The 137,174-nt window shown below is 43.0% G+C and overlaps 1 protein-coding gene across 1 annotated transcript; it reads left to right on the forward strand.

Annotated features, from left to right (window-relative positions):
- The first annotated feature begins 45,906 nt into the window (after window positions 1-45,906).
- Window positions 45,907-111,476, forward strand: LOC109316191 (bifunctional protein GlmU-like). The gene is made up of 3 exons (XM_019544078.1): window positions 45,907-46,014; window positions 106,161-106,343; window positions 111,050-111,476. Exons 1-3 carry the CDS (start codon window positions 46,012-46,014, stop codon window positions 111,299-111,301), a joined length of 438 nt encoding a protein of 145 aa, XP_019399623.1. The 5' UTR covers window positions 45,907-46,011; the 3' UTR covers window positions 111,302-111,476.
- The last annotated feature ends 25,698 nt before the right edge of the window (window positions 111,477-137,174 follow it).

Genomic DNA, 137,174 nt, shown 5'->3' on the forward strand with positions numbered 1-137,174 from the left:
AGAGGAGGGCCACCCGGATGATCCGGGGACTACAGGGCAGACCCTGCCATGAGAGACTGTGGGACCTGAACCTGTTCAGCCTTCACAAGAGAAGGCTGAGGGGGGACCTGGTGGCCATCTATAAACTCACTAGGGGGGACCAGCAGGGTTTGGGAGAAACCTTGTTCCCCCTGGTGCCCCCGGGGTAACGAGGAGTAACGGCCACAAGTTGTTAGAGAGTCGGTTTAGACTAGACATCAGGAGGCACTGCTTCACAGTCAGGGCAGCTAGGATCTGGAACCAACTTCCAAGGGAAGTGGTAATGGCTTCTACCCTGGGGGTCTTTAAGAGGAGGCTTGACGTCTACCTAGCTAGGGTCATTTGATCCTGGTTTTCTCTCCTGCCCAGGGCAGGGGGTCAGACTTGAAGATCTACAAGGTCCCTTCCAACGCTACTTCTATGAATCTATGTAAATCAGTGTCCCCGCACTTCAAAATGGCAGTGGGGGCACTTAACTAAAGTTCATCAAACAAGCTTTAGTTAAAGCAGCCCTGCTGCCATTCTGAAGTGCAGGACACTGATACACAAGATGTTGAGGCTGCTTGAGCACTTTAATTAGCATGTTCCAGCAGAGTCTGCTCTGACACACTATCATTATAGCATGTCAGAGCAACCTCCCTGCACATCTGTAGGCACCCACATGGACTGAGAACCATACTATTTGTGCAACAGTAGTGATATGGAAGGTGAGAAACTAACTGTTGGTCAAAGGACTGACCTTCACTGGAAGAGAAGGTTTGGAGTTAGCAGTTTATGAATTGAAATACTATGTGGATCAAGATGCAGACAAGATGGGAAAGGAGAAGGCAGAGAAGAGATGGAGGAAGGAAGAATGGTAGTGTATATTTCAAAAGGACAAAGGGATGGGGTGATTCATGGGAGGTTAGTGTGTGAAAAGGGGTACAAGAATAATAAGGTATTGTGTGGGGGGGTGGTTCTTAAATATTGTGTTAATGTAATTTCTTTTAGTTGTTTTGAAATAATACATAAAAGGCTCCTATTAGTATGTTTGCCCAATGCCAGTCATGTGTTTTATAGTTGTGATCAGTGCTGGCTGAATTTAATAAGCTTCATAGTTGGTTTCTATTGCTGAGCACACGCTGCTTTTGCAGCAGTTTAATGATAGACCATGTATTTACCAGGATTTCCTCTTATACAACCATAAGATGAGGGGCATTTTTCCCCATGACAGTTGAAGGGAAAAAAAAGTATCTTGTATTGGAGTAAAAATGGTACCTTATATGACTAAAAGAAAAAACAAAAATGTCAGAGTGCTAGTTTAACAAATCTGCCACAGGTGTCTTGTTTAGTGTCTCCATACTCTTTACTCAGCTTTGAAAGGCTGCTTAGTGTTTATCCAATTGGAGTCTCAAGTATGTTTTTCTATTCCTTTCAGGGCCCTGAAAGACCCTGATGGAAGCACTTAAAGGTTGTTGGGTCAAGTGTAATCAGTGGCACCTAAACAATGTATACTCCAGAACTTGCTCTTGAGCTGCACAGCACTTCTAAAATTTGCCATAACTACTTTGCACTGCTCAGTGCTATTTGGTGCCACATCTGCAGACAGAATTTTAGGAACTGATATATGGTAATACTTGGATTGTTTTCCAGTATGTATTGTGAGAAGAGTAACTAGGGTAGGGAAGAGGGGCACCTGCCCCAGGCACCAAGTTAGAAGGGGTGCCAGAATTGCCTCCCATCCCTGCAAAGTCTGTGTCCCAGCATCAATATCAGCTCCATGGCTTACCCACAGTGTCCCCTCTAAGCTGCGTGGTGTGCTGGCTGTGCAGGTGTGCCTGGCAGCACAGCATGAGCATGCCTGTGCAGCCACGCACACCGCACAGCTTAGTGGGAACACTGCTTACCCATGCTGGGAACTCCAGAACAGTCCCTGGTGGTTGTTGCTGTTATTCTAAGAGCAATAGCCAGAGTGGGCAGCAGCAGCTCAGCTGGGCACTATTTAGGAGTTCCTGGCATGGATAAAACTGTTATGCCTGTGCCCCCGCCCCTGAACCATGCACCTTGCTCTCAGAACTATATATTAGGCCTTCTCCTCCCTCCCTCTGCAGGGTCTGCCCTTGGTGTCAACTTTGTTTGTTATAGATTTCATAGATTTTGTAGACATTAGGGCTGGAAAAGACCTCGCAAGATCACTGGGTCCAGCCCCCTGCCCAAGGGGCAGGAAGTCAGCTGGGGTTAAATGATCCCAACAAAATAGGCATCCAAGTGTTTCTTGAAAGTGTCCAGAGTAGGTGCTTGCACCCCCTCTGGGGGGGGATCCTATTCCTGGCCCTGGGGGCTTGAACAGTAAAGAAGCTTTTCCTCATGTCCATCCTAAAACAATCTTCCAGGAGTTTGTGACTGTTAGACCTTGTCTTCCCTTGGGGTGCCCTGATGAACAGATGTTCTCCCAGTTCCTGATGCACGTCCCTTGTGTACTTCTAGGCTGCCACCAAGTCACCCCTGAGCCTATGCTTCTCTGGGCTGAAGAGTCCCAGGGCTTTCAGCCTCTCTTCATAAGGCCTGCTCTCTTATCCTCTGATCATGCACATGGCTCTCCTCTAGGCTCTATCAAGCTTCTCCACATCCTTTCTGAACTACGGAGCCCAGAATTGAATACAGCATTCCAGCTGTGACCTCACCAAGGCTGAGTAAAGCAGGAGGATGACTTCCTGGGTCTTGCTTGAGCTATATTGGTAGATGCAAACCAGTGTTTTATTTGCTTTGCCAGCTGAGGTATTGCACTGGTGGCTCATATTCATCTTGTGGTCAATATTGCCCCCCAAGTCTCTCTCAGTCGTGGTGCTAGTGAGTGTAACACTGCTAAGCCTGTAAGTTTTTTCTCCTGAGATGGAGCACTTTGCATTTCTCTGTGTTGAATGCCACTGGTCACTGTGCACCATGTTTCATAGATTTCATAGACATTAGGGCTGGATTTGATTCAGTTCCATCAACTATCACTTTCTCAGTCTGACCTTGGAGCCAGTTTCCCAGCCATTGGGCTGTAAGGTTGTCAAGGCCTCAATTCCCCAATTTTGCCGTGAGGACATCATGGGACGCCAGGTCAAAGGTTTTTTTAAAATCCAAATATATGATATCAACCTCTTCTTCTTTGTCCAAGTGATGTGTCACCTGGTCATAGAAAGAAATGAGATTGGTCAGGCAAGACCTACCTGCAACGAAGCTGTGTTGGCTATCTCTCAGAACATTGCCTTCTGTTAGCCTGTTGTTAATGGTTTCTTAGGTGATCTATTTCCAAGATCCTTCCAGGGATTGAGGTCAAACTGTTGGCCTGTAGTTCCCCGGATCTTCCTTCCTCCCTTTCTTGAAGATAGGCACCACATTGGCCCTCTTCCAATCTTCAGGTACCTTGCCTGAGCACCACAAGTTCTCAAATATCCTTGCCAATAGCTGTGCTATAATGTCAGACAGTTCCGTTAGCACTCTTGGGTGCTATCTATCTGGACCAGCTGATTTGTGGGGGTCCAGCATCTCAAGATGCTCCCTCACAAAATCCATGTCAATGGTGGGCATATATTCATCCTTACCCCGGTCATCCTGCATCATGTTAGGCAGGATGGTCCCTTTGGGCTGGGGAAAAACTGACATAATGTAATCATTAAGGAAATTGGCTGTTTCCTGATCAGCTACCCCATTTGGTTTAGCAGGGGTCCAGCGTTGCCCTCGTGTGTGTGTTTTTTTAAATTCCCACGTATCTAAAGAAGGATTTTTTACTGTCCTTGATTTGTGTAGCCAGTTGGAGTTCGGTTACAGCCTTGGCCTTTCTAGTTTGCACCCTACAGGTGTGGACCAGTGCTGAATACTCCTCATTAGTGGTGTTTCCTGTCTTTCATCCTTTGTAAGTTTCTCTTTTTGGATACAGAAGGTCCATGAGTTCCCTATTGAGCCAACGAGGTTGCTGAGCCCTTTTATTACATTTTCTATGGGTTGGAATGGACTTCCCTTGTGCTTCAAGGATTGCTTCCTTAAGGAGCAATCACTCATCATGGACTCCCTTCCCTGTCAGATCATGGCCCCTCAGGGCCTCGACAACTAGCCTCCTCCGCTTGTGAAAGTCGGCTTTCCTAAAGTCAAGGATTTCTGCATTGCTGACTGACTTGCCAGCTTTGTGATGGATAATGAAAGTGATCAACTCATGGTCATTGTCTCCCAGCTTCCCTCTGAATCTTAGGTCACTAACTAGTTCATCCCCTTTGGCCAGTACTAGGTCCAGCAGCACATTACCTTTTGTCAGCCTGTAAACTTCTTGAGACAAGTAGAGCTCATTCATGCATGTGAGGAAGCTTTGCGACCAATTGGAATTGGCTGAGTGCTCTTCCCACGAGAGGTCAGGGTAGCTGATGTCTCCCACGACAACCATACACCAGGAGTGTGCAGTCTCTGCCAGTTCCCTAGAGAAATTGTGCTCAAGCTTTTGCTCCTGATTTGGAGGTCTGCAGTAGATTCCTACTGTTACATCCCTCCCCTTCACCACGTTCCCCTTGTATTCTAACCCAGAGGGTCTCAGGACTCCTCCTTGGGTGCCAATCTCCACTTCTAGGGAAGTGTACTGGTCCTTCACATATAGAGCTACACTCCCACCCTTTCTTGCAAAGTGATCTCTTCTGTACAAGGTACAGCCATCTATACCTGTAGTCCACAAGATGAATGAGTCACCAATGTCCCGATTGCAACTTTGTGGACTCAGTGCTGCAAATCTTGGGTGGTCATTGGTCCTGTTTTATACTGGACCATTCTATTTTTAAACCCTTTGATCCCTGTACATTTCTGAATTAGGAACGCCGCAAAAATCTTGTTTTTCAGTTCATTGGTGGAAATACACGTCAATCATTTGTCCTTGCAATTCTACTGGCTGTGTCTAAAGGTAGGGTGGTACATAGCCAGGAGGAGCAGGGCTCTAAGCCAGCCAGGGTGGGAGGGAGAGGGGTAGGATCTCACAGGGGCTGGTCACTTTGTGCCTGCATGAGGAGCTGTGGCTGATGTGCATATACAAGCACAGCCAGAGCTGAGGTCCTGCTATGTCCCTGAGTTCCCTGACCCTGGGCTGTCTTTGGGTGTGTGTGGGTGGGCTGGGCCCTGGGAGAAGCTGAGCATCCAACACCCACCAACCCCACTCAGCCCAGCTCTGACCAGAATGTGGCCAAGGCAGATTCCTGGGTGCCATGAATGACTGGTTCCTCCCAAGACTGGTGGGGCACCATGGCGGTGAGCAGGGACCAGTGTCAGCAGTGGGGGGTGGCGAGTAGCAAGTGGTGAGCAGGGACTGCCTGCAGATGCCAATGGCAGTGTCGGCAGTTGGGGGGTGAGGCAGGTGGTGAGCAGCAACCACCTGCAGAAGTCAGTGGCAGCTTTGGTGGAGGCCAGTCTCATGGGGTGCACATGCCCCCTCTACCCCACCATGTGTCACCTGTGCTGGGTGCCCACTCTCTGTGCTGAATGCTGATAGTGTGGGAGGTGGGGGTCCCTGTGCAGTGTGTGCTTCTGGCTCCCAATTGTGGAGCTGGGCTGAGTGAGGGAATAGGGTGCTTAAGCCTAACCTACTATGCCACCGTCTTTCAAGGCTAGACTGTCTGGAGAGAATGGCAGAGCTGTGGGATATGTGAAACCATGATGTAAGGGGAGTGAGGCAAGGCTCCCTGCTGGCTGAACTGCAGAGGCTCACAAACTTGCTGCTGATCCTAGCGCTTGTTCTCCTTTGTTTCACAGGCTGCCAAATGATTATTAATTACTTTTTATTAATTTGGTGCTCATGAACAAAATTGCTACTGTCTTCATTCAATATCATTAAAAGTGAAAAATAAAAAAGAATGAATATTTTGATCATAACAGTCAGCAATAAGTCAAGGCCAGTGCCATTTTCCTGGTTGTTTTGTGGTGGCCCGGCCCTTTGCTTCTAATTGGCCAAGGGACCTGGCTACTCCTCACTGCTGATTGGTCAAAGAGGCAGTGGCCCTGCCCCTCATCACTGATTGGCTGAGGGGGCTAGTGGTCCCACCTCTCACCAAGGGGATGTCCTGTATTCTGGGCGTGCATCAGTGGCCACCCTAGCTGCAACCTCCTCTCATTATTCCTGCCTGCCTCATACCCACCTGCATTTGTTTTTCCACAGCCATGCAATAAAAGTTGCGATGACCATAGCTCTTGCAATACACCCAGAAGAACTATAAGGCATGTTCTCACCAAGTGAGCCTGAGCTGCAGGATGAAGAGATCCAGACCATAACTAAGAACAACATGCTCTGGGACCATCTCTAAACAGCCAACTGCTGGTCCTGGGTATAAGAAAACAACACAGACTCTTGGGAGAAAGTAGTGCAGCAAATGTCTGATTGCCTATGGTATGAGACCTTTAGGACAATAAAGGCCACCTTCTTCATGATCTGTGCAGAGCTGAGTAGGCAGCCCACAAAGGCAATCCTCCTTGAGCATGAAGATGAAGGTGGCAATAGCAATTTGGACACTGACCAACTGTAGATATTACCAGTCCATGGTCAACCAGTATAATCTACTGCTGCTACTGGCAAGATATACACAGCCACCAAGAAGGTACTTGTGCCTCTCCATTTCCTCAGGCTCTCCAACCCTCAGGAAGTGTTCATGAATTCACCCAAATGCATTGATTGGACCAGCAAAAAGCACATTTCCAACCTCTCCCCACACCATGGTAGCTCAGAATACATCAACAGGGCAGGCTGTCTCAGCTATACTGCAGCAGTTGTACTGCACCATGTACTGCATCATGGATCACAGAGAGCAATGTACAGCACTTCTGAGTTGTTCGGCAACACACTCCTATGCTACAGTTTTCCACACATTCAGTCTTGTTCCCCTCATGCAGCAGGGAACCCTTTCCTGCAGCACTTCCAATGCTGAGATCAATGTGTGGTTAGCCTCTCACAGTGATGGATGACCCAGGCTATCCACTCTTCTCGAGGCTCACAAACATGTAAATGGGGCAGCTGGACTCTGGAAAGTTGCCATTTGGTGCCTTTTGGCATCCAAAGGACAGAAGTGAAGTGTTCAGTGTTTGCCAGCATGCATCCAAGCCCATCCTTTCCAGGATTGGCATGGCCTGATGCATTCTGCATAATATCTGGAAGACAAAGGGTTAAGTCTGTGATGAAGTCTAAAGTTGGTATTTTGTATCTGTTTGCAGTGGTGTTTAAAGCCTTTGGCCATGACCCAACAACATTGCTGTTGTTGAAGTTGTGGCCTCTGGCAGCCATGTGCTCAGTGATGGTGATATGGCTTGCCTGCAGTTTTTTGTTTTGTTTTCTTTACTTTTTCTTTATAAAGTCTTCTTCTGAAAGTTATCTTCCCCACAGAGGGTGATGAGGTGAAGAAGCTGTTTGTACTCCCAAGTGAGTTAAGTAATGGTTAACACTGGAGAAGATGGTGGGTTGTGGAATGGTAGGCAGACATCTGAAGAAAGATGGTAGCAAAATGGCAGCACTGTGTCTGACTTACAAAGGGCTGGATCACATGTGGTGCCTATAACTACAGACCTTAGTTGAGGTCAAAGGGGAAATCAGAGTGGCTATATCATGTGAAGCTGCAAAGCAGGGTGGGATTTCATTGGTCTGACCCAGGGGTGGGCAATTATTTCAGCTGGAAGGCCACTTAATGAGTTTTGGTGAGCTGTTGAAGGCCACAAGAATAGTCATGCCCCTTGACAGGTGCCCCGCCCCCTGGTCACCATGCTGGGGCTGGAAGTCCTACCCCTAGCCCCTGTCCTTTGCCACCAGAAGTTCCTCCCATTGCCCCAGAAGTACTCCTTTTGAGAGGAGGGGCTTGCCATCTTAGACCCGGGAAAAAATATCTAATACTAAAAATCAAACATTTACTATAACACATTTTAATTTTATTTCAAAAAATATGTTTGTCCTGATTTTGCATAGCGTATATAGAGGCAATTGCATAAGAGCTAAAAATAAAGTCTTACTTTTGTATATTGTATAGAGGGTTGGGGATGTATGTTGGGCGGGTGGTTTGGGGAGTGTGTGGTTGAGGAGTGGGGGTGGGGTGTGTGTATGGGATGTGGGTATGGTGGCAAGTGGTGTGTTGGTGTGTGTAGGGGTGTGAGGGTGTGGAGGGAGGCTGTGGGTGGATGTGTGGGTGTGGGGTTTATGTGGGGGTGTATGAAGATGCGTGTGGGTATGGTGAGGTATAGGGTGTGTGGGAAGGTCTGGGTGTGTGTGGGTATGGTGCAAAGTGGGGAGTGTAGGGTGTGTGGGTATGTGGGTGTGTGTGGAATCCCTGGAGTTGCATGTGGTATCAGTGTATGGGGCCAGCCCACCTGGGCTGCGTAGCATGCAGCTCCTGCACCCCCACCCAAGTCCCCAGCCCCATGTGGTGGCAGTGTGCAGCGTTAGCCCAGGCCAGCCCCATAGCATGAAGCTCCTGTGCTCCCACCCAAGTTCCCAGCCCCACATGGTGGCAGCATGCAGGGCCAGCCCTATGTTTCTGCATAGTGTGCAGCTCCTGCGCTCCTTCCCAAGTCCCCAGCCTCACGTGGTAGCAGCATATGGGGCCAGATTGACCCTGCCCCATACAGCATGGCTCCCGTGCTCCCTCCCAAGTCCTCAGCTCCACATGGTGGCAGCATTCCGGGCTGTCTCCATACTGCATGGATCCCTGCGCTCCTGCAGTTACAGGACCAGCCTAACCTGGCCCTGTAGCATGTGGCTCCCCATCTTCCTAGCCCACTTGCCACCAATGGGGGTCCTTGGCCCCCGGCCTGGTGGGGCTTATACTTGATTTCCATTCTTGCAGGCATGGAGGCTGGAAAACAACCACAAGGTCACCAGGCAAAAGCCTTAAACAGGCAGAAGCTTCTTATCTCCAGGGCCCCTTATCTTGGGGCCAGTGGCTAGGCAGGCCAGGCTGGGGTGGGGGTTGGTTGCTTGCCAGAGCTCCTATTGCACCCACCAGATGCCAGCTTTCAGAAGCCAGGGTCAGAGGCAATGGTCTTTTGGCCTTTGGACTGGCCCTGTGGGCTGGATGGAATCATGTGGCAGGCCAGATCCAGCCCACGGATCATATTTTGCCTGCTCCTCGTTTGACCAAAGGCAGGTAAAACCTCCATTTAAGTATTGTATACTGATAGGGATTTAATCCTGATTCATCTTGGATTAAATCTATAAAGCCATTTAACATGGTATAAATGTTCCATCTTTCCCCACTCCAAGGTAATTATTCCATTCTACTTGACTCTGGCATTCTAGAACCAATTATGGGGCATCACATGTTAAGAAAGATGCCAACGAACTGGAGAGAATCTAAAGGTGAACGGTGAGAATGATAGAGGTTTAGGAAACATGAGATTTGGAGAGTGGATGAAGGGATTGTGTTGTGTCTCTTTGATCTGGGATAGAGAAGGTTTAGGGGAGGCGTGGTAAGCCTTCCAATATATAACATGCCTACAGAGAAGATGGGGTTCAGCTGTTTTTCATGTCCATGGGGTTAGAATAGGACTCAAGTGCCTTAATTTGAAGCAATACAATCTAGACCCTATCAGAAAATGGGAGAATGTAGTGGGTAGGAGATTTAACCATGACTGACTCCGGGAAAGGCTGCCATATCAAGCTGTCTGCTCAAATGTGGATCTCTTGAATTTCTGGTTAAACTGAAGTGCCTGCTTGTTTGCTTGCATTCGATATGCGCAAAATCTTGGCATGTTAGCCTGTGGGTCAGTCAGCAGCTTCGCTTTCTTCTTCTTCTCATTAGCTGTCACAAAATATAACTCTACTGCAGGGCACTTGAGCAGAACGAGATTGATTAGTTTCACTGGTTCTTTCCAATTGCCTACAGATCCGTTTTGTGGCAGTCCATCTTGCCAGAGTTCTCGGCTCTTGCTGTGCTGCCATCGACTCTCATTCGTAATGCTATTGTGACTGTAGAATACTGTTCCATACTCGATTTACAGTTAAAAGGACCTTTCTGCAGCTCTGTGCTATAATATGGACGGCTTGTTTACCCATTGAAACACAGAATGTATTATTTTGTGTGTTAACAATGGACGTCTCCTCCTTAACCTGACCGAATGCAAATAACAGCAGCTGATTGACTGAATCCCATACATTCACTTGCAGCAGTAGAAGATGAGGCAAAGGCAACATATTCATGTTGATTTCTCAACATCAGCCCTAGCAATAAAAAGCAGTCACAGACTGACAGAAGCTGTCTCTAGTTTGGCAAGCAGCTTCCACAACAACACATAATTTTTTGCACAATACAAACAAAAAGCAGGTGCTTTCCCATTTTTTTTACACAGGTCACGACCCTGTACAACTTTAACAAGAGAAACTGTACCACAGTATGCACATGCTTTAAATGTATCTAATAGAAGTACCCAAGTGGTGTAACATTATGCAAAGCATTTGCATTGTATAGTGGGGACAAGTGTTAGGCTCAGTCACTGCTGTATACTAAAAATAAAATAAAGGAAGGTTGATTCACAAAGGCAGAGGTTCTCAACATTTTTGGACCTGGACCCATTTGTAAACATCAATGGCCAGCCCTGACCCGATACCCCTCACTTGCGACCCGCTGCCCCCCACCCCCGGTTCCCCAGTGTGTGAAGCAGGGGAATCCCCAAGCAGCCCCTTGCAGGCTAGCAGCCTGCCAGCCTGCAAGGGAAAATCCATGGTTTCCGAAGCAATCAGCCTGCAGAAACATTGCATGCCCCTTCACCCCCACATAGGCGAGGCTCCGGTATCAGTCGCAGCAGTATAGATCCAGAGAAATTCTCTTGAATTCCAAGTTCCTCTGCCTTTGTCTGTCCTGCTGCACATGAGGGAGAGATACTGAGGGGAGACCATGGCTGGAGCATGCTGCAATCTGGCTATCTCCAGTTGGTACCAGGCCTGTTGGGGATCATAAGCAGACGCTGCAAGTTACAATTGCAGGTTACTCTACCTGCTGTGGAGCTGGGGCAGACAATAAAGGAGCCACAACTGTGGTTTGCTTCTCAGCTACTTCCCATCCCACCTCTCTCCCCCTTGTCCTAGGTGTGTGGGGAAAGGCATCTTTTGCTAGGTATGTCCCTGGCCTATAGCCTAGAAGAGCCAGCTAAACTCCTGATCTCCCTGAGGGCCTTGAACAGTAAGCAGGCTCATCCATGCTGTCTAAATTGGAGGAGGGAGTTATTTTTGTGTCTACTTCTTTCAGGTGGAGCTCACCTACCAAAATACTGGATGACCTTCCAAGAACTTGAACAGGTAACTTGAAGATTTGGAGTCAGATGTTTGCATTCTGTTCTGTCTGCTTTCTGTGTAATTTTGCATGGCAGTTCCCTTACCTGTGAACAGAAACAGAGACAGTACCATCCAACGGGGGGTTTGCCAGTTGTTAGTCACGTCAATCACAATTTTGTTTTACAACACACTTTGATCTCCTCGGGTGAAGGGTGCTTCAGAAGCCTAGAATATTTGCATCATACCCTCTCATATCTTCCAAATTACTGTTTCATGCCAATATCTCTCAGTGTGATGGGATGGCATTAGATTCATGACCAAAACCCAAATAATGAACTACTGTTCAATAATAAGCCATGTACAGCATGTCCTAGTTCAAAGACAGTAATGGAAAAAAGAGAAAATTAAGCCTATCACATAAGCAGAACTCTGGCTCAGTTTTCACCGAAAGATGTGAGAAGAGTGCCTCTATTAGAGAACTGTATTCCTTTAAAGCAAAAGAAGCCCATAGGTCTTGACCTTCATGGGAACAGAAACAAGCAAGCACCTGATTAGAGGGCTCAGTGTGCAAATGTACGAGGGGAAATTATTCCATACACAGAGCTGTGATACCTCTACTGTACTGATGTCAGAGTGTTCCAATAACATATACTCTATGTATTATTCTTTGTCGTGACCCCTAGAAAAATATCTGTGAACTCTGCTGTCAGATAGACTTGTGCAGGGGATTAATGTTGCATGGCTGTCAAGCTGTGACAATTTGAATGAGGGAGATTTCTGATGTCTCATTGAAACGCACAGCAGAATCCCTCATTGTAAATCACAGATATACTTTTAAGACTATCTTAACTATAATCCAAATGTGGGAGTTTCCCCCTCTGAGTGTTAGAACTGGAATGTCAGAATACTGCCAAATTATCTGCTTTGTCAGGTGGACAGCTGGTTGGTTGGTATGGCTTTTTTACTGTGCTGAGGTTGAGATTTTCAGACAGGTTCAACATCTACATTTGGGGCTAGACTTTTCAAAATGTTCAGATTTTCAAATGTGCCAAGAACTAGATCCTCTGAACTATCTAGAAAACATAGCCCCAACTGAGATGGTTGAGCCCTTCAAAACTTGGCACTGTACTTTTTTTGAAAACTTCCTCCGACTGGCTGGAAGGAACACCAGGCCCATACCTACTCAGTTCTAGCCTGTGTGAAGGAACACACACTCTTAGGAGATGCTAAAAATCAGCAGCAGGTCCAGGAACAGGGCAAGAGAGGTGTGGGCCTTCCACTTCAGCTGTGCAATGTACATGTAGTGTGTCCAAGTTCATGAACTAGGGTACAGTCCTGGAGTCTTCATTCATATCAAGTTCAATTGAATTCAAAATGCATTAAGACAGTGAGCTTTCCAGGTCACTGGTGGTGCATAGCTCAGAAGCAGCATCTCTGTTGTTGCTCCTGCCACTTAAGGATGGGGAGGTATCTTCCTCAGCGCATAAGTTGAGACTTGACAGTGGGGGCCCTTGGGTTGATGCCTTTGCTAAGGAATGGGTTGGTTAATATAGATTACTTTCTTCAGCACAGAAGTAGTATTGTGAATGGTGAAGTGCTGTTGGTGGTGTATCAGGGAATTGCTGGCACTGGATTTACCAACCAGTCCTGTTACGTTGCTCTGGGCAAGCACAACCTTTCTGAATGAGATTGACCATGACCCCTTCTGTTCAATAATAGGCACATTTTATTGATGCACACTGATAGCACATAAGACTAATGCAAGCAAAGCAAGCAAAATAACTAAACAGTCTGATTTATCTACCAGTCCTAGTGTTTCACAAGTATGTGTGATGCTCCTGGGGTCTTACCAAAAGGGAGGAAACGAAGTCCCTCTCTATTCGCCCACCACGACTTCATGATATGTAAAAATAAATTATACAAAAAGGGAGGCTCCAATAATGGGAAATGTCAGTCCCTTTAAATACGGGGTTCTCCCTTTTGGTGTGCTTTCTGAGGCTCCACCTCCCCCACACCTCTTCAGCATGCCGACCAGGTTGTAATTCAAGTGGTATTCATCCTAACAGTATTTAGCAATGTGGCCTGCCACCCGCTATATTAGGGCAAAGGCAAGTGTGTCAGTCCAGCTAATTAAATAATAATGACTAGGCAGTCGCCTACTTAGTCCAGAATCAGTACTGACTCAAATAAATGAAATAAAATTATCAGCATATATCCACACCTTGCCCCAGCATTGGGCTTTTCACTACACTCAAGACAAAAAAAGAAAATTACACTAGGGCAATTCAATTCATTGTCTCACGTCACCAGATATTTGGCACTTTTTGAGCTTCTAACTCACATGTCCCACCTTGATGATCTTCCAGCTATTTGTGAATCTCCAGTTGTCCAAATTCCTTCATTGGATGTCTGCTGCATAATTGAGGACTCCTCTGAGCCCTCTTCCAACAAGCCTCTCTAGGCTAAAACCCTGGAGCCTCTATCTTCCGGCTGTGTGAGGCTCAGGACCTTTCCTGCAGCCCCTGCCCAGCTCAGCACTGTAGGCTTGGGTCAGAGCCAGGCATGCAAGGGTTTTTGAAGCAGCTTCTGTGCTGCTCCCCTGCTTGTCAGTCTTCAGCCAGTTTAAATGCCTGGGTTCACTCTGTCTCCAGGTGTGTCTTTACGACGTCAATCCCTGCATGCCCTCCAATGCCCAAGGAGCATGTGCTTCTAAAAAGCCGTGCTGGCAGCACAGGCCACTCTTGCTTTGCCAGTTCAGGACCTAGAGGTAAATACTCTCTGTCGGCAGCCCTTCCTGGGCTAATTTACTCCACAGCAGGGGTCAGATTTGGGTACACGCTGCCCTGTACCCTCCGGGCCCTGCATGTGAGTTTCCTCAACTCGTGACAGTACATTTGGCTGATACGTGAGTGGCACTTCATGGTTCTGCTTAAATGAGGATATCAGCAGCCTTGGAGGTTGGAAGTCTTTCCTACCTTTTGTATTCTCTTTCTCCTGATGACTTCATTTCCAGGTACTGTTGACTGGTTTTCCTGTGGTTGTCATGCTGCCCATGTTCTGCCGTGTTAGCCTTATTCTTTGTTTCTTAAAACAAACCATGTGTGCACATCCTAATTTGGTCATTTGCCAGTAGCTTAATCTGGTCGTTTCCAGTCTCCTAATTTGTTCATTCCACCAAAACTGGGATCCCAGGGGCTGTCTGTCAAGTTACAGCTGGTTACTGTAACCGGATGCTAATTCTGCATGTTCCTGTCTTGTTATGGGTTCTAAGGGAACACAGGGCTTGCATGTTTTCAGTTTGCCTGCTTGAATGCTAAAATGCAGAGAACATGAATCTTTGCCACAGACTTTAGAAACAAATTAACCCTTGCCATTCCCCTGGATCATCATTCTAATGCAAACCAATTTCTAAAAGCACATTTCTAAATATCATTCTCTAGCCATCACAGGACACTAGTGATGTCCTAGCTCAGGACACTAGTGATGTGTAGCTCAGCTGCAGATGCTGTTGCTCCTGCTACCAAAGGATGGGGAGGTATCCTCCTCCACACACAGGTTAGGGAGGTATCTGCCTCAGTATATAGTAATATAGAGTACTTGCTTCAGCACAGCAGTAGTATTGTGAATGGTGAAGTGCTGTTGGTGGTGTATCGGGGGGAAAAAGCACACTAGGTATTTTCATAATGAATTAAAATAATTCTGGTCATACTGAAGTCAATGAGGAACTTGCCATCAAGTTCCAGCTGGCCAAGAGTTCATTCCTGGAACATAGACTATGAGAGCTTTGACTCACAACAGTGCTGCTACCAGCTCAGCATTCACTGAACTTACTGATATCAAGCAAATATTAATACATTAAAATGCAAGTATTAATGCTGTGTAAGTGTCAGCACTTTGCTGCCTTACCATTGTGTAGCTTGATACTTGCATTTTTAGGTTTTTATTTCCAAATGTGGCTGCTTCATTTCTGGAGTCGGTATCCCTGCTGATAACATAAATAATGGGGCCACATAAAAGAGATATTTATACACTTTTTCTATTATAAAATATGTCCAAGAGTTTGAAAGACTGAATACTAGTTTGCCATTAAAATACCTGTCTATAAAGCCTTGGAACTTTTCAATCAGTAGAAAAGTACACATTACCTTTAGAATGATCTTAACATTTTTAAAGTAAGAGAGTCTGGATTATGTCTAAATTGGCACAAGGCCCTTCAGGATAGTATGCTATGAAATAATATACCATTTCATTTTCACGTAGTCATAGACCAAAATATTGATTCTCTTACACAGTGTAAATTTCGTGTTTTGCTAAGCATTGGTATGCATTTTGGGAGCTATAAGCAAATAATAAAATATAAACAAAGCATATTCCAAGGAAAAAAATCTAATTTCCTTCCACCTGTTATGCTAGGTCTACATTTAAGTTTTCATGTAAGGCTATACTGGGGCTTTTAAATGCTAAGCCAACAGAACGAATGATGTCCAATGCAGATACATTGAACATTATTCTGTTCTTTCTCATGCTGGTGGAAGGTTCATGGTCAATGCGGTTGAGACTCAGGGCCTTCCCTTCTGGTATGAACAGCAGTGCTGGATTCTCCCAGTCCTGGTACTTTCTGGATGACAGGATATGTTGGGCTCATCCAAAGGCAGAGAACACTAGCTCTCATGTAAGTCAATGGGAATTTCACCATTAGCTTTGGTGGATTTAGGACTTCCTCCAAGACTTAAACATGACTAAAGTCATATTTTGACAGTGAATAAAATGGAGTAAGACAAAACTCTGGCAATGGGAGGGTGAAAAATTGGACATACAGGGCTGCTTCTTGCTATAAACAGCTGGTTGCCATAGTAACCCTGGCACTAATTCAGCCAAAGACAATATATGAAAGAGGGCTTAAGGATTTAAGGATATTCTGCTAGTAACTGAACAGCAGGGAAAGGGGCTAATGTTGACCAGAGCAGAGGTATCAGAAAGTTCAGTGAGCATGAACACATTCAGAATGGCTCTGCAGGAAAAGGAGTGTCATGGCATTTAAATGTGCCCATAACACACAGCCTTATGGAGCGGTCCTTCCTTCGATGGAGTGCTGCGTTGACTCTTACTGGTGTTAAGTCAAAAAAGTGAATCTTTCAGCATCAGCCATATTAGAAAAGTCATTTCCCCTCCTTGCTTCATTCTTTGATACCTTGATGTGGTATACAGTAATTTCCTAAGAGAGGAAAGGGAATTTTTGTCTGTCTCCTGACATCAAAGGTCTCTGCCCAAATATTTCTGTGACTTCCTGAGCAGTGTTTTAGGATAAGAGCTCTGACTTGGGGATGGAAAAATGTCTCTTACAGTGATGAAGGAATGGAAATCTCAGGTAGGCAGCCACAGGCCAAGAGGTAGCACAATTGTTCCATGTCGAATAAGGGGATTTTGATGTGCGCATATCTGCTTGACTACATATATTGGTAGGGGCTCTCCCTGTGTGTTGTTAATTCTAACCTCTTTATGCATGTCCCTCAGCCTTTGAGATGGAAGGAATTCAACCAAGTAACACTCTAGTACAGGGGTAGGCAACATTTTTGGCCTGAGTGCCAAAACCCCCCACAATGTCTACCTTGCCGGAGTGCTGGCATGCCAGAAAAACAAAACCAGGGTGAGGGGGCTACATGGCAGGACACACTGCATATTAATATAGTTAATAATAATAAATGTTGATTTTTTTTTACAGTAAATACCAGGTTCTCTAACCATTCTAAACCTTGTGACAATAAATAAAACTTCATATACTACTTTTGTTCTTTTTTTGTTAGATAAGAGAGAGAATGAAGAAAAAAGATGAGAGCAAAAAATCAGAGCGAGAAAGAGGAAAAGAGAAAGAAAAAGAAAAAAGAAGAAAGAAAAAAAGAGGAGACAAGAGAAAGAGAGGGAAGAGAAAAAGGAGAGAGACAAAGAAAGGAGAGAAAAAAGAAGAAAAAAGGAGAGAAGAGAGTGAAGGAGAAAAGAAAGAAAAAGTGGGAAAGGAAGAAGAAAAGAGTAAAAAGAAGGGAAAGAAAAAAGAGACAACAAGGGGAGAGAAAAAGAAAGAGACATGAGAAGAGAGAAAAAAGGGGAGAGAAAAGACAGAAAGAAAAAAGGAGAGAAAAAAGAGAACAAGAGAGAGAGAAAGAAACAGAAGAGAGAAAAAAAGGAAAAAAAGAAAGAGGGTGTGTCCCTCACCACCCACGTCTCCCACTGCTGCCAGCTGTGGTTCAGGCCCGCTGCTCCAGAGCAGTGTCTGGTGGAGGGAGGCAGTGACACCCCAGCAGCAGCTCCCAGGGTGCTCAGGCCTCCCCAGTGCTTCTGGAGCAAGGGGAGCCCAGGCTCAGGGCTGGGGCAGAGGATCTGGCTGGGGTTCAGCCAGACAGATGTCCCATCCCACCTGGGCAGGGGCAGCAGAGGGGCGCTGAGTGCCAGGGCTGGGTGTTCAGGGCAGGGTCCGGGTGGTGCAGGGAGAAGCAGGTGCAGGGAAGTTGCTGTGGGCAGGCTGGCCCAGCCAGACCCTTGGGAAGGCAGCAGCTGGAAGAGAACAGGGGCCAGGCAGGAAGCAGGGGCTACCCTGGAGCTTTGCGGGTTCAGACTGTGGCGGGTGGGCAGAGGTGCCCAGCCCAGCCTGAACAGCTCTGCAGGGATGGGCTGCAGCTGCCCTGCCCACGAGGGAAAGGGTGGGGCAGGACACAGAGCTTGGGGGGGCTCCCAGCTCAGCCTCCCCTCTGGAGACCCCAGAATAGCAACTTAAAAAAACCCGAAACACAATTTCCTTGCACACCACCTGGCATGCTGAAGAAAATGTCTCCATGTGCACTCTTAAAATATCTTGACTCTAAGTATCAACAACATGTGTCTGTAGGGATGACATAGAAGGGTCAAACCCCTTGCAATGTCCAAGTTTGCATAGGGAGTGTTTCACTGGAAATCCTTAAACTTACTTGACCATAATTAGCAAGTACTTCATTAGCAAGCTGCAGCCCCAGCTGGCTTTGTAGGCATGTGTGCTTGGATTTTGCTTAATTTTTCTTCCTTAACTTGTGTCTGCAGCACCCGAGCTTTGGCTCTTGTTTGGGATGTTCAAATTCAGATTGACTTGACTGAAGCCAAGGGCATCAGCGCAAGCTTTCAGAACATCTTTTCACTAGCAGCCTGGAAATATCTTTGCTGCTGAAGGGAATGGAAAAGAGGCGTCATGCTATAATGACTGAACAGATATACTGGGCAGGCAATCAAACAGCCCCATAGATGCACAAACTTCTCATTCCTTTCTGTGTATTCAATCTACGCCCAATGGATGTAATTTTAATTTCAGCCCTAATTACTACAGATCACAGTGAGTTTTATGCAGGAATTACTTCTTAAAAGGCCTGGCAGATCAGAATAAGAAGGAGGCACCTTTGATAATGCCAGCTTTGCTTATAGGAATAACATATTCAGCTCCTCTTGAATCCCTTTAGGGATGTATAGAAGGTTCTCCCATTATCAAGAGCCAGTGGGTTGCTTTTCTGTTTTCCCTACTCTGATGAATTTACAAGCCAGAAACTTAGATTGCTGATACCTTGTGATCTCAGCAGCTCTTTTTCATCAGTGTGTACTCTGCTTTCCAAAGATTTGGGTGGTCCTATCCTTCACATTTAACATGAGAGCTCCACTTGAGCAACACAGAAGAGGACAGCACCCAGCCTGCAAAGCAAGACAGTGCATCCTCTCCCAGGCTGTATATCTGGGATCTGGTTGTTGATCTCCCCTGCTCTGGGCTAGGCACCCAGGGCGTGGAGGCAGCTTCTGTCCAGAAGGTGCTTGTTGCAGGCCATAGGGGTCCTGAGAACGTGATCCAAGGGGTGATTTCCAAGGACCCATGCCCATCCTTGCTTGTAAAAGCCAGCCAGAGGAACATGGGGCCACTGCTGGTAGGAGTTGTCAATGCCTCCCTTTAGGGGGCAGGGCACTGAGCACTCTTAAGTCTGCAAGTGTCCAGCCCTTGCTCAATAAGCCATCACTTAATATTGACTCCCAATTCAGTTATTGCCCTATTCCAACCTTTTTATGGGGAAGGTCATTGAATGGGTAGTTGCCTGACAGCTGCAGGTACATCTAGATGGCACCAGTTTCCTGGACCCTCAGTCTTGCTTTTGTCCTGGCTTTGCTCAGTGATCTTCACCTGAAGATTGATAGGGAAAATTGTGTCCTACTGAATTTACGCTTCCTGCAGCCTTTGATACAATTGACCATGAGGTGCTGCTAAAGAGCTTATGTGACTTGATGGGTACTTTAAGGGCAGTTCTAAATTGGTTCTGCTCTTTCCTAGCAGGGAGATCCCCAAGGGTGGTAATGGGTGAATTCTCATCATTCCTTTGGGGTCTTTTCCATGGGGTCTCCCAAGGCTCCATCTTGTCTCCCCTCTTGTTCAATATGTATATGAGGCTGCTGGGCAAGACTGTTGAGATCTGGAGTGAGGTGTCATAAATATGCTGATGATACTCAGTTCTACTTCTTCTCTTCTGACCCTGGCCCTGTAGTCTCAGTCCTTTCCCACTGCCTGATTACATCTGGTGGCTGCATGCAGGTGAACCAATTGAAACTGAATGCAGACAAGACCGAGGAGATGGTAGTAGGCAGACCCTGTGACTTGGAGGGACTGGGACACTGGTTACCAATGAGGTTCAGCTTCTTCTTGTCACTCAGGTTCACAGCCTTGAGGTGTGCTGGATCTTCAAGTGGTGGCCATGGTTAGGAGCACCTTTCACTAACTCCATCTGGTGAGAAAGCTGCGACCCTTTCTTTCAGATTCTGATCTGGCCACTGTAACAGGGAGACAGAGGGCTCCTGTTACTTTAAAAGAAAGCATCAGGCCAAGCTGGCTGTGTGAGGCTGCAGCAACAGGAACACCAGGCTGGCCCTCAATTAAAAGAAGGGAAACTCCTGTGCATGGCTGGGGAGCCACATGACAGAAAGGGAGCAGGGCTACCAGGCATGCAGGGACAGGAGCTCCCCAGGGAAGCTGACTGCAAGAAGGAGACTCATGGATACCTGAGCAATGTGTGAAAGTGAACCTAGCACTGGGAAGTATAGCTTGGGTAGGGTATTTACCCAGAGTGGGGAAGGACTTGGTAGAAGCAGTCTGCTAATATTTCTCTTATACTGATGTATGTTTGTTTAGCACTGGAGAACTGGGTTGTGGCTAAAGGGGCATGAAGAGGCCACAGAGGGTCCCTCGTAGAGTACTCAGCATTAGGCCTAGGCTGAGGACTGGAGAAGCAAGCAACCCATCCTGGGGTCGGGGACCACAGGGCTCAAGGTGGAGATGGTGAGGGTGGCCCAGCCTGGGGTCAGAGACCCTGAGGGCTGGCCCAGAGTGAAAGGCAGGGGCTGGGGCCCAAAAGCTAAGGTCCAGGACAGCGTACCTTGGGCTAGGGTCTCAGAGAGAGGAAAGGGACTGAAGTTAGGAAGGTGGAAGCCCCAACAAAGGTTTGAGGCTTTAGGGGCCAAGTGCAAAGTTGAGGCCAAGGTCCCCCACTCTAAACACTGACTAACTTCTGTGAGGCATGGCCTGACTATGGGGTGGCTGGAGAGCAGAATTATTGCTCCTAAGGTGCAACTGGATTTCTCTTAAAAGGGAAGCCCATCTCATACAGTTTGGGGCAGAGAAGCCTGGAGAATTGCACACCAAAGACACCTAGGAAAAGGTGGCCCCGGCCTCTGGAGGCAGCCTCCCCAGTTAATAGACCTAAAGATCAAGTTGTGGCAGGTGAGAGATAGGAGGTAAAGGAAGACTGGAGAGCATGGGCAGGCTGAGATGACTGCCAGGGGGTGTCAGACATCAGATGGATGGCCTGTCACAGCCACCATCATCCATGCCTTTATAACCTCAAGGCAGGGCTGGATTAACATGTAGGCAAACTAGGCACATGTCTAGGGCGCTGAGCTGCAGGGAAGGCCCCAGTCCTTCCCTCTGCAGTGGCAGCATGAATAGCCCCACCTGCCTCACTTCCCTTCATTTCCCTTTGCTTTGTTTTGCTTCCCTTAGCTTTGCTTCTGCTGGCCTTGCCACTTTGGTGGCTGCTTCCTAGCAATGGCTCTGAGCCCCGCTCTCTGTGGGCAGCAGCACTAGGGTGGGGAGGGGTCTCAACCATCCCAGGGCTCATGAGTTTGTTTACCTAGGGCGCACTAAAGGGTTAATCCGGCCCTGCCTCAAGGCTATACTACTGCAAAGCTGTCCAGATGCTAGCACCTTCAAAATTGTCCAGAGATTGTAGCTGGTGCAGAATGTGGTAGCCCACTGTTTGATGGGTAAGAATCTACTCACCAGAAGCATATGACACCAACCTTCCAGTGCCTGTATTGGCTTTCAATAGCTTTCTGGGTGCAATGAAGGATGCTAGTTTTGACCAATAAGGCTCTAGACAGTGTGGAAGCTACAAACCTAAGGGACTATCTTCTTCCCTCTGCCCTATCACTCTCCTGTGATGTTAGGGATCACACCCTCCTGGAAGTACCAAGAATACAAATCTGCATGGCAAAAACTGTGGGAGATTGCCCACAGCAATAGCTCCTCAGCTCTGGAACTTTTTCCCGCTTGAGTCCACCAGAGTCTGAGCCTGGACATATTTCAAGTGCAGTGCAAGACTTTTCTGTTTGGGACAGGCATTTAGCAACTAAAACTAATCTGAGATGTTGTTTGGTGGGTCTCTGCTTTATATTTGTTATTTTGTTTCCTTGATTAAATAAAAAAGGCTAACAGCATGCTGGGCTGCATTAGTAGGAGTTGCCAGGAGACTGAGGGAAGTAATAATTCCCCTCTGTTCTGCTATACCCTGTACAGGAGGGATTGTGAAGATAAAAGGGGCAGGGGTGTAGCTCTCTATGTTAAGGAAAGCTATGCATCCCTGCAAGCTGATATTGGCAACCAGGGTGGATGACTGTAGATCCTCTGGGTTAAAATCCGTGGGGAACACGACACAGAGGACACAACGGTGGGAGTCTACTACAGACCTCCCACCCAAAGGCCTGAGCTTGACCAAGAGTTTGCCTGGGAACTGGCTGAGGCCGCATGCTCCAGGACCATGGTTGTCATGAGTGACTTCAATTACCTGGACATCTTGTGGGAGAATCATTCAGCAAAATCCGAGCAGTCGCAAAGCTTCCTGTTGTGCGTGGATGACCTCTACCTGACCCAAGAAGTCTATGGGCCAACGAGAGATAAAGCACTGCTCAACCTGGTACTGGCTACTGGGGATGACCTAATGGGCGACCTGGTGATCGATGGGAAGCTGGGTGACAGCGACCATGAGCTGATCACCTTCACCATCTACCGTAAAGCTGGCAAGTCAGTCAGCAACACGGAAGTCCTTGACTTTAGGAAAGCCAACTTTGACAAGCTCAGGAGGCTTGTCAGTGAGGCCCTAAGGGACCATGACCCCAGGGAGATGGGAGTTCAAGAGGAGTGGTCCTCAATGCATAAGCTAAGTCTATTTCCTCTTGGAGAAAAGGCAGCAAGAAGGCACAGCAGCCTTCCTGGCTCTCTAGGGAAATAGCAGACCTCCTGAGGCTAAAAAGAAAGGCCTACAAAGGATGGAGGATGGGATCCACCTCCAAGGAGGGTTATTCTGCACTGGTCCAGTCCTACAGGGAGCAAACCAGGAAAGCCAAGGCTGCCACTGAACTCCAACTAGCTTTGAGCATCAAGGACAATAAAAAGTCCTTTTTCAGGTATGTGGGAAGCCGGAGGAAAAGCAAGGGCAACATTGGACCCCTGCTAAACCAGATGGGGCAACTGACGCCCAGGAAAAAGCCAATCTATTAAATGGGTACTTTGCGTCAGTCTTTCATGAGTCACATGGGATGCCCATGCCCGCTATGGGACAGGGAGGTCCGGGTGAGGGAGATCCCCTGCCTTCCATTAATGCTGATCTCATGAAGGAACACCTTGAGAGGCTGGATACCTTCAAGTCAGCTGGCCCTGACAAATTACACCCCAGGGTACTCAAGGAGCTCACCTGCATCAAAACCCAGCCTCTGGCATGGATCTTTGAAAACTCCTGGCACTCTGGTGTAGTGCCCAAAGACTAGAAGAAGGCCAATCTTCAAGACTAGAAGTGGTGCCTATCTTCAAGGAAGTGGGGAAAGTGGATCCGGCTAACTATAGGCCCATCAGCCTGACTTCTATCCCGGGGAAGATCTTAGAAAAGTTTATTAAAGAGGCCATCCTTAATGGACTGGCCAACGCCAATATCCTAAGGGATAGCCAGCATGGGTTTGTTGCAGGTAGGTCTTGCTTGACCAATCTCATTTCCTTCTACAACCAGGTGACTTACAAGGGAGAGGAGATTGATGTCATATATCTTGACTTTAAAAAAGCCTTCAATCTGGTATCCCATGATCACCTCTTGGCGAAACTGGCCAATTGTGGCCTTGGGACCACCATGATCTGCTGCCTGGGAAATTGGCTCCGTGGTCCAGAGGGTGGTAATTGATGGAAGTCACTCATCATGGTGTCCTGTGACCAGTGGGGCTCCTTAGCCTGGAAAAGCACAAGCTCAGGGGTGATCTGATCGCCACCTATAAGTTTATCAGGGGTGACCACCAGTATCTGGGGGATGTTTGTTCACCAAAGCGCCCCAAGGGATGACTAGGTCGAACGGTCACAAACTCCTGCAAGACCGTTCCAGACTGGACATAAGGAAGAATTTCTTTACTGTCCGAGCCCCCAACGTCTGGAACAGCCTGCCATCGGAGGTGGTTCAAGCACCTACATTGAACACCTTCAAGAGTAAATTGGATGCTTATCTTGCTGGGATCCTATGACCCCAGCTGACTTCCTGCCCTTTGGGCAGGGGGCTGGACTCGATTTTCCGAGGTCCCTTCAAGCCCTAATGTCTATGAAATCTAGTCTGGAGAAGAGAAAACTGTGGCGGGGGGGGGCTTTGATAGCAGCCTTAAACTACCTGATGGGATGAAGCTGGACTGTTCTCAGTGGTGGCAGATGATAGAACAAGGAGCAGTGGTCTCAAGTTCCAGCAAGGGAAGTTTAGGTTGCATATTAGGAAAAAATCTCTCACTAGGAGGGTGGTGAAGCACTGGAACAGGTTACGTAGAGAGGTATCTCTATCCTTGGAGGTTTTTAAGTCCCAGCTCGACAAATCCCTGGCTGGAATGATCTATTTGGGGGTGGTCCTGCTTTGAGCAGGGGGTTGCGCTAGATGACCTCTGAGATCCCTTCCAACCCTCATTTTCTATGATGCTATGATTTTGGGTCCCCTTTTAAGAAATTCTCCTTCTCTTCCTGTAAGCCTCTCTGAGCCTCTGTTGGGAAAAGAGCCATTTAAATTACATGAATCAGGGGCATATACTGGGTTCTGCTACATCAGCCTCCTTTAGGGAGGACACTTGACATGCGTGGGAAACAAGACCATGACTTAGAACCTTATACATCTCAAATATGGAACTTGGCAAAGTGCACTGCCAGCCACACTCAGTATTTATTCACTCTTGCTGCTTTGCACCAGAGGGTTTGAGGAGGGAAAGCAAATCGGGGATTATTCTAGGTTCGATGTAGAACCCTACTGAGGGCTGCATGTAGTACAGTAACACCATTTTTTCTTTTGGAAAGTGGATAACATTCACTCCTTTTTCTTCTGGCTGTCAGAATGCAATGAAGTAGATTCTTCCTTCTTGTGGCTGCTGCTCAGGCAATGGAAGACCCTGAACAACAGGACAGATAAAAATTCCACTGAATTCTGTTTCAAAGTCAACTGAATCTTATGGGATCAGAAGGATTCTCACAGGGGAAAAACTCCATAGAAGAGGCAAAGGGTCTACCACTTTAAATCATCTGAAACTGTATGCAAGTCTCTCAAGTCCCCTGCTCCCCAACAAGCTTCCACTGTGAGTCTCAGGGAGAGAGTGACTTTGTCTCTTTGTGCCACACAGTTCCCCCTCTGTTAAGTAGGGAGACTTCCCTGCCCAACAGGAAAAACATAATGTGACTATGATACCTTGTGGTAAGAGCAGGACTACTTGAGCAGAAGTCAAGGGTATTCTTGGAAAGAGCCAGGCTTCTGAAATAGAGTCTCTTCCTAACCTAGTTTGTTTGATCTTTTCCATTCTGGATCTATCTGACTGTTGAAGAGAAAAAGGTCTTGAGCAAGAGATCCTTGAAGATTAGAGAAAAGAGGCATCCTTCCCACCCAGACTGGGTGAAATTACTAAAGGATTTTAGGAATGCTTGGATAGCAGATCTGCTTTCCTTACTGCCATGGCTTTATGGGCTTTCTAAGGGCCAACTTGAATATTGGAGCTCCCTGTTTTATCTGATGCATCATCATCATCTACATAGGGATATCTGTTCCCTGAATGGAGCACTTCTCTCAAGATGTAAACAGAATATTGTGAGAGGAGGTTTTCTGCATAAGTATTTAAAGTGCATCAGCTTCTGCACCAAAAATATCAAGTGAATAACAGGAAAGGAGGTAACTCCAAGCCAAGTGCACTGATCTATTGAGCAGTCAGAGCACAGATGCACCGCATACTTTACAATTACAACCATTAGTGAAAAAAATTAACAGCACAAGAATCCAAGTTTTCATGACAACCAAAGAGCAACAAAAATGATCCAGAATAACTAACATGGACTAGGAAACCAAATCCAGGGAACAGCAAGTTTCCTTGGCAAACCATGGGAAAAGCAATATTAATAGCAGTCACAGATTCTGATTGCTATGTGAGAGGGCAAAACAAACAAACAAAAAATGGTACCCTCCACCTTTTTTTTTTTTTTTTTTTTTTTTGGTACTAAGGCAAGTAGAAACATTGTTAAACTTCTAGAATGCTGCAGTTCCTCCACTTTAGGATAGTTTGTGGATATAATTATAATAAGAGAACTAAGTGCCACTAGAGGCTTGGTGCATATCCTAAAAATTGGATGATGTGTCTATGGTCAAAGTGAATTGATTTATTTAAACCTTCATTCGGAGTTGCTAGAAAGGATAGAAATGTGTAATCATTTTTTTTAATCACAAGAATTAAATGGCTGCATCCATTTCTGTAAGAATATAGCATATCATTGTAGGCAAATTTGATCCAAAGGAAAATCTTTTAGCTAAATTCTTGGCTGATGTAAGAAGCCACAGCTTCATTAATGTCTCTTTACATTAAGTATTTTGGGCCTGATTCACTAACAATTGAAGTCAATAGGAGCCTTTTTCCAGTAGTATAAACAGATGTTGGAACTGACTTTTATAGAACACCAAGCAGGGGCAGATCCAGAGTGGGTGTGTGGTGGGAGCAGAAGCCCAGGACTTCTGTTTCCACTTTCAGACCACACTGTGGGAGCAGAAGCCCAGGATTTGAGTAAGAATCTTTCCCTTCCCAATTCTTGACACTCCCTCCCTTCCCCTCTAGAAGCACCTCCCCTCCCCTCCCCTTCCTTTTTATTCTCTCCCTGCCTCCCCCCACTCCACCTGCAGCTGCCACTGACCTGGGGGTCAAAGAAGCTCCATAGCTGCTCCTGCCCTTCTCCAGCCAGGCTGTGAGGGGAGCAGGGCTCAGCTGAGAACAGCAGTAGCAGTGGTACATGGGTTCTCCCTCTCTGCCCAGTCCTCTCCAGATATTTCCAAAGAGCTGCAGAACAGGTGCAAGGAATGGGAAGCTGCTCGCTGCCACTGCTGTCCCCAGCTGAGCCTGGGACCCCACACAGCTACTCTTTGCTGGTGACACCTTTCTTTGCCCAGAGATGTAAGTAGAGAGAGCAAAGGGAAGGAGTGGAGGGAAGGGGAGGTGTTTCTGAGAATGGAGGGGAAGGCAGAAGGACCAAGAGCTAGGGGAGAGTCTTACCTGATTCAGGGACTTAAAAAAAGTTCCCAGGTGCTGTTCCCCCAGCATGTTTTTTTGCACACCCCGGTGGAGCCTTGTAGATCCTCAAGGAATCCATTTCTAAGCACTTGGAGGAGAAGGTGGTGATCAGGAACAGTCGTCATGGATGCACCACAGGCAAGTCATGCCTGACCGACCTGACTGCCTTCTATGATGAGATGACTGGCTCTGTGGATGCTGGGAGATGGGTGGATGTTGTGTACTTTGATTTTGCCAAGGCTTTTGATATCGTCTCCCATAGCATTCCTGCAGGCAAGCTAAGGAAGTATGGGCTGGATGAATGGATATAAAGTGGAAAAAAAACTGGCTGGAGCATTGGGCTCAGAGACTAGTAAACAATGGGGGGTTTGGGGTTTTTTTTTTTTAAGTGCCAGGAGGCTGGGGCCAGGTGGGGCTGGAGCTGGGCGGGGGATGGGGCCAGGCAGGGCAGCCGTGGAGGCTTCTCCTGTGGCTCCCCCCACCCAGGGAGAGGCAGTCATAGCTGAAGGAGAACCTGCAGCCACCCAGCCATGCCTGCCTCTCCCCAGCCGATCCGGATCTCCAAATCAGCACCAGATCAGCTGAATCAAATGGGGACAGTGATTTGAATCACCAAATCGAATCACTGTCCTCCAAATCAGCTGAATCTGAATCGAATACTTCCCTATTCGCAAAGGCCTATCCAGCAGTTCCTAAGAGTATCATGAGGGAGTCAGTACTTATCCACCATTAATGTAATTGTAGTTTGTCTTCTATATTGTACCTTCCTCTGAAACAAACTATCTGTCTTATTATTCCAGCTATGGAAACAGATCTCCCAAGATCAGGCAAATCCAAAGCCTGACAGTTTTTTGAGGCGTTGCATAGTCTTCATTTGTGAAAATGTCTCTTCACCACAAGAATCATTCCTGACACTGATTCTCCCTTCTACCCTAAAATAATTCCCCAAACTATTAAATTGTCTTGTCCAGTGCAAAATTTTACCCTACCAGGGAGAAGCGTAAGTGACAGCAGGAAGCCAACGAGAGACTTATTACTGCTATCAATCTGACGTGAATGGTACACACCTTGCTATGATGGTAAGCAGCATAAAGCCCTAAGATTGAAAATGTTGTTGTTACACCCTTCTAAGCATGTAGCCAAACCCAATGAAAATGTCTGCTACTGAATTTTTGGTTAGTACACTTAGCATATCTCTGACAATTAGACTAAGTTTGTCCAGCACAGCTGAGTCAAGCTCCCACTTTTCCCAATGTTCAATGCTTCAGAGGATAGTAAAGAACGCCCCCCCCCCCCCCAATAACTGAAATCAAATAAAGCATTCACAAGGTTAAAAAAATGACATTTGTTTTCTGGATCCTACAGATGATCAGCAGAATCCCGTAGTCACGGGGTTACCATATACCTCCCATGTGGAGATGGGAGTTTCCAGGAGTGGGTGCTAGATGCTGAAAAAGGGGGTGCAGCAGCAGAGAGCTCATTATGAATGTGTCCAGCAGCCAAAACTGGAGCTCTTGGTGGGGAAGGGGATGGGGGGAAGTGTGACCACTACCCCCTGAATCTGCTGTGAGTGTTTTCTTTCAGCCTCATTATCTGAATACAGAAGTGGACAGCAGTGTTAGTCTGAAGGCAGGCAGACGGTAGGGCTGGGTTGCACCTTGGTGACTGACTAGTTTAGAGAGGCATGGGGTTTCATAGGCAACAACATACTTTTTCATATCTCTGACCAAATAGGTTGTTGCCTATGAATGCCTATGCCTGCCTGAACCAGTTACTTTCTACAGTGCCATCCTGCTCTACGTCATCAGGATACCAGATACTTTAATCCAAAGGATATTGCTCCAGAATATCCTTCTCCTATTATAGTATTCCTTCTATAGACTTGTCACACTCCATCTGGATGCACTTCAGGTTTCTTGCCTCTATAACTTGGGAACTGGCAGCCTCTGTATGTGGCATGTGGGAGATCAGGGAAGGAGCAGGGAGCACAGGGAAGGAAGCAGAGAAGCAGATCAGGCAGGGATAACAAGGCTTGAGGGAGAAAGGAGAGCAGCAGATTGGGCATTTGCTTGTCTACTGGGATTCTTAGCTGATCCTCTCGGGAGCAGGCCTAGGATAAGAGTGTTTGATACTCTATGAACAGTAAGACATGCAGTTCTGTAACGGAATCAGTGCCACCCATTGGTGGGGCAGCTGCGTGAATATATGAGCTGTGGAGGACCAGGCCCTTTACAGTAGTAGGGGTAGGGTATCTAGAAAGCCACCACTGCTGACTAGGGGCAGCACAAAGCCAAGAAACTTCATTTTTCCTGAATATGTTTAAAGACTGAATGTATGTAAATCACTCCTAGGCTACAAGGTAAATGCAGGCATCTCACCTTTTTTTAATTATTTATATTTTGGAAAATTATTCTTGTTCCAGATCAAATTAGCCAGATCAGTTCTGAATCCTTTGAATCGTTGAAAAACCATGTATGACCCTAATACCAGCAAGTATCCTCAGTTTCAGATACTTCCAAATCCATTGGCAGGCATCCTACATGCAGGCCCAAGCCCAGAGGCTTGGGGTTCGGATGCCCCCAGGTTTCACTTGCCCTCAGCTACATGGCCACAAAAGCAAGCTAGGGAGGATTCCCCAATTTCCATGAAGTCAGCATGTAACCAAGATCCTCCCACTGGAAGCTGGCCAGTGGGAAGCTAACTATGAGGCTGTCATAGGGAGCCCTGTCTACATTTGGACCAGGGTACACCCTCCAATACATGGTGCCATTTTACATTTATCTCAGCTCCGGTATCAGACTACACTTGATCTTAGCCCACAAGAGGCTAAGAGCTCAGACTTTAGATGGCATGACCTTTTCCAGGGAGGAAGGGAAGCAGAAAGGCCCACCATGGTGAACAAGGGGGTACCTTTGATTCTTAAAAGCTTACTTTGCCTCTGACTAAAGAGGTTCCTCCCTAATCATAAGTACAGTACAAACCCATTCACATGGAAATGAACCCATTTCCCTTTTCCTTAACAGCTAGCATTTGCCAAGATAAAGCAAAAATAACTTGATTTGAGCCAGGTGGCTGTCTTTGCTAGGGAAACTGTCAGATGAGCCACAGGGATGGAAAGTCAAATGAATGCATATCCTACCAGCTGGAAAGCATGCTGCAATTTTGGAATTGTGCAGTAGCTAAACCCCAAGTCTTGTCTTAGCATTAATGCTACCTTGAGATGAGAGCTTTAATGCCAGTAAGTATTGCCACTGCAGAAAGATGACTTAGGATCCTTTGGATGGCAAAATCTTTGCTGAGGAACAGAATAAATGAGGAAGACCTTGGTGGCCTCAGTGCATTTCACAAAAACTCCCATCAATAAATTGAGGGAAGTGGAGAAGAACCCATGAAAGCTCAGCCTCCCTGTGATAATTAACATCCCACTGCTGGTCAGGATTATTCAGCTTTACATGATACTGTTGCTTTCCAAGACTTCAAGCCTGTGCCTGAAAAACACAATATGAAACTCAGAGGAGTTTATTTTCAAAGGGTCAGAGTCCAGGTTTATGGCGCTCCCAGTTGTTTATTTTAAGTCCACAGGCACAGGGTGTGTGGGAATTGTTTGGGATTATATTTCTATGTATATGTGGGCTGCAGAATTGTACTGATACATTTGTTTAGACAAGGATCTTGTATTAAGGGGCTGGGGACCTTTAGATCCAGTGAAGTCAGTAGCAACTAGGGGTCCTGAGCCCCTTTGAAAATTATAGCTGTAGATAGTTATGACCTGCAAGTGAAGCTGTAAGCAGTGTTTTATGTAGGACAAATAAAAGTATCAGTCAGTGCTTTCTCCAGCCCTTCTAAACTTTTCCTAGAAACAAAGACTAACACAGGTGTCACTGGTTACCCAACATTCAGCTCTGCCCCTTATGTTTACACCTTGCATCTCAGTGTTTCTGCTTAGAGAAAAGCTCCACTTCTGATGGATTTTCATGCATTCATTTTAAAAGCAATATAGGTGCTGAGGCTTATGGTTACTGAACAGCTGTTGTTATTTTGTCAGTGTAGACTGAAACCGCAGTAGAAGATCAAGGGAAGAAAGAAGTGTCAGGATACAGTGTTTACTTCCCTCATGGTGTTTACTGCAAGTACGTGCCTTTTGTGCGAGACAGCTGATTTAATTTGCTTTGCAAGAAACTGAAGTCAGAAAAAAACTGCTCCTCACAGTCAAGTTTAGACAGTGGATATTTATAGTGGACTTGGGCCTATTTTTATAATTCCCTATCAGCTAAACAGCAGCAGTGAGTTTGCATGAAGTTTTGCCTCTTTCACTAGCTGTTGAACTACTATGACTTGTCTTGTAATTTCAACAATTGGGTAGGCTCCCATCCAGGTATTAGCCACTAGCCAGTCATACGACTGCTCAGCTTTCAAAACTGGGTACATGCAGGTCAGCCTGGTAATTGGAAAACAGATTAAGCCATGGTCTAGAAATCTGTGGGGCAGCAGAAATTTAGCCAAAGATTCCAGAATTCCAGGCCAGTATCCTAAGGACCCGACCATGCTTCATTCCCTTACTGTAACTCCACCTGAGAGCATAATAAAAAGATATCAGGATACAGATTAAAATACACTGCTTCGGGAAGTTTGCTATAAAGAGTTTTAAAAAATAATTAAACTTATTGTATATTGGAAATATCATGTAAAATTTCAAGAAGGTCTTGATATAGGAAGTATCCCTATTAAACTCATGTGTTTATGCTGGCTGGAAGTCTCACTGAATTATATACTCACGTGCTGTTGTGAAGAAGAGTGGACTTTATTATGTACCCAAATATTTTCTGGACCTTGAGAGCATAAATATTTTATGGGTATAGGTTGTAGCTGTGTTGGTCTAAGGACATAGGCAGACAAGGTTCTTTGGGTGAATCTGGTATCTTTTATTAGATCAACTTAAACAATTGGAAAATAATTATTAAGCAATAATAGTCACTGACTATCTGTCTTGTATACATACCAGCCCAGCCTCTGGCTTCTTTGCTTTTCATTCCACACAGGAAGAGCACACACCAACTGCTGACACTTCCTTAGCCTGACGAAGGGTTTTTGAACCTGAAAGCTTGCTTAATAATTGTTTTCCAACTATTTAAGTTGGTCTAATAAAAGAGATCAGATTCACCCAAAGAACCTTGTCTGAATATGTTATGAACGTTTTACTAGTTTATAAGATTAGTACATTTATATGCTAAGTTCATGGGGCTCAGTTATAGAACTAATCCTGTCCAGGGCTTCACAGCTTATCATACTTGTGTTGCTCTCATAGTATCAATAAGACTATGCATTAAAAAGACAACAGGCCTTGGCCTTGCTTTTTTTAATATTCAAAAGGGAGAATATGCCTACAGCAATGCAGTGCTATACTGTTAAATACCAGTAAGAGTAATGGAAATAAAAGGAAAAATATTTTAGGATAAAATATAATCAGTTTGTGAAAGGGACTGTATGACATGACTGTCTGAAAAAGCAAAACCCCAGAGACCAGGAGGTCACTGTCAGTCCTGTATTACTAAATTAACATGTGTATTAGCTTTCTAGTATGTCAAATGTAGAGCTTTGTGGGAAGCAGGGCTTTGATGCAAACATGTTTAACATTTCATCAAAACCACCAATATTTTTATTTTTGGCAAGCGGTGACTGGAAGTTACTCAAAACCAAAGAATTTTCAGCTGAAAATGCCAAACCCTGAAATATTTTCTCTTCTTCTTCTCCTTCTCCTCCTTCCAGTAGGGGGAAAAAAAGAAAATCAAAGCAGATGCTTTTTGTGAAAAATGTTTGTTTAGTTGAACACCTAGGTAGCACTCCAGCAAAAAAGATTCTGATGAAATAAATGGAGCCAATTCTAGTAAATGCAACAAAAAAATCATCTGCTAGAAGAGACCTATTAAATATATACATTTTCAGTGGGTTCAAGCAAAATATGAAATGATCCTAAAATTTCTGAACTTAACCTTAGGATGTTAAAGGAAAAGAGAAACATTAGGCTACAACAAAGTGACCCTTTGATCTATTTCTATCATGTTACCAATTGGATTTTAAGATCAGAAGAACTATGAGGTTCTTTCTATATTAACCTGCCTTGTGTCATGAAATCAAAAAAGGAGATGCATAGATATCCAGGGCAAACATATCTGCAGGATAGTAACAAGTTTGTAAAATGCTGAAAGTGACAGAAGTCTAAGTGGGTCCAAATAGTTTTGGCCTATAAAAGATGTAAGTCTTGAGGCCCTCCTTTGGCTAAAAGTGATCTGAGTACTAGATGGGTGTATTCCTACAAGAAAATATTGCAGAGCAGTTTTTATTGTTTTTTTACAGTGCCCTCTGCTGGATATTACTTAGCATAAGATTTATAGTATTTCAAAGAAGACAGCTCTATTAAATAAACATAGATTTCATTGTGGTTACAGTTCAGACCTTTTATAGAGGGACTATTTATGGAAATGCAAAAGTATAACTTCAGCTGAACACTCTTAACAGTATTCATTGAAAAAATGATTTATTAATAGATTTGTTGAAATACAAGGTTTCTAGGAAGTTAGGGTAGGATTTTCAAAGGAGCCTAGGGGAATTAGCTCCCAATCCCATGGAAAGACAATAGAACTTAAATGCCTGCCACTGATTTATATTTTAGTAAATCTTACCCCTTTTAAGACCCCATACACACCTTACTAGCCTTACCCCTGAATTCCTCCAAAACATTATTCTGACAAAGGTGTTACTACAGGTTTGCTGAGAACAGAGTAGCCCCAGGTCCACCATTTTCTAGCTAATTAAATAATTCCCACTCTTTCCTTTACCTTCCTCCCTCCACACAATTCCCAGTATAGAAGAGAGGCTACATCATGTTCTTTTTACCAAGTCTTCCCAAAAGACATTTCTTGAGTCTCATGCCCACCATGGACTTCTTGCATTAACTGTAGTTCCAACCACTATCAGTGGAATAAAGGCTGGTTTTTTGCATGGGATGCAGTATATGGAAAGGAAGGAAATTCTAACCATTAAAATACTAACCTATGTTTCAGGAGACCCAAATTTGGTTTCCTGTTCTGGCACAAACCCTCTTTGTGGCTTTGAGCAAGTCACTTAGCACTAGAACCACTAAGGGACTAAATGCTTAAGTCTTGTCTAGCTTCCACTTCAGGCACAGAAGTTTAAAACCTTAATCCTCAAAATTCACACTCAGCTGATTCTGAATTCCCAAGATGCCTCAATTTTCAATATTAAGGTTCCCAAAGTTCTGCTTTTAGGCCTGCCCATAAGCACCTTAATTTTTTCTAAGATCAGTTAGAAACCCCATCAGGACCCACAGACTAGACATTCCAACCCAAGAGGCTTGATTCAGTCTGAGCACAGCAATCTGATCTGGCTCTTCACAGAGTAAGAGGAAAAGGTACTCCCTCCCTGTCCCTTTGTCCAATAGCTCAGTGGTTAGCACATTCCCTCAGGATCATGGAAAACCTGGCTTTCAGTTCCCTCCTCATCCTGATGGGATTCAAACCCACATCATTTGCCTCCTAAGAAAGGGCCCAAACCACATGGGTTAGATGTTTTTTGAAAGTGTCTCAGTCATTCCTATAGAAGATGCATGGAAGTTTCTAAAATGCATTAGGCCAGAGAAAAGATGTGAGGGTGAGCATAATTTTCTAACCTAGCGGCTAGAGCACTCATTGGGGAGGAGACAGGCTTAGGTGTCAGCCCTACTCCATTGACATTTTATTCTAAACAGTTAGTCACAGGGCAGAAATACATAAGCAGCCCAGGGAAGTAGCCCAACCCCTACACTAGCATGAAGGTCTTAGTATTGGTCTTAGTCCAATGAATATTAATTATGCCATGCAAACTTGAACAGTTTCAACAGAAGTGTTACCTGTCAGCTCTGTTCCTGAGAAATGCTGGTGCAATAACCAGCCTGTCTGACCCTCCTCTCCCCGCCTGAACCATGTGTAGCTGGTGAACTCAGACTAGTGGGGCCGAGCAGCTCACAGGAACAGGGGGATGGGATTGCAGCCGGCCACGGATGAGCGGGTTGCTACCCACAGCCAGGAGCGATCAGTTCCTATTATCCAGCATATGAGCCATCGTTTACCCATAAACAAACCTAGCGCTCTCTCTTGAGCCATTACAAAAACCCTTACCCAAGCTCAAGTTTCTGTTCTGGTGCTTGTAGCCAAACACTGCACCAGTTCCACTTCCCTGCCTGGAACACCTCCACTGATCGTGCTGAGGGATCTGACTGTCTGCAAACTCCAACAAACACCTGGGAACCTTGACTGGTTCAAGCTTTGCTGAGTAGTGAGATCCCAACTCTCTTCCCCCCCCCCCAGCTTTTTAAACCTGACTTTTGCTGATCAAACTTGAGCTAGACTTCCCCAAATACCCAATTGAAACTGTGTAATATTTTAACTGCCTGGTTTGTTTGTCTCTCTTTGTATGGCTACTACTACTAGTGTCATTATAAGTTTCATATACCTGGCAATAAAATGACTTTTATGGTCAAGCTGGTTGCTATACTCTCTCTCTCAACCTCATTTACTCTTCCTTCTCCTCAACTTCCCCATTTGCTCTGCAGCAACGCTTCTTTTACCTAAGCCAAAGATCCCTGTAAAGCCCAAAGATCCTGTGGGGTCTGCTCATCAAGGGAGTTATTACCAGGACACCTGTGACAAGAGATTGGGATGTGCTAAGTCTGAAGTACATAAGGGTATCAGCTAAAAGTGCTGATTGGACCCAGCCTGCCCAGATGTACCCTGTTAATCTGCGTGCTTGTGTTTGACTGCATTTTATTGTTGCCCTGCTGAACTGAGTCCATGCCTTATGAAGTTGTCAGCTGGAAGTGCTGAGAAACCTGGCCTGACTCAGACATGCTCTGTTAACCTATGTGTATGTGTATGTGTTCACCTGACTCTGTGGCTGGAGGAACCCAGCCCTATTGAAGCTAAGCCCTGCAAGTTAGCTCCTTTGGGAGTGAGAACTTGCAGAAGGGAGAGAGAGAGCTCGGTATAGAAACACAAGTGACACAAGCAGCACATTGACAGAATTACAGAGACCCTAGAAATGTAACTCTAATAAATGAATGCACCCCAAAGTGATGGGCAAGTCTGGTAACAAGAGACAGCTCTCATCCCCCAGACAGCCTATAATCTGGATATGAGGGCACTCTTCTGGGAGATATTGGTTTGAATGCTCTCACCCAGGTCTTCTGTTTCCCAGGCAAGTCTTCCAGTCTGTAAGCTACTGGATAAAGAGCGAGCAGAATGTCCCCATTGCCTCCAGAAGCTATGTTTTAAAGGGAAGTAATAACCTTTCTGTTTTAGAAAGAAAGGCTTTTAGAGACCTAATCTAGAAGAAGTCTTAGGTCTGTAAAACCTAAGCCATAGGCAATGCAAAGGAGGGGAACAAGGGGGTAGGTACCCCCCCCCCCAACAGTGAGCACTCCGGCTGCTAGAGGGACACAGAGAGTGCTAGTGCCCCCCTCCCTCTAAAATTGGCTTTGCCACTGGGGCACCTTTCCCTGGTTACCAGTTGGCCACTGGGGAATCACCCCCCGTTGTGCTCCATTGGTGCCCCTCTAGACTGGGGAGGCACCAGTCACACATGATCTAAGCAAAGAGAGATTCTTTCCTGCAGCCCCGAGGAAAACATCTAAGCTCACAGAGGGACTGGGTTTAAGACAGGCCCCTGTTCAGTTCACCAGTGTTTAAGAGTCCTATCCTGAAGCACATAATTCCCCTCAGGCATTGTGGAGGAGCCTTGATAGCTACCTCAGGACTGTGAATTCTGCTGTGGTGGCTGGGTGGTGCAACACTCAGTGTTTTCATGCGTAGGTTTTATTCTTGATTTAACCCTGAGTGTCTAAGCCTCAAAGTATATTTCATTAATTTACAGGGGTGTTGTAAGGTACTTACATATGATAGTGATGTAGGTGATACAACTATAGAGATTTTGGGCTATATTAAATTTAGTTTCACACCTACAGCAGAGGTGTTGACAATACTTTGCATTCCTCTCCTTATTTTACTCCCAGTAACTGCAAGACACATCTGTTTTCTGTTAAGCTCTCAGTCCACTCAAATTCCATTTCACTGAGTAGTATAAAAATCTATAGCATCTTGTGGATAAAAAGAAAAAATATATATGTCTTTTCACTTGAAGACACAAACCTGGTACTTGAAATTCAGAAACACATAAGAGATTCTCCAGGAATGGACATCACAAAGATGCAGAAGCCAAGTCTACTTTAATGTGCCTATCTTGTTTTACTTCACAGTATTCCCAACTAAACAAAACACCTTGCTTCTTTTATATAATTTTTCCCCAGTCAAAAAGAATTCTTTTTTACCGGGATATCTTTAGCAGTAATGAAGCAGATTATAGCAGTGCCTGCCTACCAGAAATTGTCTCACATCAAATCGATCTCATAGCAGGGCATCTCTGCCAGTGTCTGTACCATGTCAAAGAATTCATCTAGTGAAGTCTACCCAGTATCAGAGCTGTTCCCATAGCCTGAAACCTGTAATCTTTTGTGTTGCTCCTTCTTGTCTGCAACAATTTAGGGTTAATGAAATATACCAGTTAACTTTTGCTCCAGAGATGATACTCCACAGGTTTCCTGAATCACATAGCTGCAAAAGTTTTTCTTGAAAAAAAAATCCCAGAAGTTTTAATAGTCAGAAATAAGCCAGAAGCCTTTTCCCTGCAGCTTTGGAATGACCAGTTCTGGCCTCCTTTTCCATAGGTTGCAGTCTTGTGGATAGATCTCAGCTGGTGCACATCTTTATAGCTCTATTGAAATCAGAATAGCAACAGCACTGTAACTCTCCTGCCAGTTGCTACTTGGAACAAACAACTGACAGGATTCAACTACCCAGGGCTTCCTTCTAGAGAATTAACCAACACCAGCTTGAGCCTCGACCCAGAAACCTGGGGAACTAAATTATGTCACCTGGAGCCCTTGATGATTAAGACTTCCCCATGTGCAAGCACTAAGTCCAATATCTGAAACAATGATAACTTCACTGGAGGGACAACAAGGGATGCAGAAGATCGGAGAAGGCAAATGCATTTCTTGTTTCCTTCCATCACCTGACAGGAATAATAGGGGTTTTTTTTTTTAAATCCCTACATTCAACATTTAATGGAATATTGAGCAACATACCAAAAGCTGGAATTAGACTGTTGTCAGTGGTGGCAGATGATAGATCAAGGAGCAATGACCTCAAGTTGCAGCAAGGGAAGTTTAAGTTAGATATTAGGGGAAACTTTCTCATTAGGAAGGTAGTAAAACACTAGAAGAGGTTACCCACAGAAGTTGTGGAAGCTCCATCCTCAGAGGTTTTTTAAGATCTGGCTAGACAAAGCCTTGGCTGGGATGATCTAGTTGGGGATGGTCCTGTTCTGAGCAGGGGGTTGGATTAGATGTATTCCTGAGGTCCCTTCCAATCCTAATTTTGTATGATAACTGAACAGTGAGTGAGGCCCAGCTCATTCAGTCATTTCCTTTTTTCTGCAGGAAACTCTTTCCTGTAAGGCCTCTTTATAACTGCAGACCCTAAGCTGCTTTGGGCAGCAAGTCTGGTAGGTTCCTTGAACAGTGCATGGAAAGGGACAGAAACCAGAGAACAGGGATCTGAAACAACCCACAGGGTCAGCAGGGAGCTGCTAGCTAATAGACAGCACTGAATAGAGGGGTAGATTTTTCATCTTGCTCCCCAGGTGCTTCCTTAAGGCCTTTGCAGAGCCTTCTCCATCTATATGAGGCCCACAACTTGGAAACCTCTGGTGAAGATAGGGGCCGATGCCCCAATTTTTTTCGCTCCAAAGAAACACTTTGGATCTGGTTCCTGGACTACAGGGCTTACATCAGTTTTACAAAAGCCAAATATTTGGCTCAGTAATTTTGTTATGCATGGCACTTAAGCTAATGGGAATGAGAGTAGGGGAAGGCTGTGGTGAAGAACAGGTTCCAGCCCTGGTTTGGAATAGAAGGGCCTTTGTACATGGCACATTTCTTGCCCTTTCTTGCATTGCAACAGCGTGACTGTTTGCAGGAGTGGATTTTCTGGATGCTTTAAAAGTGTTTCTGGTGCATTAAAGTAAAACTCCTTGGATGTAGTTCCATTTGATTTGCCACGAATGAAAGCATTGTATCCATAGATTTGTTGCATGCAAACACAAAAGCAGTCAAAGACATGTAATGAGTCTCTTTGACCACCAGATGACACAGTAACTTTTTTGTGGTTCACCCTGTCAAATTACTTCTCCTTTTTTTTTCTTGTGCCATTTGCCAGCACCATGCTCCCACTGCTGCATGGTAGGGCATGGGGTGGGGAGCCTTCCTGCTCTCCTGTGGTGCCAGTCGGGGACCAGGCTTAATTCTTTCAAAAACCAAGTGCATGGAAACACAGGTGTGACACTCCAAAGCTTAATTAGTTAAAAAACCTAGTGTGTGCAAACACTGATATGATGCTCCAAAATAAACAAGTTTAAATTTTATAAACCTATTTAATTTAATGAGGATTAAACCCTGTGGTGTGTATAGGCACCCTTAGGCTTCTACTGGCAGACAGCTTGTTTTTGGATGTGAGTTTATGTGGAGGTGAGCTGAAAGAAAAAAGGCCATGTATTGACAATTATCTTCCTTCCCTGCCCCTCAGTAGTGGAGGAGGAAGTCTGTTGACTCAAGGTTGAGTTTGGGGAGGTTGGAAGAAGTGTACACTAATGTAGTGTTTTTGTGACTGAGGTAAATGTCCAAGGCACTTCTCTTTAGCATAAAGTTTCCTTAATGCTCATTATTTAATATGATGTCCATAAAGAGAAGTGGCTTCTCCCAGACAGTCTAGCTTTGGGGTGCTCTCTAAAGGTGTCTGTCTCCTGACTTGAGCAGCAAACTCTTTCATGTGCTTTGCCAGGCTTGAGAAGAGAGACATGTGCCATTAATGTTTGGAGATGCAGCAGGCAGAACAAGTTAAAGGATAGAAATATTTATCAGAAGGAAGGCTGGCATCACATACTTAGAGGCCTGTGCTTGTCTGACAAATTACATTTTTAGGTTTGCATGGCTTACCCTGCTACCCCCTGCCTTGTGCCTCACCGGACTGGGACCATTCTAAAACTTAACTTTCTTTCTTTAGATCCACCCATCATGTTACAAGATGGACATAAGACATTTTTGAGCATGGTTGTGAGCAGTAGGACCAATTGGATTCCCATGTAAGCCGGTGGCAAAACCCCCATTCACTTCAGCAGAAAAAGTATTAAACCAATGCAAAGTGCTTCTGAGCCCTTCTCCAATATCCTTAGGCTTTCATGATGTGAAAGGTGCTATAACACAACAGGATTAGGACCAACTTGTTGGTTGGAATCCTTTACTTCACCCATTGCTAAATAAAGCCCTTATGTAACCCAGTATACTGTCACCAAATACCTTCCTAAATTTAAGCATATAAATAATCCTAATTAAGTCACCAGGACTACTCCAGTGTGTATAATTAAGATTACAGCCATAATTTGTGAAGACAGAAGGGTTTTCATTATTAGATGGAGCACTTAGTAACAATCAGTTTAAATCGCTACAATCAAAGTGACATAGAGAGTGTAAGAGAGCTTCTTGAATAAAATTGCAAACCCAGACTATCTTGCCTTCCCTCCATTACAAGCCAGAAATGAAAGTTTAATGCACAAAACAATAATTTAGCATGTGGCATCTGCAACTTAATTAGGCTCCATTCATGGCATTTACTAACAATTCAAATTCTGAGATAGCAAAATCATTGCTTAGGCTTCTTTCAAACAGCAGCTACTCTTCACAAGGGAGGGGGGGGGTTGGAACAATTAAAAAATCAAGTCAAAAGCCCAGCCATATATATGCCTAACTGTAACCCTGATTGTTCCAGTGTATTTTCATATCAACTCTTAATAGAGGTCAGAGTAGTAAAAGTGATCACACTCATTATTAAGTGCACCCTGTTCCCAGTTGTGAGAAGAGTAGAGTAAGGGGGAATTTTATAATTGCTTTCAACTATCTGAAGGGTGATTACAAAGAGGATGCAGCTTGACAGTTCTCAGTGGTGGCAGATGACAGAACAAGGAGCAATGATCTCAAGTTGCAGCAGGTGAAGTTTAGGTTAGGTATTAGGAAAAGCTTTCTCATTAGTAGAGTAGTAAAGCACTGGAACCCAAAGAGGTTGTGGAATCTCCATGTTCGGAGGTTTTGAAGACCCGGCTAGACAAAGCTTTGGCTGGGGTGATCTAGTTGGGGCTGGTTCTGCTTTGAGCAGGAGGTTGAACTAGATGACCTCCTGAGGTCCCTTCTAGCCCTAATTTTCAATGTTTCTATGATTCAGACCAAACAAATATAATGTCTTGTAGTTATAAAACTGGGATGTAAAATAAGACTGAACCTTGTAACTATTGTGTGGTGTGCTAGATTTACTTCTGTACCGGATATTTGGGATAGTACAGCAGTAGTTGCTACTTCTGGTCTCTTCTTATCTATTTTTGCTGATGCCACTTCCCCCTTTTTTTGAGCAACAAGGTAATTAGCACTGGCTATACCATACATGCAGACCCACTGGTTGACTTATCATTCACTTTGGATGCATCCTGCATTTAATTACTTGGGGAAGGAGAAATTCCCAGAAAGTCTCATCTCTGGCCCACTATTAGTAAATTACTGGTATTTGCACTGTGGTGATGCATAGGCCAAGACCCCCATAGGGATAGATAGTGTACAGACACAAAACAAGCAGACAGTCCCTCCCCAAAGAGGTCACATACTAATTAACTGTGGTCTAATCTGATCCCAGTTTAAACCTTCCTTTCATTTTAGGAATCCCTAAAGTAAGTTTTCCTATTGATTAGTGAGTATGGTCAAGGTTATGAGGAGCAGCTAGTGGTTTGTGTTGCCTTAAGTCTGAGCTATCTGACTTGAGATACCAGGGTTTATCTTTAAGAAAATGCTGAGCTGTTATAAATTGGGATCTAACAAGGTGCATCTACATGTGCAATTAATGTGATGCACTAAACTCTGGAGTTGTTTGAGCTGGAGTACTGTTCCCAGGTTCAGCGTCTACACATGTGCTTGGGACAGCAGTGATTTGAGCCAAGATCATGGAGCCCTCTGCTGGAAGGGGACATGGGCAGGGGATCATCCCTGGACTCTAGGTGGTGGCATCAGGTGATTCACTTTCTGGGTTGGTGGTTGGCCTGCTGAAGTGCCTTTGTGCAAACTCTTTGTGCTTCAGTTTCTCTGGCTGTAGGATAAGGAGAGGAGTTTTTGAGGTCCTTTTGCAAAGCATTTTGAGAGCTACTGGCAAGAGTCCTCTATAAGTACTAAAGATGAATATGACTAGGATATAAAATATGGTTACTTCCATATTTTTGAATAGGAAGGGGGAGTAATTAGTAAAAATAATTAATCCACTTAAGCATTTGCAAAATGAGATCTATATCCAAGCATCAGCCCAGACACTTACCCAGCTTCGGAAATTATGTTTATAATGCAAAAGATGATAGACTCTTAACTACCTGTTTTAGCTGGTACCACTATAATACTCTATAATTTTAATTACTATCTGGTTTTCTATTCTACACTTGTTGGCAGCTGCTATGCAGCATCCTTGCTTTAATGTTTATTTGAATGTTTAATTACTCTATAATAGCACAATAATTAGCATGTAGCTACAGAGGAATTACACGGTTGCCTGTACTTTGTAAACTGCAGTGTTAACCCCATCTGCAAACAAATAATTATGCAGCAAACATACCTGCTTAACATAAACAATAATTACCAAACAATTAATACAAATATAAGAAGTGTAAGTGCTTCCTCTATACACGGTATTTTGAATGTAATTTCTTGGTAGTTCTTACATTATTTGCACCCTTTCCATCAAAATGTTGTATTGTATAATAGTACTGAGGAAGATATTGTTACTGTACTTTAGTCACAGAACTGTATTTTTAAACTCATCCCATAAATGATGTGATATATTATGCAAGTTCTTATGTTTCTATAGAAACAGATTAGAATCAAGTGAATGGAAATATTTCTAAATAAATCAAATATGCTTTAGATGCATTTGTAGGTTTTCAAGTCTATTTGAGAAAATTAGCAATAGAACAGCCAGGAGGTGGCAGTGTCTACAAGGAAATAAAAATTCATTATTTCAAATTCTATTCCCTGAAAGGCACAGTCCCTTAAACTGCTGAATTAAAACTCAATCAGCGTGGACAGTTGTATTATAGGGATTTAACTTAAAGATTTCAGTAGGGTGTCCCTTTCCCTCCAAACTCTTGATAATTTCAGCAACATAGTTGAAAGCAGTCACCCCATTCTGCTATGTAGTTTCATACTCCAGAAAAGGGGTGGCTTACCTATGGCACTGGTGCCACAAGTGGCACAGGTGGCCTCTTGTGTGTGGCACATGACAGTTTGGGGAGGGGACAGGCAATACAGCAGCAGATAGGCCAGGAAGCAGAAAGCACAGCACCAGACAGAACAGGCAAGGAAAAGGGCCTGGAGTAGTAGTGGGAGAGTGTGCAGGACTAATTTATGACACTCCTGCTAAAGAGGTTGACCCCAAAGTGCTCTAAAGTATCTTTATTAAATCAGCTTTTTAATTCTGAAAGCTCAGTGATGACCCATGGTATATTTTAAGAAATTTCCCACTTAAAAATAGGTTTTCCCCCAGGTCATGTTTCCTATCTGAATATCAAATATAACAAACTGTATTTGTGTTTCCCTTAATGCAACCATCACTCTGGCTGGGCATCATTTACAAAATGAAGAAGAGCATCATTTAGTCTACAAAGGACTGTTTTCTCCACCTCTCCATTACCTTAAAGATGATGTACTTAATGGGGTGTTGTGTTTTAATGAGGAGTGTTGCTGGATCATTCTTCCACTACAATTCAATGAAGATGAATTTACAAAAAGATGGGTCTATCTAAAATAAAAAGGCCCTGTCACATCCTGCCCTTTCGTACTAAAAAATTCATGGCCAAGAACACCCTAATGTGCCTGTTAGCTGCACTCTTGTTGACTGAAGAGAGGGCTTGTAAGACTGATGTTTGAAGGATTTAAAAATTAGGATTAGATGGAAAGTGAATAAAGTGCACAAAAAAATACGTATGCTATGCCTTCATGAGCCATTCTTGAAAGGTAGGCTCCTCTCGCGTTTTTTAACAACTGTGGCTATTTGTATAAAACCAAAGTTTGTTTGTTCCTATTGCTTACCTGAACTAAGAATTACTCTGTCTGGGCAATACGTTTGGTTGCTGTGGAGATGACTGTGACCTCACAAAAAAAAAAAAAAGCTGGCACCCTGAGTTGTGGAATAAACATGATTAGATCAACCTTAACGGCTAATTAGTCTTTTTGTTGGGTGAATCTTAGGTTACTGTTTTCATGTAAACATTACTGGTAATAAAAGAAGAGAGAAATAACATGGATTATCAGTATGAGATCCAAGACAGGGTGATCATGATCAGGAACAGAATAATTTTTATCGATGAGGAAACTGGCCACAGAACTGTGAAGTGGACTGTACTGGTTTTGCCCTAGGAAAGTAAGAACAGTGTAATCCCACTTTTAGATAACTTCTCTGTCTATTCCACCAAGTCAACAGAACTATTTCCAAATAAAACATTTGCAAGTTTCCCGAGACTTTGAGAGATTAAGCAATATGTGATAAGACAAGGCTCCTCTGAGTGAACTCCTCAAGCCATGCACTCAGTTTGTCTTAGGGATATTCAGGGTAATGTGTCCATTGCTAAAACATGCTCAATGCCAGTACTATTTGTCTTCGGTGGGATGGGTGTATTTGTGTTGCCCCTCTTAAAGAAGGGCCTGAATTAAAACCTTGAATCTGGACTGCTGGGGTACAGAGCCCAACATTTTATGGATCCAGTGGTTTTCAATTACTGAATGAAGAGTGGTTATAGCTCTCATATACCAGCTTGTACAGGTGTTGGCAGTTTGTGTCTGCAAGTAGACACAACACCTGTTCTCTGTGTTGATGATTGGGCTTGTGCCATAATTTAACAGATACAGGATCTGACATTTTGTAGCCTTTGTGTCTGGGCTGCTCCAAAATCTGAGGTTTTAAGGAGCAACAGGAGCTGCTAAACACATTTTTTATTTAAGTAGTGGCATAAATAAAAGTGATTGGGATGAAACACTGGTTCTGTGCAGCTGGATTTAGGTGCCAGGATCAGGTGCTAATGATGGTGATGTGTATTGTCTCCCATATTATTTTTTCCCCCTGAAAATGAACAGTAGGTTTATTCTTTAAAAAAAAAAATCATTGCAGCTTGTGGAGTGAAAGCCAAAAAAATGGCTGGATTCAGCAGAATCTGAGAACCAGATTCAGGATTCTGAGGTGCCGTCATGCTGAGATATGGATTGGTATGAAAGCAGCATTTGTAGTTGTTCATTATTTGGGAGTTAGGATTTGAGGACTGGGGATTAAAAACTGTGTGGATCCAGGAGAATGCAGGGGCCTGATTTGTATCCTAGTACACAGCGGCACTGCGATACGTTGGCATCTGGGTATATTAGAGGTATAACGAGTCTTGTTCACTATTTTGCTAGTACACTTTGGGGGCTCATGTACAAAAAGCAGTGGGATACAGGTAGATCTCTGTGTTAGCTATTTCCTACTGTTGCCACTGTGCAGTTGCTTCAGTCTCTCTCCCTTTCCTGGCCTCTTGCCAGGAGCAAAGCACGTGCTTTGCCTGTGACTTTTGCACAGAGAGATTTAAGCCCGGAAGGCCAGCACAAAGTTCCAGCTCCCGGTGGGAGTGCAGGGAACAGACCGGCATTGGTGGGGGGCTCAAGAAAGTTCACCATGGTGAGTTAAACTGCCTCGCCTGCTCTGAAGCCACCTTTATTGCCTCCAGTAGGAATTTTATTAGCTTGGATAATGAGGAAGCTAGCTCTCATTTGCATTTCACACTGCTCATGTAAATGCATTGTACACTCATTTTTTTTCTTGTCCTGGTCAAAGCAGTGTAACAGGGCCAGAGAGTACATGAGTGTTTGGCTCAATATTTCTCCCTTTTTTGTGAGTGTCTCTGGACAAGACTGGGGCTCCCTAGCTACCTTTGCCTCAGTCCTTAAAGGGCCTCTGCTTTGGTCCCTGTGGGGACTCGGGGCAGGGGTTTGCCTACACAGATCCTGTTGCAAAAGCTAGCACTAGTAACGCACCCATCCTTTTCTTTCTGTTCTGTTCTATTACACTTTTCTTTCATGGTAGTAACGTGTAGGATTTATGGCCTTTAAAGTTGCTATGCTACTGAGAGTTCTGAGGATTTTGTGGCTGGTCTGAGAGATTGGCCAGTACTGAGCCCTAAGCTGAGTAGCAAGTACTTTTCTCTCTTTATAGCTGACCTTGTTAGGCTGGACACCTGCTTTCTGACAACCTAGTTTTCAACCCAATGCTTAGGCTTTTAAATGATGAAGAAGTATCCCCTGTATCATTTGACCAGTAGATGAGCAAGGTTCTGGAACAAGTTTCCTTTTAGAGGAGTGGGTGAAGGATGAGAAATGTAACTGGTCTCAAGTCTGAGTTTGATAAATGTATACTGGACCTATATGACAGGGCCGCCTGCTGTGGCAGGGCCTGGAGCTGGTGACCCAGAAGGCCTCTTCCAGTTCCTATTTCTTTTGTGCCTACCTGGATGAAAGAGTGCAATCAGCTTCTCAGTCTTTTCACAAATTAGCTCTCTGCATAGAGATAAGGCAAAGCACTCCCTTTACAGCACTTTTAGATATTATTTGGACATCAGTGACAGGTACCATATCACTAAAATATGACCTACTGGGCAATGGTGAGATGCTATCCCATTTGCTAGGAAGTGGGAACTTAAGTGTTGTATTCTGATGTCAGAACACAGTGTTGGATGTCACAATGCCAGATCTAGATACTGTAACGAGCACAGTCCAAAGATGTTTATGTCTGGGTTTAGAGCCAAACCTTGGTTCTGATGAAGTCCTGAATAACATTTCCAATATTTGTCCCTCAAAACCCAGTTCTCCTTTCAAGGAGTAGCATTTGGTAATACAGCTCTTAATGTTTATTAACTTGACTGGGTACAAACTGGTCTGACATGAGTGCCAATCTTTAGTCAATACAGCTGCCATATATTCAGTGTCTCAATAGCTCCCAAAGCTACTGTTGCTTAGAATGAAGCAGAATTTACTGTGCTATGGAGGAAATTACACAATGATTCCACATACATTGTCACACTTATTAATCTGCATAGGAAAAATACCATGTTATAGTATTCTGTTTCTCATCAAAGCTATATTAGTATCGTGTGCTTAGAGGTGTTAATATATGGCTCCTTCACTGCTCATGTGTCTGTTTTCAAAGGAAAATAATCTCAGACCTACCTTGTGCTGCACCAAGAAACTCTACCCTATAAAAGAACCCCAGTCCCATCAGGAAGCTCATGATTGTTAGGGGTTCATCCATGGGGATTGTGTTGCAAGAACAGTGAAGGCCTTCATTATCTTGCAAGGACCATGTATGATCATAGAGAAACAGGGCTGGAGGGGGCCTCAAGAGGTCACCTAATCCCCTTACCCAAGGGGAGGACCTTCCAGGTCTAAACCATTCCAGACAAATATTGGGCACTTTGCTGTTTCTTTTCTGCCCAAATCATTGCAGCGCCCAAACTATCTAAATTATGGCAAGCATCAGCTCCAGTCAAAATGAGACAGCTGTGTGTATAAATGAACAGAGTCATATTGTCAGATTTATTAATCTTTTTTGGCCTCAGGGCATGCCCCTGGGCAGGGAGCACTAGCTCTCAAAGCAGTTTACCCATGTTAGTGTGACGCTGTGGACAGGTGAATGAGCTCTTCTTTGCAGCATAACTAACTGGCCTGTGTGCAGCAGTGCCTCAGACTGGGCTATGCAGCTGCTGGCTTGGGCTGTTATCTATTTGTAGTGCTAGTGTTCTTGTATCCTTTGTGGCTGCCCTTTCTCACCACTCACTGTATGGCTCTATGAGATTCACAAGGTAAGGCCAGGTCTTCAACAGTTACCCATGTGAATGTTATCACTCTTGGATTTAAAGTAAAGCATGTGCATGAGTCATAGAGTCATAGATGTAGGGTCGGAAGAGCCCCTGTAGATCTTCTAGTCCAACTCCCTGCCCTGGGCAGGAGAGAAAACCGAGTTCAAATGACCCTAGCCAGGTAGATGTCAAACCTCCTCTTAAAGACCCCCAGGGAAGGAGCCATCACCACTTCCCTTGGAAGTTGCCACTAGATCCTAGCTACCCTGACTGTGAAGTAGTGCCTTTGGATGTCTAGTCTAAACCTATTCTTCAACAACTTGTGGCCATTATTCCTTATTACCCCATGGGGCACTAGGGGGAACAAGGTCTCTCCCAAACCTTGCTGTTCCCCCTAGTGATTTTACAGATGGCCACAAGGTCTCCCCTCAGCCTCTCTTGCAAAGGCTGAACAGGTTAAGGTCCCATAGCCTCTCTTCGTAGGGCCTGCCCTGCTGTTCCCGGATCATGTGGGTGGCCCTCCTCTGGACCAGGGATGTGCAGCGCATCCCTCCTGAAGTGCGGCACCCAGAACTGGACACAGTACTCTAGCTGTGGCCTGACCAGTGTCGCGTAGAGGGGGAGGATCACATCCTTGGCCCTGTTTGTAATGCATCTGTGGATGCACGAGAAAGTACGGTTAGCCCTACTGACCGTGACCTCACATTGTTGGCCCATGTTCATCTCGGGGTCTTTGCGGAGTTGGGTCCCAACTGGTTTTATACAAGTTCTGTCATATTTCTCAAACCAGGAAATAGTGACCCACACAAATAATTGGGAAAATAATTATTTATATAGTAAACAGGAGTGTTCCTATGCTCCATTCTCGTGCCATTGCTGCCAAAATATACATCATGGCTTACCACCACAATTCTTTAAATTCCTGGTCTACTTGCCTCCTGACACAGGGTTGAAGAAAGTCAGATGTCTTTCTGCATTGTGACCACCAGGTGTCTCCTGTTAGGGGAGACAAAGCCTCTGAACTAAAAAACTGCTCTGCTTGGTTGAGTTTCTGGGAAGGGTTCCAAACACTTAATATCGTTTTTTCCCACCAGTCGTGTTACTGATCTAAACTTTAGTCACTTGAGGTGAGGGGAAGGGAGAACCATTTACAAAATAAGGAACAAATTCTATTTCAATTGGGTATGCTATTTTGGGGGTTGCTGGTTTGTGATACGAGGCCCCAGTTCTTCAGTTGAATGTATCAAGAGACCCCTGTGCCTGTGAAAAGTCTCACTGAGGTCAATAGGTTTCTGGGCTGAACAGGCAGCTTTTTACACAGAATTGTAGGAACATGACTTAAATCACTCTAGTGCAATGCTGACAGACTGCACTAAAGGCAAAACAATCTGCCTCTGGAACTGCATATTGTGAAAGATGAGCCTTGCTAATGTGCAGAGTGCTTTTATCAATTCAGCAGAACCCGGGCTAAGATTTTCAGAAAGAGCCAATGACACCTGGGTTCCCTAAATGGGCTGAGTCAGAACATGTTCAGCACCAGTCACCTGAAAATCTTTTTCAGATAGCTCTTTTTGGGCACCAGAAAATTGCAGCTAAAATCCCTGGTCACTATTGAAAGTGTTGATTTTTGATGCCTCTGTTGCTAAATGGGTCCCATCATGTTTTTTTCCTCTCCTGCAAGAAAGCTGTTACCCTCTCCCTTTAGACCAGTGCAAGCTGCTGCTGGCAGAATACCTCTCCCATCTCCCCTGTCCCTTCAGTGTATGAGACTGACTTTGCAGACTGCATGCATTATAGTACACATAGGAACTGTTACAGCTTTCATTACCAAAACCTTCACTCTTGATTTTTGTAGAACAGATGCTTTCTGGAAAACAGGCCTTGGATCAGAAGTAAATATGTTTAGCATTCTCTGAAAATTGTATATTTATTTTAAAAGCTTATTCCATGCCAGGTGGCTAAATTCACCACCACCCTGGGCAGCCCAAACAGCATGGAGATCTGCGGAGTCATGCTTGCTACACCCAGGGGTAAGATTCTTTACCAGGCTTAATCATATTTGGACAGAAGGGCCTGTCCTAGTCCCATACTCGTTGGCTCCCTTTTGCAGAATTTAGACAGCTATGGGGCCTAAATGATGGCACGCCCTATGGCTGCAGCCCTGCCCCAAATACAGCCCTGCTTCTCTCAACCCTGGTTCTGGCAATGCTGTCTTTGCCCTATTTTTGGGAAAGGGTCCTTGGACAGCAGCATTATTTTTGGCTTCTACTGTGTCTGCTCCACTGGAATCTTCCCATGATTGGGTGTGGAGCTTATATGGTACCTTGATGGTGCTCTAGACCTTTTACCTGGCATCAAAAAACAAGAGCTGGAGTGAGCATCTTGCTATAATTGCTTCACTATTAATGTATATGCAGGGCCTTTCTGGTGTGGAGTTTCTCTCTGTTTTAGTGACTGTTTTACAAAGTTATTAAAAAGCACATAGGGCTGAAGGGGCGTGGATCCCAGATTCCTGTTCTTCACTGTTGCAGGTGCTGTATGACATGATCCCAGTCTTTCAAACCTGAAGGGTAAAAGGCTTGTGGATCTTCAAGAGAAACTAATACTCCCATGCGTATCATACAAAGGTCATTAGGAGTCTTCCTTGCTTGCATCTATTGATTTTTTTTTTTCTTTTTCCAAACATTTCCCCATGAATTCTAATACTTGCTAAGGGGTTGAGTTTGAGTCACCTTGTAGTAGCAGTGAAGGAAACAGAGGTAGCATGGTCTTTTGTGCTACAGGCAAGTTTTGGCCACCAACCACAGAGGGCAATATTGAGGAATGGAGGAGGTGCATGTAAAACTCCATACCTATCAGTAAAGCGCTCAAATGTTTTCTTAAAAGGCACTCCCTGAATCTGGGACCAGAGAGAGCAATGTACCATTGCCTAATGAGCCATTGGTATAGTAGAGCAGCAACATTTCGCAGTGGCAGGCGGGAATGGTCCAGCTTGGGTCTTGGCTGGACCAATACTAGGACACAGCCACTGCCACCGCTTCTCCCTGCTGCCAAGTTATGTAGTGGGTTGGATTTTGGACTGGATCTTCCACTCAACTAGCAAATCACCACAGATACCTGAGAATACATTCACCAAATTTGAAAAGTAGGTATGCCAAGCAGTTCCTGAAAGACTTAGTTCCAGCCAATAATGAGTTTTAGTGAAACAAGAACAAGAGGAAAAAAGGGACTGCTGTCTCCCAAATGCCTCCATGACAAACACAGGCATTGTAGGCATGCCATTTTTCTACACATGCACACAAAATCCTTCCATTTTTCTCAAACCAGTTAATTCTATGTTTTACAGTTGTCTATATTATATATATGTATGGATGAATTTTTTTGTTGTTGTTTTTCACCCAACTTCCTGAATAGCTGAATTGTTTTTTATCATTTAAGATTTTGGCAAAAGAATCACATTAACATTGTTTGTGTGTGTGTGGGGGGGGACAGGACCCTACCTTCTTCCTGCAACTGTATTAATAATGTTGATAAACAAAGCCCCCTTTTCATCAGCAGTGATACCCAATAGCGACAGGTACACAAGAGGAAAAGGCTTTCTGTGTTAGCTAAGACACCTGAGTACTTGATTTCAAACAACTGGGTATATTTTTGCTGTGGATATATAATAGTCCAGTGCAGCAGAGAGACAAATAGCAAAGATGATGCTTGCTTATATTCCGTGCTTCACTCCATAGGCCCATTCAGCTCTAAGGGAGGAAACCAGGCTTCAACAGCCCAGATGATTTTGAAATGAATTGCTGGGCTGGGTGTGGAAGTCAGTAGCTCTTTGCAGAAGAATAGAGCCTTTAGTGTCTGAGCTGCAGTACTATTTTCTTTTTGTTTTTTCTCTCTTTAGCTCTTTGTTATGTCAACATCTGTAGTCTTGAGTAAATAGCATAAAGGGAGAATGCATATTGTATTTCTATTAAAGAGGCAAAATTGGGTAGGGGCCAGATTACTGTATAAACTATGCAGTCTCTGTGTGAAGTGAGGAGGTTTGGAGGAAAGGCACTCCTTTCTTTGTGACATCCTCAGCCCCACCATGAATAACATTGCTTAGTGTTTATATGGTACCTTATGGACCAGATCCTCAGCATGTACAAATCAGCCCCACTGCTTGTAATAGGACTATGGTGATTTATACCCCACTGTCAAGCTGATCTATATGTTTGGAACAGCATGCAGACATTAACCAATTCATCTAGGCAGGACTGATGTTTTCTTCCTGTTAACTCCCGACAAATACTTCTCAGACGTTGTGTAATTAGGAAGTTTTAAATGTGCAATTATAGTGTTATGATAAAAATCTTACAAAGAGAAGCAAGAATTCTTGTGGATATTATCTTTTATTGGACCAACTGCCTGGTTGGGATAGATGAAGACAAGCTTTTGGGTATCATAGTACCCAGCCTAAAGTCTCTTGGGTTAGGGACAGACATCCAAAAAGCCTGAGACTGAATTGAATCAATCTTTGCAGGTTAGTCTAATCTAGCTAGGTTAAATCACTTTGTACAGACATCCTAAACATGCAGCCACATATCTGCAGTGGCTCAGGCTAGAAGCCAGGGGCACTAGAGCAGCCCTCCCTTCCCTTCCACAGGGCTGAGCTGAGGGGTGTCATTGCCAGGCCCCAGCAGGATGTTTTGATTAGGGAGGGGTTCCCTGCCCTTCTGACCAGCATGGGGTGGGGGGGTGGAAATTGATAACAGTGTTTATCACCCCTTCCTCAGTGTTTATCATCCTATTAAAAAAACAACAGAGGGACATTAAATGTTTTTAAACGGTACCAAAGTGCCTAGCAGAAGATAACTAAAGTTGAGGACCTCAGCTTAGTTCTCAGCCATCAGTGGAAAACAATGTAGATAAACCTGTTATCAAGCTACATGAGATTGTACTGCCCAAGGTCTGATTAATCACTATGTGGTCTTCCCATTACCCTTGGTGGGGCTTTGGATCATGCCCTTAGTGAAGAAATTAGAACAATTAGTGGGTCTAAAAAAAGGAATTCTTCACAAGTAGAAACTTCATATTTAGATTTCCAAAAGAGCCAGCTGGGTTCACCTTGCAGAAAGTAAAAAGGTAGGAAAGAATCTTGAAGCGGCATGTATTGCTACAGGCAGAGACACTGTATTGGGTGAAGATACATGCCATTTAGACCATACTAAGAGCATTTAAAACATAAGCATCCACATGTTAAAGCTCATTAATATATGCTAAGTGCCTTCTGAGTGTCTCAAAGTTATGCCTCTTCAGGCAAGGGTTAACTCTGAGGCATGCTACCTACCTCATATTAGGGTAACTTCCCAAGAGAGAGCAATTTGAAGTCCTCCAGCATCCCAAGATACATCATTCCCAGCCCCTCCTCCCCCACCAGAGATGGAGTCCAGGCATCCTGGTTTCTAGCCACCCATGTCCCCACCAGCCCTGCAGTGCAAGTCAAAGTTGTGTAAGCAAAAAACAATAGTAACCCTTACTATGTGAATACTCACAGCACATTCTAACTTTAGTATTCCTTAATATTCCACAGATTTAGTATGGTCTAAGTGTAAAGTATAACTTCACTTCAGCTGGGACCTTAGTGGCTGGAAACTCTTGGTTTATTTATGATGGCTTCAGGAAACAGGCAGCTTATAAAGGTGAAGAAATGGGCTACTTGTTCTGGAACAACAAGAATAACTGGTACTGTACTAGTTATGTACAGAACTCAGAATCTGTAGCAAACAAAAAAGGGCAACTCACAGGATAGGCGTTAATATGTTGGCTATTTTCACATGCCTGCTCCAAAGCTAAAGAACAAACTTTTTTTTCTTTTAAAACTACTTCCAACACAATTTTAATCTGTTTTACAGTGTATGTTTTCATTGTGTCATGTTGAAATTTAGCCATTCCAGTTGTATGTGTGTTAAAATGATGTGAGTCTTTAATATATGAGTGCCTCTTGGAGAACAGATCACATTTACTGGAACTGTAGAAATCTAGAGGCCTGAATGGCAGCCTGGGCCCAGTTCCAAGCCCTGTATGAACATGTAGACAGCCTGTTGCGAAGAGTGTAAAGACTCTATGCCACCCAGGGTGAAGCAGAGAAACAGACGTACCTACGAATGTCTACAGGGTTAGTAGCAAAGCTGGGGAAAAAAATCAAGTTCTCTGATCCGTCGTTAGTCCTGTAGTTATCAGACTACAGTAGGACCTTGGAGCTAGGCTAGAGTATTACAGGAAGTTTTCTCTAGTCACACGTTGTTTAGAAGTATGATCCAAATGTCTCCTTTTGTAAGCCTCTGACAGAAATGACATGAAGTTTATAATTCATCGGTGTTGTATGGAGAGTTCAGATAGGAGCCACTTGGTGTTTTTAAACTCTAAATAAATCAACACATCAGCTCAAGATCACAAAAAAGTAAAACGCCCTATTTCACACAAGACAGGTGCATAGAGTCCTCCTCAAAAGGATATGAAGCAAAGTAAGAATCTATTAAAAATAAAGTTCTATCTAAATATCCCTTGACTGAAGGAGTTTAACTGTATCTCTGTCTTCCAAAAGAAGGAAGGTAACAGCAGGTAATCCAAATCTGTGAATTAGTTTGCCAACCTGGTTGAGCAGCCTGGGTTATGTACAGTCTAGAAAACCCTTAGGAAGCAGGTAAAACTAACACCACAATTTTCTATTTAGTTATTTGCATTCAACAGGTCCTGGAGTTAGCAATGCATTTATGTGTGTATTAGTATCCATTTGAAATCATTTGGACTTAAGAACCCTGTTTAAAAGTGAAGGCCTTATTTAAGTGCTCTGCTGACTTAAGCACATTTTTATACTTAAGCGATTTAGTAATACAGCATGTAATAGGAATAAATCCTGAGAGGTACAATTTTCCATACAGCTGACTATCAAGAAAGCTGGGGATGCTCAACACCAAACATGTTTGCAGTCAGACCTCTTCATTGATTTTATTCCATAAAGACGTGTTTCACAATGTGAATTTACAGTGTGAGACTTCCATCTTTCCTGGTCTCTTCCTCTGAATAAAAGTTCTCATATTTTCCTTTTTTGCGTTGTGAACCATTTCTGTACCTCTGTATTTTTTGGTTACATATTTTCCACCCGATACTCAGTATTTGGCCTACTGACTTTCACACTTGGTTTTGTGTATGAATGTACTGCAATAAATTGTCATGGACCATAGAGAAAGTAAATTTAGTCAGAAAACTCTTCAACTTATGGGCTCTTCATCCTTAGACATCTCTGTTTTTCACCCCATGAAGTTGACAAACTCACAATTCCAGTTTCATGGTTTCTGTCTTACTAAATTCCAAACACTTTTTAAGGCAAGACAAATGTACACATTGAACTGGATTTTTCCCTTCCTCCAAATTGAGGGGATTATTAGCATAATCAACCTCACTTACCTTGACATTAGAAGGACTCTAAAATGAAGAGAGTTGAGCAAGGACAGAAAAGGAGCTGTAAAGTTGGAACATAGATTCCAACCCTTCTATCTAGTCATTTATCTCGCTTCTGGACTCAATTTGCCTTAATGTGATGTGGACACAAGTGTTCAGTTTCTGCTTTTGGAAAGTTGTCAAGAAAAAGAAACAGCTGAAGAGTTCTCATTCCACAATTTGGCTTTGCAAGTGGAGATAAAATCTTCCCAAAGCAGGTGAGATACAGCTTGTCAGGGGTTCCATTACCCTATAAGCTTTGTGTAGAGTAGTGGTAGGAACATGGGCAATTGATACATGTAACAAGGGACTCAAACCTGGTTACTCCCAGTAGAATGGAAGGAGAGAAGAGGGGACTGAAATATGGAGCCAGGGGGCTCATGTCCCTTTAAGAGGATGCAGAACGCTTTGCTAGCTGTGTGGGGCTGAAACTGCAAGAATGCAGGCTGGCCCTTAATTAACAGGAAAAACCTGTGTGCAGAGTTGGGGATGGCACATGCTAGAACGGAGGTGTGGCTTCCAGGCTTCTAAATCTAAGGCCTGAGCCAGCATAGGCAGTCTGACCCTGCATCCTAAAGGGAGAGGTGCTCCTGAAAGGGGTGTGTGCAGCAGATGGACTAGAGGGACCTGTCAAGAGGGAGGTAAGGGGAGCTGATGGCCTGAGTGAAGCAACAACCTAGAGTTGGGTAGGTTTTTAGTTGGGAAACAGTGGCTTTTGTTTGCACTGTGGTTTAAATTTTATCTCAGTAGACTAGTGTGGCTATAAGGGGTGAGGTGGAGGCCACAGGGGTCCCTGAGAGGCATGTGACTGAACCCTGTGCAGGGTAGAAGTGTGAGCCACAGGGCTGCTGTAAGGGCACCAGCATAGCCTTGCCCTGGATCAGGGATGCCAGGGGTCTGAGGTGAACTGGGAGTAGCCTTTCCCTGGGCCACAGGTGCCTGGGAGGGGCTAGGCAGAGGTGAAGCAGCCTTGCCTTGGGCCAGGGACAACAGGACGGGATAGGCAGAGCCAAAAACAGCCTTAGCCTGGGTCATGGGTGCCAGGGGGGCTGGGCAGAACAGAGAGAAGGACAGGGCAAAGCCAAGGGCAGCCTCACCCTGGATCAGGGACATGGGGGAGGGGGCTGGGACAAGGTGCAAGATAGGGACAAGGGGCCCAGAGATCAGAAATACAGAGAAGGCTGGGAACGCGGTCCAAGTTAGCGGGCCAAGACTGGAAGCATGCAGCCAGAGTAAAAGGGGCTAAAGCCAAGACGGCTGAGGCCTCTACAAAAGTAACACCTGTGAAGCATGGGCATGGCTGTAGGGATGGAAGGAGCCCACAAGTTTAGCTCTTTAGGCATGTTGGGCTGGAGAGGGCAAATACTGAGACAGAGAGAAAATGAGTACCTACAGCCACCAGCCTCTGAGAGCAGCTTCCCCTCATTACTTTTAATAAGGTATGGCAGGTAAGGAAGCAGGGTGGGACCCTGGGAGGAAAGGGCGGGACCCAGGCAGCCACTAGGGGGCATCATGGCAGCCCTCAGGCTTTGTCCTTGTTATAATACAGATACCATGGTGACATTTGATAGCAAACTGTTTTCATTGAGATGCTGGTGTTCTTAATACTACCCCACAGTGGAATTGCATATTTGTAGCATTTTAGAAAAACGTTGCTTAATAGTCTTCAAGGTCAAAACTGTCCATTAGCCTGACTTTTTGCATGACACAGCTAAAAGCTATGACCCCATTTCTCCTTTGTTTAATGCCAACAACTTGTATGTAAATAAAGCATTTCTTCCAGAAAGTTTCCTGAGACCCAGATCCAAAAAAAGTTGGCTGGATTTTGCGAACCCGAGTCCAAGATTGTGATCCAAAAAACCCCTCTCAGTGACAGTAGTTGTAATCAGGCTTAATAAACATAGGCATACATGAACGACAAGAGTTAAACAACCAACTTTAATTGAGGAGCAGTAGGCTAACCTCTACAGACCCTTTGCCTCTTTTTAACTAAATGTCTACTCCCTATCTCCCAGTTACCAACTCTTCTAAATTAGGGAGCACGTCTACATTGTAACTTCTATCACTACAGTGATCATCTAGCCCTGGAGACACCTACATCTATTAAGCACCTGCAGTTTCAGGTTCTATGTACCCTTAGGCCTGTCCTCATCTGAGCGGCTTGGCACCTTGGCTCCCTTTGGTTCCAGAAACTAGGCAGAGCAATGTCTGTAGCTCTGGAGGGCTTGTCTACACCTGCAGCAGCAGCAAGTCCCAGCACTGAGAAACTGTATTATACACCCACCTATGTCCACAGAAATGCTCCCAATCCAGGAGTACAACAGTGAGGAGACTAGGACTGTCTCAGGCAGTAGTGTAGCTAAGAGGGAGTGACTGGGGCACCAGTCCCAGGTGTTGAATTAGGGGGAAGTAAAAATAGCAGCTACTATGCTGCCAGCCCAGCTGTTGCTACACCCTTGTCCATAGCTCAGTCACTGACACTGTTGCATGGACAGCCACCGTTGCCCAGGGCACTGAAGTGCCCAGGGCTGCCTCTGATCCCAGGAGGCTTCTCTAAGACCTGTTGGAAACTGGGGTCTCTAGAATAGGCACAGCAGGATGAGTGGGAACAACTTTACACATACAGGTTGGGGAGAACATGCTTGAGCTCCTCAGTGCTGTAACTCACCAGCACTGCAGTATACTTAGGCTCTAAGGGACTCTGGGTTGATACTGAATTGTTTTCTTCAATGTGCATAACAAAGTTCACAATCAAACACCTCTGGTGGGTGTGTAGCAGTCTGACTGCAGTCTGCATGGCTCTGTTCTCAGTACTATCGACGGCCGGCGGAGCTCACCCCTCGGGGGTGACGACTTTTGGTCCTTGTCCACACCCCGTCGGGGGTGCGGACGCCACGTACACCATTGGCCGCCCTCCTCAGGCGGCCCCAAGGACTGGCAGCGCTGCCGCATGCTTCGAAGGCATCAATAGTCTGTTCTCAGTGCTAACAGAATTAATAGCCAAGTCAGCAGGAGGCTCACAAGAGCTCAAGACATCAACATTGTCTGCATAGTGCACAGGGCAGGGTATTGCTTCAGTAGCATCTCATCTATGGCTTCATAGATCTCCTGACAGTTGTGAATGGGGGGGTTAGTTTTTGTTTTTTGCTTCTTTTAAAGAATGGTTGCTTAGAATGTGAAGTCGTCTGTTGTCTTATTGGAAGAAAAACAAAGTGTGCTACATCAGGTGTAAACAGAATAGCACTGAAGTGCTGTCAGAATGCCAACTGATGCCCAGCAGTGGATCCATGAGAAAGGCAAATCCATGAACTGCAAATATGACCGTAATGGTGTTTATGCCAGCTTGCTTTCAGCCACAGGATTAGGTCTTAATATCTGAGGTGCAAATGCCTTTGGCCAGGCACACAGCTATGATTTTCAGCACATCCCGGGAGGTCCTCAGCCCCTTACAGGATCTGGCCCTCAAAAACCATGCTGGTAAGGAACACTGTCAGACAAAAGAAACAATAGACATCCTGTTCTGTTTCTTTATGGGACCTCCCACATAGTAGCGCCTCTGAGAGAAAAGGAAAATGACTGAGGGCAAGGGAGAGAGACAGGGTAGCAATAAATGCCACCTAACTGAATTCCAAACACTTTGCTTTTACTGCTGTCATTGGATTCAGTCCCTCAAAGTGCTGAGTACTCTCTCTCTCAGCCGCCAAAATGATGTGTACTTTGCCATCCATAGGAGTATGCTTTTGCTCCAAGTTTAAACATGGACTCTGGTGGACTAGGGGCAAACTACTGAGAAACCTTCAGGATCGAGTCCAGAGATCATAAAGAGGTGTGAAGCACCATGCAAAAACAGATTGTGCCACTGAACACCTGAAGAAGCCATATCATGAAGTGACATGTCTGCATTGTAACTTTTATGTCGGGGCAAGAAATTCTTAGGGTGATATCTTTTATTGGATCAACTATGTCATTGGGGTAAAGTTAAATGAGCTTTTGAATGCAGGGCATTCTTCATCAAGGTTTCACAACGTAGTTGGTCCAATAAAAGATATCACCTAAGAAATCTTTGCCTCTCACATAATTGCCAAACCATAATGGTACAACATCAATCTTACATTACTGTAACTTTCAGGAATTGCATGCCTGCATCAGACTTGAGCACCATTTAACCCAGTGCCCTATAGAGGCAGCCCTAGATGCTTCAGAGGAAGGTGTGAGGAACCCTCCCCTCCACAGTAGGTGGATATGATATAATCTGTCTCCTAGGGAAGTGTCCTGCACCACAGTAGAGTGAGGAGCATGAGATATTATATTCTGTTTAGCCCACCTCTTTTTCAATTTGTTATTATCACTCTAGAGACAGTTATAACTGCTCCCTCTCTCTTTAAATCTTGGCTTTAAAGACATCTAGTCACAATGAGTTCTGAGGTCTTGTGCAAAGGTGAGGTTGAAACCACCTAATACCATGGCTGGTTCTAACTATGTGATATGGAGGCACAAAATGTAGTTGATGTGGTTAATGTTCAGTGACTGTAGACATGAAAGGTTTGTCTACACCCTGGTAGTATGTTTCTAAAGGACCTGGGCACACCTGACCCTCCCATGCCTGCTGATGCACTTTAAGCTTGGAAGAGCATGTATTAGATTGCTCCATCATGCTCATTTATCTTTGCCTGCTCTTGAGCCCCTGGTCTCTAATAGGCCTGAGAAGAGCCCCTGGGAATGAGCCAAAACCAGCCTCACTGGTAAACTTCAAGACCTGGAGCGTGTTGGCAGCTATGGGGGCTAGGGAGTGGGTGCCATATGCTTGCTCCCCTCAGTCCTGGGGCTCACCACTGCCATGGTGTAGACTAGCTGTAAGAGTGACATCCCTCAGGTGCATGCAGAATGCTACACTTCTGGCTAAGCAGATATCACATCTTGAAGACAGTTATCGGTGGGCACATCTACATGAGACACTGACTACGCAGTAGCTGAATAATGCTGCTTAGTAGTGTGTCACAGAATGGACAGTGCTACTATACTACTGCAGGCATACTACTAGGCTACTGCACGGTAGCATGACTTAAAAGATGTTTGCTGGCTGTACTGTGCATTAACTCCATTTACTGTGCATTTATTTAGTACTTGCTAATACGAGTACTAAATAAATGTGCAGTAACGACTGCACAGTAGCATCTCATGCAGATGTGCCTAATATGTCTTTTTTTGGGTAGAATTGGGCTTACAAAGTAAAGTTAATGATCCGGGTATTCAGGTTGTAATCTGTTGGTTTACAACACATATATCAACACTCTGAAGAAAAGTTTTTCAGCTCTGGCCATTCTAGAACTGTCTTCTCTTTCCCCCTTCCCATTCTGTAAGGCAAAATATGCCTGTAAGATGAAAAGATGGCTTTCTGGTAGTTTTTCATTTTGTATTTGCTTATAATTCATCATCGTTTGTGGCGGCCTTTTATCCACTGTACCCTTACATCTTTTATCTTTCTCCTTTTTAATGTTGAATTCCAATATTTAAATGTGTCTTGTCATTGAATTAAAAAATGACCATCATTTGAGAAGAAGACTTATCATATGCTGTGTGCTTTGCTTTTTTAATGTTTGGAGTCTAAAGATTATTTTAAAATAATATTTAAAGAAACATATACTGTAGTGCAACAAGAAAAATGCAATTATCACTTTTCTTCCACCGTTTTGCTAACCAAATTTCTCTTTGCTTTCTGCTGTAACAGCGGGAGACAAAATGGGCAAAAAGAAGATATATTTTTAATTTATGGGAGTTTTTAGAAAAGATGCTTTAGGTTCAGATTAAACCCTACTACAGGTTCAAGGGGAAAAAATTAGAAAATCAATTTTCCCAGACTGAAGAAAAGGAGAGAAAAACACTGCAGTTTATATAGTGTTCTTTGTTATTTCAATCAATAGCTCTGTTCCCATGAATAGCTGAATAATCACTTTTTTTGTATAGTGTTGGTATACATACAGACTTATCTGCTTCAGACTTTGTTGTTGAACCTGCAGTAGCACATTTTTGATCATTAACAGTTTCTTGCTCTTATCCTGGTTAATTTTTTCTACATTTGTGAGTCTTACTCTGAGCCTGAAACACAGTGGTTATTTCCTGCTGTGGAACCGGCATGCAGTATAAAAATATGTTTTTCAAGTAAATTAACATTTTCACAGGAAATCACAAGAAGTGTCAAGCATACCAGTAGCTAAATGTAATGTATTTTTTGGTGGGAAAACTTGCAAATGGACTGAACCTTATAGAATTGTACTGGTGAGAAGGAATATACTTAGCTTAGTAAATAACAGTGCTTCAAAAGAAAACATTTCAGTAGAATTTTGCATATAGAAATGTTGATTGCCTATTACTAAAAATCTGTAGTGCATCATAGTTGTGTAAAATGTTGATGTCTGGAATGGTCATAGGCCCCTACAGCAGCTGTGAAAGCAACAGTTCTCAGTAGTTTCACAATGGAAGAGAACTGAAAGTGTTTTCAGTTTCTCCAGTGCAAAAGGTCTTTGGGCCTAGATCCACAAAAGGACTAAGGAAATCTCTACATTGGTTCTTCAGAGTTCCTGCAAGTGTCACTGAGAAACCACCTTCTTCCCTGCTGCCAACCTCCCTAGTTCTGCTTTGTGCACCAAAACTGGGAATGAGGCAGTGAAGCAGCCCTCCCAGCAGCCCCTATTGTCACTGACATGCTTGGGAGCAGCAGTGGGGGAGCACCCCAAGGCAGTTTCACTGCTTCATTTCAGGATATGGAGTGGGAGCAGGTGGGTGGGGTATGCTTCTCAGCTTGAGTCCCACAAATGCTATGGAAGCATCACACACATGCTTCTGGACACTTTTGTCCTGTTGAAACCATTGCCCCACGGTGGATGTCTCAGCTTTTGTGAACACTGCATGGGGAGGGGCAGATGTTGGAATAAGGGACTCACTGAAACCAGTTCAGTAGGTGAGGAGCTGCTGAACTGGCTGGTAGTAAATGCTGGGAGAGGGGTATGGCCTAAGTCCTACCCCTCTCACCATCTTTCAGCAGTTGGAGATATCCAGGCAGGAGCCATTTCCTATAGTTAGGGCTGACAAGGTTTAGGCTCCTTTCTCACAAACTACAGCCAGTAGAAGGAGATGATGGTTTCTAAGAAATAACTCGTATTTCACAGAAGAGTGCTCAAAATACCAAGCTCCTGGATATTTTGGGGCAAGGCTCCCTCAAATTCTCCAAGCTGTTCCACTAACATATGCATTGAGGTAGAACTACAATCCAGGTCTCCCCTCTACCAGGTGAGTGCCTGAATCCCTAGGTTAGAGTTATTCCCTCTTCCACACACTCCCAGTGAATATTTATTTAGTCATGATTCCAAGCAGAGTGGGACAGCTGTAGGCTCCTCCAAGATTAGCAGCTGAGTACAGGTTTGGATTGACTGATTTTTCTAATGGTCTGGATCTGCAAAGCGCCCGGTTATTTATCATTTGCAGGGAGGTGCTTCTGACTTCCAGCCAAGCCAAGTGGGATTTTGAATTTTAATGTTATACAAAAGTAATGTAGTTGATCCTGCAGCCTTTATTTATATTATTGTGGTCCATGGAGGCCTCTATTGAGATCCCTGCCAGGCCAACAGCCATGATGTGTGTGGTTTCTTCAGTGAAACCAAAGCTATCTGTAGGCCAAGAACAGAAGGAGTCACCCCTTTGAGGTCTAAGGCTGAAACAACACTCTTTAAATTGAGCTCCACCATCAGTGTATGGTAGAAGGAGCACTTTCAAAAGCTTCTGAACTGAATTCTAATGTTGAAGACAATACTACAGAAGCCATTCCACAACATACCATTAAGGACTACTTTGCAGATGCATCCACTTATCAGGAGGCCTTGAAAGCCATTAAGCTGGTGAAAAACAACAAAGCACGTGGGCTTGATGGAATACCAACTGAAATTTATAAGCAAAGTGGAAAAAAGCTCCCTTGCCATACACCATTATTCTGAAAATTTGGAAACATGAACAAATTCCAAGTGACTTAGATGCCAGGATTGTTAGTATTTTCAAGAATGAAGATAGATCAGATTGCAGCAGTTACTATGGTATTGCATTCCATAGCTGGAAAGAACTTCACCCACATTGTCCCCAGTAGACTCACTCTCCTTGCCAATCTACCCAAGACCCAGTATGGTTTCAGACCACGCAGTGGTACAATAGACATGATCTTTGTTGCTGGACAGTGACAGGAGAACTGCTGCAAACAACACTAAGATCTTTCCATAGCGTTCGCTGACCTGCCTAAGGCCTCTCATTCAATCAACAGAGAGGCGTATGAAAGACCATGACATTATCTGGCTGCCTGCCAAAACTTGTTACCAGCCTCAGACTTCTTCATATGGACATGACAGCAACTGTCTTAAGCAATGGCTCAGAAACAAAACCTTTCATTACTAGAACTGGCATGAAGGAAGGATGTATGATAGTCCCATCAATCTTTTCCAACTATATCACAGCACCTTTCCCAGAAAGTAAACAGATGATGATATTCAACAACAGATATAATCTGCCAATGCTACCTTTGGAGGTCTCTGACATTGTGTCTTCAGTGATGATGGCATCAGGACCCAAACCAAACATCTTGTCTACCAGGCTGTTGTCATCCCTGTGCTATTGTATGGGTGTGAAACTTGGACAGCTTATTGGAAACCATGAAAACCTTGGAATGTTACCATCAGTGATGTCTTTGGAAAATCCTCTATATTATTTGGAAGGACAGAGGAACAAATGCCAGCATTCTGGCTCAAGCAAACATCACCAGCCTCAAAGCCATGACTATATGTCACCACCTCCCTTGGACAGGTCACGTCATAAGGATGTCTGACAACTGGCCCCTGAAATAGGTCCCATACTCCCATCTAACCTATAGTCACTACTCTAGAGGTGGGCAAAAGAAGAGATTCAAGGATATCGTGAAAGCCAACCTGAAGAAGTACGATGATAACGTCAATATCTGGGAGACTTGAGCACTGAATCATTCCCACTGGCACCACAATGTATAATAAGGCATTGGTCATTTTGAGCAAACTTGCTTCACTATGGAGGTAGATAGACAAGAGAGACAAAGGAAAAGATCTGTGTCTCAGCATCACCAGGATCCACTTCTTCCTCCCTATTTGGCATGTCCGCAGTCAAAAAAGCAGATCTCAGATTGGCCTTTTCAGTCATCTGTATGTTTAGCAATGGTTCCCTATTTCCTGGAAAACTGTCATGCTAGTGTTGAGGGACTGCTGTCACTGCTGCCACCACTGAGTTCATAGAAGCCCCTATAGAGATTACTACCATGCTAGGTATTGTACAAACAAATAGGTTATGTCTATAGTAGACAGTTAGCTCAGGCTTTTACATGGATTTTAGCCTTACCCCACATCTGTCCTTGCAGAATATCCCCTTACCTTGTTTTTGGAGTGCTTTTAAGCATGGACTAGTTCATTTGCCTGTGAATCCAAGTTAAAGAACAGGTTCTGATTTAACTTGGGCTGGAATGGTCCCACATAATTTTTCAGGCTAAATCCTGAATGTTCATAGTCCTCCAATACCTCCCCTTCATTTTAACAAGGAACAACCCCTGCCCTCATAGAGGTTGTGATCCTTAAACAGACAAAGGAGACTATTTTACATATGGGGAGCTGAGGCAGAAGAATATTAAGATTTGTCTGAAGTCACACAGCGCATGTCTGCACCACATCAGACAGTGCTGGTTTGAAAACATGCGTTGTGCACTGCATGCCAAAAATATGTCATATAGACCCTTTCTGGCACACCTAATCCCACTCTTAGCCGCTGGTGCACTCATGAGAAAAGCAGCTCTGGGACTTTTTTTGCCTGTGGTACCCATGCAGCAGGAACAGGCATGTGCAGGACTCCTTAGCACTGTTTGATGCAGAACAGACATGCTCTCATGGAGTCTGAGGCAGAGCTGGGAAGTAAATTGAGGCCACCTGATTCTCACTGGCACAGGACAGGCCTTTCTCTCAGTAGCGATAGTTTATAAGCAGTAATACCATATTTTCTCACAGGCAATATGCACCTTTCCCCAAAAAGTCAGCCCTCCAAATTGGGGCGAGTGTTTTAAGTGGGGAAGTCACTTCTTTTGCTGGAAAAGGAGCCCTCCTGGAGACACTGTGCATGCCATGAAGAGGCCAAGATGTCTGCGATTTGGGTCTGTTTAACTAACTGAAAGCGCAGAGTCTTGTGTTAACCCTCCCACAGCCAGAGCTGTAGGCTGAGCACTATAGCTTGTGCTGAAGCAGCAAGTGAGCTGCTGGTAGTACCTTGATGAGGCTTGTGACATAGAAACACTTTATTTACAGGACCTTATTTAAAGCACTAGTTATAGTAAAGAATTAACTATCTTGAAGCTGCCCTCATAAAGGTCTGGGACCTAATTTTGTGTCACAGAAGGCAAGTCCTCTTGATAACATTGAGTCTAGAAAGTGTGGCATTGCAGGAAACCGTTTGCCATACCAGGAAGTTCCTGATGCTACATTTCCTGGGCCATCTATGTGTCTGGGAGTTCTTACTCTGTCACACAGCCGGCCATGACGGGAAAAATCCTTTTCTTTACATTCTGCCTTACAAAAGAAGGTGCGTGTTTTATTTGGGGGCGTATTAAATGCGAGAAAGTACAGCATGTCCTTGAATGTGACTTCTTGAAAAAGAAAATGCATGTGCCATACATCTGTAATGGAACTGGACTCTTAATACTGATAGGTTAAAAGGGATTGGAGACCTCCGGTGGGAAGAAGCTTTTTATTTTCTTTTACAGTTCTGCAATTTTAATTGCATTATTGCAAATGACCTTTTCAGGCCATGGCTACTTTGGAGACCCACCGGGACAGCAGCACAAAGGGAAGCTGAAAACAAAAGTTCTTCTGTTTTTTGTCTCAGTGATTCACACTTATTATCACTTTGTATTTTGAACATCACCTTTCCCACTTGCAAACAGTTATATTATTAAAAAGATATCTCCAGCAGATAGTAACCTTGGCAGTAGTTGTCAAGGCTAATAGTTTGACATTTCAGATCACCCACAACTAATCAACTGAACATGGCAACACATTTGAAAAACCCATTATAGATGTATGGCTCAGGCGTAATATGTCAAAGCTAGCACTAACAGCTGTTATGTAAACTGGCTGATTTTCCTCTGCTGAATAGTCACATGGCAAAAGAAAAAGTGCTTTTGAAGGACTCAAGAGCATCTAACCATGAGGGCCTGCACACAGAAAACTGTACTTTTGAATGCCATATATTTATAGAAAGTTCTCTTCAGTGATGGCAAGTACTCAGTCTTCTCTTTCAGCTGCTTTAAGAGATTTTTTTTTTCTTCCTTCTCCACCTAAACTGCTGTGGTTCCAAAAAAGATGTTCTACACGATCTGCCATGTGACAGGTGTCTGCGCTGTCATTTGAACATAATCTGTGGCACTAATGATTTCCATAGCTGTTGTCTATACTTTCCTGGAAGATCAGGAAAGCTCAAAGAACCCAGAAGTTGTATTCAAATCCGTTTGAAGTCCCCAAATATCCAAATCCCAGAGGCCAAAAAAGAGTGAGTAGGAGAGTTGTTTTGCTTTGTAAATCTTCTAAAATGCTACTTGCTCGGGATGATATCCTTAAAGCATTTGAGCTTTCTAACTGCTGAGGAAATAACATTTCTCTTTAGATGCTGGCTAGGTTTCTAGAGGAAAAGAACTTGGTGCTCTTTGAAAACACCAGCTGAGCAATCTTTTTATAGGGGAGGTAAGATCCTTTCAGAATATTACCAGTCACATAAAGTGATTCTAGGTAAAGACAGGCAGCTTTATTTAACAATAATTTTTAATTGGGACAGGACTGCACACAAAAGGATGGTTCAGAGTAGCTTATTGTTTCTTAAGGAAAAGTGATAAATTAATACAGAAGGACACTACACCAAATGGCTGTGGTAGAAATTTTTCCTTTGTGTTAGGAGGTCACAGGTTTTAGTGACAGAGTTGATTGGAGGGGATAAGCCACAGTATGGAAAGATCGGGCCTTTCCATGAACTAATTAAACTTCTATTGATACTGAAAAGAATAATGCACGTACCTTAAGTTGGGTGGGAAGCAGAATTTGCCTCCCATAGCAGGGAGATGATCAGGTTGAGGTTTGTTCTGGCTTGTATATTTGTCTGTCTGAGATGGGGCTGAGGAGACATGGGTTGTATGCCTGACTCTACCACCAACCTACTAAGTAACTTTGGCCAGGCCACTTCCCTCTGTATGCATCTCTAGGCAGCTTTCCTATCTGTGAAATGAGAGCTATGATAACTACTTTCTTCTGTAAAGCAGTTTTGAGTTGTATGCATGAAATGTATTGTGCAAGAGTCAGGGATTGTTTCTTTTGTCATTCAGTCTCATAACACCCACGGTGTTAGTATCTCTGCCTGAACATGGAATTATGCTACAAAAAATGGCAGCCATGTTCTAGTCATTGCCTGAATGTTGCTTAAAAAAAATTGTAAAATAAGTATTTGGTATTGCTGTGTGTACAATACTGAAAAGCAAAGTAAAAATGCAGGCTGTCAGCTTGTCATCTGCTTATTCATAAATACTGAAGTACAAGTAGAACATCATAAAAAATCAAGTTAATTTGAATTGTATGCAATGTAGCGTTTTACAGTGTACCAGAATACAGGGCACATGGATTCCAGACTCATACAAGGACTGTAGCTTTTCTACTTATTATGCATGGGGCCAGGGGGACTGGTTTCAGCCTTAGACTGAAGCGGGGAAAAGACATGGGAAATTTTCCCTGTATCACCTGGCCGCTATCTACAGTGCGGGTGCTAGATTGAAAGAGCCAGCATATGTTGTCTTAGCTAGAGAGAGAAGGCATCCCAGTGACAGCTTTCTTCTCAGAAGAGGATTTCTAGCAAAAGAATGAGTCATCCCAAAATAAAAGTGGTTGGGCAACACCTGAAGACAGGAATGAACTATCATGTCAAATTCTGCCTCTCTTGTCGGGGTCTCTCCTGCTTTGCAAGGCTCTGGGGCTGGGATGATGACATATCCTTGCTTGACCCTAGTTCAGAAGACAAATGGATCTGTCTGGTATGGTTACAGGCGTCTGGATATAGAGAAGCCTCAAGACCTTGATGTATTTTTCAGAGCGTCCAGATCTGGCCGGTACTTACCCCAAAGCTTCGTGATTGGCAGAGTCAAAAGCCTTAGGTCAATGACAGCCATATATAGGTCCTGATGTTGTTCCTGACACGTTTGTTGGACCCGGTAGGCAACACAGATCAAGTCAGTTGCTCCACAGGATGGTCTGAAACTACACTAAGACTCTGGCAGGATTTCCTCAGCAAGGGATAGTTTAGGAGGATGCGGGTGAGGATTTTCCCTGCTGTAGAAAGAAGGAAAATATCTCAATAGTTCTTGCACACAGACTTATCTCCTTTCTTGAAGATGTCACAACGTTGGCATTCTCAGGTCCCCAGGGATCTACTCATTGTTCTAAATTCAAAGAATAAATTTGTAGAGTCTCAGTACCAGTTCCTTACTGCTAGGCTTGAAGATTTCAGCAGGTATGCCGTCTGGTCTAGTAGCTTTGTTGTTCTTGGTTTCCTTCATGGCATGTCAGACTTCTTCTAAGATAGGAGGGTTGGTAAGGGATCCCCTTTTGGGGTGTTGGGGGATGGATTTGATGGAGGCATCTGTCACAATTGATTTACATTTTAGGAGCTTGTCAAAGTGCTCTTTCCATGTAGCATGGATAAATTGGTCATCTTTGAGGAGTGTTGAACCATCCTGCAAATACAGACAAATAGGGCCATTGGAAGTTGGACCATAGATGGCTTTTGTTGCCTGAAAGAAACTATGCCTGTTTGTCAGTGTATACCTGAATCTCCTTGAGTTTATCTTGCCATCACTGCTTTTTGATTTCCCAAATCCTCCTTTGAACTTTGGCTTTGAGGTGTTGACACAAGTTGATATGACAAGTGGAATGAACCCTTCTCTTTCAGTAGAGGAGGGCTTGCATCTTGGTATCACTCTCATCAAACCAGTCCTGGTGTTGATAGGTGGCATAGCCAATGAATTCAGCACAGGCCCTATGGGCAGTGGTTTTAAATCCCTTCCAGAGTTCCTTGACATTGCCTTCAGTTGTGGGCAGGACAGAGAGTTTTTCATGAAGACGGTATTGGAGCTCCTTGCAGACTTTTGGGTCTTGAAGAGATTTGATGTTGAAAAACCTTCCCCTTGCTTTTGGCTGTTTTCAGTGTTTTGGAGCAAGCTGGATGTTCATAATGGATCTGTCCAACAGTCATTGGTTCCTTGCATGGCTTGTGTGATATGAACATCCATTAAGTCATGGGTTCTAAGAATAACATAGTCAAGGAGGTGCCAGTGCTTAGAGTCAGGGTGTCTCCAGTTAGTCCTGTATTTGTCATTCTGTCTTATGAGTGGTTCTACAAATACAGAGAAAGATTCTCAGCCCCAAAGAGCTTACAATCTAATTATGGGACAAGAGACAACAGGCGATGACAAATGAGGGGCACCAGGGAACTTATTGATGAGTGTGACTGGCAGGATTCCCAGTTCACAGCTACAGTAGCCACAGACAGACTTTTTATAGTGTTGTGAGAAAGGGAGTTTCAAGGCAGGGTCTGAAGGAGATGGTTTCACAGGTGGACAAGTAGTATAGGGCCCTGAAAACAAAATCACATATTCGAATTCTGATATGATGGTGAACATGGAAGTCTTGAATGGATGCAAGATAGTAATGTGGTCAAACCAATGATCTATGTAAAATGATCTTTTGTAACTTTATAGCCCCAGAAATCCAAAGAAATTGCATCTGTAACTCCTTAATGGTTTTCTTGTAGCAGCTCCTCTCCCACAGACTTTCACTTTCCTAGCACAGTATTTTAAACAGTCATCCAATAACTTTCTCTTTATTTCCTGGTTTTACGTGGGCAGTCTTGTTTTTGGGGGGTTGCTGAGAAAGGATTTAAATGGCTTCTTTGGTGTAATAGAGGACACAAGGAATTTTATATCCTTGTTCTAATTTTAACGTGGCAAAAATGTAAGGAAGTAGTCTCACATTTCCACTTTGTGTCTCTGTCTTTGTTAGCAAATTCTATGCTTATGAAAGCATGTTTAAAATGCACAGAGCTGGCACGGCAATAGAGATGGAGGTTTAGGCAGTGCTAATTTCTTTGATTAATTCTTAAAATGGTTTAACTGTACAGTCTTAGCAATGCCATGAAGAAGTCACCTGTGTTGCATTGGGTTCCTACTGTGCACATTCAAAAAAGAAATCTCTTCTCCACTGAGGCATTTCAGCATGTAAAAAAGCCATGTTTCCATCTTGTTACATTATCTTAGAGTATTTGATTGATGAGAAACCTTTTTCTTTTTGTGTATCTACTAAGAAGTTTAACAGCTGCCAAAAACAAATGTCCAAACTGGCTGACAGCTTTCCAGTTGGAAGTTATCAACACTGAAAAGGATGTCTAGTGAAACAAAAGATCTTTAAACCTAAGATACAAAATATTTGCCTGGAAGGCCCCACTGTAAACTCAGGAGTCTTCACACATGTGAACTATTGCCACAAGCAAGGGGGCTGCTATTTCTTTTCTTTCTTTTCCTCACCTTTTTTCTAAAAGCTGTAAGAAATTCACTGCCTGTATATTTTCCCTGAGATAATCAAAAATACAGTACTATAGTTTTTCTGTTAAGTTTGTTATTGAATCATAGAAAATTAGGGTTGGGAGGGAACTCAGGAGGTCATCTAGTCCAACCTGCTGCTCAAAGCAGGACCATCTCCAATTATATCATCCCAGGCAAGGTTTTAGCTACCCAGGTTGTAAAAACCTCCAAGGATGGAGATTCCACCGCCTCTCTGGGTAAATTGTTCCAGGGCTTAACTACCTTCCTTGTGAGAGAGTTTTATCCTAATATCTAACCTAACTTCCCTTGCCGCAACTTGAGACCATTGCTCCTTGTTCTGTCATCTGCCACCACTGAGAACAGTCTATGTGAGCTCCATCCTTTTTAGAACCACCCTTCAGTTAGCTGAAGGCTGCTATTAAATCCCTCTCAGTCTTCTCCTCTTCAGACTAGATAAGCTCAGTTCCTCCTCAGAAATCATGTACCCCACCTCCTAACCATTTTCATTGCCCTCTGCTGGACTCTCTCCAATTTATCTACATCCTTTCTGTAGATGGGGGGCCCAAAACTGGACACAGTACTCCAGATGTGGCCTCACCACTGCCAAATAGAGAATAATCACTTCCCTCGATCTGCTGGCAATGCTCCTACTAATGCAGCCCAACTTGCGTTAGCCTTCTTCACAACAGAAGCATGCTGTTGGCTCCTATTCAGCTTATGGTCCACTGTAACCCCCAGGTCCTCTTCTGCAGAGCTGCTGCTTAGCCAGTCAGCCCCCAGTCTGTACTGGTACATGGGACTGTTCTGTCCTAAGTGCAGGACTTTGCACTTATCCTTACTGAACCTCGTGACATTTCTTTTGGTCCAATCCTCCAATTTGTTGAGGTCTCTCTGAATTCTATCCCTACCCTCCAGCATAGCTACTACTCCCCCCAGCCTGGTGTCATCTGAAAACTTGCTGGGGGTGCACTCCATCCCATCTTCCTGGTCGTTGGTGAAGATAGTGAACAAAACCATCCCCAGGACTGGGAGCACTCCACTTGATACCAGCTGCCAACTAGACATTGAGCCATTGATTACTACCCTCTGAACCTAGTGACCCAGCCAGTTGTCTACCCACCTTACAATCTATTCATCCAACCCATACTTCTTTAGCTTGCTTGCAAGGATGCTGTGGGAGAACATATCAAAAGCCTTGCTGAAGTCAAGGTATATCACATCTACTGCTCTCCCCACATTCACAGAGCCAGTCATCTTATCCTAGAAGTCAGTCAGGTTGGCCAGGCATGACTTGCCCTTGGTGAATCCATGTTGACTGTTCCTAATCACCTTCTTCTCCTCCAGGTTCTTAGAAATGGATCCCTTGAGGACCTGTTCCATGATTTTTCCAGTGACCTGAGCTGAGGCTGACTGGTCTGTAGTTGCCTGGATTCTCCTCCTTCCCTTTCTTAAAGATGGGCACTATATTTACCCTTTCCCAGTCATTTAGGACCTCTTCCAATCACCATGATGGGATGGGGAGTCAGGGCTAAATCATATTATTCAGTTTTCATATCTTATATATAGGATATTTATTTAGGCTAATCTGACATAATCTATCTGTGTCTGAAAACTAGAGCAAAAAATGATGCTCTGCATTTGCATAGCACTTTTACATCCACAGTAAACAAATTTATATTGTTAGTTATTCCTGTTACTGTAATACCTAGAAGCCCCAGTCATATACCATTGGACTGAATGCTGTACAAACATAGAACAAAAGTAAAGGTGGATATATGTTAGCAGCCTTTATGTTTTGTTCTGATTTGTGGAATAACTGGTGCGAGAAGCAGTTCTAGTGAACTAGATACACTTGCATCTAAGAGACTATGGTTTATATCCTTAGTCCTGTCAAAAGCTTCCTTTTTGTTTTTTACCACCTATGGTTCAGGTTTCAAGAACTATCCTCCTTCAGTAATCCCATGCAGAAAATGGAATTATTGATTGTGAAACTTCTGTAGGTCAGTGGTATGACTGCTCATTAAATCAGTCTGGAGGAGTGTAGAGATGTGTTAAGGCTCTTGAGTAGAAAAGAGCACAGAAATTGTGCATGAGCTCCTAAAACAAAGAAATCTTGGAAGCAAGTGTAGATTGGACTGATTGCTTTGACTTTTGACAAACAGCCTAAATCAGGGGTGGCCTATCTGGCACAGATGCCACAAGTAGCATGAATAGCTTCTGTGTGTGTCATGCAGCAGATCTGTGAGGGGACATGGAGCAAAGCAGCAGGTAGGACAGGGTGCAGAAAGTAGAACAGCAGATCAGAAAGGAGAAGGGGATTGAAGTGGCGCTTGGGGATGATGTGGGGCTAATATGTGGCATGCCTGCCAAAAGATTGGCCCCCACTGGCCTACGGTATTTAAGATCTAGTGATGAAACATGCTTCATTTTTGGAAGTATTCATAGAACAAATGAAAGCCACGTTCTGTGGCTTACAGAACAAATCTAATCTAACTGAATATGTTAGAATGGTGGTTCTCAGCCTCTTTAGACTCCAAGCACCCTTCATTAGGCTCAAGATACCTCTTGGAAAATCCCAGTTCTTAGCTGTGTTAGACCAACAAACACTGGTAAAAGGAAAGGTAAAGCTTATAATAATATGAGCATGCTAATATTTAAGTGTATGTGTCTATCTGGAAACACTAATGCATGATATTTAAAATTAAGATTGTATATTTATTTAATATCATGCCAGAGCAAAAAGACAAAGAAAATTGCATGAAAATGTTAGAATATTTTAGAAAAAATCACATAAAAATGTTGAATTACTGGAAAATTTCAGCTATAATTAAATTGCAAAACAAGCAAATATTTGTGGAAGACTAATGCAACAGTCAAATTTCATGAAAAATTTTCAACCTGTTCTAGTGTAAATGTTGATTGTTAATAACCTTAGCTTTTCCTCTTAAGCATATTTAATTTATGTCAATTCCCAGTGCTTCCCTTCTTCTTTTATGTTACATTTAGGAGAACTTACTTTGCTTAGATACTATGGTAATGGGTAGAAATATGAAAGTGTGAAATAAAAGATGTTTGACTGATGGGGATTTGGTTGGCAGTTGTGATAGAAGTAAAGAATCTTGAGGTAGTGTTTGTGTAAGAAGAAATTTGGTTTTAAGGTTTTAAGCCAGTGCCCAATGAAGTCAGTGGAGTGATTCCCATCGACTTTGAGTTGAATAAAGTCCTTGATGGATTGGAAATGGAAAGTTGTTTCAAGCGTATGGGCAGCATGGAAGAAGCCCTGAAGACAGGAGTGGGAGGGAAACATAAAGAGGGCATTCAAGCTTGAATGGTTGGTGTAGTGAAGAGCATGAAGGGGGATGTGATAATGGACTATCTTGGAGAGGCAGGCTGGGGAGCATTGTGTGGAGGCGGTGATGGTACATGGACTATAGTTGCCTGCCTTCTTTCATCAGCTGCCAGGATTTCTGGCTATTTAAGGCCTTTTCAGCCATATTTTAATATTCAGATCATGTCTGTCCTCATTCATGCATGCCCTCTACAAATAACTTGTTTGCTTTGGTTTAAAATTCCCAAGAAGCTAACATGTCAACTATGTTGTTGTTTTGGTTCTCAGTTCTTGTTATTTTCAGGCATATTGTACTAATGTAAATTCATTTTTCTTTTCTACCATTTGATGACCCTGTCATTCTTTTGGGAAAAAATAAGGAAAAAAACCCCCATGAACTAAACATCTTTGTATTTTGTGGGGCTTTTTTTTCTCATTGGCTTAATTGCAATAACATTTATATCGCATAATATAGTGCACTAAGGTTGTAATTTTCCTATCATCTAAATTGCAGGCTGAAAATTGTGTTAAGAAAGGACTATAGAGAATGAATTGCTGCTTTCAAAATGACTACTGTTAACTGACAATGTGACTGGCAAATGATTACCAAAGACAGGATGATGTTTTTGTGTATAATGTTAGTCAACTCTAGCATGGTGTTTTTGAGCGTAGCCTAGCATACACTGTGTGAATAATACATTTTTACGTAAGAATCACTGTCTCTTTTTAAATATATATCTATATTGCTTCTATATATATTTTAAAAAAATAGGACGCATCCAGCATGCCCTGTTAAAAATCTTTCCATTATTAAAAGCAACTCAGGTAATTAAAAGTGAAAAAGTTCTTCAAAACCAAAATTTCCTAGACTGATTTGTTTTTTATATTTTGCATTCTTCTTAGCTGGAACAGTGAAATGGAACTGGTTAGTTTCCCAGTCTTACTTTCTGGGTCTCATGTTGTTATTACTATTTAGGATCTGACGGTGTGCTTCCCTAGTGATCAGTATCAGATGGATGGACAGTTATGTACGCGTACGTGAAAAGGATATTTATATATCCAACTAAGGAAGGAGTGGCTCCAATGAATGGGAGACTTCTCATGATCAGGCAGAAATGTGGAAAAAGACCTGGAGAGAAGAGGGCAGAAAAAGAAGGGGGAGGCAAATCTGGTGTCACTGAAACAAAATAGGGTCATGGTGGGAATACAATAAAACATGAGATACAAAGCAATGCAGGCTGAGGAGTAGAGCAAAGAGGGTGAAACCCTGGCCTTACTGAGGGCTCGTCTACACTGCTTCTGTGCTGAGTCAGAGCATGCTGCCAAAGACCATTAGCCACCTACTCCCAGTAGCATAGCTGGTGGAGATGACTGGGACAGTTGCTCTGGCTGCTGATTTAGCAGGGGCATGGAAAAATATGAGCAGCCATCACAGCCACCAAATTGGGCCAGCAGTACAGCAGCAGCCACGAGTTGCCACTGCCCCCATGAGCCCCATTGCCCTGGGCACCTGGCAGCTTTGTTATGCCTCTGCCCCCTTCTCTTTCTCCACATATGCCAAATGCAGTAAATGTTGATGCTTTAGCCTGGCACTGAGCACATGCCCTGGCACCACTCTATAGCTCTCTGCATTGGGCAGGTTTAATGGTCAGATCTATGCACTTGTGCCGGGAGCAGCTGAAGTCAGCAGAGTACTGCTTGTGTTCTGAGGTCTGCTGGTATGAAATGAACTGCAGGACAGAGGCTTCATTAGAAGTGAGCTCAAGGTGAAAACCCTATATTTATTTCCAGCAGCCTCCCAGTTTTGGCCTGGGGTGTGGTTTTCCCCTTGACAGATATGAGAGTCAGTCACAACAGCTACAGCCAGACTGGGAGCTTGGTTTAGCTTCTAGCCCACTCACAGAGTCTGCTGGTGTTTTGGTTCAGGCTCATATCTAGTGGTGATGGGGAGGGATTTCATTTGTGGATGAATGCAAGTACTGTATTTTAAAATGGAGAACAAAACACCCACTGTTTCATTACTGTACGCCCTGTTTTGCTTCCTAGCCTTTCTGTCTCAGTCAATGCCAGGGCATTTTTAGATACGTTAAAGTGCAGCAAGGTGCTTGGCACATCGAACCTCCTTGAAATCTGGTAGAATGGATTTTTTAAATGCGGTCCAAGCTCCTTCAGAGCTACTGCCTTGTGACCTGTCAGGAAGTGATTTGAATAGTAGCACAGATGTATGGGTTAATAATAAACAGGAGGTAGGTTGTTGATTAACACCCTGTAGCCAGGTTAAAAATATTAAATGCTATGATTGCTTATATGTATTTTTTTAAAATACCAAAGTGGCTAGGTACTGAATGTATGTGAATAGACTATAAAATGAACAATTTAAAAAAGCAACAAAACCCTTGGATAATAAGTGCTTAACCAAAAGATACCAAAACCAAATTAAACACTAAATTCATTTCCTCTTTCTTATTAAACTTCCAACCTATTTAAAATACTGGTAAAGTTGTTCCTGAGCAAAGAATTTTAATGGGATGTTTCTTACATGAACAAATCCTTATGTAATAAAGCCCTAATTTATTTTAAAGAAAAAGCTGTCTCATTCCGTAGCTTATTCCATCCTTGCGTTTGCATTCAAAGTTATCAGACAAAGACTAATGTGAGTGTCTCAGAGTATAGGCTAGGGTGGGGGGGGTTACCTTGTTTTGACTGTTCTGTAAATAACATTTATACCAAGTATAAGGCTCTTTTACATTACTAGAACATTGTCAGAGATGTGACATGAGTATGAGTGAGGTTTCCATATCTGTCACGTTGTTTCTGTTACACAAAGCGTTTGATTTATTCAAATCTCTCTCATTCTTTGTTTAATTTTGCTTGTATGACATTCTGCCGGTAGGATTTCCTATAGCAGAGGCCTTGAAGTTCTGAAGCACTAGGTGAAGAAAGCAATTTCATGGTCCATGCCATCATTAATGCTTTGTTGTAATCTTTGGAGAGCAAGACCTTTTTGTTTAAGTTTGGGATAATGAAGGGTTTAAGTTTTCGGTTCTGTCAAATTAGTCATCAGAGTGAAAACAGAGGCCTATTTTGCTTTTGGTTTTGTGTAGATTGCCTGTACAGATAAATAAGTGAGCATTACAGGTGACTCTTTCTTTGAGCTGAGGTAGAGAGGTTCTATTTATTGCCATCAAATGCATTAAGCTGGAAGTCAAAGCCCTTAGCTTTTTGCTTGCTGCTAGTCTGGACCAGAAGACAATCAAACCATAAGGGTCATTTTCTGCATGAGCTAACCTTTTCCTCTCTTATGGTTTGAAGCCTTTGTTGACAATGAGATGCTCAGTGGGAACATTAAATTAACACTTCATATTCGTGGCTGTAAATTTACTGGCAAGCTGAGGAAAAGTCAGGGAAAACAAACACTCCATCATTTCTGCTTCATTTAGCTTGTGAATGGGGACACTCTCACCTGCAGAGAAAAGAGGTCAGGGCAAACAGGGATAATTTTAATCTGACTCTCAGCCTAGTCTTTAGTTGTTGTGGATTGTATTGCATTCTGTACTGAAAGTAAAGGTGAGAGTGAGGTGAGAGCAAGAAAATAGATAAGTACTATATGAAATGCTTAAAAGACCTTGTCACTGGAATTCAGGAATGGGTGGATTGTTGTATCAGTTACTAAGGAAACTAACAGGCTAAATACTGTTAATTTTTGTGAACTACATAATCAGCTCACTTTCAGATAATAGTTGTATTAGAGTTTGATGTTTTGTGTACAAGGTAGCACTGAACACAGTAGATGGTTTTAATGTAAAATGCTTTTCTTTCTCTCTAGGAAAATGATGTTTGATTTGTGAGGCTACACATTGCCAGGTCCCATGTTTAAATCTGTTTTGTTTTGATCTCAGGTGAAAATAATTTTTAGGAATCATTTTTCAGGGTCTGCTGAGCAATTAATGCATCCACCAGTTTCACTGCTAAATAATGTGACACACATTTATTTGTTTCTATGGGTATATGTGACATACATATTCACACATGCTGTGGATTAAACAGAGTCAAATTATTGACAAAAATCAAGCGTATCTGAGAATTGATGTATTCAAAGAAGCTTTTCCTCATTTCATCAATATAAGTGTATTGTATAGATTTTAACAATAAGAGAAGGGAAAATTATGAAGAGGTGTTTACAGCTAAGATGAGAGACAATTGAAACTCTGTCTATGCATTATCCATTTTGATCTGGTAAACCAGAGCCTTGTGCTCTGCATGCCATTCCCCACCCCCAGAAATAGTGTATGTAAAAACTCATTTGATATATCAAACTTATTTTTGAACTGGTCTTCTTTATTTTTGGCAGAATGCTAGCCCAGACTTAAGGTATAAAACACTCTACCTAATTGGTTTAGAATGGCGAGGTGAAGGAAACACAATAGATTTAAACAGTACCTCTGGCAAATCAAGCTTTTTCATGGGCAGTATAAATTTTTGCAAGTAGTAACTTGTTTTGATTTGGTGTGGGGTTAATTTCTTTCAGCTTTGAAATTTCTTTTATTCTACATACAACACCAACCCCCATACTAGAAATAAGGAGGAAATCAGTAATTCTTACAATGTTATTTGTGTTGCACAACTTTAATATTCACTATAAGGCTTTTTATTTCCTTTTTTCTTTTAAAAAAAAATGTTTTTTTTCCTTTGAAAACATGGAAAGACTGACAGTGACAAGAGACAAATACATTGCTCAGACTGTTTACCCTTTAATAACTGGGCCAGAAAAGTCTGATTTGTCACGCTGCTCTGAGTAAAATCATCAAGCTTGGACCAAGGCTAGATTACGTGATTACTGTGAATGGACAGCAGCCATGAAAAGTTGCTCAAATTGTGCCAGAAGGGATAATTATTTTTGGCCAGGGTTTCTCATCACAGGTGCCACCCGACAAGAGTAAAATCATGTAATCTTTTACTATATAAGCCATGTCATGTAGTTTTTAACTGGGGAAGTTTCAGTGGACTAGTGGATTAAGAGGAATTCCATTTTGCATTTAGGCTGTGTGGGAGAATTGAGGACTAAGTGGGAGTGCTGAACTGGTGTCATGTTAAAATTAGCCTACCAGGTGGTCCCAGAAAGTAGACACAGTGTGTCAAATAAACTGAAAAGCTGGGGCTCTTTGCAATTCTCTGGCTGCTGGAGCGCCTGGCAAAGGGTACAGGCTATCGGGGTGGCACTGATGTAGCTATTGAGGCCTCAGGGAACTCTGTGTCAGACTTGGTATACTACAATCAGAGCAGTGATTAGAGTTCTTTTGATCACAAGTTTAGTTTTCAGCCTATCAAGGGAGTAGGGGGTGGGATACATATTAATGTCTTGCACTGGGCCCACATAATTTCCCAGAGGGTCATGAGGTCAGGTTTGTATTTAGTTAGCAGTAATGATCTCGTTAGGGATCTGAATGGACCACCGTCCAAGCTCTTTCAGGGATATGAGCAGGCCTTCCCCTCACCCTTCTTTCCCTTCCTTGTGTGGGCTTACACAGGACATGAACTGTGATTAATGGACTTCCAGTGCTTAATAATTTGCAAAACAGTATTAAACAAGGAAAGTTGAGGACAATTGGAATTGGATACAGGAGGGGCAGGAGGTGGTTGTAAACAGAACCAGTACAATCCAAGTGCATGGAATTAACTAAGATGGATGCATACAATGTCACAGCTGGCAACTGGCAGGGAGCCAAGCCTCCATGGCTATGTCCAGGTGGTCAGGCTGAGCTGGCCTTTTAACTTTGTAAGTACTGAAAAAGGGAAGAGAAAAAAAAAAGAAACTCCTTTTGCAGTGGGAAAGAAAGTAAGAGGAGACCATGGAGCAACAGAAAGAAAGAGATTAAGAAGCTGAGAAAGTGACAAGCTGATAATAGAAAACACTTTCAATAGTAGTAATCCTTGACATACAAGGACAAATATGAATACTTTTGTTCTTGAATTTAGATTAACTTTCAGTTCAGGAGTAAAACTTTAAGCAACTTCATATGTTTGCGTCTCCCGGAATACCAGGCAAAATGGAAGTTTGTAGTTCATTGCCACTGACCCTGTAAGAGCGCTTCTTCAAAGTGCATTTAAAGAAAACTGTATGGGTCTTGGTAGCAGGCAGATAAAAAGCCGAGAATGAAATACAAAGTAGAGAACAAATAAAAATACCTGTGCTGCTTTTCTCTTTTCTCTTTTATATTGGCATATCCTTGCTGTGTGCATTTACTATAGGTAATGTCCCCAGCCTCTTTAACTGAATAAAAGTGTTTGTATCTGAATACATTTCTCAGTGCATTTCTAAGAAGACAGGTTTCCAAAAGAGGGCATTCAAAATCAGGCAGTTAGTAGGAACACATTGTTCCTAAGATCAGAGGCAACAGGAAACAAAAAGGGGGTGAAGCAGTGATATTTTGATGGTGTTTGGGACACATTATCATGAGGTCCAGAAAAACAGGAATGGTATGAACACTGTTTGAAATGTAATAAACAGCATATCTTATAAACAGAATTTATTTTCAGTCAAGCATAAAGTCTTTCTAATCCACCTGAAAATGATTGCAATACCATAATGAAGTGTTATTGGGTTGTTTTTGTTTTGTTTTTCTGCAAAGGGGCAGATAAGAATAAATGCTCATTTACCTCTTTCCTGGTTTCTTACAGCCAATGTGAGCAAATGTTTCAAAAACTGGTAGATAGAATAAAAAGAGAAATGGGTGAAACTCTGAGATTCCCCAAGGCAGTTTATTTTTTTAGTTAAGTAAAGTAAAAACCACCCTAGCGTAATAAAAGCTAGCCAGCCCTCCAGTGTCATTTCCCCACTGCCACAGAAAAAGCGGCTGTGAAATAAACAGCAAGAGAAATGAGCTACATTAGCAAGAGTAATGAATACACAAAGTGTTAGGAGACTAAGGGGACCTGACATCCTTACTGAGGAGGGCAAAGGCATCAAGAAAGTCCCCCCCCTCTCTCCCTCCCTTGAATTCTTGCTTGTGGCCAAGGAGATGAGCTGAGGGTCCCTCAGGAGGCTGGAGCTGAGGTAGGGGGAGAAGCATTCAGCCTCGAGGGGCTGCCGCTGGCAAACATGGCAGTCCAAGTCATGCAACATCAGACCGAGATACAATAGCATTTCACTGATGCAGCACTTTTTGCCCCACGTTTTATCCAGTAAGGATGACTGACAGCTTTACTTTATGATTTCCTAGCTTCTGAGGGTATTTCTTTGATAGATGTCCTTACAAGTCCCTTTCAGGAAATGGCAGGCTGTGAAGGAAAATACAGCTGGGGAGGTTATTTCCCCACCCCCTCTCTCTAAGCATCAGGCCTATGAATTTATCCTAGACTAGTGTTTCTCAGTCTGTGGGTCCCAACCCAAAAGTGGGCCATAAGAATCTATAAAAGGGTCATGAACAAACTTTAAAAATGGATTCTCTTTTAAAGGAGAAAAATGTGGGAAACTGTAGCTTTTCAACTGCAGGCTGGCAGAGCTCCAGCTTGCAAGGGGCTGCTTGGGGCATTCCCCACACACCCACTGCCTGCCCAACACACTGGGGGGCTGGGGCCTGAGGGCAGGAGAAGTGGGTCGGGAGTGAGGGGCACTGAGTTGGGACTGGTCACTGATGTTTACAAATGGGTCCTGGTACAGAAACGGTTGAGAAGCACTGCCCTAGACCACACTGGATTCTGAGAGGTGTTTGCCACTCCTACACTTGGGGCTTATAGATGACCTAGCACAGTGGCCCCCTGGTCTAGGTGTGGCTCCTCTAGAGCAGTAGTCTCCAAACTTTTTTGATTGTGCACCCTTATCAGTAAAAAATGTTTGAGCACGCACCCCCAATATATGTATATTTATTTATTTATATACTATATATATGTACTACTGTACTAATATCTTATGTACATTATAAAACATACACAAAAATAGAAATTAAAAAAGGATGAGATAAAAATTAATATAAATAGAAGTTCTAATATTTTCTTCCCGCACCCCAATGGATCGTCTTGCGCACCCCACTTTGGAGACCACTGCTCTAGAGCCTACTGGAGTGTGTATGGGGGCTTGGTGGGGAGGAGTGATTGGATTGGTCATGTCACCCTGTCCTATTCACTTGCATTTCCCTACCTGCTGGATTTTTTTCCCCTTCTGTGCTAGGGCATCTTGAGGGCAAACACTTAGATGCTGTAACTAAGCCACCCATGTAACGTACTCTTGTTTTTGAACTTCCCATTACTGTGTCAAAAAAAATTACTAAAAGTTGAAATTCCCTGGGCCTAGTCTTGGCTCCAAGGTGAAAGTTATTCTGCAAAGTTTGAAGAGAGTTGGCCTTGGGTTTTTGAGCACCAAACATCAACAGTTTGCATTTTTCTTCTGAAGCATTTCTGATTAATGTTGGGATTCTCAGAAAACTCAAACAGAGCTCTGTTCTGAAGTTTTAAACTTCCCAGGTAAGTGGTCCTCAAACAGAAGAGGCCACTATACCTGTGAAGAAATCTACTTTGTTTTGTGACTGGATTGTATGATTAGAATAGAGCTCTCAGAACATTTCTTTTCTTTCTTTTTTTGTAAATACCTACTTGTATGAAAACTGAATTCAGTTTGTGTCAGGGTTTGCTTTTCACTACTAAGAACTTATTGGCAGGAATGTATATAGAAACAACGAATTGTAATTATTTGGAATGGGAGGGAATTTTGAAGTCAGAAATAAGATTCGCACAGAAAACTTGATTTAAAAAAAAAGCTGCCATTTTCCATGCAGGAATAGAAGTTTATACGTTTTGGCCCATGCATCCAGTGCTGAGGCAAGACCCAGCAAAGCACCAATGCACCCGCGTAACTTAAATCACATAGGTGATCTTAGCCATGTCAGTGGAGCTGATTTGCAACAGCCGAGGGACTCAATCACTGTACATCCGTGAAAATATTACCATTTATTTTACAGATCTCTTAAAAGATAAGGTTGAAGCATCAAGTCCAGTGGTTGAAAAGAGAAAATAAAGAGGATCAGAGATATAACCACCATGTACATATGATAATTTGCCTCATCTTATCTTGTATGAATTATTAGATACTGAATAGGAAATAAATCATAATGTCAGGGCCATGTGCCATTTTCCTTTTCTGTATGATTTTCAGTATCCCAGTCAGATAGATTTCTTCCCTCTCACAGGACCCTTCCCTTTAATTGAATTATGCTGCTGACTAGCAAACAGAATTCACTCTTGGGTGAGATGCAGCAAAATTACCATTTGATGAAACAATACGTTACACTTTCTTCACCTGAACAAACATCCTTCAGGAAAACTATTATGTAGATTTCCTTGATTACAGACTATTGTCCCTTTCGATCTCAAACTTCATTTGCCCTAATCAGTCATGGAACATATAACTGCATGAATATTGTATATTGAATGCACAGATACACTTGAACTATCCTTGACAATTGTTTGCCAGATATGTTGTTTGGAACTTCAAAAGAGCTTCCCAATGCTATTTAATTATGACACTGCCTGCTGAAGACAGTCAGTTTAGAAGACAATATTATGACAGTGAATAATTTGGTAATTATTCAGCACTTCTTGGAATCTCCAGATATCTAAATTGAGTTCCCCTTCTCAAGGGTGAAGGCATTTAAGAATGATTAAGACAAAATACCCTCCACCTTAATTTTTCTTATGATTGTTGAAGTTTCACCTTATCACTTCTCATTTACACTGATAATTTGACATTGAAAGTTTTGGATCATTGCTACAATAAAAGTAGGTTCATATCTATGATATGTCAAGATTCATGACTACCAATTCTTGTGATCTTTATTACAAACCTCTCAATATAATTTTTTTAATCCTTACCTCCTGGAGCCATGTGATTATATTAAAATTTTAGCTTTCCTTTAAAACATTTCTAATCCTTAAGACTGTAGAGAAAGATCTTTCTGGGAATCAAGCCAAATGTTCAAAAATGAGAAGAGCAAGTAAAAATGACTAGTATAGAGAATAATTTAAATATCTCAAGTTTTAAACCAATCTCATGGCTTTTTAGGGAAGGGAGGTAGAGGGGGAGACCTGATATGACTTTTAATGCTTGCAGCTGGCAGGGCTAAGATGTATCTCTGTAGGGAGCACTTTATTGTCCGTTGATTTGCAAAGAAGATATGGAAGGCACAGAGAATGAATGTTGGGTTATGAGACCAAGCAATATATACGCGTTGTTAGGGAAATAATCAGTCTAGTGAATAACAAAATCAGGAGCTCCAGCTCAGAGTGCAAGAGCTCCGAGTATTGTATCATAATGAATCCGGAGTGATAGTTTTACAAATATTGACATTTAACCTGCCGCAGCAGCAGGTTTGATCATATAAATGACATATGCCAGCAGAAGTTGTGGAGTGGGGGAAAAAAAGCACCATAATTGTGTCATGGCCTTGGACATGAACATGAACAGGGTAGAATCCTGCTACCACACAAGTCATAGCTGCCAGTAATTTCAGTGGGGCCAATATTTCATAATAGTAACCCTAATTATATTCCTGAAATTGTGCGTGTTTCTTCAAACACTTTAACTTCCTAAAGTATCTGAGTGTGTTTCTAATGATGGCTTAAAAACACACATTCCCAAATGTGACAAATAGAGTAAGGAAATCCTAACTGATATGAGATGGAGGGACAGCGGCTAATCTGATTACAGTAATGACATTTCTAATTAATTTACTTGGGGCAGTGATTGCTGAACTGCACAGTTATTAGCAAGCTTGTCCTGTTTACAGGAGGGGTAATAAGTATTCAGAAATGTGCCTGCACTATGTGGGCAGGATGTTGCGTCAAAGAGGAGAGTTTTGTTCCTCCCTTTATGTATAATCTGATCCATCTGCTTTGTCAAAAGCCTGCTCCTACATTCTGTTGTTTTTGTAACCCTCCAAGTGCCCTGCACTTTCATCCCTCCCTCCCCACCCTTTTAATATGAAATAATTTCCTATAGACTTGTGGCATAAATACCTTTAGGTGAGTGCAAGTTGGCTGTGAGCTTTATATGACTACCTTTACTAAAATATTGTATGTACTGGTTGCTTCATATGCCTGATTAATTGGTTCACCAACCTTATAATTATTGCATTTGTAATTTGTAACAAGGATTAGTTAAAGGCTTTCAGTCAGCTAAGTGCAAAAATATTATCAGGAGCTTTGAACCTATAAGCTTAAGTTCCTTCTGAGGCTGGGCTATTCATCAAGTGTAAATTCTACAGAGTTATGTATCCTGACTACTAGAGATGCTTCCCAAAATGTCCTCTTCTACTTTGCATGAACTTTTTCAGGCTTCCACTGCACATGCCCACATTTAAGAGAGGCAAGTGCACACTGTTCCATTTCAAGCATAAAATCAGTACTAACTCCAGCAATATCAGGAATGAAAGGAAGAAAGCATAACAATAATCATTTACCAAGTCAGCTGCTAGTTTCATTTATTAGTGTTTTAGATCTCTCACTGAGCTAATTATGGTGAATCTCATTAACTTGATGGAGTGGATTGGGAAGTGAGGGTTTCCTGAGGCTGGCTGCTGATGCAAACTGTTAGTGTATCTGCACTGGAGGTTAGTGTCAAGAAATTCAGATTGCCTTGGTGTGAAACTGTTAACTCCAGTTGGCTGGTTCATTTTTAGTTTAGTCTGACATGCAGCAATGATAACTTAAAATTACACCACTGCTGCAGGGTGAATTCCATGGGCTCCTGTAACAATGTTTCTCCCTTCCTGAAGAACAAATATAATTTAAAGACTCCAGAGGCCATATTCTTCCCACTGGTGTCATTGTTACTTTGACTCCATAACTGTACTTTTAACTCGTGGATATTTGTTAAAAGAGCTCATGCTTATGGCTGATTTTGCTCTGTTTCCCATGGAATGGACTAGATTCCTTCCTGAAGCCTAAATGTGCAACTTACCACTTACCCTATATGGCGCAACCTTTTACATATGTGGCCCTGTACTGTATTGCTTTTAAGAAAAGCAATGATGATTATGGTAATGAACTGTTGTGAAATCAATGCTTGTCTCCAAATGCTAGTCTTCATCAGTTAAGCAAAGTTAAGCTATTTTACTTTAAATGTTCACTTGCTTTTGTTAAAGGGAGTGCAGTTGATAAGACATTCTTTGTATTTCACTTTTTCTTGAAAAGAGCACATATTAGGTTCCCTGTTTCTCTTGGATAAACTGAGAAATCGCTTTGCAGACAGCTTCTAAGCAAACCAATATCACCAAACACAAGCATGAAAAAATCATGTCAGTCTTCCAAAATCATGAGATTTGGTTTAACAATCATGAGATTTTTTTTTTTTTGGAACCATTAATTTTCATGTTTTCTCATCTTTTTCTGGAATTGTGAAGGCCATAATTTTATAAATTATGGTGATGAGGGGGATGATATTGATAATGAGATTCTTGTGTCATTGCATGAGTCAAGGAGTTGAGAATTTAGGAAAAACAGCAAATTTTGTGAGTCTGGCCGTAAAAGCACAAAAGCATTAGAATAGACTAGAACACTTCTATTGATTGTTTGTCTATCTGTTTTATATTGAAATGTCCTAAGAAAACTGCAGGACTTAAATTAATTGAAGGATGAAGCTACTGCTCTGAAAGTCTGAGGTGGCCTTAAGCAGAGGTCTAGTGGGTGTTTGTGTGTTGTGAACTAGAGTTCTAACAAAAGCGGTAGTGCTCCTAGGTGAAAGACCTCCTGAATGATATTTTTGCAATAGTGAAAACTGAGACAAGCCTATTTGCTATATTCCATCATCTCTTTGATGGTGTTAATTGTATAGGAAAGGGAGCTGTGAAAATGGAATGGCTGCAGTGTCCAATAGTTACCCAATGGTACCAATTTTTAAAGTGTCTCCTGAATGCACAGAACGTTTACCACCTGCTCCAGAGTGGGGCCTCTGGCCAAATTAAAAATCCTAGTATTTGAATATCATGAGCCAGCTCCCCAAGAATATGAGAGGAAATCATGAAATAAAAAAAAACCTCACATAACCCTCCCCTTCTTTCCTTCCCCCAAAAGAGTCCCCCCCCCTCCATACACACAAGTCTAAAATTTTTTAAAATGTTTGTCTTTTAGCTTTATATATTTTATAGTCCATTTGGGTCATGTTGTCAAGTTTTTCTCTGCAGTCACAAGGGCTAGAAGCTTTCTTTCTAATGACAGCTGAAATTCTCAGTTAATCACATGACTCCAGAGGCTGGAGATTTAAGTGACAAAAAATACCAACTACTGCAAACTTGTGCTAACATTACAAGAGTTGCCAGCAATTGTTGTCCTGCTGAACAGATACTTTTGCACCCTTTCTTGTTGATGTTGCCAGGGGGTTGGGATAGGGAGGAAGGTCATTAAAAATAATCTATAAGGCACAGTAGGTTCAGTACTGGGACTCTAGTGTAGTTGGGGAAACTATCAGACCTCTAAGCTCACATGTGTTTGATTCAAACAAATTTTATAGCTGTGTCCTTTTAAATCTTGTGTGGCTCATGTGAGATATCGCAAAGCCATAGGAAAGCTTTGATTGTGGCAACTTTTAGCACCTGCCTATAATTCCATTTGATTTGCCACAATAAAAATAATGTTTTGACTTCCAGTCTAGAAACTGCCTTTCACTAAAGATCTGGCATAGGGGAACGAGTTGGAAAGGGAGGGGAGGGTTGCAACATGAATAGCAGCTCTAACCAACCTTCCAAGTGAGAAAATTACATGTTTAGGTTGGATGGGATTATAGCAACAGCCTCTTTGCAGCCTGTATTTTCTGAGAAGTCAAGCAAACTTTTTCATTTATGCTCCTTGGGCTGACTAAAGCTTAAGGGCTTGTAGCTGCTTACAGCTCTAGTGCCTTTCTATGCTGATGGTGAAATAAGGCCAAATCAGAACTTTTTTTTTTCTTTTTGGCTACATGATGGCTAAATAATTTAAAATGGAGAGTTTAAAATTTGATATTTAGACCTGAGTTATGAATACCAAATAATCCCTGGCTAGGAACATATGTCCTGCAATTAATCTGTCAAACCTTCCCCTTCTCTACTTTATCTGACATGAATAAGAGCTCAACAGAGCTAAAAATACAACCACTTATTTCAGTTATTGGGTCCTTGGGTCCCATCAGTGGAAAGAAACAAATAAGTATTAGGGTCCTAAATACCTTTTGAGGATTTGGGCCGAAGGGGCTAGCAGGAAAACTAACTCTATTTTTAACTGGTCTGTAATAAAATGCATTATTACTGTTATTGTCCAGTTCTTTGTCAGTAGTTTATGGTGGGCTTTGGGCTATACAGAATGTGGTGATGCCAGTGGCTCGGTTTGTTCAACAAGTCTACTTGGAAGCTGGCATAATGCCCATTCATCTTTTCAGGTGCTAAGTGTCAGGTGGCTTACTAATTAGAAACTGGTAGATTTCAACTGGATATGATTTTCCTTCTCAGCAAGTCTTCACATTTTAATTCTTGACCATAACGAATTGACTGACTGACTGGTAAATTAGCATCTAAGACTGCGTGTAGATTAAATGGGGGTGTGTGTGCACAACACTTTAAAGCAGGCTAAATGCTTTTGCACTGCTTTAATGGTGTCGGTGTTTACATGCCTCGGCGGTGTATTGCGCATTAATTCCAACCACTGTAGGAAATTTGATGGTGTAATGCACTTTAAAAGACTCTGAGGAGTTTTAGTTTGCTGCCCATACAGCTGCAGAGCAAAGCACTGGGCTCTGTGCAGCTCTGCGGCTTGGCAGCATCCTGGGAAGACAGGCTCTGCCCAAGAAAAACGGTGAGCCTGATTTCCCCTCTCCCCCCCTGGAGCCTGCCTGCCTGGCTAAGCTGCGTGGGGGCCTGTTGCTTCCCTCCACGGTTGCAATGCCCACCAGGACCACCCGAGCCGGGTACCTGCAGGTGGGTGCTGCCTGGGGGTGGGGGCCGCCACTGCCATGGAGGGAAGCACCAGCCCCCACTGCAGCCCAGGGACTGCCTCACCCATCGGCAGCTTGCCCTCCCCTCCCCACCACTGAAGAGGTAGGTAAGTGGGTGTGTGCACAACACAAGGGTTTAATCGGCCCTAAATTGAAGCAGTGTTTTTCAAAACCCACCACTTCAATTTAGGGCCCCCATTTCATCTACACATGCCCTAAATTGTCCCCTGCTGTCTTGACTGCTCCTGACTGTGTTCCTTGCCCATTTCTTGCCTCTACAATCTGTGGCAAACCCCACTGCTGAAGTGGTTTTCCTCTACTTCCCCATGAATCCCTCTACTGGCTCCCTTGTACCTTACTGCATCAGGCTCCACCTCCTTATCTCCCCTGCTCCATGTCTGTCAAAATGTTATTCCCAGGCACATTTCTTATTACCCTGTATAGAACCAGCAGTCCCTTACTGCCATCTAGTTCTCTAACCCAATCCCACTATCATTCTCCGTTCTCCACAGTTGTCTTTGCCCCTTGCAGTCTGGTCCTTTTCCTTCTAGCACCAAGCATATCCACCCTTTCATGCTCTCTGTCTTCTTTCCAGTTAATTTCTCAAGTAATCCCCACTGCTTTCCCTCTCTACTGCTGAGCCCCATTCTAGTGTCTTATTTAGGCCAAGAATAGACATTCAAAAAGCCGAAGGAGGAATCTGGCTAACCTATGAGGGTTTCCATAAGCGGCCTAGGTTAGATTGGTAGTGAACAAAACACATTTTCATCCTTTGGTGCAGGGAGGAGGGCAGAAGAGTTGTGCAGGCTGCCTACATTGGCTGAGGCCAGCGGGTTGGGGGCACTCCTGTATGCTAACCAGTAGACCTCATAGGCCAGAGACTGCCAAGTGCAGCCAAGCACCCAGGCCTCCCCTGATTGGCATGGGCGAGCACATCCCCAACCCCCTGCTCCCCACAACCACTGTAGTACTCTGGAGCCCTGTAGCTGCAGGCCAAAAAATAGTCTTGCAGCATCCCAGATGCCCATGGCCCAGGTACCTGCAAGCAGCGGGCAAGCCACGGAGGTCGCAGGGTTGCATCCATACAGGCCCAGTCCCAATGTTCTGCCCCATGCTACCGCAACCCACTAGAGGTGAGCTGTCCCCACTGGCTTCTGCTTGTAGAGGGTCCATACGGGGGTCTGGATGGCAGGATGCCTGGCTACTGAGATATGGTTTTCAGGGGCCAGGGTGAGGCTCTGTGGGGCTGTGCCCAAGTGTGGGGAATTTCCCAGGCTCAATGTTAGGTGTGTGTGTACATCATGGGGTGCTTCATGATGGGGTGCAGGCCCAGAGATGTGGGTGTCCAGGTTCTAGGGCTCATGCAGGGGACACAGATCCCCCACCTCCTTTCCACCTGCCTGTGGCTTACAGATGTCTTGAGGTAGGACGCAGGGCTAGGGATGGGGTCTGTGCTGGCTTGGCTCTGGGAGAGCTCCAGGGTGGGGCCCACTGGGCACTTGGCCAGAGCAGCCAAGTGCAGGTTGTGTACTAGTGTACCTCCTTGTGAGGGGAAGGTAGTAGGGGGGTGCAGAGGAAGCTGGGATGCTGGTGGACAGTGACTTGAATCAATAGGGGATCTGGTACATAAATTTGATTCATTGGTCTAACCTAAATCAATTATATATGAGTGCACATTGAACCAAATCTATCTTGGACCAGATTCCATTTTTAAACCAAGTCTGCGTGCACCAAACTTCTGTAAAGTTACAGGTTTAGATCAATTTCTGACCACATACACCAGTTTATGTTTGTACCTGGCCTGAGCCTGTAGACTCTTTGGGGCACCTCTTATCTTTCTATGGGGCAAGTTGTTGGTGATCCCTCTCTCTCTGTCTTTCTCTCTCTAGCTGTTTATGAAATAGGGTGATAGGGGTATGAGCCAGGTGAGTGGGATTTTCAAAAGTGCTCAGTGTTGGCCTGACTGCTCCACTGAAGTCGGAGGTAAAACTCCCATCAAAGTCAATGGGTACAAAATGAGTTCTTCCAAATCTCCACCATACATGTCTCAAGTGGCCCATGACTAGCTTTCCCCCATGGCTCTTTCTGGGTCATGCAGTTCTGCATGATTCCTTGGGCAGACTGAGGAGCTGATGTTAATCGGAGCCCGTGTGACTCTCTAGGTCATAAGTCAGTTCAGCCTCCCTCCATGCCTGTTTGTTCCTGAGCTCCACCGAGAGTACGAGCAAGGATGGTAGCAGCTACTAATTAGGAACCAGGTTTGTCTGTACAAGGTACTTCTAGGGCCTTCATTACCATGGGATCTCAAAGCACTTCTGAGTTTTTAATACTTAACTTTCCTGTGAGGAAGGAGAATGCTGCTGTTCCCATTGTATAGGTAAGGAGCTGAGGTAGGTAGATATTAGACAATTTGCCAAGATTACAGAGGACATTTACAGAAAAGCTAGGGATGGATCCCATTCCCCCAGGTCTCCCATGTCTAGGCTAGGGGTTACCTATCTATGGCCTGTGGGCCATATATGGCCCACTGAGCCATTCTGTCCAGCCTGCAAAGCCAGGACTTCTGTGACTTTTCAGCAATGGGGAGAAGCAGCACCAGTGGCCAGGTCAGAAAGGCTAGCCCATCTCAGGCTGAAGTGGGTGATTTTAGCCCAGCACTCCTGAAGAGCTGTAGACCCCTGTCCGACACTTACACCCTAAACACAGGGCTATCTTTCTTCTCTTGGGCATTCATCAGTTCACTATTTGGGTATAAAAGGACATAAATGCTTCTCCCAATTCAGATGACATCACAGACCTCGCAGGCTTTGCTCTCATGGTTTATTACAACGTAAGCAAAATCCTTCATCATCCTTAATTCACGGGTACCTATTATTTATTCTCTCCATATGCGTTGTGTGTGTTTGTGGGCTGCATGTACAGTTAGATAAACTCTTATTTATCAGCTTCATAAAATATCCCTTATGAGAGGGGCTGTGTGAGGATGACCCAGATGCACAAGAGGAAATGTTTCATATCTCAAGGAGTGCCTTATGGGCACCCTAGACAGCCCTTCCCCCCACCCCCTTGTGCATCATGCATAGAACATAATGGTTTTAAAAATTAGAGCATCTGCTTAACTAAGAATTATGGACCTACTGTGCATAACAAGTGGAATTTAGAATACAACAGCCTGAGCTGCTTCTTGTCAATATTAAGGAACTTGGACATTGTCTGCTATTGTGGTGAACCCTATATTTACAATCAGTCAGTTAAAACCTTGAGGCCTTCTTTGATATATCCATTGCTGGGTTTTCATGTCTCCAGTTAAATAAATGGAAAGACTCTGTCCACTACTTCTGTACAGGGATAGCACCTCCACTGAGATCTCCATGAACAAGGGTACACGGCCAGTGCTGTACCCACAATTTCTACAAAAAACATGAGGTTTAGTAAGTGGTTTTAAATGTATTCCATCTCAGTGGAGACATGTAGTTCAGTCTCAGGGACTGAGACCCAGTTCAACAAATTACTTAATACTTTGCGCTTGACTTTTTTTTAAGTCAGTGGGTCTAAGTATGCACTCTCACCTTTAAGGACATGCATAAGTACTTTTGTGCATCAGAGCTGCAAAATCTGCAAACGAAGTCACAGAGGTCTGTGTAGAAAGGTGGTAAGTGAAACCCTGAAATGCATACTGAGATGAGTAGCACTCTACTGCCCAGCACTGCTCTGCAGTTGTACTGCAGGGATGAGCATGGTGGAAGAGCCTGGAAAGAACCGAATAGTTCATCTTTCTGTCCATTAGTTTGCCAAGATGACACTGGTGATATGATTAATGCATTTATAATGTGCCCTATACTTGCATAATAATTTATAAGTATTAATAAAGGCAGGGTACGTGCCCCAAAGAGCTTCTATCAGAATTAGACAAGCAAAAAATACGAACATGGTAGACAAAAGAAGGGTGTAGGTAAAAATGGGATACAAGTTAAATCTGGTACAAATAATACAAAGATCGTATCTGAAGACAAGGGGCTATGACAGAGGCCCTGGACACACAACACATTTAAGCTGGTTTAAATAAAGAGCAGTATATCATATACAAACCTATCCTAGGGTAACTCACTGAAATCCAGTGTAGAATTACCCCAAGAAAAATGAAGGGTAAAACTTCCCTGGTATAAATTACACCAGTGGAAGTGTCATGTGCCCACAGCATATCCCAGGTTAGGCACTTGCTCAGGACGTACAGGCCATTACCTGCTCTCCTGCTATGTAGTGGTGAAGTACTGTAATCAAACCTATGGTATGCGGCTTCTCTGGGAGAGCTGGTTGTCTACCCAGTCTGGATTCTGGTGGAATTTGCATTGGTTTTCAAAAAGGATTTAAAGTATACCATTGTACATGTTTTGAATATCCAAGTCCTGAGGATAGGATTTAGCCTGTAGAATCTTTATTACTCGTGATGACTTATGAGCCAGAAAGGGAAGATCTAGACTGACTCCTTGATGCCGCATTGAGTTTGCAGGGCCGGCAGCTAAAAAAACAAAAAACACATTATTATTAATTGAACTTATTGAATGTGGGAATAAAATAAGAGGCAGCACATAAGGAATCCCATGAGGTAATTCCTACAAGTCAGTTTTCAGGGCAGGTCTGTGCTCCAGAGTAGAATTTGTTCATACTTATGCCTGTCTTCTGAGGTAACCTGTATTAGACTCCAGTTTGTTTTCTCAGCAGCACTTTCTTTGGCTTTGCACCTCCTGGGACAAAATTTTCAGTTAAAACATACAAAGATTGTTTGCCATATTAAAAGAGTGGGGAGGGGTATATGGGAGAAAGAGAAAATGTTACTGAATCAATTCAACTCTGGTGCTGCACAGGAGAACCAGAGGAGCAGGGTATAACTAAGGCAACTGAAACGCTTTCTTTCAGATACAGTTATCTCATTACCTTTTTCTCCTTAAGAAATCCCACCTATGCTTTTGATCTTCCTCTATCTGTTGTCATCCGGTGTGTGTGAAAAGAGACAATAACATGATACTATGGCAAGAAGGTCTGGGGCCAAAATGCCCCTTCAAACATGGGGCAACATGGAGCTGTATTCTGCGGTAAGCACCGGGGCAGTGCTTGCCAGACATTTTAGATCAGTGGACCACTGTTGATTCCCCCAGATTTCCTCCTGGATCACCGTGTGCCCATATAATAAAGCTTTTAATTGAAAAGGAGGGAGGAGTGATGTAATCCATAGACTGGTTGGTATGGACCACCAGTCATCTATAGACCACACTTGGGGACTCACTACACTAGACACCATTCCCTCTTAAGCCCTGTTATATGGGAATGAGTCTGGAATTACTTATTTGGATTCTAAAAATAATTGGTTTTAAAGAGTGGGTTAGGGGAAATTTCCAGGTGATATCTGGGGTGGAAAGCTATGCTGCCCCCTAACATGGTATGGTGTTCTGAGACAAAAGACACTTGTCTAAGTAATTTCAGTGCCTGATGATATCAGCAAGCTCCTATCTAAAGAGGATGCAACACACAAAGAGAAGATCAGTTAAATAGAACTGACCATGACATCCACCCTCTACTGCAGTGTTTGGTGTAATGCAGAAAGATTCTTCCAACTGCTTGTTTGCATAATGCCAAGAAATTTCCCAAATGAAAAAGTATAGGTTAGGCCAGAATCATCAGATGCGGGATGGTTCTTCATCAGCCAGAAAGGAAATAGTCGTCTCAAGAGTTCAGATGCCTTGATGCTTGCATCATATGAGAAACTGAATATAATAGCTTTATTATCAGAGTAAGGTAAGTTGTCCCAAGGTGGTTTGGACATGGCTAATGGTGGTGATATTGCCTGCATAGAGTGTACCCTGTGGAAATGCCTTTTTGGGCACAGGCTTGTGCCCTGAGGTTTGATGAGCTGTTACAACCAAGAAGGATTAGAGGGGGAAATACTTTTCCTCTTGTATCTCCTCTAGGAGAAACTGAAGGGGCACTGAAATAGCCTCACTTGAGGGCACACCTCATTACTACATTAAGTCAACAACCACTTGAGTGTCCAAGGATTTTGATAGAAGCTGGATGTTGAAAGGATGAAGAAAGAGTGGCAAACTTATCTGATTTCCACTTACCTCCAGAGTCTGCTGAACACAGCTCTCCTCACTGCATGAAGTGTGATCCCAGATGGAATAGTACTGCCCTCCGCCACCATAATGACTGGTCATGGTCAGGAGCTTGTAGACAGAGGGGCCTTATGAAATGCCAGTTTGGCATGTCAGGGCTATAGCATGCTGGCCTGAGAATCTGAGAAGGAAATTAACCAAGTCCTTCTGAGACACTCAGCCCTGACATGTAGCAAAAGGGGCATCATCTGCATTAAATTCTGCTACACTTAAATCCTTGCAAAGAGATCTTGCACAACGGCCTGTTTGGCATGATAATATTGCTGGAAACTGTAAGCAGCTATTGGGACTGTAATAGGGGGGCCTGCTCAGGGCCAATCTCAGTGTGGCCCACCCACCTGTTCTTGGGCTAACTGTCTGCATTCTCACCCACCACGCCTTGTTGGTATAATTAATTAATAGATGTTAATTAAGTGGGAGACTGCCCATTTCCTGCCCCAATGCCAAGGGGCCCTATCTGCGTCTCCTTTCCCCCCCTACACCACAGCCCAAGCCTTGCTGATGGCATCTATAGTTCTTAACATCACCGGCCCCCACAGTGGGACCCAGAATCCTACTGTTGAACCCCTACCTGGGTTCCTCTCATCAGGCAGTCTCTTCCTCCTTCATACCGGGCAACATAGCTCCCTGAGCTGCTTCCCCTTCGGGTGTGATCCCCCCACCGGGACCTTTGGCTCACTGGCCCTGGCTCACCTCCAGGCCAGTCAGAACCCCAGGTCTTCAGCTCTTGGGCGTTCCTCACGGTGAGCCCCTGGCAGGGCCTGATGAGGGCAGCCTCAGATTCAAAATGGCTGCCCTCATCAGGCACCTGGCAGCTGCCAGCTCCAGGCCCTTAAAGTGGCAGGCACAAACAGTGCCCTGCCACAGGGACTCTAGGGAGAAGTGCTACAAAGTTTTTCCCATGAATTCAGGTGAGACCCCCTCCATGTATAGCTGGAACAGGGAGGAGGAAGCAATAGAAGTTACAGACTGCAGCTTGAAAAAAAATCTTTTTTATTCACCATTCTTTTTTTTTGTTAGGAATAAACAAACATGGAACAGTCATGGTTCTTCATGGCTACTTGCAAGTCATTCTTTTTTTTTAGTAAGAACGGTAATAGTGATTAGCTGTTATTTAATGATCAGTTTCCCAGTTGACCACTGGGACTGGGATCAGTTCCCACCCTGTTGCCAACTTCTTGTGTGAACTTTGATCTCAATGGGAGTTTGAGGATTTGGGCCTTTGTATCTTTGTGCCACAGTTCCCTCTGTGCAAAATGGGGCTCATAATGCTTTTTTTCTATTATCTTTTGTCAGTTTTGGCTATTTAAATGGTGAGTGAATTAAAGCAAGAACAGTCTCTTATCCTGTGATCCGGTATGATGAAGTCCCAAACACAATCTTTGTTTTTGCTGCAAAAAATAGTTATTTTTTTACACTGTGATGGCTATCTTAATGTAATGTCCTAATGGAGAAAAGACAAGCAGGGGGTCTCAGCTCAGTATAGTGAGTTGAGATCAATAGGCTATCCTCTGTTTGTGCCTTATCTAAACTAGCTACACTGAAGTAAAAACAACAGTGTCTTGTCCCAGCTAGGATTTTACATCAAGATTACTATCTCAGTGTTGAAACCATACCTTTTTACAGGCAAAATATAGCCTCTGCTTAAGTCTACCATGTATTGGAGCAGGGTAGTATTGCTTTAAATGGTTTTGAGACCTCTGGTTGCATTTACTGTGTTTTAGAACCTGTTAAGGTCAGTTAGGGCCTTGTTACACGTTACAGTGTGAGCCACACAAATGTTGATTGGCTTAGTGCTAGTTTGTAGTCACACCTTCAGCTTGAGGAGCACATCTGTGGGGAGTGGCCAAACCTTAATGGAACAGGAGTTGGGTTATGTGGTTCAAGAGCTAATCCTGCTGTGGAGTGGTATAACTTTGAGCCGCATAACAAGTGTTGCTAAAGTATGGTCAATCCAGGGCTTAAGAGCTCCAGGAGCCACCCAAAATTAATGTTGAACAAGGATCTTAGAAAAGCAATGTATGTATATGTATATGCCTAAACCTTTAATGTTTGTGCATAGTTTAATAAATATGATGAGTGGTGTTGGTTTTTCATGTTATTTAACTTTAACATAGGAAGTCACAGTGAAGAAGAGCAGCATGGGAATTTAAGAGCATGAGGAGAGAGAATGGGAGACTGGGGAGAAGAAAAGCTCTGGGAGGTGGCAAGGATTCATTAAATATAGGTAATAAAAGATGCAGTACAAGGTTCTGGTGACAAACCAATGAAGCTTCCCCCTACCCCCCCTCCTTCATTGTTTATATTGTCACCGGATCCTCACAATAGAGTGATAGTTTAGCCTTGTACTTCATGGTTCATTATCTATTATTCTATTTATTAATGCATTCTTGGGTCTTACTGATGTGACAAACCATCCATGCTTTTCTCTTATGGTTTAATAGGATTTTTTCTAAAACCCCTCAATGTTTACATAACCTTGCAATTCACAGTTATCTGTCATTTATTCCCTACTTTACAGGCACTCGATAGAGCTATTACCGTTAAGGTTCTTTCAGCCGGCACATTATAACAGTAGTATATTGCAGATTAATATTCTTCAGTTCTTATAATGAGTGTTTCAGTGAAATCAAATTCAGTGAGCCTTTGGAGGGGCACGTGCACCTAAGTGAATGGGAGCCGTGGTGTATACTGTGTGAATCCTGAGTCAAGAGGGAAGAATTCTTTCTCTTCTCCTTGGTTAAAAAAATTAGATGATCAGGTCCTTAGCTGATGTAAATTGGCACATCTCCATTGCCTTCAGTGGAGGGAATGGGCTACATTGTTTGATCCTAGTGGAGGAGCCAGCTCAAGGTGTCTGAGATCACTATGTAGTCAGAGTATAAGAGAAGTTTTGTATGTGATCAATCATGCAGGCTGGACTGTCAGAGGCACCTGGAGGTGATGTCGGACTCATCACTCCCTCATGCGCCACTGGCTACAGAAACAGATGTCCCATTAGCTCAGTAATGACCAACCTTTTTGGCAAGCATGCCACAAGTTAAGTTGCACCCCAGAAACAAGGAAGAGGTAACTTGGCTCTTGGCAATGCCACCTAACATCTCCTCTCACAGCAACACCCTGCCCCCACTCTGCTCCATGCATTCAGGGGCTGAAGCTCTTTCTCCTCATTGCAATGCCTCTCTTTTCTGAGCAGCTGGGGCTCACATGCCACACACAGCAGCTGCCTGCACCACTTGTGGCACATGTACTGTGGATTGGCCAACCCTGCTTTGGCCACACTAGCCTGTTCCCTGCACTCTTGCCTGAAAATATTGCAGAGAAGGTTGCCAACACAGTACAGAGTCCCATGTAACATGTCTTTCTGCCCAATTGCACCATTAGAAATTTGCTATTGAAGGAGAACCAATGCAAGCAAATGCAATAGAGATAGAAGGCACTCAAGTGGCATCACTAGGAACTGGGGGGCTCTTTTCCAGCTATGAAATGTGGCTACTAAAGACCCTAGCAATAAAAGCAACTCCAGTAAGGGGCCTAAATCTTGAGCTGGGCAAATCAAATGGTGAAGAAAAGAAATTAGTTTATTTTCCCTATTCAACTGTCTGTCTTCCCAGTCAACCTGATTGCCAGAAGCACTGATGATGTTGAATTGCAAAAATTTGCCCATAAAAGCCTACACTGTGATAAAATCTTATTCTGTGAAGGCCTCTACACCCAGCTATCAGGTAGCAAGAACATGCTGTCTTTATGGAAGTAGGTTCATCTTCTAGTGGAAGTCTCCATCTTCTCTTAAGAAACAACTAAGTCACACAGCCCCCCAAAAAGTAACATTTGGAATAGTGTTGCCCTTCTGCCATGTGAGAACAGATGATAGGAACTCACAGGTCAACTTCCCAATGGAGGAAAAATTCATGAACTGGAGCTTTTGTAATTTCTTTGTGTGACTTTTTTGACACATATATATACACACACATGCATGAACAATGTCCCTGAACAGAGATGATTTCAAATACCATGCAGGCAATCCTCTCTTGCAGAAATCTCATCTGAAACACTAATTCTGGGTTACCTGGTAGCTTCTCTGTTCCCAGAATTGTCTCTGCATAAAGATTTAAACAACAACTCTCCTGTTGTTTGCCACACTGCCACCAGAGAACTGGAGTTGCAACCAAATAAAAATCTTTGTGGAACCAGGAGTGAAACTGTGCAAGTATATGGCCAGTGGATGTGCTGTCTAATTCTCCCTCAATAGCAGCCATGGAGGTTACTTCATCCTATTGGGAAGCAATATGGGGTTATGTCCTCAGAAATTCCCTTTGTTATTGTTCTCCGTGTATACCATGGCAATGCTTGCTGGCCCACCTGAAATGAATGTTCAATGTACACTGCTAACAATCTGAATAGATTAGAGGGGAATGCCTGGATATTTGGGTGCTTGCCTTCAATAGAAATTAAGCACCTAAAGAAATATGTTAGAGGAGCTGAGCTAAAGTGTTTTGTCTTGAATCATGTCACAGGCAGGTAAGCAATAAAGAAACAGAAGCCTGGTTCCCTGGGACCACACTGCCTTGTCACTCATTTTTGCTTTATACAAGGACAGAGCTCTCAACTCAGTCAGGATTTAGCCTTGATAAATTTGTTTAAACACCTTTTATAGATTTATAGAACAAATGACCAAAATTGCCATAGAACTACTTGCTTACATATAAAGGAGTCAGAAGATTGTCATGCTGTGACGTCACATGTTTATTAGCAACGCTCATGAATTAAACTGGAGACCTCATTTATGATTTCATTCATAATCCCTTCAAAATGAGTTAGTACTAGTATGTGATAAGTGGATTATGTGTTAGGCCCAAGTAAAGCCAGCCACAATTAGTGCTTTAATAAACTGGTTGTATGCATTACTAAGAACTCAGTCATGAGGGAATTAACATATTTACAAACCCTAATTAGTAGTTTGTTACTGTGATACCAAATTTAAACAAATCTGTAGCATCACTGACCATCTGGGTTAGAAATCTCAGTTTTGAATTTAATTAGGAAATAGTTGTGACAGATAATTGGTCCTTATTAGTTAGCTAATGATCAGCTTTCCCTTAATTGAAATGAAGATCCCTATCCTGCAGTTTTGTGCAATATATTAGATGCAATGGGGAACAATCAAAAGATGCTCTATCGTTTGGGGCTTAGGAAACCACAACAATTGATTAAATGCAAAAATATAGTCTAATGAATAAAATGCAAATGACATAGCTTTAAAAGTATATGACATCTCTGGCAATTAGGGAGTGATTTGTTCACTTTTGTTTCTATTTCTTAACTATAAAAACTACTTCCATCCTGTGTAAAACAAACTAGGCAAGCTCTAGTCTGCAAATGCAATTTTGCTTCCAGCTTCTGCCTCTGGCTAACCTAAAGAGTCAGGCTCTGCTGTGAGCTGTGTACTAAACCCATGACTGATGTAGGTCAGAGTAGTAGAAGTCTAGCTGACTGTCACTCTGTTCTTGTAACTCCTTCTGTCTTTGGTCTTATTGGATATGTTAGGGCTGGTCAAAGACTTTCCTAAATTGTGCTGATTATAGTGAGGCTCATCAGTGAGAAAGAGCAAGATTTTTGTCATTTCATTCATACTCCACTCTCCCAGGGCACACTCCCGACATTTCAAGCATATGGTCACGGATAGATATAAATAATATGGAAGCCCTTGAACAAAGGATGAATGGCAATTCTCTGTAACTAATATGGCCACTCCACTGTCCCTTATTGATTTTAGATACTTGTTACCCCACATTTTTTTATTGTAGGAATATAAATGCATTTGGAATATAAATGCAATAATTATTTGGAAATTCACAAACTGCTTGCCTTATTCCCAGCATTTCTTTAGGATATCCCTGGAGGATCTTTTGGGTTTTTTTAAATTCAGGTTTCATAGTTTTGCAGACTTACCAGTATAGTTTACAGATGCAGCTGTCTGGTTTAGGTACTTAAATGACCCCATCATCCCAGTCACCCCAGTGCTGTGTGAGGTAAAGAAATGCTGTTATTTCCTTTTTGCAGATAGAAACCTAAGGAACAAAAGCCATGTCTACCCAGTAAATTTCACATATTCGGCAGCAACAACTTGAAGCATGCTGTGCTGCTCCAGGCAGACGTCACCTAAATTGGAAGTAGTGCAAACAGCAAGCAGGCTAGTTAGCATGGGAAAGCTAATTAGCCGGTCACTGCAGTGCTAATTAGCTTACCCAAAGTACTGGGTGAATGTGGGCTCTGGTTTAGGAGGCAGCCTGCCTGGAGCACCATGTAGACCTGGTCCAAAACACCAAGTCCAAAGTTATACAGAAAGTCTCTGACAGAGCAGCCCAGCTCAGGCCTAGGCTAGCATTGTAACTCTTGGACCATTGCCTGTTGGACAACATAAGGTGCAAAGTTTCTAACCTCGTGGTTTGTGGTACTGACCTTTACGCAGAGCACAACCTGTCAACATTCCTCATATTCATTTTTAAAGACTTTTAACCCCCCCCAATTTTAAAAACATTTCTGATCATATCCCTCTTGAACAGATGCATATAAAAGCAGATTGACTGTAAATTAATGTTTTTCCCCAAAGGTGGAACATAAACCATGATGGTATAAAAAGAACCTGATCTTGTACACTTTGAAAACACTCATTGATTTCAGTGGGTGTTGGGCACATCCATATATAGCAAGTTCTTCGAAGCAAGGACTCCTTTTTTGTGCCTCCTCCAGCAGTGAGCCAATTGCTGGCTCATCCTAATGGGGAAGAAGATAAGTATCATTTCCTGCAAACCTTTTTACAGTACAAGTGAGCGTCTCAAGCTTACAACTGAAGTTTAGATAGTTCTTTAAAAACACAGGCTGCAATTCTTAATTAATTTTCACTTTGTCTCTTTATAGCTCTCTGCAGGACTCTAGATATTAGAATTCCTGGTAAGCCTCTCAGATGAAAGCAAAACATATACACTGAAAATAATAAACAAGCAAATTGCTGCTGTTTTAACATTACTTGATATTGAGAAACTCTTTATATATTATAATGGACAATGAAGTTTCTGTAGGGGCTGTAAATCACTTAATGTTGAAAGGAAATCCCAGACGGCTTTATCAGTCACTGTGTAAAATTGTTAGAGATCTCCACCAGCTAATAAATTTGATTTGGGGTTTGTTTTGCTGGCATTTGCTCAAACCCTCTGAGAACTATAGTTACTGTATTCTTATACAGTATTTGAATTCAAAATTGCAATGCCTGTTTTGCTATCCTCTGGGAGTGAAAATAAAACTCTCAGCTAGAATATGAATGTTAGTTGTTTTTCTTAGTAAACTGGTACATTATTATTTGAGGAGATATAGTGTTTGACAAAACCATTTATTTTGTTTCAAATATTTTATTGAGTAATAAAACTAGTTTACATTGCTGCCACATATGGGGATTTGTACCTGTTAATATGGAAGGGAGGCAAGGAAAGAAAGCAGTGTCCCTGCTCCACTGTTTTTCACTTTATAATCCTGGTCTCCCCACCCTTTGTCTTTAATACCATGCAAAATGCAACAGATAAAAAGGCTAGATACAGCCCAGAACAAGAATTGATGGAAGATCTGCACTGTTCCTGGATTAGTGGCAAGTATCACTGTGACAAGAAACTGGGGCTGATTAGGAATTTTATTTTCCTACTTGTGAAGAATATCAGTGAAAACAGAAAAAGATTTTATTTCTGTAAACATGTTTTTCTTCCAAACATTTTAGACTTTTGTTGAAAGAAGGAATACTTGAAAATGTGAGGGGTTTCAGTATCTGAATAGTGACAAATATTTAGGTTTTAGCAGAAATGTTTCTACACGGTTTAGCCAAAATTGTACCTTTTTTCATGGAAATTTTTGTTATCATTTAAAACAAAATGATAATATTTCCAATTAAAACATTATATCAGACTATTTTCTTCTTAGTTCCTCCTTTCTTTGGGCAGGTAGTACTTTGCCTCTGTCGTTCAGCAGTAAAATATGGCACTTCTTTCTGCTGCTCTACAAGTAGTAGCCAGCTAGTGCAGGGCAGGGAGCCAGTGTTCTGTCCCCTGAACTCACCTGGTATAGAGGAAGCAGGACTCCTTCCTGATCTGAACTAAAGTCTAGGGGCTTAAGTTTTGCTCCTTCATGTGGGTGTCTAGCAAATTGCAAGCATAAGCCAAAGGTAAAGTGAACTAAATAATCCCAAGTAAATGAAAGCCCAAGGGTGGGCTTTTCAAGGGAGTTGAGCCGTGCAGTATACACCTATTTCAATGGCAGTGGGATGGCTAAATCCTCTAGGTCAGCTCTGAACAGTACAGTACCTCTAAGGATACATAATTTCACTATGAGACTTCCTCCCTAGGGAGAACACATGTCCATGGGCCAGATCCCATGCACCACAGGCCTCATCCAGTGCAGAATCAGTATGAGGGGTCAGTCTGTGGGTGAAATCCTGTGCGCCAGCACAGGCCTTGTCCTGGATCCAGCTGCAGAGTGACCCTGCCTGCCAGTGACACATAGGTCGGGTGACCATATGGGACATTGTGAAATCTGGGACACTGCAGTGTCAAGGCAGCAGTGGCAGCATTAATTGTTGCAGCTCTGGACTCTGACAATGATTAACACTGCTGGCACTCTCCTACTGCCAAATTTTCAGACCTGGGGCAGCTCAGTGAGCTGGATGACATGGGGCCCATCATGGCCTGGATCTGGCCCACAGGGCATTGCTTGAGCACCAGGGGTGTGCAAAATGGGCCCTATTCAATTCAGATTCAGCCTGAATCGGTGACAGTGATATGATTCATTGATTCGGATCACTGTCCCTGATTTGATTCAGCTGAATCCAAATCTGAAGATTCGATGCTGATTCGGAGAATCAGCGATTTGGACATAGGCAGAGTTTTTTAAATGATTTTTTTTACATACCTTGAGGTACCAGACATGGCTTATGAATGCTGCAATGCTGGGGCTCCTGGAGCATCCCACAGGAGTGCAGGAGGGGTCTCACACATGCTCTGCGGCGAACCCAGAAGTGGACCAGAAGTACTTCCAGTCCACTTCTGGGTCTGCCAATGAGCACTTGGGGGGGCCCCTCCGTGCCCACCCAGCTCAACGATTGGCTGCAGGGTGCTCCCCGCCCCCCAAACCCAGGAGGCATCAGTTGCCAAGCAAGGGGGGGCATGGGGAGGAGGGGGGAGCCCTGTGTGCTCCCTGGTGGACCAGGAATTGGACTGGAAGTGCTTCTGGTCCACTTCTGGGTCTGCTGGCTGAGTGCTCTGGGGACCCCCCTGCACTTCTGTGGGAAGCTCAATGCGCCCCAGCATTGCAGCTTTCACAAGCCACCTGGTACCTTGAGGTATGTAGAAAAACGATTTAAAGCTGTGTCTATGTCTGAATTGCCAGAACTTTCTGAATCGATTCAGAGGGTTCCAGTTTGATTTGGAGAGATTAAAGGGTCCTCTGATTCGATTTGGATTTGGACATTTGGCCACTGAATTGGCTCAGATCTCTGCCAAATCGAATCAGGGACCAAAGCTTCACGCAGCCTTTTAAGCACCATTCTAGTTCACTTCCCCTGTGGGTCTGATTATTATTTCCCACTGAAATATCTTCCTCTAGCCTTCTAGGCTTTTTCCTTAAGCCCTTTCATTCTAAGCAACAGCCAGAGCTGGAGAGGTAAGTTTGCCATGGGCAACAGATACAGAGGTCACATAGTGTTTCTGACTGTATTTTGATGCTGTACCCATGTGCTCGAGGCAATCCTGACCTAATCCATTGCACCTGAGAGCAGGATCATGAGACTGCCCAAGCTGCAGACCCAGTACCAGGCAGGAGCAGCTCTAGAAGTACTGAGCACCAAAGTAGGTATGTGTATGAAAGGAAGGTTGTTTTTCACTTAAGAAACTGGGCTGGCACTCAAGGCCTTATGTCAAGTCTTGGCTTTTTCCAGGGACTCCCTCTATTGCACTGGTAAGTCACTTACTGTCTCCATGCCTCAGTTTCTTAGCTGTAATATGGGAGTGATAGTAATTCTTTCCTTCCACCCTTTGGCTGTCTTGTTTATTGCCATTTCCATCTCTTGGGCAGTGTCTGAAAAGTGCATAACACAAATGTGTTTGGAAAGTGTATAACATATTGGGGCCTGCAGGTGATATACATAACATGTCTTTCATAATGCAGGATTAGCTTTCTCTCATTTTTGCTCTAAAAACATGTAGTAACAATGGATTTAGTAACATATTAAGATCTGTTCTCAAGCCCCCCTGAAATTAGATCATAAGGGGCAGATTTATTAAACAAGTCAAGTACTAGCTATTACCACTGTAAACTTCTCTTTTACACAGGCTGGACCTAGTGAACTTTCAGTTTATGCCCTGCGTTTGGGACCAGGAGAGGAAATCGTCACCTCTTTGTTAAAATTTGTGGAGGATAAGCAGCTAAAAGCTCCATTTGTCATGACTTGTGTGGGCAGCATCACCAAAGCAACGCTGAGACTGGCAAATGCCACTGCTTCGAATACTAATCAGGTACCTGACATGTCTAGTGATGTTGCAGCCATGCATATAGATAAAATGGTGCATATACAGAGTGTTCTGGGGATGTGTTCTGGCTTCCTAATTATCTCATGATAAAGTAGAAGGGATAAATGCACAGCAGGATGGAGCTGGCAGAGATCTCTTCAGTGGTTTATACCAGCTGAGGAAGTGGCCTAAAGTGAAGAAATGAGAGCAGATAACCTGATCTGTTCGAAATTTAGCCACAGGAACACATACGCTATAATTTCACTATACCTGTTTTATTGTCTTTAATTAAACCGGGCACATCTACATGAGACATTTATTGTGCATTAGACTAATTAGCTGCTCAGTAAACATCTCAGTGTCTACATGTGTGCCCCTATTAAGCTGGAGTAAACTAATTTACTCTGCAGTCCTGCTGCAGAGTAAAAAATTCTACAGCAGCGCACGTGTAGATGCCACCCTGGGTGCTTAAGGGCATGGGCTTCCTGCCAGTTAGTCCTATACTGAAGCACTTTCATGCCCCATCCAGCCCCTCTGCAGCACTTTATGCTAGGGGGACCAGACCCAGACTGGCAGTCTGACCCCCCAGGCCCCTGCCACCTGGGGCTGCTCCGACCCGGCTCAATTTGCTGTGATCCCAGGCACGTGCAAATAGCAATAAACTCCAGAATTAATTGTTCCAGAGTTTATTGCTTTGCATTAATTGTACATGTATATGAACCCACTGGTAGTTAAATTTAATGGTACTAACATTGTATTTGGGGATATTGTGACCCTAGGTATGGGTGTCCCTTAACAGGCTTGCATAAACAGTAAGATGGATTCCTGTTAATGGGTAGAGAAGTTGACTGTCTTGGTGTCTGAAACTTGCCTTTCTCAAGTTCCTGCTCTACCTCTATTCAGAAGTACCCATCAGCCACAAGGGCTGCAGAATGTAGACTCTTTCTCTGCCAGTTCTGGCGACCCAAAGGTGAAGGAAATGCAACCAGTGGGAGATTCATGAGACTGGGCCTAGAGGATTACAGTCATATAATGTATGCTGCTTCACTTAGGGGTGATCTGCAGTCAATTGAAGTCAATGGGAAACTGAAATTGTTGTTCTTTTTATTGTTATTACAGCAGTGTGTAGAGGCCCCAGTTGAGATCTGGGCCATATTGGGCTAGGTGTTGTACAGACACTTCACAGAAATAGGTTCTGCCCTGGAGAGTTTCCAGCCTAATAGGAAAATACCTGGAGGGAAAACTGAGGCATGGAAAAAAAGAAGTGATTTGCCCAGGGCCTCTCAGTGTTTTATTTGTAGAGAGAAGACAGCCCAAATGATCTATTCTTTATTTTTTTAGATGTGTTTCTTTTACTAGGTTTTTATATCCTGGGTTTTTGGTTTGGGGTTTTTTGGAGGGAAGAGTGATCTGCTAGGGGAAGGTTCTTTTTTACTAAAAAAAGAATTTTAAACCATGCTGTTGAGTCAGATTATTATTATTTTTAATTGATAATAATTTCCCGTCTCTTGAATCCACATACACAAGATGTGGATTCACAACAGCTGTGAATTATTTCTAAGACATGTAGCCATGTCTGCATAATATCACCTTCTTCTTAGTGATATGAAAACACTGCAAAGCCTATGTTCTCAACTGAAACAAGTGATTTGGGGTCCCAGGGGACCGACTTGGTAGTTGTTAAAGGGGGCTTGTTTTTCAGAAGGTGCTGGGTACCTACCTTTGATAAGCAATCCCCTTTCAGGGGTCTCAGGCTGAGCACCCAGAAATCAGATCCCTCCAAGTCATTGTTTGGTTTTGAAAATGTAACCACTGTGTATGCATTCATGTGTGTATGTAGGCAGGGGTGTGTGTGCATACATGTGCGTGTGTTTAAGGGATGTATATGCATGCTTGCTTGTGTATGAGTGTACATGCTGTCATGGGCACATAATGTCACTGGGTAGCAACAAACTATCCCAAGACAATGAGTTTTCCCTGGGAGTTCACATTTACCGCACAGGATCTTTTGCATTTGGCTGAAATATTCCTTGGCTGCCAGACAAATTAAAAGGAGTCCTGTGAGTCATGAAGGATGAAAAACTCAGTCTTTGAGCTGGCTGTCAGAGTGCTCCCTTGTCACCATCTGAGTCACAGTTGCAATAGAAGCTGTTTACAAAGACATTAAAAACTGACAGGTTGGTATTTTACTGGTAGTTCTCTGTATCGCCACTCTGGCTATGGCCTGGTCAAGACTGTCTAGTAGTGCTACAGAGGCTGTGAGGGCAGGAAGGGAGTCCTCTAGTCCTAAACTGTTATTCTTTTGATGATTACACAGTGACATTGGTCCTCAAAGGGAATCCAATTCATCCCACCACAGCACATGACTGCTGCAATGATGTTTCTTGACAAATGATGGATTAATGCTTGGAAAAACTGGGGTTCTTTGGGAGGATTAATGAGAAGTTACAAAGGAGAACATTGCAAATGACTTTGGCACTAATTTCCATCCAACAAAGTCCCCAGAAATTGAGATCAGAGTGGAGAGGGCTACACCACTGAGGAAATATAACCTTATTGCAATAGGCAGATGAGAGCTGGACACATTTGTTCATGCCTTCACAGTGCCTGTGTGACCTTGATTAAGCCACATCTTGATGCCTCTCTTTCTCTGCGTGTGAACTGCAATCTTTCCCTGCCACAAAGAGGTGTTATGAGACTTCCAGGAGCTCAGTGACATTTGCGAGGCACTCTTGAATTCTGTCACTGGGCAGCATTTTGTGATTGTGAATTCTGAAGTCGAGAGTAGGCTGGAATTATGCCAGGTATAGTTTTCAGTCTTTTGAGGAGGAGTCCCAGTTAAGATAGCAGGTCAGAGCGAAGCATAGTCCTGTCCTGTCCCAAGTCGCCCATGCTCTGAGGGTTGAATTTGAATGCTCAGTAAATATTTTCTGTTATGATGAATACAGCTAATTGGACTGCTTGCTAGCATTAGCATCCTGCACATTCACTCAGACCTTTAGCTTTCCCAGTTGTGACCTGCCCAATTGTTACTGTAGCTTAAACAGTATGAGCTATGTTCTCAAAGCCAGCAGCTGTGCCTACTAAAATGCTTACACACTTGTTGGATCCACAAACCCTTCCAGTCATGCCTCACCACCGCCCGCCCCAGCAATATAGTTAGTAGGCTGCTTACCTAGACCCTTCCTTTCACCCCATCCCTGTGCTCTGAGATCTGGGCCTAAGTGCTTTTTCTTGGACAAGTATTTCACATGCTTCGAATATATAAAAGTAGAGCTTCTTGCAGAAGCATTGAAGAGCTTTTCCAAAAAGGGAATGGCAAATTTGGGTACCTCCATTTTTGGATGCCCAGCTTGAGGCTTCTTAAGTTCTTTGAGTTAAAATTTTCCAAAGTAGCCACTTGATTCAGGAATCAGTTGGAATCTGTGGGAGTTAGACACTGAAGGCCTTTGAGAGTTTAGCCCTTAGGCTACATTTGCTTGAAAATTATTGGCTCTTAAGGACAAGGGGTTTGAAGTAACTAGCCATACAAATAGGTGCCTGGTGAGATTTTCAGAAGTGCATAGGTACCTTACTCTCAGTATACTATTGGCTATAATGGAGTGTGTAGTGTGTGTGATTTTTTTTTTTTTTTTCATGAGATGAGGTTAACCTGACTTAGGCACTGGAACAGGGGCTCCTAGTCCTTGTTACCCAGAGGAGTACAGGTTGCAGGCTGTGGGCTGCAGAGTGGCAGATTGCAGAGCTGAAATCCAGATAAACAGCAGTTTGAAACCCCTGCACCCTATCAGGAAGGGGAAAGGAACAATGAACCACAAGCTGCAGACATCAAGGTAGCCTTGAGGAGCCAGCCTGGGGTAGCCAGCTAGCACGGGGTTTGGTTGTGTTATACATACACTCTGGGTGGGGGCAGCGGCTAGACATTTTATTTTTATTAAATTAATAGCTTTGTTTGTGTTAGCCATGAGGCCTGGTGTGGCTTTAATGAGGAGTAGAGAGACCACTACTGGCACCTGGGGAAATCACTGCCCATTTGGTTTAGTTGATTTAAGGCAGAGACTGTGGACCCAAGAGGGGGGGCGAATATGAGGACAGAGAGCCCAGCTAAGGCAAGATACCCTGCAAGGGTTCAGCACGTTACAGACATGGCCAGAGGTGGCCCAACAATGAGCAGGGCTGAATGATGCACCTAAGGTGTCACTCTGGTAGGTTGGGGGCTGCATCCTAGATGTATATTAATCAACAACAAGGCGTGGCCAGTGAGGATGTGGCAGCACTGTGATGAGCCAGAGTAGGAAATAGGTCACTAGAAAATGCCCAGACCTCTGGGGAGGCATCAGTTCCATTATAAGCACCTTATTCCAGGAGAGGGCTCACAGCTGAGAATCCCAAGTGGAGAGAGATGTCCTCTCCAGCCCACAGTTAGGCATCTTTCATGAGCACTACTTATGCACCTGAAAGTTATGAGAGATATCCTGAGCCTGAAATGTCAACACCCTTTTTGAAAATGTTTTTAGGCATCTAAGCTAAGTAGGCACTTTTGATAATCTCACACTTCCTTTCATGTTATTCCAGAGAGATTGGTTGTCAGCCATGTTGCATTGCCTTTAGAAAAAATGGGGTTAGGTACTGGAATGTGAATTCACTCATGTATCTGTTCCTAGCAGCCAACTTTCATTTCTGCTGATTTCAATTGTGGTTTTGTTTTCAAGATTATTCATCTAAACAAGAGGTTTGAAATTGTTTCCTTGGTCGGTACCCTGAACAAAGTGCCTCACCTCCATATATGCCTGTCAGATGAGGATGGTCACACTGTCGGAGGGCATGTTCTCAGTGACTTGGAAGTCTTCACTACAGCTGAAATAGTGATCGGCGAATGCAAAAGCCTGCATTTCACCCGGGAGATGGATGGTCACACAGGTTTCCCAGAACTTATCATTAGCGCTCGCTCTGAAAAAGCTTAGTGAGTCCAAGCCTGTAAATTATGTGCCATTCCTCAAAACCAGTGGATTAAATAAATGGGGTTGGAGCATGCCTTTCTTGCTCTTAGCTTTAGCTTATTGATTCAGACATATTTCCACACAGAGAATAATCAATTCGTCAGCGGATGGACAGAATAAAATAATTTCAGGCAAACTCTTCAAATGACTTGTCATTAATTTGCCTTTTTCCAGTACTTGTTCACTCCAAACAAGATGCGTTTAGCTCCCTCCAAGTATTAACTGAGTTGTGCTCTAGGGATTTTCTGGGACTGATTGACCAGGAAGGAGGGGGGGTGGAGGGGGCTGGGGAGGGCTAATGAATGCACTATGTTTGCTCATCTTTACAGAGTCACTTATTACCACTAATTGGGAGGGACAGTTCAAACAAGCACAGAGAAGCAGTTGTCACATAAGCGTGACATGGTTTTAAAGAGGCAGTCAGGGGCGACTGCACTGACTGGTCCTGGCCCCTGAACTCCTGCTGTATCCTGGCTGGAAGCCTAACACATATCCTACTCAGAGTGGAGCCTTTGTCAGGAAGCCCTATTAGAAGTCAGCGGTCTTAAGAAATCTGGGCAAGACAAGTCATTTCAGGGAGCTATAGACAGACATGCAGCTGTCTGGGACACTTAGAAAGTCAACAGCTGACGGAAGGGGTGGACTGCTGGCTTGGCTGTAAATGGGTTTAAAGATGTGATCAGAATTAATTTGTGCTGCATAGTTTGGAGCTGTTTTCTTAAAAGAGTTCCTTTGACTTAGGATACTTGGTGGCGCGAGGAACCAGATATGATTATTAGGACACATTTTGCACGTGGTTTGACAATGGTGTGGTGACACCTTTTGATTATTTCCTATGCTTCCCGCTTTGCTGAATGCAAAAATGTTAATTTCTCTCTCTCTCTGTTTTGTGGGGACAATATCTCCTTCCACACACACATATATTTTGTGTTTCCAAGTTATTTTTACTTTAAAGTGTTCATTTCTGATACTCTCTGTCATTCAGTGTTGCTTTCCCTAATTAAAACCACTTGGATTATCCTGAAATTTTTTTTTCAGCCTCATATGAAATTGACTTCAGTTCCAGGATCAGTATGTTATGCTGGTTGTTCCATGGATTTTTAATTGTGGAAAGTAATCTGAAAAAGATATACTGGGGAATAACAACACAGTATGGTCTACCTGCTACATTTGCGTTCAAGACAAGTTGTTAAATGGGAAAATATAGTAGATGTGATTATAAGGCTCTTGTGATGTCATATGGGCACGTGAATGTATGTAAGGGAAGAAGCCTTGTGAAAGAGTAAGGTATTATATTAGGTTATAACTATGCAAACACTATGAAGGGGCTATTTATAAAGCAATAGGCAGGCTAGAATGAAAAGGCTAAGTTCTCCTTCTCCTGGCCATCCAGTCCTGTGCCCTCATTTTCCACCATTCTGCATCATTCTGACCATACAAATTATTATTAGCTGCATTGTGATGGGTGTTGTACAGTCATGCAGTTTAAAGCCCATTTTTACTGCAAGTGTAGTGTAAAAGGAACTCAGGGTAGATGAGAACTGGACCCTAATGCCCAGATCCATTAACTACCCGAGGCCAGATTCTGTTCTACCTATTAGACGTCTGAGAGGTCTTCAGTGCCTAAATATGATTCTTTCTCACTCTGCTTGGGTCCCTGAAAATCTAGGAATACAAAAGGTGGGTGGGTCCTCCTCCTTCTCACTGCTTTTTTGTGATTCAGTCTTAAGGCTAGGTAGATGAGGCATTATAAACATACACACGCTAATGCCGTGGTTTTCAAGCTGTGGTCTACAGAACCCTGGGGTTCCACACTAGATCATCAGGGGTTCCACAAAGATATTGGGGGTTGTAGTATAGCAGGCTGGGAGGTAGTGTGTGGCAATTTCCAGGTCGGGTCACCTGGCTCTGCATCAGTTTAAACAATCCACAGAGCCAGGGATAGGGGCTCTGCAGTGGAAGCAATATAAAAGGGTTCTGTGACTTTTAGGAAGCTTGAAAATCCTAAGTCAGGGCTTAAGCAATAGGTGAAATCAGATCTGGCCCCAACTGCCTATTGATTTCTATGGGAATTAGACTCCTAGATATCCTTATGGATCCATCACTAAGTGTTTGCAGGATCAGGCCAAAATAAATGGCAATGCTGGGCCCATGTGTAGTAAGACTGTGTTTACCCATATCTGTTTCTGGAGACATAAGTATTAAGGCCTGACTACAGTGAGTGTTGCTGGTTTATAGCACCATCCTGGATCAGGCCCTACCTGTGTCAAGCAGAAGGCAGGATAGGAAGACACATTGTAGACTAATTAAATCAGTGATGCATAATCTTTCATGAGAGCTGTGGCCTCCCTGATTTATTTAAGGATAGTCTGAATCTTGTTCAATTATTAGTCTTCTTGTCCTCCATTGACAGTTCTCCCAGGCCCTATGGAGAGGTCTTTGCTGGACTTTGAGTGGCTTGGGGATGAGAGGGACTGGGTTAAGGGGCAAATATTTCAACCCCCCTCTCCCCGCTTTCCAAATAACACCTACCTACAGCAGAGACTGCTCAGGGAAGGTAATTCGGCCTTGGGCTTTTCTGCACAATGAGAAGGAGTCCCTGGAACACAGTTACCAGGAATATTCCATGATAGTTCAACTTCACTGGATCCCCTTTACCAGGCAGGGAGAAAAAGGAAGGGCATCTTGGACACAGTGTTGACCTGTATACCATGGGCAGTCATTGCTTCCTTCAGGGTCTCCATTGCTATTGGGGAGGTCTGCAGCTTCATCCAAGGGCTGTCCTACAGGAAAGTAAACCCCACTCCCCAACCAAACAATGTTTTGGATCCACACACATTCCCCCTACCCTTCTCAGTCCATGGGGTTGCTTTTGCCATTGGGAGGTCCTGTCCTATTCCATGAGTACTTGTTTATTACGTGACAGAACATTAATTCTGATTAGATTTTAGTCAGTGGTTCCAGATTGGTATTTTAGTTTACTAAAAAAAATCCTCAGAAAGAAAAACAACGTGAAAATGACGGGTTGTATTTTCCTTTAAACAGTTATCCGTTTCCTTTTACAAAGATCGTAACATTTTCTGTTCATAAGGCAGGAAGGCGGAGATTATATGCATCTGGAGTCTGATTTAAAATATATTCTAAAGCTGCATTGTATACACATTGTTTCCTTAGGTTTATCCTCTTCAGTAACAATCTTAATCTTAGAAGTTAGCATAAACCGTTAAAGCACCAGCAAAAATTCTTTGTGTGTGGTTTGAATTTTAAACGATGGCAAGAGAACCATTAAAGCCAAAATGGGAATTCAAACAATTATATAATCGGAGGCGTTAATAAGAAATTAGAACATTTTTCTGAGGAGTGAGAAGAGAAAATGAATTTGTTTTTGCAGTCTCTCTGTTTTAGATTTCCTGTGTCATAATAGAATGAATTTGTTGTGCATTGATATCTTAATATATAGGGTTTAAAAAAAATCAGGGAAAACAATGCCCCCTTCACTTTTGCATGAATGAATTCATTTATTTTTCTTAACATCCGGAAGTCATTTATTTTGCCTTGAGACATCTGCAGGGTCTGTTTACGTATGATGGTTTCAGGGTACTTGGCAGGAATGGATAGACCATGGGTCTTAATTGTTCATGGTAAAGTCTGGCATTGCGGTGGACTGTGCATAAATATGGGTATAACAAGTATAGGCTGATTGACTGAGAGATTATTGAACTTGTAAGAAACACATTTTAAATATTGCCTAGACAAGAAATGCCTTTTGAAGATCTAAAGCAAATTTGCCACTGTCTTTTCTGGGCCTTTATTTCCAGGCAGCCAAGCATATTTCTTTCTTTCTTTCTCCCTCCACTATTTTTTTTAACAATTTATTTTAATTGTTCTTTTCATATCATGAATCACTGAGGGGTTCGAGCAAATAGCCACTGCAATTAATTGAATGTTTTCGGGGATGTTACATTGTTACCATCCTAATTTAGCATTAGTTAATGGATGTATGAATTGTAACTTAGACATTGCCTCTTTATTAAGGAAGAGGTGAAATTACCACCTGCTGGGGGTGAAAACTGGGCCCATTAGAGCTGATGGCAAAGGTCCTATAGACTTGATTGGGGCCAGGGTTTCACGTTCAGAGTCCACATTTTACCATGGAAAATTCTCAAGGTGGAAAAACTGCTTTTAAAACCTGATTTTTCTTTTCTTTATTTTTGCCCATCACCTTTGTGTTTTCTGTGCTAGCCTCCACAAACTTGTTCTGCTGCCAGTTTCTCAATTTTTCCTCAGTAACTAGATATTTTATGTATCATAGGAAGGAATACTTTTTCAATGTTGTTGGCTGTGGGTTTTGTTTTGTTTTATGTTTTTCTGTATCTCTTGCAACTGCCTGTTTTGAAGCTGTTGTGCCTTCAAAAAAGTGCTAGCCTTCTGACTGAAGCATGTAACCTGAGGAGAAAAATCTTATACATTAGATTTCTTGTCTTTAAAATGTAGGCCCATAATCCACTAAAAGCTTCAACCTAGGCCTATTTTTATGTGAATACCTACAGCCCACCCTGATCAGCAACACCCTTCAGCACACGCTTAAGTCCTGTTAAGTCAATGGTGAAGTAAAGCGTGTGTTTGGCTGAATTGGAACCTTTGTCATCTCTAACAAAAAAGATCGCAAACCACCCAGGCTCTAACAAAGAAATGCATTTCCAACACTATTCCCTTCCCCTAAGAGTCCCCCAAAATAAAGGAGTGGTTTGAGGTATTGGTTTGCATAGTATCAAAAAAAAAAAAAGAAGAAGGAAAAGGGAAAAAAAAAAGTAAATGTGCATCTTGTATTTTTCTCTATCTGTGATGCATCTTGGACCATGCAACTAGAATGGTAAGTACTACTAAAAGATGACACCTGGGGCTTTGTTGGGATGCTGTGTTTCGGTGCCAACACAAAGGTATTCCCCGCTGTGAATAAGCCTTCTGTTCTGTTCTGTTTAGGATCTAACCTTGCACCCATTTCCCTGATACTCTGGAGCCTGAAGCACTTTTTATTTCCACAATCTTGAGCTCTACTTTCTGCAAGTTGATCCAGGTGGGCAAGCCTTGGCATCTGCACAGTGTCCCAGGTTTCAGGCCTTGGGAAAGGTTCGGGGGGTTTGAATCCTAAATTCAACCCAGTAAAACCCATTGTCTCGCTCAGCAGTGTTTCATCACTGCTGGAAAGCCACAGATGTAGTGGAACAATTAGCAACAGAGGTGGAAAAGACCCATTAGTCCTTAATATCCACCCTTTTGTACAACATGGGACTGAATCCTACAGGTGTTAAGCACTTCCAGGTCCCATTCTCTCAAAAAGGCACTTAGTCCCTTCCTGGAGAAACTTGGCACCTTGAAGGATTGGGCCTAGAATCCCTTATTCCCTCTGCAGATGTCTACAACACCCTGTCTCACCTGCCAGGCAAGAAGCAGCTTCTGCAGATGGAAGCTGCCCAGGGAAAGATGATGCAGTGTTTCTTATCCAAACCAGAGTCTCATCTCATCAATCACAAGAACATGAAGAAGCCCCAGTGACCTGTGTCAGAGGAAGGTGCTGTTCACCAGCAGAAAGGGGGGGCAGATTCGAGCCATGAATGAAACTTGCTTCTGCTTTTCCCATGGATTCTTTGTCACTCCTATTTTCTTTCACAGTCTTCCCCCCCACCCCTCACAGTCCCTCTGATGGCACTTACAGTGTGGAGCTTTGGCAACTAGCTTCTCTTGCCTGTTTCCCTCCCAACTCCTGCCCTGTGCTCTGAGAATGGTCACAGAGTGATACAGCCTGTTTTCTACCGCCCCTTGAGATCAAGGGCTCTGTGTCTCTACTCTATCCAGCAGTAGCATATTTTAAAATACTCTAGTGGCTTTAGCCAGTGGTGATGTCGAGTTCCCTTTTGGCAGAGTTCACTTTTGTTTCTGATGATGGTGTAGTACTGTGTTTAATTTTGACATATGTATAAAGCGCCTTGTATAAGGCAGAGTTTATTCCTGCATCTCTGAATAAGGGATCTCTGGATTAGATTGTTGCTTTTATCATACAAGTTGTAAATCCAACAGCACTTACTAGGTGTGCTAATCAGGAACAATGTGCTTCTTAATATAACTTCTCTATGAAAGGGTTTTGGAAATAATATATTAAATTAATGGTTTACAAGACTAGTTTTAATCACTTGAAGGAAAACCGCCCCCCCCACCCCCAGCTAACCCACAGACCTTCTGTGAACCATGAATAAATTTGCTCTCTACCTAAAACTGAAGTCTAAAATTGGTTTTGATTTTTATTTAAAATTCAAATGTCTGATGTTCTTAAATTGAACAAATGATATTTTTTTTAAAAAAAATACATATATCAGGCACCAACATCTGCAGATTATGATTTGCATTTTGAAATTGGTTGCTTGAATTGAACAAGGATGAATACTGTCAGTCTTCTTTTATTCACTCAGTTTATTTAATGAAATGCTAGAGGTCAACCCTTTGTCCTTAAATTAGTTACTATAAAAATCTTTCTGTACTTTTCTGCTTGTTATGATGTCTTCTAAGCAGAAGAAAAGGTTGCCATTAATTATGTCTTTGTTGAATATGGATATCTATTCATAGTTAGTTAAAGAGTTTCAAACAAAATTAGCATTGAGCAACTCTCAGGCCAGCTTTAGGTTGGTTATCAAGAATTTTTTGCTAAGAGAATGCTCTTCTGCTAGTGTGCATTATCTAATATATTCAGCTTTCAGTTGCTAATTTTTTTTCCAGATGAAGATGGGCTTAATTGAGGTTGTGCTTTTAAGTTTGTAGAGCTCTTCAGCATCTCATACAAAAGCATCTAGAGGCTTTTCATTTGTCTTGAGTATGTTTTAGATGTACAAATATTATTTACTTTAAACTCTAAATCAAAAGCCACACTTAACTATTTTAAATAAAACATTATTCTCTGCTGAAATATATATAAATTCAAAGCAGGAATTTTTTTCATTATCACCTTATAATTTATTTGAAAGAGCTGCTGTTAACAAACTTTAGGATAATATTGAAATGGCAGTTGGCAACTGGTCTCAAATAGGCATTTATTAATGTAATTTGCTGTCAGCACTTCGAAGATAGAGGAGATATATTAAAATTAAGATATAGCTACAGTTTCATGTCTAACTCTCAGCTAAGTGTCATTTTGAATTGGACTTTAAAGATTAATCTGCCTTAGTTTTTAGAGAGATCTAAATATAATGATAAAGTCTAATTCTTCAGTAAAAGTGATATATTCTGTATTCATTTTTAGTGATTTTTTTTTTTAATTCCAGCCAATAGTGCTTTTTTCATCATTTACCAGAAAATTCAAGCTCAGTGATAAGTTAAAAAAAAGGCTAGTGGAGAACTAAGATCAGTCTTTTGGACAGTAAGAAGAACACCAATATTTAATCTTTTTTTCTTTTCTTTTTTTAACAAATGTCTGAGGCACTGCTCATTAATGGCTAGCTGTTTTGCTTTAAAATCAGACAATGAAGTGTTTCATATATAAGCAAAAGAAGAAATCTACTGACAAATTGCAAGATAATTAGGAAAAATAAGAAGAAAATATAAATATGATACCAGAGGATTAGTCCTAGTTATTGTAAATGCAAATGAAACATAATGTTCAGTTAACAAAATAAAATGCGTATTTCAGAAAACATTTTTCTTCCATTTCCCCTGTAGCTTCTCTTCAATATACCAGGTGCCTTGCCACCTATATTAAATATTCTTGTAGCCCAGATTGGAACCTTGTAATGCTTTTAGGTATAATGTACTCTTTTTTTTTTCATTTGGAATGCTAGCTCATAATGACATTGTAAAGTAGAGATCCCAAGTAACCCTTATTATCATGGTGTCTCCTTGAGCAGAACCTCTGAGAAATGTGAAGGGGAGACCTTTTGGAATGAACAAATCCTTTAGCTGCCTATAATTATTTATTAAACTAGGCTAGCAAGAAAAAGAATGAGAAGGGGAAGTGAGAGTGGGAAATAGCATTGCATATACATACATGGATACATATATACACATACACGGGGGGGTATGTACACACACACACACACACAGGTGCACACATCTCCAGTTGCTAAATTAAATTATTGTGATATTCATTCCTATAGAGTGCGTGTGTGTGAGTGTGTGTGCGTGCGCGCACGCATGTATGTGTGTGATTTATATAAAATTTTGAACTCTCAGAAAGAAAAGGATAGATACCATGAGAACATAAGGATATGTTAGGTACAAACATTCGGAAAATGCTATATTTCTTTGAAGAACATCTCAATCATTTTATTTAGCAGTTGACTAACTGTTAATGAAAATACTCATTACTAAGGTAGGTTGAACACATTTACATATTTGTGCAAAAAAATTAAAAATATGGAAGAAAAGATAACTACTGTTGGGGAAAAAAATTCATGTTGAGTGCAAAGGTAGATAAATGGAAAAATGTCCTACTTTATGTTGTGGTGCAGCATGGTGAGGGAGATAGATCCAGTAATGTTATTTACTGAATTGTATTCATTGTTGCAGGCTTGTTTAAATTGGTTACTCAGCCAAAATAACCCGTGTGTTGACATCATGTTTCTCTGGAGCATGGAAGGTAATGAAATCTTCCTTCTACATCTTGGAATTTTATAAACTTAGCAGACTATTAAAAAAAAACTCTTTGGGGTCAACTTTCCACTTGTGCCTTTAGCTCTTGAACAAGCACTTTTATGATTTCTTCTAATATATAGGAGTTATCTTCAGTTCTGTGAAGAGCTTTTAAATTTAATCCAGCACTGGAGTAGTAATTTGTTGCCACTGCTTTAAACTGGGCTTTTCTTTTAACTTGCTCAGGATGCAGGCACTTTGTTTGAGCTAAACTGTAATACACAATGTCAATCTGTGTTCCTTGTGTCTCAATTTTAGGCCTCAGATGTCTTGTTAAAATATGAGGAAGGAAGGTTGGTAGGAGTGTTAAGATTAGACTGACAAAATCAAAATTGTCCTAAAGAGATACTCTAAATAAGTTTTAATAGCCTAGGTTGTGGCAGCTTTATAACAATAGTCAGTATTGTTAACTTTGCATCAACTTTGAAAAACCACTGCAGTAAAATGACTGATATGATGTTAATAATCCCATCGTGATTTTAACCCTTTATAATTTGTAAATCTTTTTTTTTTAAAAAGGGGAATCTAATAAAGGTTTATTTGCAATTATAGTGAGTTTTGTTGTTGTTGCAGTGCATGTTAACTGATAATCATTTAACATAGCTTTGTTCTCTGACTTGCTGAAATTGGTATCTCTCCAGTACTAAAATATGTTTTTGCTTGAGGAGACAGTACTATATAATACTATCAATACATTTGTTGGAAAAGAGGGGGGGGAAAAGTTACAATAGTGGAAAAGGATGTTTTAAATAGCTGTATTTGTTATTTAGGCCTAAATAAATCCAAAAACCAAGAACTTTATAAAGAGAAGAAGTCATATTTTGGCATAATCCTGCTTTAAAGAAGCATTATTTTCTTTACCATAATAAAAAAGAAGCTTGATCTCATATGCATTATTAATAAATGTTTGATTGCCTATCCAAAAACATATTTTGGAATATTGTAAAAATATTAAAATATACAACCCAAATATAAAATAGCATCTCACAAATAAAGATATTGAAATCACAGTAGTAAAAATAAAAGAATAACCCTGCCCTTTTGTTTTATCAAGAACATTTCTCAACTCAGCTGTTGTTATTTCAAACTTTTTGGCAGCCTTTACCTTGATAAAAAATGTTGATGTACTGACACGAGTTGCACTGTGTACTGTACATTTTTGTGTCTGAAGAAAAGAGAAGATTTTTATACATCTTTCATATTTGTTTTCATGGCACAATAAATATCATTACATGCTGCTTTAATTTACAATACTAGTAAACATGTGCAGTTGGAATTTCTCTGGTACCAGGGTTATTTCCCCCTAATTTATAGCAAAACTATTTTGTGAACAATTTTTGTCAACTTTAATCAGCTTTGCACTTGCTTTCCTCTGCTAACTACCATCTTAGAGAAGCAAATCATTACAATATTAAATATATATTTATTTTAAAAAGCCCAACAAATAACCCAACAACATTTGTTAAACCACAAATCAGCAAGCATTCAGTTAGAAGTATAATAGCATATACTGAATTTTCATAGGAATGATTTAGTGAATATTAGAACACATTTTTTACTCTATTGTTTAGGCTCAAGAAGGCATAAAATCTTTAACATCTATTTATCATGTAGTTATTTTAATGTAAACATTTGTCCATTTAGATGAAGTGTTTTCATTATTAAGCTAATTTCAACATGTTTCAGATAGACTGATGAGTTAGAAGCAAAGCACTTGCTGATGAGAAACGAAATTCTGTCTCAGCTCAGCCTGCTGTCAGATACATCTTCATTAGTTTTTGTCATTCACCGATGGCAAATGCTGTATAAATGAGATGACGATCAGGTCCGCCTTGATAACTTGCCTTATCTCATTAGTTTTCACATCAAAGTTAATCAGCAATGTGAATTGTAATTGCTGGAAGAGACAATGCAATAGATCACTAGGCCTTTTTTTCTGTATGGCATCTTGAAACATCAGCAGGCTGGTGTGAGTAGATAGGCTCAGAAAGAAAATGATGTGGAAAGCATAATAAGCAAGCTGCTCAGAATTAATGAGCTTACCCAATAAGAAAAGAATAACCAATCAATGTGAGTTGGGCAAATATAATTTAGGAATAATTGCTTGATTGGTTGTCTATAGTAGACTGATTTGACCACACACAAGGATTAAGAATTAAGATGTCAAGGCAAAAAATAATTTGGCAAGGGAGGGCATGTAATTTTTTGTTTCCTTTCCTTTATGACTGAAAGAGATTGCTGTTTGATATGTTATTCCCCAAGAATGAAAACATTAGATAGACACACACTGGCTTTTTCCTTTATGCTCCCCTTATAATACAAGCTCTTTCAAAGCCCAGTGGTAATATTTCAGGATGAGACTTTAAAATTGAATAGTGTTTAAAAAATTTCAAATCTCTTAATTTCTCAGCATTACACTACAGAGATACGTAAGTTAGAAGGTATGCAACACAAAACATTTGTATCCAGATAAATTGTGTGCCTGGGTGTTTGCAAAATTTAGCAATTATTTGCTTTAAATCTGAAAAGCAATTCTTGTGGTATACATGCTTTTAATACAATTTTCCCTACAGCCATTCACCAATTAGTAAAGAACCCTTATATTCTTCTATCTAAACTATTGGGAAGGTTCAGCCAGAAGGTAAATTTGCTTTGATCTACATTACACCTAATTGAGTCACCACCAATGTCTCTATCCCAACATCAAGAAATGTGAAAATGTTAGATTATTTCACTGGGGATTAAACCTAATTTTCGCGTGTTCTGCATTAACCTATTAGGCTGACTCATCTGCATTGCTAATGTGGCTCAGGCAGCTGTCACTGCTAAAGAAAAACATGATCATGCAATCCTTGAATGAATGATTCCAGCTCTGATTAGTGTTAGTGAAGTTAGCTGAGCCCTAGTGATAAGGAAGGAAAATTCCCAGGTTGCCAATAGCTTTGAAAATTATCAGACTGTAGGCAAAAATGTACCTCATGACTCATAGGCTTCAGTCCAAATGTAGTGCTGAGTGACATTATTTAAGACTGTCTATTTAGACTAACTAAAATTGTCACTTGCATAAATGTGTTTGTTTTTTTTAAGAGGCTAATGCAATGGATACATATTAAAATGCTAATAGAAAACAACCTGGACTAGAAGACAGAACAATTTTGTTTTCTCATTCATTAACAATTTTTAAATGATATTTCTACAAATTGTCACAGAGGAAGGCATATGATGATGGGTGCTAAACTGACTTCTACGTTGCTTTTTAAAGATGCTTCAGTATTTACATATTCACTCACTGTCTTTTTTTCCCTCCTTAATGTGCTGTTGCCGCTAACAAATTCCAGTCATGAAAACGGGATTCAGATGCACTGTACAAAACCCATGTCTGTCCCTCCAGTGTGTGTAACTGCAGTGTGCTGTTTGTACATTTGTGCTCATCCCTACTCTTTGTTCATTGTAGCAGACATTGCTGTAATCCCGAGCCTTTGCTTATTTCTTTCTCTCCATCAGATTTAAATAGTGAAAAAAGCAACAATGACACATCCCCTTGAGATGTGAAAAATTTTGGAATGAGTTAGCCTCCTAGCAATAGAGCTAGGAGCCAATTTAATCCGATTAGTGGCTTCCTACAATAGATGTTCCTAACCCATTGTGGACAGAAGCCTTTACTTTATTTGTTTCTATTAGCCAAGAATCTGAGATATCAGAAAAGTGGAATTTTGCCCCATCAGATTGCTCAGACAATCAACAAAAACAAATTGAGAAAATAGTCTAATGTGTCAATATTTATCTTTTGGCCCTAATTGTCTGCAAAGAGGACTTGTTGAGTGTGCAAAGTTTACAGCATTGGTTTATCTATGTGCTCTTGAGTCTTCCTATTGTATGGATATAGTGGCAGCTACTCACAATGTAATGATGTTTAAGAAGGGCAGTAACTGCAGAGACATAATAGAGTCATTTTAATGGAAAAAGACACGGATTTGTAGACCAAATATATAATACTTGATAGAAAATATAAAAAGGCTTGTAAATTGTAGATATGTTTCAGTTTAAAGTTATTTGTGAATGCGCTTACTGGAGGTTTAAGATGCAGGAATATTCCAGTAGCATCTAATACTGAGGAAATGTCCATACTTTTGAATGATTTATACTGTTTTCAGTTCTGTGCAGTTCTCCTTCTTTATTTATGTTTTGGACTAAGGTTCACAGTGACGTTGATATCATTTAATATTATCAGCAAAAATTACTATCACTAGCGGCTTTCCTCCTCATAATTTTTGTGGCATTACTTTTAGAAGGAAGCAACTCATCTGAACTCTGTGAGATTACTGTTAAAATTATCTCTTTCTCTCTCTGTTGAGATCAAAGGAAGACCTTTGAGGCTTGGATACACAAAATGTTCACACTGGTGTACCTTGTATTAGTTTTGTACATATTAGTCCAGGATGTGGAACAGACAGATGTGCAGTTCACCTGGGGCAGCGGCCTTGAATAGGTGGCTATTACAGTCCCTCACCACTAAGTGGGGTGGGAGCAATAATAACTTACCAGTATTTGCCATGCACAAAAGGCTACCCCAGAATACATTGTGGACACACAATGTGTGCACCACTGTAATATGCGCAAATGTAGATTTACTGCTGATTTTTCCTGGGATAAATTTTATACTAATTTACACTTGTGTAATTCTGTGTCATCTCTCTGTTCCTTTTCTACACTGGTCTAAAGGCTGATTATGCTGATCAGGGCTTCATGTTGTAGGCCTTGGCCTGGAGTGTTCTTTGCAAAGATCAATAGGAGGTCTGAGCCCAACTGGAGAAATAAAGCAATTGAATGACTGTCCGGTATAGCATTATACCAAGTGATGTGAAAGCAGGAAACACTTCAGTGTTCAAAGTTAATGTGACTTTGAACCAGCATACCTGGTTATTAAATATATTCAGCAGAGCAATGTTTGAGCAGTTATACCTGTATTAATCCAAAATAGCTATACTCAGTGGAGTTTCTCCAGCCTTGCACTGGTGTAATTAACACAAACATTTGGCCAGGTATTCTATGCTAAAGAAGATACATATTAAGAAATAAATGGAGCAGGTAGGCAATGATGTAAGGCTGGGGGAAAAAAAGAATCTTACATTTGTAGTCGGCTTTTGGCTGCCACTTGTTAACAGACACTAGACCTGGGCATAGAGCTTTAGGTCACCATGAATGAGGCGGAGTCCTAGCTGCTGTGCTTTAATTCCACACATGCCTTGTTTTCCTGCACAGCTTACCACCACCCTCCTTGGGGACAGATGCTCCTCAGGCTGCAAGTCTCCTATGCCACAGGGGAGCTGAGCGTTCTGATGGGGTGAGCATTAATAAGCTAAGCTTCCCATTAACACAGTTGTATCCTCAGTGAAGTCACCAACACCCCTCAAGCCCATCACTGTTTATCCAAAGCAATGGAAAAATGTTTTTAACTGCCAAGGATGTTGTTAATAGACCTGTGACAAACCCCTGCAACTCCACTGGACTTCTGGTAGGTATTAAAAATGAAAAATCTCTGGACTGGAAGGTCTGAAGAGGCCATTGCAATCACCTGGTCTGATCTCCTACAGAAACCAGGCTGAAGAATTTCACCCAGCAATTTCTGCAGTGGTCAAACTAGAACACGTCTCTGAGAGAGGCATTTCAGCTCAATGTAATACTTCCAGGCACTGAAGTCTTCATCACATCCCCAGGTAGGTTGTTTAAATGGTTAATCACCTTTCATGTTTAAAACATGTGTGGTGTTTCCCTGTGTACTGTACCTCAGTATGCCACACATGACACCCAGCGATTGCACATGGGGTGTGTACAGAGGATGGCAAAAGGCAAAATTTTGACTTGGCTTGTCTGCCATAGGTGAGAAATATATTTCTGCCCCCTAATACTATAGTCAGTCCTGTGTGACTCAGCTGGGACTGGATCAATAATAGCCAGTGCTTCCCTTATCTTCTCAAGTGAGCTGTTGCTTGCAAAACCTTCTGCATTTCTGAATTAGGTAGTCTAAGGGTAAGGATTTCTTAGAGTGATATCTTTTATTGTGATATATAGATATAGATATATCACATGCGCACACACTTTGGTTAGTGTATAAGGTGCAAATATAGCCTGTCTTTCACTTGACTTCAGACTAAGATGGCTAACTATGTCTGTCTTTTATTGGACCAACTCCATAGTTGGGATATAGTTAGGCAAGCTTTTGAATGCAAGACATTCTTCATCAGGTTTGAGGGGTAACTCTGCCCTGCCTTCTGCCTGACTTCAGACAAACAGCGCTAACTACCTTCCTCTTGATAGACCATGATTTTGCCTCAGTCAACAGGATTGAAGGGGCACCTAAAAAATAAGCAGACATGATTAGATATAGAAAAAAAATCTTTCTGAAATCACTTCGCACTGCCTTCAGCCTCTAGACCCAGTACTTAGAAATTGGGACTTGGATCACTCTGTAAGGTATGAACTTGGTCTAGGCAGAGTAAATTCAATCCTGATGGGAATAGTCAGCCCAAAGACCCAGCAATGTGGGAGGGGAGAGGCCCCTTACAAAACCCCTTTCAGAGCCCTTTTCCTCCAGCCAGTAAAGGAGTGCATGTGCGCGACCTCCAAACTCACTTCTGGTGTTTCTTCCTAGACTATCAGGGTAGCCATATAGCCAGTCAGGTAGTGTTCAAACCTACTAGCCAGGTCCACTGAAGGGATGGTAGTCCACCTCCCATGGAAGGGATAGGATCTGTCAGATTTGGGCTGGGGTCTAACTGAGGATCAGTACCTCCTAGGTATTATCATCCATGCAATACAAGTAGATATACAGCAGCCAAACTCTGGATCAGAGACCTACACAGACAATTTACACAAACTTAACCTGGGAATCTGGTAGCAGTTCCTTGGCTGACAAAAATGCTTGTACATCCCCTTTAATAGTATGGTGTTTGCATTCCTATGGGCATCTTCATGGGTAGCCCATACAACACATCAAGTTTCAACATGGGTAGCCCATACAACACCTCAGGCCTCCTGGCCTGTCATCTTGCAATTATGGGGTGATTATAATGGGATGCAATATCAAAACTGAAGGCAAGGTATCCAGGGCTGCTGCCCTAGGTGTGTGTGGGGTGGGGGTGGCAGGGGAGGTGCAAAAGCAGCCATGGCCACAGAGGCAGCTGGCACTACAGTCAGTACAGCAGGAGCTGGTACCACTCTGGGAGCCACGCAGCCATCCCAGGCATGGAGCTGTCAGCTTTGGTGGGGTGGGCCTTCTCCTTCTTTTATTTGCCTAGCCCAAACAGAAGCATAACTGGTACCAGGGCAGCCCACCTTCACTCCAAGAATTGAGCCACATAGTTGAGAAACTGCCCAGGAAATTGTCTCACAGAAACCTCAGCAGTTAACCCTAATGCTCATGATTGGCTTCATATGAAAAAAAAAACAAAACCCAAAAAACATGCTACAGTAGCCTGTAGTAACAACCCCAAATGCCACATTACCATCTTTTAGTGACACCTCTGCAGTTTACTACAGCTGAAAAACTGGATCAGAATTTCTGCCGCAGTAAACTGGAGATGCTGAATTAAGCGATATTGTTTAAAACAGCCAAGTATCTAATGTTATATTTTTGTAAATTCTAGGTACCCAAAAAACTCATTTAACCAATACAAAGGCTTCCAGTAAAGATGTCTGAAAGATTATTCCCATCCCCGCCACCACCCCCATCCTATCCCTCTTTGAAAAGTGCTATGTGCTTTTCCAGACCTGCTGGCCAATGCAGGAAAGAAGTCCACCATGGTCACATTTACTATCTTCCTGCAGTGGCTAGCTGCTATGCTGCCGAGTCCCTTTGGACTGGTCCAGTACAATGTCTGTCCAGGACCCATAACCAATCTCTATCCAAGCTCTCAGGAAGTTCTCCTACCTGATGAAATGCCGAATACCAATGTTCCCTGGCTGTTGATAAGGTCTTTCATGAATCCTTAGGTTCCTGATCTCTTTTAGGCATGCACGGCCCTCCAGGGCTATCTTGGTCTGTCCTCATAATTTTAGCCACTGTGACAACTTGCATTGGTAAGGCACACAGCTTGGGTTGGATGCTGCTAGAGCAACGACCTGTTGACTACTTCTAGGACTTGGACATTAAACTGTTTAACTTTTAAAGTGCTCCGACTAGGGGAATGTCTCTTTTGAGAATCGTGTTTCAAGACCCTGATGATAGTGTGTCCAGCTGACCATTACTCTGGGTGGGCTTCAGTGCACAGGCAGGTGTCTGTCTGGTGACAAACATTTTTATTGCTGTGGGTGGGGAGACAGCTGAGCAGCAGGTCTGAAGGGATCTGTGTCACCTGAATGCTGAGCTTAGGTACCTGAAGAAACAGAAGGGCACCAAAGCACCTTTCGAGGAACAGGACCTAGTCTGTTTCTAACTCTGTGGATGACCTGTTCCTTCTGCAGTTGTTTCCCTCCCACCCGCTCCCTTTTTTGCCTGGTCCATTTGGACTATGAGCTCACTGGGCCAGAGATGGTTTCTCACCATGTATACCACAGCACAGGACACTGTGAAGCCATCTAGCACTAGCCATCACTAGTGCTTTTCATCTCAGAGCCATCAGAGGTGGTTGACCTGCTCATTCTGCAGTGATTCCCCTCCAACGTACCCTCTCTTTCACCCATAGGTGCAACAGGGTCCGGCCCTAAGTTTCAAACTGGTTCATTCTTTCTATGAGTTGTCCCCTTCAGAAAAAGCCTAGCTGCTACCACTCTAAAGCAGCATAACTAGTATATGTGGAATGGAAGGTGGAGACTGGGACAACTTACAGAGTGTTTAAAGAGCAGATGTTAAGTATATAATGAATGCAGTCAGTTTTTATTTTCAAGTATATCCAAAGTGAAGCCTGCAAGAGAACGGCTAGGATATGTAGGAAAGCCACGAAGTAAAATCCATTATGGAAAATAAAGAGAGAGTTACTTGCATTAGGTCTTTAGAGGGGAAGCTGGGGAGGTGCTACCTCACACCTAATGACTCCAGGTAATAAAAACAAATAATTTGGCTGTATTAAAAACCATTTGCTTGAACTTATCCAGCTGATCAAGAAGTCCTGCACTGCCCTTATTTACTCCTCTGCTGAGCTGTGTGTCAGATGCTATGAAAGGCAGTTTTATATTCATTTGTAGATCATTGATAAAAAGGTTGAATAGCAGCAGACCTAGTACTGATCTCTGCAGACGCCCCATAGAAATGTCACCAGTTCATGATGATTCCTTGCTGGTAACTGTTAAGAACTGGCTAAGCAACAGATCTCAAAGTCTGTTTAATATATACTTTATTGATCTTGTATTATGTAAATATTTTATATAATATCATGAAATGCCCCTACAAGAGTTTTTTTTACACTTTCACAGTTATGATTATTAACCAAATCTATCTTCAAAGAAGGAAATTAATCCCTCCCTCCCTTGTCCCTCTTCCCCACCCCCCGACCTTGTTTCCTTAAAGTCATGTTGACCGGTATTAATTACATTCCCATCCCTGAGTTCTTTTTTTAAAAAAATCTTCTGTATCATCCTATTATTTTGCTTGGAATTGACCACCGTTTTGTTACTTGGATCACTGCGTTTTCCACTCCAAATTCAGGCACAACATAAACACTCTTCCACCCTTTCTGGAATTGCCCTGGTGTTCCACGATTTATGAACAATTAGCATGCTAGACTTTTTTTTTAGCCAACTGTTTTTGGACTCTTGGATAATTTGTCTGAGGCTGTTGAACAGAACTGGAAAGCACATCCTCATTTTCATGTGATAGCAAAATAGATTAAGGCATTTCTACAAATGGAAAATAGACATAGTCAATGTTTCTGCCTTTTTTTAATTAACCTCTGCATCATATCTATTTAGTAATGGGCTTATGGCATTACTAGGTTGTCCTTTATTCCTAATATAGTTAAAACCTTCCTTCTAATTGTCCTTTTCCCAGCTAGCCATAGACTTTTCCATTATATCTTTAGCTTCCCTTACCAATTTTCTATCCTTTATAATTTCTAAATTTAACATTTGTTGCCATATTTTCCATTTTTCTCATTTATTACTGTTCTATTTACATATTTTTTCTAATTGCTACCTTCAGTTAGCCTCTGAACAAGGATGATATTCTTAAATAAGTTGGTCCTTTTTCTTGATTTAAAGAATCATGGTTTAATGACCATCTCATGATTTCTCAACTCTCAATTTTCATTTACTTTTTTTGTCTATTTTTTCCTCCATTCTAGTTCATTTTGGCCTTTATTGTCCTTAGCTTTGGAAAATTTAGCCCTTGAGGTACCAAGTATATCTATTTTCCATTTCTCTTGCTTGTTATGTATATTAGTGGGTGGGACTGGCTTTGTTTGTCCTTACTGAAGGAAATCGGGTCCTGATCTCTAGTCCCTAGGAAACGATCATCTTCCAGTCCAGTGAGAATTTCCTCTTTATCTATCACAGTGAGGCCAATAACTAGACTTACCTCAAATTGCTTACATTACCGTTTTGTTAGAGGATCATCATGTGTCGTATTTAGAAATCATAATGTTGTTTTGCTATTTCCTCTATAGACCCTCCAGTATATTTCCTTCAAATTGAAGGCTCTGGTAACAGTGCCATTTTTCTTTTCACATTTAAGGAATAATCACACCCTGCTCTCTCTAGATTAACTACCTCAAACAGACTACCCCACTCTCGGCTTTCTTAGTTATCATCACAACGAGCTATTAATTATTAGCTAGCAACAACAGCAATAAAGTTGCACAGCACCAACTTGTAAACTTATAAAGAAAGTAACTTTCTACAGAAGGGATGTATAAACAGGTTGCTTGTCCTATGGCAGACTTTTGCTCCCTGAGGACCCTCTCAACCAGTCCATACAAATGAAATACAGTCTTTAAACAAAGAAAACAAGCAAACAAAATCCTGTCATCCTGCCCCACACACTGGGAGGGGACCCCTATGGCTCTAGCTCTAACACAGCAGTCTGGTCTCTTTACGAAGCCAACACTTCAGCTCATCACTTGTCTCTGGCTCACAACTATTCCCTCACAGTTTGCTGCCCTGTCGTTCTTCTCCCTGCAATTTTTAAGTTCCCAGTGGGCCACCCCTTTATCAGCAGCCTCCCCACCGCTGCTGCATCTACTCAGCAAGGCTGCCCCTTCTTAAGGGTACAGGCCACCCTGTTATAGGATGATTAACTAGTGGAATTCCTTGCCAGGACATTATCCCTGAAGCCAAGAGCTTTCTATATTTAGCAGGCGGGCTTGCATTTTCTGTTTGTGTACATGGGACAAACTCAAATCAAAGTCAGGGGAGCTTTACTGAGCCACACCAGTGAAGTTGGGACGATAAGTATATACCCACAGCTACATGATATGAAGTTACATTTTTTAAAGGGATCTAAAATCTCCTGCTTTTAAGTGTAAAACATAGGTTGAGTTTGGGGACTAAGAAAAAAACTCCTTTCAATAGGTTATTATTACATCAGTGTTCACCACTGAGTTCTCACACCTTTTTTTTTTGACGTACTTTGGGCTGGCCACTTTCAGAGATCCTGGACTAGCTAGACTAGTTGTTTGATCCAGTACAATTTCCTATATTCCAAGACATAATTCTACCTCTAACCTATTCAGGGTGCTAATCTATGACAGCTGGTGTGCCAGGGTCTCCACTTTTATAGCAAGTCTTGTGGTGAGAACGCTAGCAGCTAAATTAATCATAGTATTCAACAAGATAGCCACTAGAGCAGGAGCAGGCAATTATTTTGGGTGGAGGGCTGCTTATTGAGTTTTAGCAAATCCATCAAGGGCTGCATGACAGGCAGCCAGGGGCAGATAACTATTAATTTTCTAAATTTTTAGGGGCCCTGCAGGCTGCATAGAATGGCCTGGTGGGCCACATCTGGCCCATGGGCTGCATTTTGCCCACCCCTGCACTAGAGGCTTTAGGAACAGTGGGACAGGAAGTAGGGTAAAGTAGTAGTGTGCTGGATCTTCCTGTGGGCCTGATCCAAAGAACTTGGAAAGCAATAAGTGACTTCCATTCACTTTCCTCAGCTCTGGATCATACCATCCATGACCCTGGTATAACTGATACACTGCATTCAGCCATGAGTTGGCTAGCACATAACTATTATCCACTCTCTGTTCCTGTAGCACAACTATACAGAAAGTGATGGTTTGAGAGGCAGTCTGATCATTTGGAGGTGGCATTAACTTGTAATTCAGGACATGCAGGATCAGTGCCTGGCTCTAACACAAACATTCTGGGTAATTTTGGACAAATCAAGTCATCTCTCCAGCCTAGGTCCCTTGAGGCAGGGATTGGCAACTTTTTGCTTGTACAGGCTGTTTTCTGTGATTTGGACTCTGCCACAGGCTACAAGTCTCTGCGCAACCCTCCCCACCCCCCACTTCCGGCCCCCTGCCCGAGCAGCTAGCTGCCTGTGCATGCTTACCCTTGCCACTGATCTCATACCCACTGCAGCAAGGCTAAGCACAGACATGGGAGAGCAGCAGCCTCTGCATCAGAGGAAGCACAGTGGAAGGGATGGACAGCACAGTGAAGCTCTGTGCCATCAATCCCCCATGTCAGACTGGATCTTTGCAGACTGGATTGGATTTAGTTGCTTGAAAACAAAGACATTGTATCATTGATTACAGTGGGAATTAAGTACTTTTAAGGCTCTGGGCCTCTGAGTCTTAATTTACCTGCTGTGAGATGGGGTTAGTACAACTTCCTGTCATCTGCCCTTTGTCTTTATTTTTCCTGTAGGCTGTAACTACTTTGGGTGGGAGTTATCTTGCATCATGTTGATGCGCAGTACCAAGCAGAAAAGGGTTTGGTTCTGAAGGTTGTCAACATGGGGAAATCGACCAGAATAAAATATTCCAATAGCTAGAATCACTCCCTGTGTGGACACCCCTATTCTGATTTAGCCTAATCGAATATGGAAATGAATCACCCTAACTAGCTAGGAGAAGATTTTTATTGTGGAATAAATATGTACATAGGGAGCTGTTTTGGAATAAGTCTTATATACAGGCTCTACTTTATTCTGGAATAACTTTTCCATGTAGAGACTTTAGCAGGGGACTGTAGTTGCAACTGTAACAATGATAGGGTGGATTGGCTCATCTAAAGGTCTTTTCAGTCTCTGAATTTGAAAGCTAAGGTTGTGAAATTAATTCAGACAGGTTCAGAAAGGTCAAAACAGAGCAAGGATACATAGTTGTTGTGTGATGGATCTTAGTTCTTAAACCCATTCATTAAAGTAAAGGCTATTTATCCAGCATCCTGTAAAAAATGAGCCAAAGAGAGGGAATACAAAAATGTATAGATTCCCTGACCTGCTTGCACTCTTCAGTTAATGAAAATACTGGGGAAGGGGTACTATGAGAGCTGGCTGTGCCATGGAAAGGTGACCCCCCACAGCCTAGCGGACACTATATTCTATCAGGCTGCGGAATATTTCTTTGTTCATAATCGGTAAAAAAAAAAAAAAAAATTAAAAGCACTTGAGCAACCTAGGAGAAGCCCTCCCTCTCTTTCCCACCCCGCTCCTTTTTCATAAAATACTCTGAGCACATACCTTAAGCCAGCTCACCAGCCAGTATGTGGAGTGTGAGATTTTAATAGTGATACCAATGCACAGTTTGCCCATTAATCTTTGCACTCCTTCTCTGCCAAACTTGTATATAAAATCTGTGCTGTATGTTGCACTTTTAGCCCATAAACGACTGCTTTACAGGCTAGTTTTCACAAATGCTGACTAGATCCCAGCCATCCTTTCAGTAGGGGAAGGAAATGTGTTAAAGTCTCCCAGTGGCTGTGGTGCTTACGTTGAAACTGTTGTGATGGTGTTCAGAGTGGCTGATGCTTGAGATGAAGAAAAGACCATTAGATGGTGACTGCAGCCTGTGGTAAGACGCCTTTGACTCTCTGATTGGGAAAAAGAAGTACTTTATTGTTTGCCTCCTTAGGGCATGTCTGTGATGCTGTGGTGCTGTGCTCTGGTTGAGACAGCCCCTTGCACCTTCCATCCCTGGAGATTCTTTGGGGTGCCCCTCTGTCCCTGCACTTGGGCCTTTGGTTTCTAGTGTGCCTGAGAGTAGCTGCTGGGGATGACTGGAGTGGCTTCACTGGCATATCTCTGGATGTGGAGCAGGTGGACAGGCTACGGTTGGAATTGTCTTGGCTGGGGCATTCTGCAGGTGTGTGATTTAGACATAGCTGTGCAGCCTTGGCTAAAGTAATATTAAGAACACTGTCTCAAATGTCCAATTCTGAAGTAAAAAAAATGAGATACCAACAGCAACCATTGACAAATAGGATGATCACCCGTCCCTAATTGGGCAGGACAGTCCCAGAATGGGAATATCAAGTCCTGGTCCCAGGCTGCATGACTCCAGGACAGCATGTGTCCTGGATCTGCAGTATTGTGCAGGGATCCGGGTTTTCCCTTCACCACAGAAAACTGCAGGAAATGGCAAGTTTTCCTTTGCAAGCTGACAGCATTCTAGCCACAAAAGACATAGGGGGCACCATGTGCATGTGCGTCCCAGCACACACATGTATGTGGCCAGAGATACGGCCAAGCAGTGTGGAGAGCAGCTCCCTGCAGGTAAGTATGTGGGGGTGCAGATTGAGGCCCCCCACAGTAAGGGAGGTTGTGAGGCTGGGCCCCACTGCTGTACCCACTCCTGGGAGGGGCATGGAGGGATGCGTGCTGGCCAGATTTGTGCATGGGGCAGGTGTGGACTACCCACTGCAGCCTTGGGGCTGCTATTCTCCCCCAGAAGGCCTGCGCTGGCTGCACTGCCATGGTGAGGTGCCCTCAGCTTCACTGGCAGGCAGGGGGGCCTGCAGCTGGTGCAGGGCTCCCGAGGGAAAAGGAGCAAGGTGGAGAGCCCCAAGGCCACAGCAGGAAGCTCTCATCTGCCCCTGCTTCAGCTGTGCTGCTGGCAGCAGCAGGGGTGAGGGGAGAGGCAGGTGGGCATGTGTCCTGACTTTCCAGTTTGAAAAGGTGGTCACCCTACTGACAAATGTGAATGAAACATGGAATATTTTTCCTTCAGTAGCTAAAAAAGCATGAGGTAAAACTGGATGACTCACAAATTCATAGATTCATAGATTGTAAGGCTGGAAGGGTCCTCAGAAGATCATCAGGTCCAGCCCTCCTGCATCAAGCAGGAAAGACAACTGGGGTCAGGTGACCCCAGCAAGGTGACTGTCTAGTCTTCTCTTGAAGATTTCCAGGGTAGGCGATTGCTCTGGAGGAGCTTATTCCACAGTCTGGACACTAACAGTGAAGAAGTTTTTCCTAGTATTGAGCCAGAAACGGTCTTTCAGGAGTTTGTGACCATTACTCCTAGTCTTCCCCAAGGGTGCCCTGGTGAAGAGTTGTTCACCGAACCCTTGATGTACTCCCCTGATGTAGCAGTAAGTTGCTACCAGGTCCCCGCTCAGCCTTCTCTTTTTCAGGCTGAAGAGTCCCAGGTCCCTCAGCCTTTCCTTGTATGGTTTGCTGTGCAAGTGTTTGATCATATGGGTGACCCTTCTCTGGACTCTCAAGCTTTCCCAAGTCCTTGTTAAAGTGTGGCTCCCAGAACTGAATGCAGTACTCCAGCTGTGGTCTCACCAGTGCTGAGTAGAGTGGAAGAATAATTTCCTTGGTTTTGCTGGAAATGCATCAATTGATGCATGCCAGAGTATTATTTACCCTGCTGGCTACAGTGTCGCACTGCCAGCTCATATTCATACTGTGGTCTATTATTACTTCCCGGTCCCTTTCGTTTGTGGTGCTGGTCTGTATGGTGCCATCAAGCCTGTAGATGTATAGGGGGTTGCTTGTCCCCAGGTGAATCACTTTACATTCCTCAGTGTTGAACTTCATCTGGTTCTGACCCGCCCAACTTGCTAGCCTGTCTAGATCTGCCTGTATCTGTAGCCTATGTTAAGCATGACTACGCTTCCCCATAACTTGGTGTCATTCATGAACTTGACCAGTGAGCTCTTCACTCCCACATCCAAAACATTGATAAAGATGTTGAACAGTACTGGACCAAGCACTGAATCCTGTGGAGACCGCAGGACACTTCTCGCCAGGGCAACTCAGATCCATTCATTAGGACTCTCTGGGTCCTACCCCGCAGCCAGCTTCATACTCACCTAACTGTTTCACAGTTAAGTCCACAATGCTCCAATTTTGTTGTGGGAACACTGTGGGATATCAGATTGAAGGCTTTATGGAAGTCAAGTGTCAACCTCTTCTCTTATCCAGGTGGTGAGTTACCAGATCGTAAAAGGAGATGAGGTTGGTAAGGCACGACCTGCCCGTGATGAAGCCATGCTGGTTGTTGCTCAGAATCCTACCTTCTGCAAGCGTATCGCATATAGACTCCTTAATGAATTTTTCCATAATTTTCCCAGGGATAGAAGTTAGGCTAATTGGCCTATAGTTACCTGGGTCCTCCCTCTTTCCCTTCATGAAGATGGGCACAACTTTGGTCCTCTTCTAGTCCTCAGGGGCCTCTCTGGAGCACCACAAGTTTTGGAAGAGTTTCGCCAAGGGTTCCATGATAATTTTGGCCAGCTCCTTAGCACTCTTGCATGGCGTTCATTCAGTCCTGCTGACTTATATATGTCTAATTTCTTTAATTGATCACACACCAGTTCTACAGCAATAGTAGTAAGGCAGTCATTCCTGCCCTGTTCATTCCATACCCTATCTGGCATGATTTTTCTCTTGGCCCAGTGAAATACCAAGGCAAAGTAGTCATTCAGGAGTTCAGTTTTCTCCTGAGTGCCGGTAACTAGCTATCCTGAATTGCTGAGCAATGGCCCCACACTCCCATTTGTTTTCCTCCTCTTCCCTACGTCCCTAAAGAACCCAGATCGGTTTCCCACTTCAATCCGGCTGAAGTGGCTCTGAAGCACTATCTTCTTGAAACTTGGCAGGCTTTGTGGCCTTACCAGGGCCTGCCACCCCTGCAGTTTTCACCCCCCTGTGCTGTAATACATAGACATGACATGAGTTTTGCTTTCAAGAATTTGGAGTGCAGTTCCTCCCGAACCCCTGCACCAATCGTCTTGAATCTTTGCAGGATTCACACTCATAGCAGAGACTCGC

The sequence above is a fragment of the Crocodylus porosus genome, unplaced genomic scaffold (genome assembly GCF_001723895.1).
Source record: "Crocodylus porosus isolate Cpor-Errol unplaced genomic scaffold, CroPor_comp1, whole genome shotgun sequence".
Classification (NCBI taxonomy): Eukaryota; Metazoa; Chordata; order Crocodylia; family Crocodylidae; genus Crocodylus; species Crocodylus porosus.

Excerpts from the sequence above, each read along its gene's own strand:
- LOC109316191 (XM_019544078.1), top strand. Across the intron at positions 106,344-111,049 it reads CTGCTTCGAATACTAATCAG|ATTATTCATCTAAACAAGAG; the intron begins GTACCTGACATG and ends TTTGTTTTCAAG.